General features: G+C 39.0%; 1 protein-coding gene and 1 long non-coding RNA gene across 3 annotated transcripts; one reads left to right on the top strand and one right to left on the bottom strand.

The window, feature by feature from the left end:
- Positions 1–503: 503 nt before the first annotated feature.
- Positions 504–16670, top strand: LOC309838649. Its single transcript, XR_014298376.1, has 3 exons — positions 504–809; positions 11541–11627; positions 12659–16670. It is a non-coding gene; the product is annotated as an uncharacterized lncRNA (long non-coding RNA).
- A 4978-nt stretch (positions 16671–21648) lies between these two features.
- Positions 21649–118937, bottom strand: NPEPPS (aminopeptidase puromycin sensitive). 2 transcript variants are annotated; one of them, XM_082678486.1, is made up of 23 exons: positions 118558–118937; positions 108028–108112; positions 62909–62986; positions 54474–54595; positions 51767–51874; positions 50307–50507; positions 49757–49853; positions 49611–49644; positions 48655–48769; positions 46361–46525; positions 45445–45549; positions 44957–45017; positions 42976–43085; positions 40572–40635; positions 38096–38235; positions 36132–36266; positions 34659–34878; positions 30513–30655; positions 29312–29368; positions 26373–26480; positions 25729–25884; positions 25411–25458; positions 21649–23158 (listed from the first exon to the last, which is right to left on the bottom strand). In XM_082678486.1, exons 1-23 carry the CDS (start codon positions 118816–118818, stop codon positions 23006–23008), a joined length of 2766 nt encoding a protein of 921 aa, XP_082534612.1. In that variant the 5' UTR covers positions 118819–118937; the 3' UTR covers positions 21649–23005. The 2 variants fall into 2 exon arrangements, with proteins under 2 accessions (XP_082534612.1, XP_082534613.1); XM_082678487.1 differs by lacking the exons at positions 21649–23158; positions 25411–25458; positions 25729–25884; positions 26373–26480; positions 29312–29368 and adding an exon at positions 30008–30220.
- Between the last annotated feature and the right edge of the window lie 2832 nt (positions 118938–121769).

Raw genomic sequence — 121769 nt, 5'->3', positions numbered from 1 at the left:
CAGAGCGCGGCTGGTGCTCGGGTGGCGGAGGGAGAAAGAAGGGAAGGGAGGCTGTGAGTTAACGGCGGCTCGCAGGGAGGGAGAGAGGGGGAGGGAGGAAGGCGGAGGGATATTCGGGCCGGACCTCTCCGCGGCGGCACCGCGCTACATGTCGATTGGCTGCCGCTGTGGCCACGCGGAATCCCCAATTGGCCCGGCGGTCAGCGTTGAAGGGCCGCCCTGCGCCCATTCGCTCGCTGGTTTCAAGGCCCGGGGTTGGCTGGGCGGGCAGCGGGATGGGGGCGCGGATTGGCCGAGGGGCGGGAGATTGGGGTGAGGCCGGCCAGAGCCTGCCGCTGATTGGATTGGCCTGGTAAAGGCCGTGAGCTGAGGCCGTCTGAGCGCTGGGAGGAGGGTGGACAGAAGGTAAGACTCCGGGCCTGCTTGATTGGCTGGGATACTAGACGTTGATAGGATAGGGCACCCTAAAAAACTGGGGAGAGGAGTTTGGGGTCGGGGCCTCGGAAAGGCGGGAGGTGCCCCACCGCTTTAGAAGCCCGGCGCAGTGCACGACGGGACGCCCCCGGGAAGGGGCGGAGCCGTGTCCGGGCTGCGGTTGGGAAAGCGCAGTCACTCCGAGGGGCGTGTTGAAGAGGGTTTCGCGGGCTCGAGCGGGGGAGGGGGGGACCGTTAAAACCCTGCCCCGCGCCGACAGGAAGCTGCTTTAATGGCTAGGCCTACTTGGTACCAGGTTTTCGGCTGGGAAGGACCTTGAAGACCATGCGGTTCAACTTCCAATTTGCAGATGTGGAAACTGAAGCCGAGAGAGGGTATGCACCTTGTCCAAGGTTACTCAGCCGGTTAGTGGCCTTACTGGGACTGGACTCAAGCGCTCCTGACTGCTCTTGGCCTTACATGCATCTCCTCCAAGGAGGTGAATGCTAATACAGTTACTTTAGACCTATTTATAATTTGAGGCCTGTGCTGTTATAAGGTCTAACTTATGTGGTTTGGACAGTTGGATTTCTCTTACACTCCCATTCATAGCTATTAGGTACTTGAAAGAATAGAAATGTTTCATCTTGCGAACGTGGCACTTTTATAAAGGCGCAACCGTGAACCAGAAAGAATGTGTGTACAGGCATAAAGAATCGTGGTTCTTAGCCTTTTTAGTTGTAAGCCCTCAAAGAAACTAATGAAAGATTTTCTTAGCAAAATGAACATAAAGAAAATGTGCGAACAGTTTCTTGACTTCCCCTTACATTGGTACAGGGGCTCCAGGTGAAGAATTTCCAGAATTGTTACATTTTCACCATATTGATCTAGGGTTAATTGGATGCAGCTAGCTTACAGAGCTCTTTGCCATATAGCTTCAGCTTGTGGAAAAATTGCCCTACTCTAGCCATACTGGGAAAACCTAAGAGCAACTCTGTCCTTGTTGAGAAGTTCCAACCAAGAGTTAGGAAGTTTCCTGGTGGTCTAGTGGTTAGGATTCCGTGCTTTCACTGCCGTGGCCTGGGTTCAACCCCTGGCTGGGGAACTGATATTCCATAAGCCACGCAGCGCACACACAGAAAAAGAATTAGGAAAGGTTGGCCAGCTACCTTTATTCCTTAAAGGAAGACGAGATCTTTCTCTGCCAGAAATATCTGGAGTTCTAAAGCTGGAAGTGTGGGGACACCGTTCCTTACCCATCCTGTGACTGTTTGATTTCCTGTGGCTTAGCAGTCCTTTTAATCTCAGCCTTTTGCTTCACCTACCAGCTGATGAAGAACTGCCCTGTGTGTGTAACTTTATTAGGAATCAATGAAGATTGGGATGACGTCCATCAAAATCTTTGTATTGTCTTTATGAGTATTACCCATACTACAAATGATCCGCAGTTCTGTTTCACTCCAAGCCAAGTTTCTCCTGTCCTTTTATCAGCTCAACATCAGTCATGATACTACCAGTGAGGGGAAATGGATTTTTAAAGTAGCTGGAATAAAATGCTGGGAAGATAAATGTTTTGCAGCAAAGTTCCAGTCAAACATAAGGTCCTTACCACAGCCAAATGAAATGATTTTTTAGTTGAGCTAAGATAGGTGCTTTGTAGTCCCTATCAAAAACAGCCAACACTGTCATGCATTCAGCAGATGCTACTGGGCGCGATAATGTGAGTGCTTAGCACTCAGATTCCAGAAACTGACTGCCTGAGTTCATAACCCAACTCTGTCACTTCTAAGCTTGTGTGATTTTCTTTGCTTTATGTAGAGTGGGGCTAATAATTGTACCTGCCTCATACACAACTTTTAGGAGGTCTTAGTGAGTTGATACATGTTAAGAGCTAACACTGCCTGGCATCTTGTATATGTTGTATATACATTGGCTATTATCTATTTAGCATGTATTTTGTACGAAGCGAGTGGTTCTTGGCCCTTGGCCTATTAGGGAAGAAAGACTTTAATCAATTAATCTCACAAACAGATGTAAAGTTGTAAAAGTGAGAGATACCAAAGAATGACCCAGCCAGGAGGCTCAGGGAAAGCGTACTTGAGAAAGGAAGAGTTAATTCAGGTGGAGAAGGGAAGAACAAACGTGTGCAAAGGCCCTGTGGTGGGAGGGAGCTCAGAGATTATAAGAAACTGCAAGAAAGCCGGCACACCCAAAATACAGGGAACAAGGGATTGAGACAAAGCTAGAGTGTTGAGTAAGGGAAAGACCATGTGAGAGCCTCACATGCCAATGCTTTTGTCTATATCCTAAGACCAGAGGGCAGCTACTCAAAGGTTTTAAAAAGGTCTTTGGTTGCAATGTGAAGATTAAGACTGGAAAGAGAGGAGCAGATGCAAGGAAACCAGTTAGGAGGCCATTGCAATAATCCAGATATGAGCTGATACTTGTAGAAAGGAGAAAGGTAGAAGGAATAGTGGAAATAGAGATAGGTATTGAACTTGGTAATTGATTGGAAGGAGAGGGAGGTGTCACTGGTGCCTGCTAGATTTCCGGATGGTGATGCCATTTGCAGTGTTTCCCAAGTAGGAGGAATTGGAGGCCATGTGGTTTAGTGAATGTGGAGAGGTACACAGGGGCTTCAGGTTGTATTTCTTGAGCTGTGTATGGAGTCCATGGGTTTTGATATGCTATTCTCTATAACAGGAATATTCATGTCCAATGAACAAATTCTGAAATTAAAGAGAGAACGTGGATTTCAGTCTTACTCTGCCACTTCTTGCTGTCTGATCCTGAGCAAGTTACTTAACGTCTTAGTCTTGTGAAATGGGAGAATCTCTGCCATACCATTGGGTGATCTGAGCATGAATGGGAGTTGGGAAAGTGCTCGGTGCAAGTGTCTTATGACGGGAGTTGTTCACCAGTATCTGTTAAACAATGAATTGGTGAATGGATGAGATCAGATGGCATTCTCCAGCTCAGTCCCCCCACTAACCCATGGTGCTTATGTGTGAGGAGACTGGCTGCGAGAGGAGAAGCAATCACTCTATGACCTGATGCCTTTTCCTCCTGAGCAAAGCTGGCTGACCTCAGAGGGGTACATGCAACTCGTCCTTATGTCCCGTGAGAAGTGATGGTCTAGCTTTGTAAAACTTAACTTCACCGTCTTTTCCAGTGTTATCCACACTAGGGCCCATGTGTACCATTGGTCCAATCAAGCCGGTCATATAATTTCATCCTGCATAAGTGCTCAGCACTATCCTAGGCCTGTCCCCTGCCTAGGTTCCCTCCTCATCTCTCCCAGTCTTCAGGTCATGCACAAGTTTGTTTCTTTGTTCATTCATTCAACTACATGAATTTATTAGATGTACCCCCCACCTCCCAGGTTATGTCAGGTATAACATGGGGATGTGATAAAGTCCATAAGAAAGTTTCAAACCAAATGCTGTCATGGAGCTAAAATATCAGAGGAGGAGGAGAGATTTTTTTCCTGACTTGTGAGAGTACTTAGTAGACAAGGGGGTTTTGAGCTGAACCTTGAAGGACTGGAGAACTTTGTAAATATAGAGTTTGCAATGAAGCCTTCTACAACTAAGGTAGTGCACATTTATATCTTCTCTTACTAACAGTGTGATACTGGGAATGCTTATTTGATATCTTTGTGTCTCAGTTTCCTCATTTGTAAAATGGAGATAATAGTTTTAGCCAGGGTTGGCTTATAGGTGTGAGACCTATACAGTCACACAGGTGCTTAGAAATGCTGGCCCCTCACTTGGTTTAATGCTCTGCTGTCACCATGTTGAAATTCTTAATAATTTTTGAACAAGGGGCCCTGCAAATTGTGTCCTGATCTTGCCTTGTAGGATTATTGCAAAGTCCTAAGAAGTTAATACATGTAAATTTCTTAGAACAGTGAGGGCCTGGCATATGATGGGGGTTCAGTAAGTGCTAGCTGTTGTTATTGTTATTATCCTCTGAACTCTTACTACAGTGTAGCTCACAGTATACCTCATAGTTTATTTAGCATTTAAATAACCAACAGATATTTTTGAGTGCCTGTTCTATAAAGGCACTGGATGGGTCACAAAGATGAATAGGACAGTACTTCCTCCCCTAGTTGGTGGAATAAAGCATGTATTTTAAGCATACTAATTAGTAATAAATAATAAAATATGTCATATGATGAGTATAGAAATTTTTAAAAATAGATTTTTGGGCTCCACCTTCAGAGAATCTTAGTAGCTCTGGTGTGGGGCTTCAGAATCAGTCCCCCAGGTGATTTTATTTATTTATTTATTTAAGGGTTTGGTTTTTTTTTTTTTGATGTGGACCATTTTTAAAGTCTTTATTGAATTTGTTACAATATTGCTTCTGTTTTATGTTTTGGGTTTTTGGTCACAAGGCACGTGGGATGTTAGCTCTCCGACCAGGGATCAAACCCACACCCCCTGCACTGGAAGGTGAAGTCTTAACCACTGGACCGCCAGGGAAGTCCCTCTGCCAGGTGATTTTAATGAACAGGCAAGTTTTAAACCATGGGCATTAACTCCAGGGAGGTCATGTGGAATAGAGGCAAAAAGCTTGGCATTGTAGTTGGTCAGGCTGGGGTTCAAGTTCTGCCATCTACTAGCTCTGTTACTTTGCATAAGTTACTTAGCTTCTCAGTTTCCTCATTTGTAAACATTAAAACCATACTTTAAAGATTAAATTTTAAGATGGTTGAAAAGCTGAGCACATAGTGGACACTTAATTATGGGTTTTTTCTCTAAAAGGGGGAGATGGTATCCCAGGAAGGGGCAGTCAAAGAGGGCTTCCTGGAGGAGAGGATAATCCACCCCCATACAACCAGTATGGTTTGGATGGGGAGAAAATCCTCTGATTACACAGTCTAGCAACAGCCAAGATATTAGGTGAATATTAGAGGAATGCTAAGTCACAAAATAATTGATTGGATTTAGCGGCTGATTAGAGACAAAGGAGATAGAAGAATGAAAGGTGAGTCCTAGGTCTCCAGCCTTGAGTATTTTTGAGAGTAATCATTTTAAAAACAAGATCATGTGTAGGAGCTGAGTTGGTGCAGGAAGGTGGGGTAGAGGTTAGGGGAGGGGTCGTGTGCCAGTTTTAGAAACGTTTAGCCTTTCATGTCATAAGGGGACAATCAAGGGAAACTGTACTTTTTTTTTTTTTTTTTTTGGCTGGGCCGTCCAGCTTAACGGATCTTAGTTCCCTGACCAGGGATTGAACCCGGGCCCCCGGCAGTGGAAGCTCTGGGTCCTAACCAGTGGACCACCAGGGAATTCCCAGAAACTGTACATTCTTGATTGGGATTTGGGAGAAAGGCTGGTGCTTGGGAAAGAAGTTAGAAGTCAATAGATCAGAAACAGTCACTGAGCTCCCAAGGATAAATTATGTCTTAACATTCTATAAAGAGAGAAAGAAAAGGAAAAGATTTTGGAACTGGAAATGGGGTTACAAACTAGTAGGCACTAAAAGTGAGAGGGAGAAAAGAAGGAAGAGCAGAGGTAGAAAAAGAAGTGGGAGAGTGGACTGTTCATAGCTATGGTGGTCTGAATAATGTTCCCCAAAAGATGTCCATGTGCTAATCCCTGGAACCCAAGAATATGTTACTTTACCTGGCAAAAGGGACTTTGCAGCTATGGTTAAATTAAGGATTTTGCGATGGGGAGATTATCCTGGATTGTCTGGGTGGATCCAGTGTAGTCACAAAGGTCCTTAGAAGGAGACAGGAGGATAAGAGTCAGAAAAGGAGATGTGATGACAAGAGGTAAAAGCCTGAGTGATGTGGAGCCATGAGCCAGGGAATGTTGGCAGCCTCTGGAAGCTGGAAGAGGCAAGGAACAGATTCTGCCTTAGGGCTTCCAGAAGGAACACAGTTCTGCTGACCCATTTTAGACTTCTTTCAGAACTGTAAGAGAATAAATTTGTGTTGCTCAAAGCACTAAGGTTGTAGTAATTTGTTACAGTAGTGACAGGAAACTACTGCAGTGGTTAACAACTGAAAACAATCCAAATACCTAACAGTGATGGATTGGTTAAATAAGTTACAATACATTAGTATGATGGACTACTATAATTGTAGTTAGCCATTAAAAATTATGCAGTAGGGCTTCCCTGGTGGCGCAGTGGTTGAGAGTCCGCCTGCCGATGCAGGGGACATGGGTTCGTGCCCGGGTCTGGGAAGATCCCACATGCCGCGGAGCAGCTAGGCCCGTGAGCCATGGCCGCTGAAGCCTGTACGTCCGGAGCCTGTGCTCCACGGCAGGAGAGGCCACAGCAGTGAGAGGCCCGCGTACTGCAAAAAAAAAAAATTATGCTGTAGAAGATAATTTAATCGTGTGGGAGATGTTCATAGTAGATTGTGAAGTACAGAAAATAAGTTAAAATATTGTAGGTATTTATGTGGAAAATTCATCAAGAGGTACACCTAAGAGTCATGCATTTTTTGCACTGACTGTATGGTATACCTCAAAAAGTTTTGCAGGTTGCACATAGATGTCCTGTTTGGTTCAAAGAAGGGAAGCATGTATTATACCTGTGTATTCATGAATAGGGAAAAGACTGGGAATGTATAAACCAAATGTTAATAATGGCTGTCTCTGGGTGGTAGGATTACAGATGATTTTTATATTATTATTATTTTTTTTTTTTGCTGTACGCGGGCCTCTCGCTGCCGCGGCCCGTCCTGTCGCGGAGCACAGGCTCCGGACGCGCAGGCCCAGCGGCCACGGCTCACGGGCCCAGCTGCTCCACGGCACGTGGGATCCCCCTGGACCGGGGCACGAACCCGCACCCCCCGCACCGGCAGGCGGACCCCCAACCACTGCGCCACCAGGGAAGCCCTATATTCATTTTTTATTCTTCTCTGTGTGTTCCAAGTTTTCTTCAGCGAACAAGTATTACTTTTTTGATCAAAAAATATATTTAAAAAATTAGTTTTTAAAAATCAAGGGAAAGGAGTAGGGAGAAAGTCTGGAGAATGATTTGCAAGCTCAAGGGCAAGGGCCCTGCAGCACCTGGCACAACCAAGCCTCTATAAACCATTATCTGAAAATAGGTGATTTTATTTTGGCTGGGGTACCGGGGGCATGCTGCATGGTATGTGGGATCTTAGTTACCCGACACGGGATCGAATCCTTGCCCCCTGCATTGGAAGCGCGGAGTCTTAACCACCGGACTGCCAGGGAAGTCCCAATAGGTGGTTTTTTAAAACATTGTATCCCCCCCACCCCAAAGCAGAAAGGGACTCAGTACTGGGGACATAGAGAGAAGGAAGAAGAAGAAGAAAAAAGGCAAGAATATAGAGATAAAAGCTTCCTGGATCCTGAGTTAGGAGGGCCTCCAAGAGATGTGAAGGAAGTGGAGCAGATTGTCTAGTCTTACCCCGGTTCTGTGTTTGTCACAGAGTCTGGAGACAGACCAAACACCCTCAGCCGTTTTCTCCTTTCATTTATTCAATCCTCCTTTATTTTCTTCCTTTGTTCTTTTTCTAATTATCAAAGTAATACATGCTTCTCACTGGAGAAGTTTGAAAAGCATGAAGAGTTAAGCAGAAATCACCTGTAATCACCTGTAATCCCAAATTATATCCACCACTGAAATATTGGCATACTTCTCAACGTAGTTCAATTTTAAATGAAATTTGAAGTATTATTATGTAACATTTTTGTCACCCCCCCCCACAAAAATGTACTTTCAAGAATTTTAAATTGGTTCAACTCATTGTCAGGTTGTGTTAAAAATTAGTATGGGGGCTTCCCTGGTGGCGCAGTGGTTGAGAGTCCGCCTGCCGATGCAGGGGACATGGGTTCGTGCCCCGGTCTGGGAAGATCCCACATGCCGCGGAGCGGCTAGGCCCGTGAGCCATGGCCGCTGAGCCTGCGTGTCCGTAGCCTGTGCTCCGCAACGGGAGAGGCCACAACAGTGAGAGGCCCGCGTACCACAAAAAAAAAAAAAATTTTTTTTAGAACCAGTTTACCAGTACCACAGCTTATGCCCCTTTGCAGTCAACCCTCCATCTTACAACCACAGTCTGCTTTCTGCCATCTTTCTTTTGCATTTTTAAAGGATTCTAGGGACTTCCCTGGTGGTCCAGTAGTTAAGACTCCATGCTTCCAACGCAGGGGGCACAAGTTTGATCCCTGGTCAGGGAACTAAGATCCCACATGCCGCTCGGCGTGGGCAAAAAATTTAAAAAAAAAAGAATTCTATAAATAAATCATGCAGCATATACTCTTTTGTGCCTAGCTTCTTTTGCTCAGTGTTTTTTTTTTTTTTTGAGATTCATCAGCATTGTTGCACATAGCAATAGTTCATTCCTTTTTGTTGTATTCCATTGTATGGATATACAACTTGGCCACAGCCTTTATTTTGGTTTCCACAGGAAGGAACAGGTGAAGCTGGGTAAGCAGGCTTAGGATTGGCTAGTTTAATAATTTCAGTGGACATTGGGGCACAGGGACTATCTCTAGTTGTCTGGTATCTGGCCCTGGGGTGATGAGGGCAGAGGAATAGTGACTCTAATTGTGAGAGCCTGATAAAGTAGGTGGTTGGAGTAAGGGTTTTGGATCGGTTGTTTATATATAAAAGGTGCACTGGCAGGAGAATGGTTTACTATCTCTAAGAATTGGCTAGTGTTGGGAGGGCCAGTCTGTCCAGGGCTAGCAAAGCCCCAAGATGTCAAATACAGAAAGTTTTTTAAAACACGATTAATACACCTTGTTGAAAGGTTAATCTAGGGACTTCCCTGGTGGCGCAGTGGTTAAGAATCCACCAATGCAGAGGACACAGGTTCGAGCCGTGGTCCAGGAAGATCCCACATGCCGCAGAGCAATTAAGCCCATGCAACACAACTACTGAGGCCGCGTGCCACAACTACTGAAGCCCTCATACCTAGAGCCGGTGCTCCACAACAAGAGAAGCCACCGCAATGAGAAGCCCGTGCACCACAACAAAGAGTAGCCCCTGCTCGCCACAACTAGAGAAAGCCCACGTGCATAAATGAAGACCCAGTGTAGCCAGAAATAAATAAATTTATTTAAAAAAAAAAAGAAAGGTTAATCTAATCTAGAAAGAATCTGAACTCTGGGATGCTAAGCATAGCTGAAACAAGCCTACATAACAGATGGTGCGACCTGGCCCCCTTGTCACACTTGGCCCTAAGATTCTCCTAGCCAGGATATTACCCTACAGTCAGTAGATTGGAGGATCCTTTGGGAAAACTGACCAGCTCAAGAAGAAATACCTATAGACACTGTATTAGTCTCCTAGGGCTGTTAAAACAAATTACCAAAATCTTGGTAGCTTAAAACAAAATAAATTTATTCTCTCTCAGTTCTGGAAGTCAAAAGTCTGAAATCAATCAAGTCTGAAAACATGTCAGCAGGGCCGCGTCCCCTCTGGAGGCTCTAGGGAGCATTTCTTTGCCTTTTCCAGCTTCTGGTGGCTCCAGGTGTTCCTTGGCATGTAGCAGCATCACTCCAATCTGCCTCCATCTTCACATAACTTTCTCCTCTTCTCTCTGTTTCTCCTCTGTGTTATCTCTTATAGACACTTGTTATTGGGTTTGGGGCCCACCCAGATAATCCAGGGTGGTCTTATCTCAAAATCCTTAACTTAGTTACATTTGCAAAGACCCTTTTTCCAAATAAGGTCACATTCACAGATTATGGGGATTAGGATGTGGATATATCTTTTGGGGGGGGACGCTATTCAACCCACTAAGAGCTGAGCGTCCCAAGTGAAAGTCAACTCACTATAGTAATGCCCAACTGCAAAGCCCTGTCTCAGAACACAGAGCTTCCAGAAAACTTTAGTGCCTCAGTCTTAAACATGAATGGACTGTCAGAGATTACCAGGTAGTTGAAGAAAATCTCTAACATGAAAGACAAAGACCAAACAAACAAACAAGAACAAAGGAACTTAGAGGATACAGAAACAGCACAGAGACCAGAACAAAACAAAGTATAACTTAAAAAGATGATAGGGGACTTCCCTGGTGGTCCAGTGGCTAAGACTCTGAGCTCCCAATGCAGGGGGCCCGGGTTCAATCCCTGGTCAGGGAACTAGATCCCACATGCATGCCACAACTAAGAGTTTGCATGCTGCAACTAAGACCCGGTGCAGCCAAAAAATAAATATTAAAAAAAAAAAAAAAGATAGGTACTTCCCTGGTGGTCCAGTGGCTAAGACTCCACATTCCCAATGCAGGGGGCCCGGGTTCGATCCCTGGTCGGGGAACTAAGATCCCAGATACCGCAGCTTAGCCCACACACCACAATGAAAAGCCCATGTGCCACAGCGAAGACCCAGCACAGCCAAAGTAAATAAATAAAAATAAATTTATAAAAGGATGATAAATATTCTTAGATATGGAGATGTTACATCCAAGAAATAAGAACAGAAGGATATGTATATTAAAAGAATAAAACAGATCTTGATATGATAACCAATAACTTCAGTCAAAGGGTTGGAAGATAAAAGTTGAGAAAATATCCTGTTTTTAAAAAAAACGCTGGGGAATTCCCTGGCGGTCCAGTGGTTAGGACTGCACTTTCACTGCCAAGGGCCTGGGTTCGATCCCTGGTTGGGAAACTAAGATTCCACAGGCTGCGCAGCCTGGCCCTCCTCCAAAAAATAACCTGGAAAATTGGCATGAAAAGATTTTTAACAGCTAGCAGTAGCCCAGGAGGATTAACATTCAACTAAGAGGAGTTACAGAGAAATAGAGAAAAGTGGAGGGAAAGCAGCATTGAAGGAATAATTCAAGAAATCAAGTCAAAACTAAATGGCGTACATCTCCAGAATGAGAAGCCCACTGAGTGCCCAACATAATGGACGGGAAAAAAATCAGAAATTTCAGGTCATTGAGTAAATAGAGGAAGGTTACTAAAAAATTCTGAGAGAAAAAGTTAACGTTCAAAGGAACAGCCGTCAGAATGGTACCATGCTTCCCATCAGCCATGCTGGAAGATGGTGGAGGAATGCTTTCGAATTATTTATGACCTCTAACTTTATGAATTAGCCAAATTGTGAATTCAGTAAAGTAAGCATATTTTCAGATGCGTGAAATCTTAAAAAATTTTACTTCCTACCCATGTACCCTTTCTTAGGAAACGTCTGGAGGATGTGGTACACCAAAACAAGAATAAATCAAGAAACAGGAAGACGTGATCCTGGAAACAGGATATTCAACAGAGGTGAGAAATGAAGAGAATCTTCAAGATGATGATGAAAGGAAATCCCAGGGTGACATAACCTGGCTGCAGGCCTTTGAGAGTAATCAGGACTGGGGCAGGAGGACAGAAGGGACGTCTCCAAGAAATCAGATGGAATGAATAGAGGAAAAATTTACACTTCTGGTGATGGTGGAGAATAAATTCATTATAGGGACATGGAAAACTAAGCCAAAAAAAAAAATTTTTGTTTTGAATTAATGATTAACTCCAGGAAAAAAATGTTTTAAAAAACTGAGAAAGAAACAAAGCTTAATCATAGTAGACTAGCTTGGCTGTGGATAATAGTTATTGGAGGCGTAATTGTGTCAACAGACTATGGATGTTGATCTCCACCAACCCCAGCACTTGTGGGCTTTCCTTTGTAGACTGCATTCCAGCCAGCAGGAGTGCTCTTTGTTCCAACTACCCAGGGCTTCTTTTCTTTAAATGGGAGTTAAGTTAATTAAATTCAATTAGTAAATTAATATATTAATAGATTAAGTTAATTGTTGAATTAAAATATCAGTAAAAAATGAGTCTAAGCAATACACACACATTTTTTTTTCTTTTTTAGACTAAACACCTTGAAAAGATTATCAAGCTTTAAACTTGTGTTCTAACTAATTTGAGACTTTTGATTTACCCAAACAACATGTAGTGTATACCCAGCCTTCATCCCATTCAATAGGGAAGTTAAGTGCTATGTATTTGAATCTGGCATATGTTAGGCTGACGTGTGACACATTATATTGTAAATTTTTTTCTAGTTTTTTTCCACTAGTGAGCAGTTTGAGGGCAGGCTCTTGTCTGTAAGGTTCTGGCACTTGACACAGACCTTCGATTTTTTTTTTTTTAATCTAATTTTAAGTCACCACAAGAGACCACAGTTTGAGTTGATGACCACATCTAATACTTGCAGAGCCTTCCGTTGCTCACACACACTGTCACATCCGTCTGCCCCATACTGAGGTTGGTGTTTTCAGTATTCTCTCTTCTACTGTCCCATTTTGCAGACGACGACCTGAGTTCCAGAGAGTGCCTTGCCGAAGGTCGCACAAGTCAGCATTGGAGCCTCTAGCAGAACTCAGGTCTCCTGACACCCAGTGACACATTAAAATACTTTTTAAAAAACTGGTTAAAAAAAATTACCATCAACCATTTTTAAGTGTATAGTTCAGTAGTGTTAAGTATAGTCACATGGTTGTGTAACAGATCTCTAGAACTTACTCATCTTGCAAAACTGAAACTTTATATCCATTGAACAACTCTCTACTTTCCCCTCACCCCTGCCCCTGGCAACCACCATTCTACTTTCTGTCTATGAATTTGAGTGCTCTAGATACCTTCTGTAAGTGGAATCACACAGTATGTGTCTCTTTGTGATTGGCTCGTTTCACTTAGCATATGTCCTCGAGGTTGATACATTTCCTCCCTTAAGGCTGAACAGTATTACATTGTAGCACATTTTGTTGATCCGTTCTTCCATCAACGGACACTTAGGTTGCTTCCACCTTTTAGCTATTACGAATAATGCTGCTCTGAGCATGGGTATACACGTATCTCTTTGAGATATTGCTTTCAGTCCTTTTGGATATATACTTGGAAGTAGGATTCCAGTAATGCATTTTTTTTTAAATTATTTATTTATTTATTTATTTTCAGCTGTGTTTGGTCTTCGTTTCCGTGCGAGGGCTTTCTCTAGTTGCGGCGAGCGGGTGCCACTCTTCATCTCGGTGCACGGGCCTCTGTCGCGGCCTCTCTTGTTGCGGAGCACAGGCTCCAGACGCGCAGGCTCAGTAGTTGTGGCTCACGGGCCTAGTTGCTCCGCGGCATGTGGGATCTTCCCAGACCAGGGCTCGAACCCGTGTCCCCTGCATTGGCAGGCAGATTCTCAACCACTGCGCCACCAGGGAAGCCCCAGTAATGCATCTTTTAAGTTCTCCATCTCATTCCAAAAATGATTTGAGGCCACTGTCCCAGCACCTTCATAAGTATTAAAAAAAAAAAAAGTTCTGAATTTCTAATGAATGAACAAAGGGGTCAGAATGGAACAGAGGAGACAGCAGAAAGGAGTGGCCTATGAGAAGGTTGATAGAATAAAGCTTTTTACCTTTACCCTCGGGAAATAGCTGCAAATAATTAAGATCCACCAGAGATGGACTGGAGTGGCCAAGGCTTTTTCTCATCTACATAAAGGTCTCCAGAGCATTCCCAAAGTTGCATTCAAACAGAGTAAGCCCTGTGCATATGAAAGGGTCACAAAGGAGGGATTCGGTATTCATGGTACGTGGTCTGTACAGGGGTGGGTGCACAAACTCAGATATTCTGGGCCTGTCATGGGACCTTCATAAAGGATCTAGTCAGAGGGGACTGTGGTAGAGTGCTGGTCATAAGTCTGTACTCAGCTCCAGACATTGATGTCAGATCTTACGATTTTTCAAGAAAAACTAGATACACCTGAAACTAACACAACATTGTAAGTCAACTATACTCCAATAAATTTTTTTTTAAAAAAAGAAAAGCTGGAAATCTGGATTTCTGTGTGAAATACCATGATTTTTTAAAGCTGGCATTTAAATTTTCAAAAAGATTTAAAAGGCATTGTGTAAATCAAAGACAAAATACAAGTTTGCAACCTCTGGTCTGTGGTACTGTGGAGCATTTATGGTAGGTAGTGAGCTCTGGGGAAGAATTGTGTCTCGTTTGTTTGGCCAGGGCTGGGAAGAGGTTAATGGCGCCTAAATCAAATGCCTGCACCTGCACAAGCTCTGCCCTTCTGTCCTTGGGTAAAGTTTAATGTGTTGCAGGCAGAGAGGAAATGGCCTAAAATGAACCATTAAGTTCTCCTGGTAGCATATCTGTGCCGGTCAGACAGGAGGGGAGGGCCCCCAATTTCGCATCATTTCTGTGAGATTCATTTGTGGCTACTTCACAGAACCGCTGTAGAATAAAACATCACAGATTTGGAAAGGTGAATTTCTCCTAAAATGTAATGCAGGTGCTAACTGGGATAATTATCTTGCCGTGAAGAGCTCAGAAGAGTGTAATGTTTTGGGAACAGCTTCTATAAAAGCTGACCTAGGAGATGCTGGGCCCCAGCTGTGGCTGGAAGAAGTGAAGGGGAAAGAATGTGTCAGCCGTTGTGCTCTGGTGGGTTTGAGAAGGAGGCAGAACACTGATCTTTCCTGGAAGTGGCATTGAAGAGTCAGTGCGGAGTTGAGACATACATGTGGCCATAAATGGCATGACCCTGCTCCAAACAGCTCAGCTCGTGCCTGGCTTCATGAACCTCACACTGGAAGTTTGAACTGCAATAAACTTCTGACCTTTCCATCAGTTCCTTTCAGTCAGAGTTTTATATGTTATAGACTATTTCAGGGACTTCCCTGGCGGTCCAGTAGTTAAGACTCCTCACTTCCACTGGAGGGGGCACGGGTTTGATCCCTGGTCCGGGAACTAAGATCCTGCAAGCTGCATGGCACGGTCAGAAAGAAAAAAAAAAAAAATTTCATATTCCCTCTTAGGAGATTTGAACTGTTACCTCTGTTACTTAAGAAAGCAGCACTGCTTATTACTACTACTACTATCATAATGTTAGTAATATTCCTATCATGCTTTATAACTTACAAGACCTTCCACTTGCATTCTTCTCATTTTGTTTCCTGGTAACTCTGAGATTATTATTTCTCACTTTACAGGTAAGGAGACTGATGGTTTCCCATTGTCATTTAGCTAAAGTTTAGAATCTTCAACGTGACCTAAGTCCCTCCCTAGTCTGGGCCTTGCCTACCTCTCCAGATCCCTCTTTCACTACCTTCCCAAGACCTCTCTTTGTTCCAGCTATTCTGGGTTTCTTTTGAGTTCCTTAAGTAGGTCAGGTTCTCTCCAGCCATAGGCCTTGTGTTGCATGTGCCGTTTCTCCCACATAGGACACTTTTCCCTGTCCTCTTTGCCTGGCTAGCAACTACTCATCTTTTGGGTCTCAGTTTAACACCATTTCTTCACGGGAGCCTTTCCTGAACATTGAGGCTATGTTGGACTCCCCAGTAATATCCTCTTATACCCCCCGGCACTTCCCATTCCAAAGACTCATCACACTTCACGTTACTCATTCAATAATTCTTGTTCCTGCTGGACTGTAAGCTCCATGAGGCAGAAACCAAATCTGCCTTAATTGATTCTATAGTCTCAGTGCCTCGTATAATATACTTTCATTCTGAAAGTTTTTGTCATGAGTCTGCTATCTGGATTCCATTGCCATGGAACTAATGCATCAAAACCTTGCCTTCAAGTCCAGTGCTGTGGGGCTTTTCTGACAGGCTTCTTCTGATATTTCAATAACCAACATCCTTTGATGAGTGACCAAAATGCACACCTCCCACATCCAATAGCAGGTTGTAAGGTTAGAACACAGCGACACTGTATTCTTTATTAATGACTAGAAAAGGCTGGTGCTGTTCTCACCTCTTCTGTTGTTTCTGTGATGCTCACATACCAATGAGAACCTTTGCCCAGCATCCTTTTGGAGCAGTCAAGGGTGGATCACAGATGACAGGGACATTAAGAGCTATTCATGGCTTCCCTGGTGGCGCAGTGGTTAAGAATCCACCTGCCAATGCAGGGGACACGGATTTGAGCCCTGGTCCAGGAAGATCCCACATGCCGCAGAGCGACTAAGCCTGTGCACCACAGCTACTGAGCCTGCGCTCTAGAGCCCGCGAGTCACAACTACTGAAACCCGCACAGCTCTAGAGAAGCCACTGCAGTGAGAAGCCCACGCACCACAACAAAGAGTAGCCCCCCACCCCCGACCCCGCTCGCCGCAACTAGAGAAAGCCCGCGTGCAGCAACGAAGACCTAACGCAGCCATAAATAAATTAATAAAATCTATTAAAATTTTTTTAAAATAAAGGATTATTTTTAAAAAATAAAAAACGAAAGCTATTCTGACTATTTGCATCTCAGGTCTTGGTTTGGTGCACACCTGGGTCATTTATAGTTGGATGGCACATTTGTTTTACTTGTTGGAAGCAGTGAGGTATAGTTACCAAATTAATGGTGCAAGCCTAGGAGTGGAAGTAATACAGTCGCTCAAGCTGGCGAGGCAGGCATTAAGCAGGTAAGCAGGGTCCAGTGGGAGGAGCGCATGGCCTCATTTCAACAGCTGCAGCAAGCTGAAGTCCCTGAAGGTTTTCAAGCCAGCTACATCTCTCCTCAGCACAGTCTTTATGAAATCTGTCACCATATAACTTCCTCAGTCCAGTTCACGGTGATCAAAACTTGTGGCTAAATACCCAGGCAGTGGCGTATAAGGTTGCAAATGGTAGTTCCAAATATAGTGCAGTTCACGTCTCCAGTAAGGAAAGAACATTGAACGAATTCATTACATGAACGGCTTAAACTAACTGAGCCTGAGAGCTTAAAGCCACATTCCTCAAATATGTGCACTCCGCAAAACTGGCACTTAGTGTCAGGCAGTCAGGCTGGAAAACAGTCGTGAACCAAAGAATCTAAACAAGGAAGAAATGCTCTCAAGGTATGCATTTGCCATATGTTACTTTGTTCTCAAGTCATCTTTGGTGATGAGCTCCATGACTTAAAGCATGACATCAGGGGTCGCAGGTCTGAGCCTGGCACACTTGGCGTCACAAGGCAAAGACTGAAGATGTGTGGCACTGGTTACAAAGGGGAATAGGCAAAAGGGGCACAGCCTGTCTTTGTTACCAAAAATAATTAAGTGCATAAAGTATAAAAACATAGCTGGAAGAGGGCTTCCCTGGTGGCGCAGTAGTTGAGAGTCCGCCTGCCGATGCAGGGGACGCGGATTCGTGCCCCGGTCTGGGAGGATCCCACATGCCGCGAGCGGCTGGGCCCGTGAGCCATGGGCACTGAGCCTGCGCGTCCGGAGCCTGTGCTCCGCAATGGGAGAGGGAGAGGCCACAACTGTGAGAGGCCTGCGCACCGCAAAACAACAACAACAAAAACATAGCTGGAAGAATATGCCCCAAACTTATCTATTAATCATGATTGTCTTTGGGAGGTGGGTTTATAAGAAGGGATAGTCACTTTCTAGGGTTTTTTTTTTTTCCCTTCAAAATTTGGAAAATGGATCTGTATTACATTTTGTGAACAGAATTAAAATTTTAAGTGGATACAGTATTCTCAGATGAACAGCAAATTGTTACAATGAGGTTGGTAAAGAAAAGCCACAGACTCTAATTATTTTCTACCATACACAAAAAATACACTTGCACATACTAGATATAGAACAGTTCAAATAGAACTTTCTTTGGTGATGGATATGACCTATATCTGTGCTGCCCAATATGGTAGCCACTAGCCATGGGTGGCTACTGGGCACTTGAAATGTGGCTAGCGCAGCTTAGGAACTTATTTTTTATTTAATTTAAACTTAAATAGTGCATGTGGCTAGTGGCTACTGCATTTGGACACACAGGTCTACAACTTTCCATTTACAGGAAATAAGATTGTCAGCAGGGGCAGGGAGAGACCAGATTTGGTAGCCAAGAGATCTTCTATAAGCCATGTTCTGTTATGCTGTCTATCCAGTAGAGTCTATGTACTCTAGGATTGTTACAAGAATAGAGGAGACACTTCTTTACACTTGTAAAGGCCACAGCATTAACTTCATCCTACCACACCCCTTCACATTCTCCTGAGTTTAACTGCTCCATTGATAGACGAAGGAACTGACCTATTAGAAAAGCAACAATCATCTCACCCATCCTCATTCATCTCAAATATTTTAAATGTTTTGTATTTTTTTCTTATAAGCTGTTTCTTTTCACCTCTCCTCCATTATCTTGTATTCTACGTTGTCTTGAGACTTCTCCCATTAAACCATCAGCCATTCAGTATACTGTTTTCTTAATTTCTTTGTCAGTCTAATAAGCATTAAGAGTATATCCATAAGACTAGTATATATTATACAAGGTAGATAATCAATCCCCTAATAAATTAGAGTGGATTAAAATTGCAGTGTAATGTAATATACCTGTACAGTTTGTCAAATTTATGATAAAAGTTAAGGTTGTTTTGGGGTGAGAGGAGGCGGATGTCTCAGAGGACCATACTGGTATGATCAGCCAAACCATGGCAAGATTTAATTTTTATTTCTTTCTTGGTTGTCATTTTAATTGGTGTATAACATGTCTGCTGGCAGCTGCTGGCAGCTTCCTGAGAAAGCACAGATTATGATAGTAAGCTACGTTCCTTCTCTTGCTAATTCCACCCCAGCGTCGGACCAGAAGTTCAGTAGTGAAAGCTACAGCTGCCAGATATCAGCAACTAAATCAGAGGAACAGAGTTCTTTACAAATGTCATAAGAACCCGATTGACTTTCCTGACACTGCCATCTATCACAGTTTGCCATCAATCGTACTGTTAGAGCAACCTGATTTGGGTTCCTAGGGAAAGCAGTTGTTTGGCCCAATGTTTCATTAACCTCAGGGTCTCCTGTCTCAGTCTTGCATTGGAAACCAAACACCTTAACCACTTTGCTTGCACTCGGGTTGGTACAAGAAGGCATGGTCCATCTTGGGTGGGTATTTTCCATGACCACAAAAGAGAGTCCTATTAAAAACAACAACTCTGGGCTTCCCTGGTGGCGCGGTGGTGGGGAGTCCGCCTGCCGATGCGGGGGACACGGGTTCGTGCCCTGGTCCGGGAGGATCCCGCGTGCCGCGGAGCGGCTGGGCCCGTGGGCCATGGCCGCTGGGCCTGCGCGTCCGGAGCCTGTGCTCCGCAGCGGGAGAGGCCACAGCAGCGAGAGGCCCGCATACAGCAAAAAAAAAAAAAAAAAAAAAAAAACCCCAAAAACAACAACTCTGAGATCCTAAAACTAGTATTTAGTAAGAAGAGATTAAACTCTCATCAGCTGATTTTATTATTCAGTCAAAAATGATGCTGTAGGGCTTCCCTGGTGGTGCAGTGGTTAAGAATCCGCCTGCCAATGCAGGAGACACGAGTTCTGGTCTGGGAAGATCCCACATGCTGCGGAGCAACTAAGCCCATGCACCACAATGACTGAGCCTGCACTCTAGAGCCCGCAAGCCACAACTACTGAAGCCCGTGTGCCTAGAGCCTGTGCTCTGCAACAAGAGAAGCCACCACAATGAGAAGCCTGCGCACCGCAACGAAGAGTAGCCTCCGCTCGCTGCAACTAGAGAAAGCCCATGCGCAGCAATGAAGACCCAATGCAGCCAAAAATAAAAATAAATTTATAAAAAAAATGATGCCATAAGTATAGATTCAAAATTATAAATTTATTACCCAAAGCTTTTTATTTTCTTGCTGAGAAAAAAATTACTAACCCTACAAATGTGGCTCCAAGTCCAGGACTCATTTGGATAATAGAGTTGAAAACTTGATTTAAAGCTATAAAACCCCTCCTACCCCCCCAAATTGCACACTACAGAGATATTCTTTTCAAAGGGGTTCCTTGCTTCCTGAAATTCATCCTTAGAAAATGCAAGATAAGAATTCACCCACAACTGCCCACTGTCCCAAAAGGCTTTACTGCTTCCCATTAATAAAATATAAAATAACATTCTCTGTAAGGAAATAACACATTCATCTTTCTTTCCAACCTTCTGATTTCCACTAAAAATTTTAACCGAAGAATATTAGGGAAAAGGACAATGACTGAATATTTTTAAAGCTATTGCCTGGGTCCAGTGTGACTTCTTCTAATTGTGGAGACCTAACAGTTAGCTGGGAGAACACAGGTTTTTGCAGACTGGCAAGCTTGCGTTGATCACTAGTACTGAGAGTTATTTGCTGTTTAACTACTTTGCCTAATTTTTCGGTGCCTGCTTTCTCGTCTGTAAGATGAGTATACTACCTAGGATAGGGAGCTATTTGGAAGACAAATTAAAACATCTGACAGGGAATTCCCCGCCGGTCCAGTGGTTAATGCACTTTCATTGCCCAGGGTGCAGGTTCAATCCCTGGTCGGGGAACTAAGATCCTGCAAGCCTTGTGGTGTGGCCAAACAAAACAAAAATATCTGACATGCAAAATGTCGGACTAAGACCTCTAGAGACACAAAGCATCAGGACTGTGGTGCCCAGATCAATCAAGATATTAGTAGAAAACAGAATACACTAAAACTGGGTAATTTGAGAAAGGTTTAATAAAGGGACTGTTTACAAAGACATGGGCAGAGTTCAGAGAAACCAACAGGGAATAATGGAGTTATCCAGAGCTAGTAAATGAGTGGTCCTTTCTATCCCTAGATCTGAAGGGCCAAAGAGAAGGAGCTAGAAGCTAGAGAGGCTGCCTGATAGGAGTCGCAGTCCTTCGTAGAGGGACTCAGACAACCTATGTGACCTGGCAATTTAGAAGCCAGGGGAATAAACACCCTAGCTTCTAAATATCCATTCCTCAGCCTTTTGATCTTCTGAGGGTGTTACTAATTGGATCAACACAACCTGAAGTCAGAGGGCAAAGGAGCCTGTTAATGCAGTCCATGGGGGTCAATACCTCCTGGGACGCAGAGCAGGATGAAAAGTAGTTCTAAAGAGGAAGCGGAAGATACCTAGCGCAACCTCTTCCCCAACATATTCAAACTGCTAAACCAGTATACACAAAACTTGCATGTATGCTGAAACTAAAATAACTTCTTTCCAGAATTTGACTCTGAGTTCTTTAATTAAAGCAGAATTTCTTTCAGTCTTTTTGATGCCCCTGCTTTGCCGGTGGCACATGCCTAGATAAAAGGAAGCCTCAATAAATGGGAACTGGCAGGCTCAAGTTGACTCCTGAATGCTGACTATAAGAGACTTTTGAGTTAACCCAGAACTAATTTAGGAGGAATCTTAAGATTTTTCTGGTTAGGTACTCTTCATTAGGAATTCAGCAACTGGATTTTCTTAGACTCAGAAAAATCCTATGGTAGTAAAACTTCTCATAATCCTACTGAATGATAGGAAAGGTTTTAGTTGCTTATCAGAGAGAATAAAGGACATCAGGACATCAATTTCACATTGACATTTTTATTAACGCCAACTGTTTTTTAATTATTTTTTTTAAAACAATAGCACAAAAATGTTTCAAGGAAGCAGTCTCACAATCTGATGACCTTCTGAAATACAGTTAAGCCACACCAAATATGAATTCCTGTTAATAACACACAAAAATATTTTTTTTTAAGAAAAAGAAAAGAAAAAAGGTAGGGAAAGAGGAAAGGAATGAGATTTAGACTTAAAATGTACTGGATTAGGTTGGTGAGGCTTGTTAGTAGGATACACTGTGGAAGCAGAGTGGCACACACAGGCTTATAGTCTTTGTTGTTTTTAAAACCAGTTACCACTAATATATAGGCCCTGCAGCAGTTACCAATGACTTCTTACATGCCCAAAATGAACCAGAAGAAGCCAGTGTTGATACTGTCATAAAGAGATTCAACAGTTGGCCTGTCAGACAACTAAGACCATTTTCAGCAGAGTAACTCCTTCAGAAAGGCCTGGATGAAAACCTTTCATTTCTATTGTCTCACCTATATGCATTTCAGGGTTCTTAAAAGTCATCTTAAAAAAGAAAGAAAAAAATAATGTATATCAGTTTCTCTTATTTAATGTGGCTATAAAAGATGTTTCCTTATTATTTCTTTATCTCTAAGAAGGACACCGGGGTGGTGGGTTGGGGATGGAACTAGGGGAGGAAAAAACCCAGACCAGGATAGGTTTTTTTTTTAAACTTTTTTTTTTTTTTTTTTTGCCAAGGGGTCACACAGAAGGGAAAGCAAGGAGGAAAACTACAATCCTTGGTTCAGATTGAGTTATGCAGGAAAATATATCTTCCTGATCAGTCCCCATGCCAAAAAAAAAAAAAAAAAAAAACCCACTTGAAATTATGCACAGACTCTATGTATACCAGCTATCAGCCTTTCATGTTTAACATCCCCAGCAATGGACACTACCCTTGGTTTGTAGGCTGCTTGTAGAACCCATTTCACAAAAATCCTCTTTACCCAGAAGCCTCTAGTTTCCTTTTGGTAGGTTATAAAAACAGAACATCTGTCATTAACAGGAGAGTGTTAAATACTTTTAACCACTGACAAGGCTTCAGGAAGTTTCACAGTTTCGTTATGCTCTATTTTATTACTATCATATTTACATTTTTTTTATTTTTTATTTTTTTTGCTGAATTGCTGATTTTCCTTTTTCAATAGAATTTAATTCTGGAGTGTGAGCAGGAACCAGTTAACTACATTCAATGTCCAACCCCCACTGGCTTGAAAGAAGACTCCAAATTCTTGGCATATGAATCAGCTGTTCGGTCGCTCCACCTTATCCCTGCATGAAGCAGCAGAACCGCAGTGGCGGCATGCTCCGGGTTCATGCTGTGGGTGGTGAGGCCTTTCGCTGAAGGAGGTACTGGTGGATGCTCTCAGCATCACGCTTTAGCCAAGCAGCATTCAGCAGGATATTTTCACAACACTGCTGGATGGTACGCTCAGCTGAAGGAGCTGGGTGACTCTCGAAGAAAGCCTGGTATAAAACAACCCAGAATGTAGGATCATTACCAGCAATAGTAAGAAGCTAATATCACAGGCTCTGAAAAAATACCCACTGCCTATAAAGGGTTCATAAGCTTCACTCATGAAAATTTACCACTGCCACCTCCAGGCTAAAAGAAAACAAGCAGCTCCTTGTACCTGCCTATAGGAATTCTCCTCCAAATATATTATATGCTTACAACCTAATCAAAAGTTAACAGTAAAGAGACAGAACCTTCGGCCTTTCTTTTAAGTTCATTGTCCAACCAGCAAAAGAAAGTAAAAAAGAACTGGTATCAAGGACTTACTCTGTTCCAGGCCCCCTGTGTTAGTTACTTCATCTAAATGACAATCTTATCACTTCATTTTACAGATGAAACTGGCTCACAGGGGTTAAAAAACCTACTTGAAGTCTAGGTTTTGGAATCAGACTTGGGACTTGATCTAGGCTCCATCATGTACTATCCTGTGACTGAGTAAATTAACTGCTCTAAGTATGTTTTCTCATCTATGAGAAAATATCTACTCCAGAAGATTAAAGAGACAACCCATATAAACAGCATAATACTTGGCACAGAGTAGTTAAGGACGCAACACATTTTGGCTGCTTCAAATAAAGATTAATTTGTAAGGGTTGATAAAATTAAGAAGCTTAAATTGCTTCTATATCCTAATAATTTAAAATTTTATAGACTCGCATTTTTCACACAGTAAAACTACTTCAGTTTCTTGTAATTATCACAATGCTTATTGATTAAACGCTGAATAAATCATTTTCTAATGAAGTACACCTGGTTCCATAGAAAATACCAACCAGCAAAAGGACACGGTTCTTTCCTTTGAGCTAGTCATCACCACAGGTATACAAGAGAGAATGACTAATTCATCAGATTAAGTCTAGACCTTTTAGAAATCAAACTTTATTTACATGGATGACAATGGCTCCTGCTCCAAGGCTCCTATCACAGTTGGGTTCTTAGGGCCTGAGTAAGATACAAGACTTCCTCTCATTTCACTTTGAGAAGCAGCACCACAATTTACATACCAGAAACCTGGGAATTATCCTTGACTCTTCGTTCTTCCTCCCCAGATACGTTCACAACACAGAGAAGCCACTCAGTAAATACTGGTTGAATTAAAGGTTAACAAAATCAAGCCCCTGAATTTCTTTCTTACTCCATCTTCTCCAAGCTACTAAATCATTTTTGCTTGGAGAGAGAGCTTCCCGACATCTTCTCTTCTCCTTTCCAAATTATGCATTCTCCACACTGTGGCCAGAGTGAAATTTTTATCATATAAACAAAGGAGTGACTTGATCTGGTTTGTAAGCCATTCAAGGGCTTCCCATTCTTAGGAAAAGTTTAATATGGCCTACAAGGCCCTCCTCGGTCTGGCCTCTGCCTACTTTACCAGGCTTAGCTTAACCAGTGCCCTCCCCTCAAACTAATTATACATATTTCTCCTTCAGAGTATTTATTACCTTTACAATAAAGTAATTATTAACACAATACAATATGCAATGTAAACTAAATGAATCTTATTTCTAACAATGGATCATAAAGTGAATCAAACATTATAGCTCTCAGAATTTCCAAATTCACACCTGATAACCCCCTTGCTTTCAAGAATGAAGGTGGAAGTGACACTTAAGAAATACTTTGCGATTAAATGCAATGAAAGGCTTAAAGTTAAGATTTTCCTAATCAGTGTAGATTTGTCCTCCAAACACTGAACTCTGCCACTAAACTGATTATCAGTCTTTCTAAGAGCTAAGAGGAGAGTCCCTACATAGTCATCTTGTCTCATTGTGCCTACAAAAGACCTATGAAGGTTTTAGAAAAGGAAAAAGAAAGAATATCAAGGACCTACTATGTTCCAGGCCCCCTGTGTTACTTAATCTAAATGACAATCTTAACACCTCATCTTATGGATGAGGAGCCGGGCTCACAGAGGTTAAAAAACTTGCTTGAAGTTACACAGCTAACAAGGAGCACAGCACAGATTATTTATACCCAGGTCGACTGATGTCAAGTTCCACATTCTTTCAACCACGCTTCAATGCCCCAAAGATGATTCCAACTCTAAATTCTTCAAGCATTAAAGATACAACCTAACCTGTCTTTCTCCAAGCAAGAACATGGAGACCCTAAAGTACAACATTACCCCAACACTCTATCATTACAATTGGGTTAGTGTTTTTACTTACTGGATTGAAAAGTGAAAAGTAAACAGTCCTTTCCTTACCTTAACTTCTCCAGCCATTTTATCAACTGCAAATCCCTCAACTGATAGCTGAAAAAAAAATGGTTTATAAATAGTAAGAACAACTAAGAGTTTAGGAACAAACTTCCATTTACCATAAAAACAAATCATTCCATTCTTTCCCAACTTCAGTTTATTCTAGAGGGTACAGGATGGGTTATGGAGAAACTCTTTAGTAAAGCTAATAACTACTTAAGGAAACTCTTAAAAGGCAAAGGCCATAATCTATGGGTCTAGTGAATCATGGATGTTTCTCAATAATACCCATGATAAGCAAGCTACTCAAAAATTTTCACCTACCTTTATTAGTCTAGATATTAAGAATCCTCCCTGGTATCGATTATAAAGTTCTTCCCAGTTGTCTTTTATGAATTTCCAAGCAGCCTTCCTTCCATGCTTACTGCCTCCAGCCACTCCACCAATTACTGATACAGTGTCCTGTGGACGTACCTCTTCCTAAAAAAAAGAAGAGAACTAAAAGTCTACCATATCCAGAACATCATCTGCTGCCAGAAAGGGCAAATGCTGTTGAGGTATACCCAAGTAATCCCACTGAAGACACTTATTGTTTTAGGAATAACTTGCACCAGAAGCTTCTAACAAAGAGGAGAATGTTTAACCTAAAGATCAGCCAAATTGAGAATGAAGCACTGGGATGGGTACAAACAGGCTGCTCAATAGATACCTGCTCTAGGGTAAAGAAAGGAAGAGACAGAAAGTAGGCACAGGGATGTGTCAGCTTTCCAGTTTATTTCCTCTCCCAACTATTCTGATTCTCACCACTAGAGGGAGATACAGTGATTAGTAACAAAAGCTTATTCCAGTCCTCCAAGAATGAGGGAGCCTTTAGTCTAGGGTTAAGGCAGAGAATACTGAATCAAGGACACTTGCTACAGATCAGTGGGTAACAATTCCCTCTAAAAGCAGTTTTCATGGTAACTTACTGAAAGTGCAAACGTGAGGACTTTTTGAATCAATTCAGGTGAAAGAGTAGCCCCAAGGACTCTTTCAATCCGGTTTTTCTCTTCCTGCATATCTGCTTGTTTGTGAAGCTATAGTGAAAAAATACAGATAGAGATAATTAACTTCTCCCCCATTAAGGTGAAACTTTTGCTCTACATTCTCATTGGCTAAGACTGCAGGATATGAAATTAACAAAAGAATATTTTTCAAGATGTTTGGGCACTAAATTTGTCGTGTGCCCCTATAGTAAGACACTAGGTGCAAGTGCTTACTGTATGAATAGCTTGTCATCAGTTCTAAGCAGTTCAACATCAAGATCTAAGGGGTCAACCTGTCATGACCAAATTCTTTACTCATTGATGTCTGACTAATGTTCTATGTTAGATGAGCAAAATAATAATTACTAATACCACTTCAATTTATAATATTTTTCACTATTTACAATAGTGAAAAATATAAGATGCATTATTGAAAGTAATATTTTAAGAATGTCTGATGACATAAACATGCTCTTGATATATTAAATGAAAGAAGAGAGACAAAGCAAAATGATTCTAAATTTTTAAAAAGTTAATGTGAAGGGGAAAAAACACTTGAAAACATATCAAAATATTAACAATAATAATGGTCTCTGATCAGTGGGATCATCACATTTTTTAACTGCAAAAGCAGCACATGCTGAATGAAGAATATTAAGAAAACAGAAAAGCATAAAGAAAAAACAAATTAGGAATAAGATCATATTATACATGCTATATTTGTCACGTTTTAAAAATTACAGGTAAGTTCTGTTTTCTTCTTTATACTTTTCTAGTCTCTAAATCTTCCATAGTGAGTATACCAAAATCTTTTTTCATAATTAGAAACAAAATATTATTATATATTTTTTAAAATTAGAACTACAAATGTATATGAGATACTTCTCTAGGACAACTTAATTTATAGACTCTCTTGACCTTTTTTCCCCTCTGAAGATTTAACACTGACCAGTGTCTGGAGACCCCATCACAGCTCCCAGTTTCCTCTTCCTTTCCTTTGGACTCTTTTGAGCAGCAGTGTAGTAAAATAGATAGGAGGTCAGAAGACCTGGGTTCTAGTCCCAGTTTTGCCTCTAACTAGCTGTGTGATCTTGACTAAGTCCTTAACCTCTCCGGGTCTCAGTTTCCCCATCTGTAAAATGAGTGGGGTGGACAGATGATTTCTAAGGTCCTTTTCAGCTCTAATACTCAAGGTCTGAACTCTGGCTTTTAGGAAGCATTCCCCACCCCACCCCCTGGAGAACCTGTTACAGGAGTCCACTAGATGGCATCATAACACCACATTTCAAATACACTTTGAATTAAAGTTATTTATCCTGCTTCATTATTCCTAAATTACCAACAGAAAACTGTCTTCCTTATCTCTCATCAACTGGTTTCTTTCTTTTTTTTTTAATTTATTTTATTGAAGTATAGTTGATTTACATTGTTGTGCTAGTTTCTGATGTACAGCAAGTGATTCAGTTATACATACATAATAATAGTTTGCATTTGCTAATCTCAAACTCCCAATCCATCCCTCTGCAACCTCCCCTGACTGGTTTCTTGAAGAACCCTGACTCTGCCGTCATTAGAGCTTTCCATAGTAAAGCTGAATCACTGTGAGCTCCCTTGTGTTAGATGCAAACATTTATTAAATAAACATACTAGTATAAATTGTTAAAAATATGCCATGACATGAAAATGTCTCAGTACCTCTCATGAAAATTTCGGAACGCCTATTTTTCCCACACCTTTATGGAATACACAAAAAATACCAAGTACTTCATTTCATATGCAAAGAAATACATGATTTATAGTGCATAGGTTCACAGAATATTAAGAATGAGAAGGGACCTTAATGTCATTTAGTTGAAAGGTAAACCCGAAGTATATTTTTTTATGTTATTAGAAAGGAAATCCTTATACAAGATAGGTAGTTAAAGCAATACAGTTTGAGATGTAGTTTCTTAAATAAAGTTTATAATATATATTTTTTAAAACATTCTAATCATTTAAATAGGATTTGTTTAGAACTAAAATACTAGAAATTAGATTTGCAATTCTGATCCACTTGGGATAAGAAAAGTATTCTGATTAAGGGTAGAAGTATTAAAGCACATCCCATTCCTATCCTGTTTGTCTCCCTAAGTGCAGATCATTTAATGAATGGGTCTGATAGATGATTTGGGTATTTAGGCACATTTTGCACATTTTATTTAATGGTAATAAGTAGAATCAGCTCTCTCCACCTCTAATGCAACCAGATTGTCAAGTTATTTCTTAGACTAATAACTGCATGGACAAGGACTGGAGATAGCACTTGTTCCACAGCATTAGGACTTTCAAACAGATCACTGCCATTATAAGGACATGGAAAGTTTTACCTATATTTTTCTAAGTCGGAGTTTAATTATATGCCAACCACCCTGGGACTACAGAGGCTGTGAAAGCAAGTGAATTAATTTCCTGTCCATTCATAAGAGGCACTGGCATAGACCAAACCCTTGAGACACCTAATCATCTATCCCTTTTCTAAGCACAGAAACAAACCTTTTGTATAAAATGGGCAGAACCCCAAGTAAATTTGCATTGATGGGAAAAGTTTTAAGAACTTGACTTTTTAATCAAAATTAACATTTCGGTATTAAGATTTAAGATGCATAAATTCGTGAGTAAAAAAAAAAGTGAAAAAATTAGATGACTTTTGGCACTTGTATTGGCAGTACAGATAAACAGATATTATATATTTCTCTCACAGTTTCCTAATATTTGCATGTCTACAGTATGCATATCAGCATGTATTTCTTTTGCCAGGACTTTTTCTTAACCGCTCAAGCTCATACTCTATGTCAATTCAACTTAAAAAGCAGAAAGTGGGAGCCCTTTCTAAATTTACTCACCTTCAGCATAATGTCTAAGGTAGTGCCATCACCATGCTTCAAAACAGTCAGATAGACCTACAAGAGAATACAGGAACAAAAAAGAAGGCATCTGATTAAATGTATCTTGTTCCAAATATTCTAACGTTAAGAAAAGACAGAAAGCAAGTCAAAAAAAATTGTGTGGATATTACATATTAATACAAATTGTGGCAAGGATCTAAGAGCCCACATGAACAACCAGAAAGGTAGATGGCAGGTAGTAAGTAACAGCAGAACACACCAGTCTTTCAGGAGAATGTGCACGGACAGTCAATCACCTTTCAGTACCCTAGTGCAGACTGAGAAGCTTCACATCAATGAGAAGCTGCCTACAGACCTCATAAGTGGTGTATATTTAAAGAATCAGGAGGGACTTCCCTGGTCACAGTGGTTAAGAATTTGCCTGCCAACGGAGGGGACATGAGTTCGATCCCTGGTCTGGGAAGATCCCACATGCTGCAGAGCAACTAAGCCTGTGCACCACAACTACTGAGCCTATGCTCTAGAGCCCACGAGTCACAACTACTGAGCCCATGCACCACAACTACTAAGCCTGTGCGCCTAGAGCCCATGCTCCGCAACAAGAGAAGCCACCACAATGAGAAGCCCGCGCACCATAACAAAGAGTAATCCCAGCTCGCCGCAGCTAGAGAAAGCCCATGTAAAGCCAAAAAAAAAAAAAAAAAAAAATTGTAATAAAATATCTTAAAACAATGAAAGAATCAGGGGACTTCCCTGGTGGTCCAGTGGTAAAGAATCCACCTTGCAATGCAGGAGACGCAGGTTAGATGCCTGTGTGCCACAACTACTGAGCTCGCGTGCGTCAACGAAGGAGCCAGTCTGCTGCAAACTACAGAGCCCACGTGTTCTGGAGCCCCTGTGCCACAACTAGAGAGAGAAAACCCACATGCCACAACTAGAGAGAAGCCTGAGTGCTGCAATGAAGAGACTGTATGCCTCAGTGAAGATCCCGTATGCCGCAAGCAAGACTCAACACAGCCAAAAAGTAAAAAAAAAAAAAAGAAAAAATAAATAAATAAAGGAAAAAAATAAAGAAAAGAATCAGACATGATTTGTGAGTCAATACTTAGGTCATTTTCGGTTACTATTAAATACATTCCACACTACACAGAATGATGAAGTCACCTAGAAATCAAGGTAGTTTATTATGAAAACCTACCGGACTCCTCAAATCAGCGGAGAGAATCTGTTTCCCTTCCACATGGTCCTTAAACCGACGACGGGCTTCTTCTAACGTTGCCTTATGTCCTGCCTTCCCTAGTTTTCCCAGAACCAAGCCCCTCAGGAGTGCATCGAGATGACCTGATTGAGAAGTAAAAGAGATATAGAACTACTTAAAAAGCTTATTTTTACAAATACGCCACCTAGATATCTTATAATTGTGTTATACCGTGTCTACAGTCTTGAACAAACAAAATCAATTACCTTAGTACTCTAGAGAACACTTGATTTAAATTTATCAAATAAGAATGAAATGAAGTGCTTAACACACTAGACAACCAAATATGATGCCTCTGTCTATAGTTACAATGCCAACTTGATTTACTAAATGTTCACTCCATCTAGGTAATTACACTAATAAGAATTATGTGTGAAAGGAACAGACTTAGATTATGCAATTTTGACCCAAGATTTAGAGAAAGGTCACATATAGAACTAGTATGCTGGGTACATTGAAATCTTAGATTTTTAAAATCAGAATCTGATAGATTACTCCAAAGATATGCAGATGGCCAATAAGCTATCACTGGCCATTAGGGAAATGCAAATCAAAACCACAAGATACCACTTCACACCAATTAGGATGGCTAGAATAAAAGAGACAATAACAAGTGTTGGCAAGGATGGGGAGAAATTAGAAACCTCATACATTGCTGGTAGGAATGTAAAATGGTGTGGCCACTTTGAAAAACAGTCCAGCAATTCCTCAAAAGGTTAAACACAGAGTTACCGTATGACCCAGCAATTCCACTCTTCAGTATATACCCAAGAGAAATGAAAGTATTTGTCTATACAAAAACTTGTATACATATGTTCATAACAGTATTCCTAACAGTCAAAAAGTAGAAACAATCCAAACATACATAAACTGATAAATGAACAAAGAAAATGTGGTATATCCATATAATACAATGGAATATTATTTGACTATAAAAGGAAATGAAGTACTGATACATGCTACAACATGGATGAACCCTGAAAACATACTAAATGAAAGAAGCCAAATATAAAAGGCCACACAGGGTATGATTCCATTTATATGAAATGCCAGAACAGACAAATCCATGAGACAGCAGATTAGTGGCTGCCTGGGACTGAGTTGCCAGGGAATACAGAGTGACTGCCAATGGGTATGGAGTTTCTTTTGAGGGTAAAGAAATTGTTCTGGAATTAGATAGTGCTGGTGGTTGTACAACACTGTGAAAAAAGACTGAATTGTATATTTAAAAGAGTGCATTTTGTGGTATATTGATTATACCTCAAAAAAAAAATAGTTAACCTAGCATACAAACTGATGGACTGCAACAGCACAATGGACAAATAAATTGTGGTATATTCATACAATGAAATAGCACTCAGCGATAAAAAGGATGTATCTCTAGAACATTATACTGAGTGAGACAAACCAGATAAAAGAATAGACTATATAATATGATTCCATTTATATAAAGTTCTAGAAGAGACCATATTAATCTAGGGTGAAAGAAGTCAGAATAGTGTTTGCCTGCAAGGGATGTGAGGGTTGGTGGGGTGGGTAGAGTGGCAGGGACTGGGAAGTGGCCTGAGGGCAACCTCCTGTGGTGATGGAGATGTTGTATGCATTTGTCAAGTCACTGAATTGAACATGCACAATTTGCCATATTTAAATAGTAACTCCATGAAAAATATATTTAAGAAAACCATAAGAAATCAATAGATAACACGATGCTAGTGAAGGTTCTTATAAGAACCAATTTATAATTCTGGTGCTGATTTGCTGTGTTGATACAGGCAATATTTTTATTATTTTGCTATGTTTGATTCTTCCATCTGTAAAGCTGGGAAACTAATGACATTCTCCCTATTTCAAAAAGGTATTGTTTAGCCCCCAAAGTTTCACATATTATCATCATGAAAGAAAGTGCAACATCCACCAATTTACCTGCATCTGTGTCCATATACTTCCTGTCTTGTTCTTATGGATCTGCTGTATTCCTACCTAAAGCCAACTCCTCCACTTGTGCAATGGATCCTGACTCCTCTCGATTATTCAGCCATCACTCCAGCAATTACCTCTCTTTCACATCATGAATTTTTCTATTACTGCATCATTTTCATCAGCACAAAAACATAAAGTCTCCCACTTTAAAAAAAAAAAAAAAGCCCCCTTGACCTCACATCTCTCTCCAGATTATCCCCTTTTATCTGATCCTCTTTTTAGCAAAACTCCTTTAAAAAGTTGTCTAAAAGTGCTGTCTCCTTTTCCTCTCTTCCCTTTCTGGTGTTGTTCATCACCACGCCACAGAACTTGGCCAATGCAATCATCAGTTCTTCATCATTCTGCCCGACTTAGAGCAGCATTTGTCACAGACGATCACTTCTCCCTCTCTACTGCTTCTTTAAGGCTTCTGGGACACTCCTCTCCCTCCTGTCTCTCCTACCTTATTGTCCAGTCAATCTCCCTTGCTGATTCCTCCTCTTCTACCCAATCTCTAAATCTTGGACTGACCATGCCCTTATCCAATCTTATGGCTGTAAATACCATCTATGCGTTAAATGTATCTATTCAGCCTGGACCTCTAGCCATGGGACTCCCCACTTGGATGTCTAAAAGGACCTCAAATTTAAGATGTCCAAAACCAAACTGCTGATTCCCTTTTGTACCCAAATCTGCTTCTACAGCAGTCTTCCCCGTCCCTGTATATGGTAACTTCACTCTTTCAGTTCTTCAGGCCAAAATTTGATGACTCCCCTCTTTCTCTCCACCACACAGGCCACCACCAAGTATTTTCAGTTCTACCTTCAAAACATACCCAGAATTTACTACCTACAAGTGCTACCTGCAACCAGCACCTAACTGGATTACTGAAATAGCTTTCTAACTTGTCTCCCTGCTTCCTCTTTTGCCTCCCCTGCTACAGTCTGTTCTTCACACAGCTGAGTAAATAAGTCATGTTCCTCTGCTTTAAACTCTCAAATGAGTTGCTCATACCACTAAATGTGAAAGTCCCACGGGTTCTATAGGAGCTGATATGCTTCCACCCTCCTCTCTCCCTCAGTTTCTCTGTCCTGACTTTACCAGCCTCCTTGTTATTCCTTGAACATCTAAGCATGCCTCTGCCTCAGGTCTTTTGTACTTGCTGTTTCCTGTTTGGACCATTTTCCCACTAGATATCCTCACAGGTCTCTCCTACAGGTTTCTGCTTACGCTCAAATATCACCTCACTAGTTTTCCTGCATTTTCCTGTCCACTCTCCATAAAACAGTGGCTTACTACTCCTTTTACTCCTGATCTACCTTACCTAACTTTATTTTTCTTCACGATACTTGCTGCCACCTAAAATATTATCTATTGAACTGTTTGCTGTGTCTTCCACTAGAATGTAAGCCACACAGGGTGATTTTTTGTTCACTGTTATACCACCATCTCCTAGTACGGTACCTGGCATTTACTGGGTACATAAATATTTGTTGAATCAATAAAAGAAAGACATAGAGCTCTAGATAATTGTTACTATTGTTCTTATTGTAAAAGACTGCCAGAATAAGAAGGGCAGGAGGAAATACCACCTTCAGTTATTAGCATATAGTAGAAAATAATTATATTTAAAGCCCTGTAATCACTATTCCCAACATTTAAATGACAGCAAAAGAGTAAATACAGGATTACAGAAATAAAGAGGACAGGATACATGGAGAAAGCAAATAACTCCTTTAATTCAGAAAACTGGCCCCTGTGTCTCTCAACACCTTTTCAAGCTGTACATAAGGTGCCTGGTATTTATGGTAAAATAATAAATAAAATAATCCAGAATGCCCTTTAGCTTTTCTTTACTAAAAATGGGCCTTTGGAACTTTGTGAAAGACTTCTATTTCCACCATTTGCTCTGTGCATATATCATATTTAGCAACAAATACACATAGCCACCACTGTTTTTATGTAACTTCACCAGGAGGCTTAAAAGTCCTAAGTCTTACTAGTTAGCTGAATACACAGTAACATCCAGCAGACACAAAGATGATGCTATTGTTATTGTTAACCACAGCTGAGTAAAAAAAGGACCAATTTCTGATCAATTCTTTCCCCATTCAGTACATCCATTACCTTCTCCAGGCTTGGGGTCCCAGCCCAGTCTCTCCCCTATAGGTGAAAAGACATCTTTCACAAACTCCTGGATTTCCTCATAGAAGTCTGTGTGGGACAAGAGAGTTGAGAGAATCCCCAGGTTACAGCTCAGGTCGCTCCATACAGTATAATTGGGCTCATTCACAAAAGCCTCCATGACTTTTAGAACCTCTACAGTGCTAATGATTCCAGCTCGAGCCTGGGATAGGAAAAAACATAAATTAATCTAGTCTTCAAACAAAAGCAAAACAAAAAACACAAGCATGTATTTTTGGCATTATCTTCTGCTAGTTAGCTATCCCTTAAGGAAGAGACTAGACTATATAAGCTCAGACTACTACAGAATTTTATAAAATAAAAACTGTATTATGACACCATTCCTTACTTTTTTGCTATTTATAGAAGAGCCACTTTAAAAAATTGCTAGAATTCCACCAATTTAGAAAAAGAAAGAAAACAGTTAACGTCCTATTTCTATTCAGTTTCCGGGGTCTTGGCATTGTTTTTTATTTTGAAAATTTTCATACTTTCAGAAAAGTTGCAAAAACAGTTGGGGCTTTGGTTTTTGACAGAGGCGCTTTCAAAACTAGACCTGCAAACTATGTCAACGTCAGCCTGTCCTTTACTCATTTCTAAAAGAAGGCAAACTGGAAGGCACTACAAATTCAGTCCTTTCAGAACTGACTAACAGAGTTAGGAAAAAGAACTTCTGTTACAGCAGCCAACTGCACAAACACACCACTCTCCTGGGACAGGTCTCTCTCAGCAATGAAATCAGCAGATGTGAGGTTTTGTGCATCAATGCTAATCTGTGTTTATACAAAGGAGGAATCCAAAACCAGTTACTGCAGAGGGGAATGAAAATTTCAAGTCCAATTAAAGGAACACTAGGAGGAATCTGACAATTTTATCACAGAGACATCTAGAAATTATCTAACCTATGTTTTGGGGTCATAAAGATAATACTACTAATTGCTCCTTAAAATTTTTTCTGGAACAAAGCTAAATATAAATATAATTCTAAAGCTAATGGGATATTATAATTTGAATAGTAAGGGAATGTTAAAAAATTCTACTAGACTTTCCCTGCAAAGTATAACCACTATTTTAGAAAAATATAAATCATTCTGAATTATTTTTAAAAACTACGTAAGTAGAGAAATTTCTTCAAGGTTCGTATCTATGTGTGTTGAAAAGAATTTTTGCCTTACAAAGGATAGTTTAAGTATAGTTGCAAAAAGCTGGCTTAGGAGTAATAAAATGAGATTTGTTTGTGGTAAATTATATAGGTTCAATCTTGTCATGTTAATTAATAATTAGTCATTTGCTTTGGTACTAAAGGCATTCAACCTTCAGGAAGAACTATATTCTTCTAGTTATGTTTCAGTCAGGCACTCCAGGAAAAACAAAATCCTTTAATCAGCAAAATCCATCTTACTACTGGAGGCTCACCAAGGAGAAGAGGTCATTCTGTAATCCAAGTCGATCCACAGGGGGCAGAGAAAGGTCACGAATGCCTGGTAATAAACTTTCCAGCATGGCTGAGCTGTATTGGGTCCGATAAAACCCAACTGTTCCCAGGTTTAACTGAAAAGATATACAACAGGTATTATTAAGGAACTGCATTTATTTTTTAAATCAATTTTTTGTAGGTATGAAAGAAGTTCTAGTTTTAGTATATCTGGATGAAAAACAACAAAGATCATTTATGCTAACAGACAAATTATTAAAATGAAACAACATATAAAGATAGTAATCAGTTGTCAAAGATGAATACAGAGGCAAAAGAAAACAGAAACTTGGCATAGTGGGAGGCAAAGTGAGCGACAGTGAAAAGAACATGGCTGAAAAGGAGGATATAATGCGGCTAAGTTTCTATTTCTAATTTCAGTGAATGGTTTTCAGTTTACAGAAAACATTTACTACAAAATAAAAATACTTGGACAATAAAATCTCTGAGGAAGACTAAACCTTTACAAATACTGATCTAATGAGCCCAGAGCCTCAATAGAATAACAACTGTCAGGTCCTAGATTTTAAAGAATTACATGGAGTTAAAAGGCAATTTCATATGATTTTTGGAGTGAGGTAATCATTGACTATCATTATTTTCTATAGGCTATTTACCAACAGTCAAAAATATTTTTGATAATATTTATATGCAAAGTATTTTAATGATAAAATGACAGTATAAGATATAAATATTTTGGGCTTCCCTGGTGGTGCAGTGGTTAAGAATCCGCCTGCCAATGCAGGGGACATGGGTTCGAGCCCTGGTCCGGCAAGATCCCACATGCCTCAGAGCAACTAAGCCTGTGCGCCACAGCTCTGGAGCCTGTGAGCCACAGCTACTGAGCCCGCGTGCCACAACTACTAAAGCCCGTGCGCCTAGAGCCCCTGCTCTGCAACAAGGGAAGCCACCGCAATAAGAAGCCCACACACTGCAACGAAGAGTAGCCCTCACTCGCTGCAACTAAAGAAAGCCCACGCACAGCAACGAAGACCCAACACAGCCAAAAATAAAATAAATTAATTTTTTAAAAAAGATATAAATATTTTACTATTTATATATATTTAAGTCACTTCACATTTCTAATACAGTAATTATTTTATTGATTCCCTTTATCTTTTACTATAGGAATAACACCTTTATTTACCTAATTACAATCATAGTGTTTTTTCTTATAAGAAAAATTTCATATTGCTACATATGTTCCAGAATGTAATTTCAAATGGTAATATAGTATTCCACTGGGTACATTATAAAAATATATTAAAAAAATTAAAACAGAGGGAGAAATAGTTCTGCAAGCACAAAAGCCTGAGACAATGTATAATTCCTATTAGGAACCTATAATTGGGAGAAAAGTCTGTAACAGATACTTTCATTATGAAAGGCAGAGTACAGAATAATGAAAAATAATATTTACTGACTCTTAGTGTTGTGAAATGGCTTTAAAACACCAGCTAAAAGTAATTTCACATTTCAGTGACACAAACTGATTATTATATGTCTGATCTCACTTGATTATAGTTGTACATGCACAATGACAACACATCACTGAAGTTAACATGTCATTACAATGACAGGGCAGTTTGAAGTTGCAAGACTACAAATGTTTTGGTTAATGTGACTTTATACATAGACTACTAGTTTTTTCCTGTTTAATCCTATCCCTTTGTAACTGCTTATTGACCACTCCCTTACCTGACATAAAGGCAAATATCTAGACAATACTATTTGAAAGTTGGCCCTAAATTTCACACAAGAAAGTTCAGAAATGTTTTTTTCTTTTCAAGTCCTAGTCCAAAATGAAGCAGTAGAATTTAGAGCCAGCCATAAAATGAATAAAGGAAATGAAAGAAATAAATCAATTTAGGTAAGATAAAAATGGCCATGTCATTTCTGGACTCACCTTCACCCACTGGTCTGGTTTGACATCTTTTAAAACTACATTCATCTCTGGCTTGTCCATGAGAATCTTCATTTTGGCATGGCTGGAATCTTCACTAGTAGAGATTGTGATAGGAACCATCCACTGGGGACAGTCTTCTCCTTAAGCAAGAGAAGAACAAAGAGGAAACTTGAAAAATAATTTCTCACTGGGAGAAATAGAAGGTAAAGTAGAGAGAGAGGAGTGGTGTCCCATGCATGGGTTTGAATCCAATTGTTAAGCCAATAGCTCATTTTTAATGGTACACGAACTCTTCCAGGTAACCTGAATAATAATAAGGAAGAGAGAATTTACTAATGAAATCACAATAGCCTATAAAAAAGAGAACACTGTTTACTTGTAGAATCACAAATACAACAATTTTAATTTAATTGTTGTTTTCCCCTTTCAGAGCAAAAGAAATAATGATTTTACTAGTAAGAGACATTTCGAGTGGGTTAAAGCTCTCACATAGCACTTAAAAACAAATTCTAAGGTGCAGGGCTTCCCTGGTGGCGCAGTGGTTGAGAGTCCGCCTGCCGATGCAGGGGACACAGGTTCATGCCCCGGTCCGGGAAGATCCCTACATGCTGCGGAGCGGCTGGGCCTGTGAGCTGCGTCCGGAGCCTGTGCTCCGCAACAGGAGAGGCCACAGCAGTGAGAGGCTTGCGTACAACAACAACAACAACAACAACAAATTCTAAGGTGCAATTCTTAACAGGTATATACACTGCTGAGAAACTGAAGGGCTGATTCTATTTCTGCGACAGATAGGATACACCTTGGGAGCTGCTGGATTCGAACACTGAGGAGTCACATCTAAAAGCCAAAGCTTTTGTAAGGCAAATACATACACTCTCTTAGGTATTATACAGCAAAACAGATTTTGCATTAAGATGCCAAACAAAAGAGAGTCATTGCCCAGTACATTAATGAAACTATCTTAATAAATTATATAGCTTTATGCTATCAGGCTAAACCACAAATGAAAATTCCCTCCTGACACTGGGATAATTCAGGTTTTAATAATGCCTAGAGTGGTCACAGAGTATTGGAAAGACCTGCAAAACCTGTCAGTCCTACAATGCAGATTGCAGATATGTGCAGAAAACAGCAACTGTGACACTATTTATTTAGATAATAAACATGTCACCTCACTTGTCAGACATATTTATTAAGAGTAACTCTCAATGCTAAGACTAAGGGTTGAAGGCTGTACCTCTTAAACCTAGTAGAGTGCATCATCATTTGGTGGGTGGAACATGAAAAGGCATTGGTGATTCTGATATACCCTTCCCCCTGTTGGGAACTACTATTTTAAAGGAAGTGAGAAAGGTGCAGAAAAACAGTTTACTTCTTGATTTTTCAATTCATCTTTCATTCCCTGGGTAAAAGAGTCTATTGTCGGGCTTCCCTGGTGATGCAGTGGTTAAGAATCCACCTGACAATGCAGGGGACACTGGTTTGAGTCCTGGTTCAGGAAGATCCCACACGCCGTGGAGCAACTAAGCCCGTGCGCCACAACTACTGAGCCCAAGTGCCACATCTACTGAAGACCACGCGCCTAGAGCCCGTGCTCTGCAACGAGAAGCCACTGCAGTGAGAAGTCCACGCACCGCAACAAAGAGTAGCCCCCGCTTACCACAACTAGAGAAAGCCCATGTGCAGCAACGAAGACCCAACACAGCCGAAAATAATTAAACAACAACAAAAAAGTCTAATGTCATGTAGAAATACTTGAAAAAGCAGAGTTGAATGATAGTTAAGGGTATAAACTTAAGGATTATAAACTTATATAATCCAACTATTTTGTTTGAATTCCTACTCTCTGACTTATTATATAGGTTATCTTGCACAATTTAACTTAGTTAGCTATGCCTCAGCTTCCCTATTTGTAAACAGAAATAATATGACCTACCTAATAGGGTTGCTGAGAGTATAAAATAAGGGTCAGTTATAGTGCTTAGCACAATGACTGGTACATAATAAATCTAAATAATCATTAGGCTTTATTTATTTGCTTAGTTACTTACTACGCCCAAGAATTAAAAAAAAAAAAAGTAGCCACAATGTATACACTTGGTACACAAATATACCAAATGTACTTAGCACACGAGTGCATAAGACTTAGTACACAAATGCATACCAAGTCTTCTTTTAGGGATTAAGGTTAGAGACATCCCTTGAGTGTTCCTATACTTTTTCATTCATTACAGCCCCCAATAACACACAGAGACACGGACTTTCAAAAATCTAAGAATATGACAATACTACAAATACCCCATGAATCTCCTGTTTTGACTTCCTAGATTTCGTTTTTATTCTATTACCATTACCTTGTTTCTGTTTAATTCTATTAAAAATATTTTTAAATGGATAATTATTTCTTATTAGTTGGAACACTATGGTATGGTATCCAAACTCACTGATCAGCTCCCACTCATAGCCATTTGCTTACCAACATATGGTCCACTGGCACAGAACTTCCTTTGGGACAACCTCAGTAGTCTGTCATCTTCTATCTAAAGAAGCAAAACAAAATAAAGGCTGTAGTAGCAACAACACTTTTTTTTTTGGAGGGGACGACATCTCTGTGACAAAGCAGACGTGAAACCATATAGCCAAATGGCTCCTGAATATACAAAATGCAATGGTGATAAAGAGCATGATACTACAGAATGGTAGAAAAGTCACTATTTCGCATTAAGGCCTCAAAATAACAATACTCTAAAAATTAAAGGCCAGGTGCTATGAAATATTGCTCATGTGAAGAGATATGTATCCAGATAAGAACTTCAAAGTGTTAAAGTTTTCAAAAAGGATACATAGTTAACCTTTATGGAGGAAGGTTATGTCTTCAGCCTTTTCTACTTCCAAAAAGTGGCAACATTAAATTAGCATGGGGACTCAATATTCAGAATTCAAATTCTGAATTCAGAATCCAAAGTCATTTTTAGAACAACTGACAAACATGAAAGCAGCACACACCTTGTTTCAAAGGATGAGCTTTGCAATGAAACACAAAAAAAAGTCGGGGAGAGGTACTGCAATAAACTAAAAAGCCAGAAGGAACAAAGGCAAGTACATATTTTTAAAAAACTACTTCAACAATATGCAATCTTTTATTTAGTTATCATTTGTTACTATGCCCTAGACATTTTAAATAATGCAAGATAAAACAATTTTAAGATCACTTAAATCAAACACTAAATTGGGTCAATGACCTTTATAAAGGGATAAACTGCAAGAGACAGAAATGAAAAACTAAAAAATTTGAGTGAGGAAGCAATGGCCCCTTTGATGCCATAAAGAAACTACTAATGAACTTAAATACGGATACTACATCACTGATTAATTATGTATCACATAGATTTCCTTGAAAAAGTTATTAGGTGACTTTTAAATTGATTCAGAAATAAAGCAAAAATATTTAAATTTAGGGAATATAAAGTGAGATACAGATCATAATCAAGATACAATGTTGCAGAGTTCTCCTATCTGTAAAAGAACTGAGCCATAGACAGGCTTTTTATTGTAATGTAAAATGGAGGATTAGTTTGGCTGTGCTTGGAGACAAAAAAAAATGCAGAGAAAAAGTAAGATCTTGAAAGTAGCTTGATGGAAAAGTTCGCTGAGTCTCAATAACATTGGGAGGAAGTGGGGTATTAGTGTCCTCTCTTCTGATAAACTAGAAAGAAACAGAATGGTCACAATGACAGCTCACTAAAGTTTTAGATATCCTTTCTCACCAAATATGATTAATTGTGTTCCCTAAACTGCCTTTTCAAATGCTTGCAGCCAATCTAACTGAGAGGTTCTCCAATGTATGTACTTTATTGCCACATCGAGCCTTTGTAAAATATTAGCTTCATGGACAATGCAGAACCACAAGGACAAACACATATCTAAAAAAGAGCTATGAATCCTCCTCCCTAAAAAAGAATGGAATTAATTCCCTATGCAGCTTATAAAACCATGGCAAAGAAATTTAAGAGAATGATTTCATTAAGACAAACTTTCTGGTATGCATTATAGGTTGATGGTAATTCTCAGTACTGTTGGAGGACAACTCATTTTGAATTACACCTGTCTGAATTCAGATAACAGTTCAACTAATATGAATGCAATTCTAATCAAAATCACAATGCCATCCAACATTAAAAACTAATTTTAGGGCTTCCCTGGTGGCGCAGTGGTTGGGAGTCTGCCTGCCGATGCAAGGGACGCAGGTTCATGCCCCGGTCCGGGAGGATCCCACATGCCGCGGAGCGGCTGGGCCCGTAAGCCATGGCCGCTGAGCCTGCGCGTCTGGAGCCTGTGCTCCGCAATGGGAGAGGCTGCAGCGGTGAGAGGCCCGCGTATCGCAAAAAACAAAAAAAACAAAAAACAAAACAAAAAAACCCCTAATTTTAAAGAATGATATTATAAACGGGTGTAGTTGAATTTTACCAAATCCTTTTTATGCAACAGGTGAGGTCATTATGTGGTTTTTCTAATTTGATTCTGTTAATGTAGTGACTATGAGTCAATACATTGACTGTTTTTTAATATTAAACCAACCTTGCATTCTCAGAAAAAACCTCATTTGGTGATTTTAGAACTATATCAATAAGGTTACAGTGTTTTCCTTGGGGACAGTAAGGGCAGACAATATTTTGTTTTCTACCATAAGCATGTATAATTTTAAAGACATGGGGGTAAACTGTTTGGTATAGACATAATAAATCATTGAGAAAAGAGTATAAGGGCTGGCTTAAATCTTACCTAGAATACTTAAAGGACAGAAAAGCAAATTTGATAACACTGACTGAATTTCATTTAATACAATATCAAAAAAATTGAAGGACTTTTTATAAGTTTACCTGTTCCGCTTCCACATAAATGAGGGGGAATCCCATTTGTTTGGTCCAGGTATTCATCACAGCGGCTATAGGTTTACCACTGGCATTTTCTAAACTTTCCCAGAGATCCTCTAGAAGATATACAAACAATGAAAATCTAAAATGTTTCCATTTTTATTTTCCTAAACAAACCAGAAATTTTATATAACTCTTGGCACTGCAACACTGACCAATTTTGTGGTTCTTTCAGGTTCAGGAACAGTGGGCCAAATTAACGTTCCCCTTGCCTTCCCATTAAGTGAACTCTATGGTCTTATATTCTAAGATGTTCTTAATTGTTCCAATTTATTAAAAAATTACAAGTTATAAACAAAAGACAAACAGGTGAGTTCAAACAAGAAGAAACAGAAACAAACAAATGGAAACATATTCAAGGTCACTACTAAACAATCATTCACAAACTTAAAACTATTATACCCATTCAATTAACAGAAGTTAAAAAATACTCAATGCTGATGCTGTTTTTGACCCATATGGTCAAACAACTCTGGTGGTAGAATAAGCAAAACAACAATACAATGTGGTACATACTATAACAGGGGCAAGAACAGAGAAAGAAAAATCCAAAGAATAAAGGCTTCACAAGAGGTAAACTTTTGGTCTGCAGCTTGAAGAGGAGTTGTTCATTAGACAGTGGGAAAAAGAGCATTCCAGGTAGACAGAATAAAGGTACAAAGAGGTAAATAAAAAGGAATTCGCCGGCGTCCAGTGGTTAGGCCTCTGAGCTTTCACTGCCGTGGGCCCGGGTTCGATCCCTGGTCAGGGAACTAAGATCCCATAAGCCATGCAGCACGGCCAAAAAAAAAAAGAGGAAAGTATAAGAAATGACAGAAAATGTCAGTACAGCAATACATTCAATAAGCTGAAGACAGAGGCGCATGTGTGGGAGCAACAGGCCATGAGGCTAAAAAAGTAGGCAGGGGTTGAACTGTTCAAGACTGTATGGCTTACAAAGAAGTGTAGACTTTATCGTGAAAGGAATGTGGCATCTCAAGTGTTTTTAATCAGTAGGGTGATGTAATTAGATATTCACTTTAGAAAGATAACCCTAGCTAGCCTCAGAGTGAGAGATGCAACTGAAGAGAGTGGGACAAGGCGAGTAGTAAATTAGTAGTGAATTCCAGGGGAGAGATTAAGAAAGCATAAATTAAGGGCGGGGCGGAGACAGTAGACAGAGAGCACTACAACTGCTACAAGAGGATAAAAATCATGGATGATTAACGGGAATGTATTTGAACTGCCAATTGTCTTTCATAAGTAACAAAAACAAACCAAAAAAAGTTACATGGTACACCCTGTACCAGTTACACTTTGGTAAGCTAAAGTACGGTCCATGAACTAGTAGCACTGGCTTCACCTGGGAGTCTGTTAGAATGCAGACTCTCAGGCCCCACCCCAGACCTATACTAATGACATTACACAAATCTTGTATTTTAAACTATTTTTGTTCACTAAGGAACTCAGCTTCACAGTCAATCAACTATTACACCTTTATTCTTCCTTTTGACTCTAATATCTAATAGACCATCATAAAATCTTAAGAATTTACTTCATTGAAAATCTGTAGTTCCACAAGTTCACTCCTACAAATGGTTAATTTGCAGCTATTTTAATGGCCAATGGTCAACGAAGGGCAACAAAACCCACAAATCATCAAAAAGAACAAGCTCTGGTAAAGTAAACAGAACTTTTCAGACTCTTTAAAGTGACAAAACATTGAGCTGTGGAAAGCAGACTACTGGAGGATGACCAAAAGGATAATAGGTCCTGATTCATGTTGTTGATCCATGATGTAACACATCTTCAAATACGTCGACTCTATTTCCTATCCAGCACATGGAAAATTAAGTATTTAGAAAAAATAAAATGTCACACTCTAGATAGTATGCCAACACTTTCTCTCCATTTCTATCTCAATGGATTATTGAGATAGAAAGATTACCTGTGGCAGCATTCTTTTGTTGAAACTTGGTTAAATACATGTTCATTCCTTTCTTAAAGTCCTGAGAAAACACAATTTTTAAAATCCAGGAGAGTCAGAACTTAGAATTATAGTATATTTTGAGTATATAGTACTCAAAAACTAATTTACTCAAATTACTTGACTGTTAGATTTACTAAAACACATGTATCCCCCTAATGTCTACTACTTTCTGTTTAAAAATGCATACTCTTTGCCTTCTACTTTTGCTTTTAAGTTTTATACCAGACTTCCACCAACCCCCAAAACATATCTGCAACATCATTCATCTCAGAGACCAAAATAATCAGCATAAAAAGAAATAAAGACAAGCCAGAGTACTATCCTTATAAATTCTAGAAAAATTACTTAGGAACTTAACCTAAATAAAATCAAACTTTTTTTTTTTCATGCAAAACTCTATGGCTTCAGCATAAAAGAATGGAAGATTTTTTAAATTGCTTTTTTACCTTATCCCCAATGTAGTCATGTAGCATTCGGATGACAGATGCACCTTTGCTATATGATATAGCGTCAAATATCTCATCAACTTCAGAAGGATGGCCCACACTGACCTAGCAGACAGTGTGATTCAAGGTTATGACAGGAAGCAGACAGCCTGTAATACTGAATTACATAAAAAGCTTTCTAGGAAAACCCTTCTAAATCATAAGATACTTTTTCCCTTTAGGTGACTCATAATGTGTAATTGTTTAAAAGGGCTTAATAACTAATACTAATAAAATAGAATATATAACACAATCCCCATCATCTCTTAGGACCTGGGTTCCAACCTTGGCACTGCTTTGCTGGGAGGCAAGTCACTATTGATCTCTTTGTGGGTAGGGAAGTGAGGGTAAGGAAGGGAGAGATGAAAAACATTTGACGTCTTGCACTAATTGTAATGGCTTACAGTTACACAGGACCCTGGTTAAATATGTCCAGGTAGACTCTAAGTCTAGCTCTTTAGAGGCAAAATTTATACAGATAAACTAGCTGAAATAAGGACAGGCTAAGTCAAAAGAATTAAAATATTTATATAAAAACAGACAATGACAACAATAAAAAGTATGTTCAGAATTTTCTCTGAAACAACAGAATCATACTACCCAACAGCTATGGTTCCCCCACACTATTCAATAAAAATCTATTTAGTGAATGCTTATGGGTACAGAGCACTTGCTTCTACAAAGATCATCGATGTTTAAAAAGAAACATAATTAGAACTTAGTATTGCTAGAATTTCAAGAATGGAAACATAAACTACAAAAGTAAATGACATCACCCATGCAATTTTCTTTTCAGAGTCCTAAGTATCTCTATAAACAAATTATATATTTTATTGAAAATGAGAGCAAAGGCCAATGAGTGAAAATTATGTCTCACTTCAATAGGATGGCTGTTATCTAAGGCATCAAGCTCCTGGGCACGTGTGTAATCAGCAGAAACAAACTGAGTCCAGATATCATACTCTGGGAAGCAGTGGTCTACACACAGATATTCAATCCATGATGCAAAGCCTTCATTTAACCAAAGATGAGTCCACCATTCCTAAAAACAAAAGATGGAAATATATTAAGAAAACAAGATGCTTGTCACTCCACTAATTTAAAAAACTCATATGTCCCTTCCACTATACTCTAAAGCTCTTAATGAACTGAAATTCATTTCAAAACATTTAGTGAATAACTCACATCCCTGAACAAAAGAAATGCCAAGAAAGGCCAACCTGGTGACACTAGCATTATCACCACTGCTAAGTAACTTTCTGGTACTGAAGGTAGAAAAGGAGGAAGAAGGAGGATGAAAAACACCCTAAATACGGAAAAGGGGAAGAGAGCGCATAAATATAGGCAAGAGCCTACACTGTCATATAAAATTTAGTTTAATAAACAGTTCTCTTAAAAACAACAGAAAGCTTATCAGGACCAAACAAGGAAAACTGGAAACTATTTCCACAATGACAGGGAAAAATCACTGTTGATTGAAAAGTTAAACTTTCTAGATAAACAGAAAAGCAGTACTGCTTATATAAGAATTATGTGAAATTAACAGAAATGTCATGGCAGTAAGTAGTTCAGTAACGAATTAGTGTTTAAACATTTATGAAATATAAAATTCTCATCTGTTAATAAGAATTTAACAGTGGAGTGGATAAAGAATATAATGGGTCACAGACAAAATCAACTTTTTGAAAAAGAAATCAACTTTTTAGAAAGAGATTTCAATCTAATTTTCATTAAAGTTGATTAAATCTCTTATGAAAAGAAAGCAATACTATATGAATTTAGGACAAAGGACTAATGCAATGGTGAAAAACAAAAGGGCATTTTAAAATTCTGAAAAGATCAAATATTTTCAATATCAACTGATAAATGGCTATCTGTCTATATGCTTTGTGCACTTATTTAACTAAAAGCCTCCACTGAGATAAGCTGGTACAAACCTAGTAATTTTCCAACTATCTCTAAGCCTTTGAATTTTGGTTAATGAAACAAGTGACATCTAATAACTAGAAGTTGCTCCAATCCAGTAAAAAGTTGTTTAAAAGCAAAATGAGAATGCACACATTTCCCCTACTAAAATTTATTACTGGAAGTTTAAAAATAAAATCATAAAAAATAAAGTCTGCTCAACACTGAGCAAAAAAAATTGTTTGGCAGCAACAAACTTGCTGCATTAGAAAAGAATGTTCCTGACATACTGAATACAGGTACTAGTATACTTACTTCCACATAAAATTATATTTCAAAAAAATTTTTTTTACCCCTAAGCAAAATTTTAAACATCCAAAGCAAAAAGGAAAGGATTTACTTTCAAGGGCTGACTTTCTTTAGAAACTCTTTCAAATATGTAAGAGTTGCTAAATGTTTTCCTTTCTTGCTTATTTTTGTGACATGTGGACTCAACTAATATCCAAATTGGGCTCTGCTCTTTGGCAGCCTAAAATGCCATCAGGGAATCTGGCTGGCTCCAGAATCTCCAGTTCTTTCTTTGCAGAGGCACTTCTAGTTCACTTATTAAACGCTGGGCTCCCAAGCTCTAACATAGTTGGCTGCTATAGATAGTACTTATTCAGAGTAAGAGGGAAAGGTCAAGACTAGAGGACAGAGATCATTCACTGCAAACATTATAATAAACAAGAACTTCAATAGGACAGTTGGAAATTTTAATATACTTCACAGTTATTGTTTCTTTGCTTTCATTTCTGTCAAATTTCAACTTAAAATTTCAGGCAATGAAGAAAATGACCCTTAAAAACATTTCAACCTAATCAAGGATAGTTTGTCATTTATCAGGTTACTTTACAGCTAGTGAGCTACATAATATATATGACACAAGAAACTACAATTAGTCTGAATCTCACTGCATGGAATCTCTCTACCTAAATGGAATCTCTTCCTTTCACCCAAATTAGTATCATGACTCCCCCCACTTGCAGGCAGTATTTAGAACAGTTTAGGAAGTATTTTCTGTTGAATAAAGATTATCTACATGCTTTTGATCAACAAGAATATTCTGATAAACACTTCAAAGTGGACCTTTTAAAATAAAGTTTTTCAATCAAAAAACTACTTTTTTGGTACAACATTCCAGCCAAACCTGAAATACTATGTAGACAAAAAAAGGTGCAGCAGGAAAAAAATAAATATATTTGAGCACTTAAAAATATTAAATACCATAGTAACAAGATTTCCAAACCATTGATGGGCGAGTTCATGTCCCACAACCAGGGCAACCCACTGGCGTGATGAAGAACAGGAGTTTTTTGGATCAATAAGCAATGCAGTCTCCCTGTGTTTAAAAAAAAAAATTTTTTTTAAGTATTACAACCAAAGCAGGCATGCAGAAGTGGGGGAGGGAGATTCAAACAGTAAATAAGATGGTCAAGTTAGGCTTTAAAGATGTCAAGAAAACATTTCCTCAGAGTACACAGGATAGAAAAAGTTCTGGGAAGATTAAAGACACCACTCCAATAGAATTCATAACAGAAGATCAAAGATGTGACACAAGTTTAATTATCAGTTTGTTTATAGGACAGCTGCCTGAAATTTCAGAAAAACTTTGTCTAAAGGATTAGGGATTATTGTGCTAGACAGAGAGAGAAGACAGTCCTTCCATTAAAAGAAGGGGAGCAGAAAGTGGGGGGAAGATACATTCCACAGTCCTAAAGAGAACACTGAGCAGGCTGTCCAAAACTTAGCTCACTGAAGAAGGCAACTGAAAGTGGAAGACAAAAACTTGTTTACAGACACTGCTTTTAAAATTATACAACCTACATGTTTGTATTGTGGTGACAGACATGCAAAAATTTGGCCAGAAGATATTAAATCAGGGAAAGTTCTTCAAGCTGGATATATAACTATGTAACTACTAGAAGGAAGAGAAGGCACTGAAATGAGAAACTCAGCCAAAAATACATCTACAAATGCTACTAATGCCAGATGCTCACTTTAAAATCTTATACTCCAGAGGGTGTTCATCTGCATTCTTGAAATGTTCAAGGAAGTGGGGGGAGGTAGGAAAATTTATGACAGATCATAAAGCAGAAGCTACTGAACTGTACTTAGGAGTGAAGCTCTCATGAAATCAGTGATTTAAAAAGATAAGGCAGGGTAATACATCATTAACATACCTATAAGTAACAAGGCCCCAGTTCTCCATGGCACCTTCATAAAACAAATATAAACATTTATTGATATTTATATATACTTCTTCTTGAAAAATCATAAAATTCAAAAAAGTTATTACAATTCATCAATAAAATGAAATTTACTTTACCAGCTGCAAAGTCTGCAATAGCAATGAGATCAATTTTAGGTAGAGGATAAGGAACATTGAAGTAGTCCTTATAAAAAGGCAGAGTTTTAGCAGCAACCTATAAAAGTATAGACAAAAGAACCATCTGATAAATCTTACTGTCATTCATATAGAAATCCACAAAGGAATCCTGTTGCAAGCCAAATATCTCAAGTTACTAGAAACCAACCCTGGGGAGCCCCACCTCCAAAGAGTGCTTTAGCCCTAAGCTTTGTATGTCAGCCAAACTTTAATCCATTTATAATTCAGAATGAAAAGTATAATTACGTATTTTCCCACCCACTCTCTGGGTAAATAAATTCTACTCTAATATTTTCTTAATCATTATCTTGTAAAATGTTAATAAAACACCAAAGTTGCTAGTTCCCAGATTCTACTAAAAGTAAAACCAAAGTAGTACATGAAATTTCAGATTAAATTATAAATAATTGTACTAATAATTGATCAGAAATGTAAATTCCCCAACCTGGAGTTATGGACTGTTGGAACAATCCTCTTCAAGTACATTTACCTCTAACGCAAATTTTCCTTGCTCTGCTTTGCCAACAGGGGTGTAAACACGGACACACACACCATCTTTTGACCTTGTTTCTACAAAGTCATATTCACCCACAACAAATGCCACCAGATATGTAGACATGACAGGTGTGCGAGCAAACTTCACTTCCACTACATTTTCATCATCAGGATATGGTTTCCGATCAATTACATTCTTTAAAAAAAAAAAAAAAGGAAAATTTAACAGATTTACATTAAATACCTTAGAGCAAACACTAGCCAAAAACTCTAGGCTTTGGGGCCTTTTCTTCCCCCTTTCCAGCACTGCTTACTTCTCTATCCTAATTCATCCAGTGCTATTATGCTGTCAAGATCTTTCCTATTAAGAAGGAAAGTCACCTGATAAAGCATTCACACTAAGAAACTGGAGCCTAAAGTGTTAAAACTTCCAAGGATTTGTAAGAAAAAAGAAGCAACTTTTCTTGAATACCTATTAATATGCCAGATACTGGGATGTTTTAAGACCTCAATACTTTTCAAGTGAATGAAGGATAGGAGACAACAAATATTAATGAAAATAAAATGTAATTGTGTAATCAGACATTTCAAAGGGTACAGATTTCTAGATTTAGAGCATTCTCTGTACAAAGGCTGGCTCTAAACAAATTAGTCACAAAATCTCCACTTTACCTTTGGAGTCCCCTAATTTCCCTTTGGTGTTCTCCCTCTTTTTCCTATTCAGGCTCTCAGTTTCCTCAAGGTCTCTCTATTCTTTCTTCCAAGTAAGACTTATTCAAGAATTGATCCGATAAATTCATTCATACTAAATTGTAAATGAACATTTCAGTGTAATATATTAGCTTCCTCTCTGAGAATATTTGAGAAGAGAATCTATGGAATTCTCTCCACCAATAAAGGAGGCAAAAGCCAGTTATTTTCAGGTGCAGCAGGCATTTCCAAGTTCCCTAGACTCCTATTATAAGCTACAAGCTACTCTATGTCTTAAGTAAGGCAGTCTCAGACAATACACTTCAAGTAGTGAATGCTTACTCTATCATGAATGAGGATCAACGACATCAGTGAAGGGAGCATATTCCAAGAATACAATCAGCCAAAAACCTAAATACACTTCATTATGTGGCTATATCTTTTGGCATTTAATAAGAATATCAGATTTTTTTTCTTTCAGGTAATATTTATTAAATTCATTTCTTATTTAGATTTCCAAATTGAAGGAATTAGATGATCTTGTTAATACAGTTTATAAAGAATTTCTTCCAGGAGGGGGGAAACTCCCCAAATAAGGCAATAAAGAAAAAGAAGGCTTTTCAGAAATTAAGAAAACTAACATTTGTGTTCCAATTATGTGTCAAGCACTGTGCTGGGTGGTTTCATGCTATCCCATCTAATCAGCAAACTAAATCTGCTAAACGCTTATTCAAAATATGAACATACTCACAAACACAAACGTACCATGTTTGATAAAGCTACTCTGTCTTTAGGAACAACCAATGAGATATCAAAAGTTGCTTTGATGGCAGGCTCATCCCAGCAAGGAAAAGCTCTCCGGGCATCAGTAGCCTTAAGAAAAGAATATGAAATATAAAATATCACAGAATTAACCTACCAGACTATTTCATGAAATAACAGACATTTCTTTCTTTCTATCATTTGTTCATTCACTTTTTCAAATATTTATTTTCTACTCAGTGCCAGGCGACAAGCTAGGCACTGACTACAAAGAAAACACAAGGTTTACTATCATTGCCACATCAGCAATTATCCAGGAACTAGGTCTGCTATAGAGCTTAACAATTTATAGTATTAGAATAACTGACAATTATACTTTTGTTTTTATTAAAACATTTCAATATTTCAAATTAAAGGCAAATGGCTTTATCTATAATGTCAACACAACACAGAGCACAGGAAGGTTAACAGTATACTACTGTAAGGATTCAACGATGGGAAAATATGACTGGTTGCCTCTCTGGCTTTGATTTCAAAATAAAAATAAAAATATCTCCAGAATTTTTGATGTGTTTTGTTCTTTATCTGGAATGGTAGCAACAGGAATAAAGACAGATGCTGTATCAGTTCCAAACAGGTCATTTGTTTAATGGCACTTCCATATACAACACATAACACTGTCACCATTTGACCTACCTTTTGAAAGAGATCTCATTCTTTCTTTAAAAATAAAAAAGAGCAAACTTGTTAAAGCAAAATAAGATTAGTGGTGCAGTAGAATACCAGTTATAAAAGAAAAAAATCTTTAATAAAATAGAAATAGAACCATCGACAAGATTCTGTATCTTAAAAAGAAGTAACGAAATATGCAGAGGCAGCACATACCTCTGAAAAAGGATTTCTCCAAGGAAAACATTAGGCGGCTGATTGTACTCTCAAAGAAACTAAATAAATTATGAATTCTACTAAAGAATAAATAAGACTAAAGATGTTTAAAAAAAGAATAAATAAGACATTTGGAACAGTAAGTAGAGTGTAAAGAAAGAAATGCACAGAAAAATTCAAATTAGGAGCAACAGCAGTAAATAAATGTATTTATATTAGAGGAAATCAAATGAATGACATAGATAGTAAGATTTAAGTTTCCAAAATATCCAAAGGACAAAGTGATAAAAGCAATCTAAGGTACATTTGGGGGATAGACACTAGAGCTAAAGTTATTATTAAATGATGTTCCTGAAGAAGAGATCAGAACAGAAACCATGATGAAGACGCAATAGAAGAAAATACTGCTACACTGAAGAAAGCTCTGAATATGAACATCAATAGGGTTCACCAATTATTAAAAGTTAATGAAAAGTGAACACCTGGTGAAATTTTTTAATTTTTACGTACAAAGAAATAATTTAACAAGCAATCAGGAAGAAAATAAAACAAAATTTTAAAATGTGTTACCCTACAAAGGGAGAAGAAACATTCTAGTCTGACTCCTCCCCCTCAACAAAATGAGACGTGAAAGACTTTAGAACAATATTTATGCACCTTTGAAAGAGAAAAATTGTAAGCCAGTTGTACCACTCTTATCACTGAAGAAGTTGGGCTTATTACTCACTGTAGCAAGGGAAAACTCACATCAAAAGAAACCATGGGGTATCTCAGTAAGAGTCTAAGAAAGAAACAATTATGTGATTTTGGATTTGGCTGAATGATTTGGAGGAGGATTTAAGAAGAAAGGATTCATTCTAAGTTGGGTGCTGTCAGAAAGTGGAGGCAATTTTATGAGTGGGTATCTCAATAACTGTTATTTACCTATGGAGAGGGCAGACTACATCAAGCCTAAAACTGCAAATGGTAAAGAAGCAGCAGTCACTCATTTTAACCAAGAGAGAGAGTTGTCTTTTGTGATTAACAAAGTGAACTTGTTTTTGTCTATGCTTGGATGAAATTATGAAGTGCCCTTGTTTTGTCTCACTTTATCATGGTCTCGGAGTGACCTTGTCTGAGGTTGGCATTCTATGATACTGTTTATGTCCAACAGGAAAACAACTTGGACTAGCTTTCAGTGCTAGGACAACTTCTGGATGTCAGGGGCTGCTTTTTTTCTTCCCCCCCCCCAACAAATCTCTTACATGCTCAGTAAAACTGGTCATGTATAAAGGCAAATGGAAGATTTTCAGATATGCAAAGACTCAGGAAGTATACCACCCACATACCCTCTCTTAAAAAAAAATCATTTGGAGACACACTCCAGCCAACCATTCCAGGATGAAGAAGTGCTCAAAAGGGCTAGAGATAAGCATTGGAATCACACTCACACTCATACACACACACATACAGGTAACAAAATTATATTTAAATTGATAGGTCTATATCTATATATATCCATATATAACTATATATACAGACATACAGGTAACAAAATTTCAATACCTGGATTCCTTTTATACTTTGTACCTCTTTTTGTACCTGTGGCTTTTCCTACTAAATTAATAATGGTACTGTTATAAATAAAATCATTCCCCAGCCCACATCCCTAATTCTCTCTCTTGTATAAGAGAGATAACTGGCTGAGTATAAAATAAAAATTCCAAAATCAATAATACAATTATGGCAAAAGGCACCTAAGCCTCAAATAATCACGCAAATAATAGAATTAGACCTTTGTCAGAATGTCTAATTTAAGGTCATAATATATTAAAGAATACCATACCTCAAACTGTGTGACAGCAGCATAGCGCACCTCTCCAGAAGGGGTAGTATATTTACTTCTATAGAAACCTTTCATTTTATCATTCAGCTCTCCAACAAAATCTATCTTTAAAGTTCCTGTACCTGTGATTGAAGATAAATGAAAACATTTTCATGGAGATATTAAGTACAAGTTATCAAAAGTATGTCCCTAAAACACTAATTCAGCTGGCTATTGACAATGTTCAAATCATTCCTTCCTTTCTCAAATACTCCTCCTGGCAATGGAGAGAATACAGTATTTACTAAAGTAAATGGCAGACTAATCTCATGTTTAGGGTGACTGCTTAGAAAGTTCTTTAATTTTACTAACTTAGTCTCAAATTACCAATACATGAAGATAAAAGCAGGAAAAGAAATGAACATTTATTATTAAATGTATGACAAGCTATTGTGCATTGGTGCTTTAAAAATATTTAGTTGGGTAGGTATTGTCTCCATTTTTTCAGATGAAGAAACTGAGCCTGAAAAGTTAAATAACTTGTCCAAGGTCACACCATTAGTAAGTAGCAAGAATAAGATTAAAAAGTTAGGTCTGTTTAATCCAAAGTTCATGCTCTCTGCCAATTATACCATGTAAATTGGTCCTTTTAGATGACTTCATGCCAATTATTCTATTATTAAGACAAGACACAGATGTTCAATCCAAATGGAACACTGATTCCATACATTTGTAAGGAACTATAGAGAAGACCAATGATTTGATCAGCAACAGGGCATAAAACAAACTTTTACAGTTACCTCAGTCATTTGAAATCTAATAATATTAAAGAAATAAATTTTAATCAATAATTATTAAATGCAAATAAAAATGAAACCTGAATACATATACCATTGTTATATAAGAGCAAAATCAATTTAGACAAAATGGGAGTTTCTGTTTTGTTTTTTACCGAAGTGTATTTGATTTACAATGTTGTGGCAACCTCTGCTGTACAGCAAAGTGACTCAGTTATACACAGAGACGTTCTTTTTTTTATATAAAATGTGAGTTTTGGACTTCCCTGGTGGTGCAGTGGTTAAGAATCTGCCTGCCAATGCAGGGGACACGGGTTTGAGCCCTGGTCCAGGAAGATCCCACATGCCACGGAGCAACTAAGCCTATGCGCCACAACTACTGAGCCTGCAAGCTACAACTACTGAGCCCATGCGCCTAAGAGCCCATGCTCTGCAACAAGAGAAGCCACCGCAATGAGAAGCCCATGCACCGTAACGAAAAGTAGCCCCCGCTCACCACAACTAGAGAAAGCCCGCACACAGCAATGAAGACCCAACACAGCCAAAAATAAAATAAATTAATTTAAAAAAAGAGAGAGAGAGAAGAAAATGTGAGTTTTTATGAGTATATATACAGCTGACCCTTGAATAATGCAGAGGTTAATCCACCTATAACTTATACAAGGGCCCTCCATATCCACAGTTCCTCCACATCTCCTAATTCAACCATCCTTGGACTATGTGGTACAGTATTTACTACTGAAAAATATCTGAGTATAAGCGGACCCATGCAGCTCAAACCTGTGTTGTTCAAGCATCAACTATGCTCTCTTTCGCTAACAGAAAAAAATTATCACCATTATCTAGTAGTCGTCTACTAAATTCAGATGCATGACAAAACAATAATCCCATTCTACATTTTACAAATCCAGTCACAAAAAAAACCCCAAAATGTTGACTTTGTAATAGATCCCTTTAAAGTGCCTATTTATAAAAGAATCTAGAGCATGGGAATCTAACAAGTCAGATACAGTATGACTATAAAGTAATTAGCCACTTATATTAAAACTTTTATATCCTAATGTTTCAAACTGTCATTTTGGAATGCTGTAGAGCAATGACACTGACATTGTTCAAAATGTTCTTACTCTCTCTCTGACATATCCTTTTGGATGTTCTCAAAGTCATGTCTTCACCTTCCAAAACTGAACTTGCTTTTTGGAAAGGTCCAAGTCATGAAGAGTTCAAGTCTACAGAATATGTGAATGACAAATTGCAATCTATTTCTAGACAAAACACTAATTGTGTCTATGAAATAATTAAACTGATTTTCTTATGTGCCTCAAACTGGCTCTGAAAATAATTTCAAGTGAAAATTTCAGAACTTTGCAGCAAAGTCACCACTAAAGAAAGTGCCACATTCTTAAATTAATCGTGCTGGGAACATAAAACAAAACAACTCAGTTGAAGGTCCAATGAATAGACATTTGTGATAGTTTTTTTTAAAAACCAGACATTCTGTCTGAAGGGGTCAATAAATGCTTTTTTCTTTATATTTATTTATTTTATTTATTATTTATTTTGGCTGTGCCAGGTCTTAGTTGCGGCATGCAAACTCTCAGTTGCAGCATGCTTGTGGGATCTAGTTCCCCGGCCAGGAATCAAACCCAGACCCCCTGCATTGGGAGCACAGAGTCTTACCCACTGGACCACCAAGGAAGTCCCAATACTTTTTACTTTTAAAGAGAATGATAGATTACTGGGACAGGAAATAAGAATACAGTAAAAGAATCTGAAAGAATTCTAAATGATTGATACTGAAGAGTTTAGCTATAAATAATAAAAAATTTCTCTCTATTTTCATTAGGAATTCACTGATTTTTTTTTAATATTTATTTATTTTCTTTATTTTTTTGGCTACATCAGGTCTTCGCTGTGGCGCTCGGGCTTCTCTCCAGTTGCTGCATGTGGGCTTCTCTCTAGTTGTGGTGCGCAGGCTCCAGAGCATGTGGGCTCTGTAGTTTGTGGCATACAGGCTCTCTCATTGAGGTGCGCGGGCTCAGTAGTTGTGATGAGCGGGCCTAGTTGCCCCACGGCATGTGGGATCTTAGTTCCCTGACCAGGGATCGAACCTGCGAACCCTGCATTGGAAGGCAGATTCTTTACCACTGGACCACCGGGGAAGTCCCTCACTGATTTTTTTTTTTTTAAAAAGCAGATGTGTTCACATTAATAAAGTTTACAAGGAATATCTATTAGATTACAAAAACCCCTTTAAAGATAACTATTTGATGGAACTTTATGTTACAATTCCATAAATGGAATTGGCCAGTCTGTTTTCCCTAAGTCAGCTGTTAAGATGTCTTTTATATAACTCATATTCCACAGTAAATCTACTTCTGACTTTTCTTATTTGGAATAAAAGTGGATTTAAAACTCAAAACTAAATAAGAAAGGCTGCTTACACTTTTAATTGGTTTTAAATCTCCAAGGTCATCATACTATATAGCAAGATACTGACAGTGACCACTTCCAAAAAGTGGCATACTAAACAAAATATAAATTATTGGGAATTCAAACAAAACACAAGTTTAAGTTTTTTTAATATATTAATATTTTAGTGTCACATTATACAATACTAATTACAAAGTATCTGCTATTGATATAGTAGAATTTTAGGGCAAGAACAGGAGGGAAAAGGACTTCACGATAAATTTCATTTATGAAATTTATACCATATTGAAAAACCAACTGCCAGAAAGTCTGATTTTATACCTATTTTCACACATAATTGACACTGCTTCCTCAAATTAGATACCTTATTTGAATATCCAATGTATGCAATATTTATCTGCTTGGGGTACTAAGCCTCTTAAAATATACAATAAGCTCATTTATTAATTAAACAACTGAAAAATTGGGACCTCCTCCAAAAACCTTATTTGTTTATTAAAGCTTAGGAGAGTATAATAATTGTTGTAAAACCTGAGGTAATAAAATTACTAAAAATTAAATTATTAAAAATTTAATAAGCCTACCAAACACTATGAAATTTGAGACAGATTACTTTATATAAAGAGAAAATAAAGGTCTCTGCCTTTCTGTCACCATTTCTTATGATCCTGTTTTCCACTCTTCAAAATGTTAACATCTTGTAGTGTTTCTCCAAATGAACGTCACTCCACAGGATCCTTAACCACCGATTCTGAGGCTGTTAGGCCTTACAATGATCATGGTAAGTTAACCACTATTCTAGAATGGTGCTAATTTCAGAAAAGAAGATATTTTACTTAGCTATATAATATTCGGCATGACTGTTAAGTTTGAAGAGGCTAAACACAAAGGTTACTAATATCCTCCTGATATATGTTCAATATTTACTCCATTACCAGAAGAGAGACCACTTAAAATTTGAAAAAATAAGGACTTTATTCTTAAAGCAAAGAATGACTGGGTAACTTTGACCCAGAGAATCTTGGGAAAATGTGAAAGGCAGTGATTTTTGAACAGATATTTATAGATATTCAATAATTTAATATAGTCACATCTGCAAATAATTTTTTAATTCTAATATTCATATCAATTACTTATGTATATTGTTATATTAGCTAAAAATCTCCAAAACTCTGTCAAATGATAGTATACTAATGGTCATAACCTTCACTGACTTGTTCCTGCTTTTATTAGAATTGACTTAATTTACCATGTCTACTGTAAACAGTCCTTATCAAGAATGATGCAGCTCTTATATACTGATAATAAATGAACTCATATATATAAGGGGAAAAGAAGGGTACAGAATATGTATGACATGCTAACTTCTGTGTTCTTAAGTGGTACATACATAAATGCTTATAAAAGCACGGAACAGTTTTGAAAGGATACATAGGAAACTGATCACTTCTGAGAAGTGGAGCTGAGAGAGGAAGACAGGACAGAATGACAAATTATCACTATATATCATTTGAATTTCAAACCATGCCCATGTATTATATTTTTTAATATTTAATTTAAAAAATAAAAAGAGCATAATGTGGTGGTTAGAAGTGCAAAGTTTTTAGTTAAACTGCTGGTGTTCAAATTCAGACTCCGCCTGAGTTTATTTAACTTAAATAACTTGCCCAAGGTCAATAGCTAGTAAGTCATTTTTATTTCATTAATTTCTGCTCTTAAATCTTTATCTCTTCTACTTTCTTCAAGCTACCTATTCTTTTTGTCTAATTTTGATGTTGATGCTTACTTAGCTAATTAATTTTCAGTCTTCCTTCTTAGCTAAATATACTCTCTGAGAATGTTTTACCTGCGTCCCACATGCTTTGTAAGTAGTAATTTCATTATTCAGTTCTAAATATTTTCTAATTTCCCTAACAAATATTCTTTGACTCATTAATTTTCAGAGGTATCATTTTTCCAAAGAAGGAATTTTTTTGTGTCTCTTTTGCAACTAACTTTTTTATCTTTTCACAGTGTGAACATAGAATATAGTCTGTAATGATACAGATTTTAAATTTTTTTTAAAGTTCATGTTACTTCTATCAAAATAATATTTCATAGTTTGAAACCTCATATAGTTCTACAGGCTTACATATATAAGCTGCAGGCACCTGCCCAATGCCACTTACTCCCTACACTTGCCTCAGTAGCAACTCTGTGATTTCTAAATACCTTGCTTATTTAGCTATTTTTTCATTTTACAATTTTACACACTCTTTTCTTCTTACTATAAAAAGTGAAGCGGGGCTTCCCTGGTGGCGCAGTGGCTACAAATCCGCCTGCCAATGCAAGGGACACGGGTTCGAGCCCTGGTCCGGGAGGATCCCACATGCTGCAGAGCAACTAAGTCCGTGCACCACAACTACTGAGCCTGAACTCTAGAGCCCACGAGCCACAACTACTGAAGCCCACGCTCCGCAACAAGGGAAGCCACCGCAATGAGAAGCCCGCACACCGCAACGAAGAGTAGTCCTCGCAAAAAAAAAAAAAAAAAAAAAAAAGAGTAGCCCTTGCTCGCCGCAACTAGAGAAAGCCTGCGTGCAGCAACGAAGACCCAACACAGCCAAAAATAAAATAAATAATAAAAATAAATACATTAAAAAAAAACAGTAAAAAGTGAAGTGTAGCTAAACTACTTCTCCACTCCTACATCTTTTACAAAGAATTAAATTTTCTGTAACCTTCCAAATCTGAAAATATTTTATTCTCTTTAACTTCACAGTTGGGCTAAGCACAGAATTCTAGATTGAAAATCAGATTCACTCATAATTTTGAAGGAACGGCCATACTAGAGTCTAGTTTCCACTGTTCCTGATGGTAAAATCTACTGCTATTCTGATTCCTGAAATTTGAAGGCAATCTGTCAGTCTTCCTTCCTTCCTCCCAAGTCCCTCACCTCGGGTAGAAACTCTTTGAGAGTCTCACTTTACCCCTGAAAGTTCTAAAATTTCCTCTGATGTGAGACTTTTTACATTTGAGTCAGTCCCTCTCAGTAGTGTATTTTTTTCAAACCTAAGGCTCACGCCCCATCCGTTCAGAGAAATGTTCATGTTTTGTGTCTTTCATCATTTCCCCTTACCATCTTCTCTGTCCTCTCTTTCACTAGATGGACGTCCAGTCCTGCTAGATTGGTCTTCCAATTTTCCTAATTGGAAGATGCCTCTATTTCATCTTCTACAACTTATTTTGGTTTTTTACTTCTAATGTATTATAATTTCCAAAAGTTTTCTTACTCTATTCCATACTGTCCTTATTTAATGAATGTAATATTAATAATACTTCTAAGGATATTAATCTGTTTGGGTTTCTTGAGGCTTTCTTTTCATTTGTCTTTGTTTCTTCCAAGTTCCTATATTTCTATTATACTTATTGTTTTGCTTTTTGCTTTATGTTTCATATTAGAAGTTTTATCAAATGTCTGGTAATTGTTGTGACTTTGCGCTTGGCCATGCTATTTGCTTTGGCCAATGAAATGTGAATGGACATCACCATCCACGCAGAAGCTTTAAATGTGTCTTTGTGGTTTGGCTCTGTCCCCATCTCTGAGCTTCTGCCTTCTGCCATGTAAGAGAACAGCATGCTGCAGATAGTAGCTACTCACTACAGAGCCTAGAATGAGCAGACTTGTGAGCTTAGTGGTGCTCAGTAAAGTTGGCAATATGGCTGCAGATGATCAGCAGTCCTCAGGGCCATGTGTAAACAAGAAATATTTGTTGCAAGCCACTGACATTTGTGATCCCATCTGTGGGTTAAAAGGTACATACACACTTATGGAATATTTCTAGAAAGAAATAGAATATTTCTGGAAGGATTAGTAGACAATGGAAGTAGAAGGGGTCAGAGAGAGGGAATCTCAATTTTCAGGTTATATTCTTCAGTATCTTTTAATACATGTTCATGGCAAGCATTTGTTTTTATAATAATTTCACACAAAAATAATCTTAGAAAAAGACAAAATGAAAGGTCTTTAAGAGTATCAAAATAAAAGACAAAATTTCTCCAATTTAAAATTTTTCTTAAAATACTTTTATATTAAGGGAATATATTCTCAATATAAAAATTATGGAAACCAGAGAAAGGTATGAATAAGAAGAAAAATCGTCAATTATGTCAACAACCAGACATATAATTTCATTTGTACCATTTTAGAGATCTGATTCATCACCTTGTATATGTAATTTTGTATTCTGCTTTTCAATTTTACATTATAATAAGTACTTTAGAGTGTTAAGAATTCAGAAACCTCACTTTTAATTGCTATATATATTCCACCATACATGTATGTCATAATTAGCTTAATTATTCCCTTAGTGTTGGACAAATGTATTAATTCTAATTTTTTACTACCTTAGGTAACGTCTCAATAGACATTTCTAGGCATAAAGTGTCTCCTGTATTTATGATTTTTCTTTAGGATATATTCCTATTACCAGAATTGCTGGGTCAAAGACATGAACATGTTTAGGCTCTTAATACATACTGCCAGACCGCTTTCCAAATAAATTACATGGATTTACATTCTTACCAGTAATATGAGGCAGTCACATCATTGAGAATCGTTTTTTACTTCAGCTTATATGACAGGCAAAAACTGACATATCAGTAGCTGTTGTTTTAATATTGCTCATTACTAGGAGGGCAAATATCTTTTCACATGTTTATTATTTATTTGCATTTTCTTGCATACAAATTATCTGTGGCTTTTCATTTGCTCACTACTCGAAGTCTTAGTGCTTTACCAATTGATTTGTATATGATTTCTTCCATTATATTAAGCTCAGAACATCTAGTTTCTTTGTGCTTTTATATAGAACATATAGTAACATACCAACGAATCTTTTCATCCATGCCCTCACTAGCATAATAGCTCCCTAATCTCTGGTTGTATCTCAGAATCATCTGTGGGACATTCATCTCAGAGATTTGGATTCAATTAGTAGAAGATGGAGCTAGGTAGATATATTTTTTAAAAACCGAAAAGGTGAAAACAATGCATTATGTTCTATGTTTTTTTATTTTTTCTGGTGGCCCAAAAGTTGAAGTGCACCTGACTCTGTCTAAAGCTCTGTCTTAATACTTAATCTCCTTAAAACAATGAGTTAAAAAAAAAAAAGGGCATATGATAAATTTTTCTGGAAGAAGATGTCACTATTCATAACAGGATTTTACAAAAGCCATTTCTCCTACCTGGTTGGAGAGTACTAGGAAAAGACAAGGTGACTTTTTCATCTTCATTCTGATAGTTAAATCCTGTAGCATGTATTTCTGGAATGGAAAAAAAAAAAATTACTTCACAAATCTGACTGGACTGATAAGATCAAATCCAGATGGCAGCAATTAACATTTTCAAGAGCAAAATCTCTACTAAAACTAAATATTCTTAATTTAATAAATTAAGTTTCTATTAACAAGGGTATCATTTCAAAGTAACCTATTTTAGGCTATGTAACCTAAGTTAAATATGCTCCTTAGAAACAATTACACATCCTATATTAATTCACAAAACTTTTATGATATAAGGGAAATAGGGCTGCTATAAATATGAAAAGGTTTTCTACCAGATTCCCAGACACGCTTCATTCTCATCTTCGTGTGACTATGATACTGCTTTATACGTTGCAGTCTTACTCATGAACATTTGAAATACTGAGCAGATTGCTAAGATTTCAGTGTTAAAGATACATCAGTAAAAGTTCTGTCCTCCACCCAAACATAGGTAACAATTCCAACAAGATATAAATCATATTTCCAGTGAAATTCTTTGTTACATTTTACAGAAATAAGGAAGGTGAAAACAGGTGTGTGGATTAAATTTAGACTTTGATTTATTCCCTACCAGGAGTGAGAAGAGTCTGCTTATTTAACTGATACTTCAGAATGCTTAGTTGACACTTTAGGAAAAGAGCTAAGTAGATCAACTCCCAACCACATCATATCCCCATTCCGAAAGAAAAACTGCCCAAAGAGGCAGCCTTAATAAGCACTTGAAAAGATGTTCAACATCTTTAACCATCAGGGAAATGCAAATCAAAACCACAATGGGGAAAAAAAAAAAAAACCCACAATGAGATACCACTTAACACCTACTAGGATGACTATAACCAAAAAGATAGACAATAATAAGGTTTAAGGGAGGATGTAGAGAATTTGGAACCCTCATACATTGCTGATAGGAATGTAAAAATGTTTCCAAATGCTATGGGATGGACTTCCCTGGTGGCACAGTGGTTAAGAATCCACCTGTCAATGCAGGGGACACGGGGTTTGATCCCTGGTCCGGGAAGATCCCACGTGCCACGGAGCAACTAAGCCCGTGAGCCACAACTACGGAGCCCGCGGGCCTAGAGCCCGTGGTGCTCCACAACAAGAGAAGCCACCGCAAGGAGAAGTCCGCACACTGCAATGAAGAGTAGTCCCCACTCGCTGCAACTAGAGAAAGCCCAAGTGCAGCGACAAAGACCCTGTGCAGCCAAAAAAACAAACAAAAACAAATGCTATGGGAAACAGTCTGGCAGTTCCTCAAAAGATTAAATACAGAGTTACCATATAACCCAGAAATCCCACTCTTAGGTATATATCCAAGAGAAATGAATACATATGTCCATACAAAAATTTATACACAAATGAGATCTTAGTAGCCAAAAAGTAGGAACAACCCAAATGTCCAACAATTGATGGACAGAAAAAACGTGATATACAATGGAATATTATGCTACAACAAAAAGAAACGAAGCGCTGATATATGCTACAAAATGGATATGCCTTGAAAATATTATGCTGAGTGAAAGAAACCAGACACAAAAGGCCACATGTTTATATGAAATGTCCAGATTAGGCAAATCCATAGAGACAGAAAGTAGACTAGCCATTGCCTAGGGCTGGAAGGTCATGCAGAAATGGGAAGTGACTGCTCATGGGTACTTTCTTTTTGCGATGATGAAAATGTTCTAAGGGACTACCCTGGTGGTCCAGTGGTTGAGAATCCACCTTCCAATGCAGGGACGCAGGTTCAATCCCTGGTCGGGAACTAAGATCCCACATGCCGCGGGGCAACTAAGCCCGCGCACTGAAACCGCTGAGCCAATGCACCTCAACTAGAGAGCCTGCATGCCGCAAAATACAGAGTCCACGCACCACAACTACAGAGCACATGCACTCTGGAGCCTGCACACCACAGCTAGAGAGAAGCCCCCGTGCCACAACTAGAGAGAAGCTCGCATGCCGCAACGAAGAGCCCACATGCCGCAATTAAGACCCGACGCAGCCAAATAAATAAATAAATTTTTTTTAAAAAAAGGGGGAAGAAAATGCTCTAATTGATTCTGACGATGATTGCACAACTCTGTGAATATATTAAAAACCACTGAATTGAACTGTATGGTGTGTGAATTATATCTCAATAAGCTATTATTAAAAGAGAGGTAGCCTTACCAGCCACAGGCTTAAGTTTGATATGGGTAACAGTGATTCAAATTTAGTAACATTCTATGAACCAGGCAAGATGCCCACAATTCACTTTTTTTTTCAAATGAGTCAGCCAAAGATTAAATTTCCAATGTTTCTTTTTTTTTTAAATATTTATTTATTTATTTAGGTTGCGCTGGGTCTTAGTTGCGGCATGCAGGATCTTTTAGTTAAGGCGTGCGGAATCTTAGTTGCCGCGTACGGAATTCTTAGTTGCGGCATGCAGATTCTTAGTTGTGGCATGTGGACTTCTTAGTTGCAGCATGCAAACTTTTAGTTGCAGCATGCAGACTCTTAGTTGTGGCATGCATGCGGGATCTAGTTCCCTGACCAGGGATCAAACCCGGGGCCCCTGCACTGAGAGCATGGAGTCTTACCCACTGGACCACAAGGGAAATCCCTCCAATGTTTCTAATACGATGGTTCAAACATGTCTTTATAAAGCCAAAATCTTTACAAAACCAATAAGAAACTATAATTTCAGTTTTTAAAAGAACTTTAATCAATTATTCCTCATTTTACAGATGAAGAAAATGAGGCATATAAAGTTAATGATTCACCTAAGGTCACAGAGTTGGACTAGAACTCAGTTCTCTTCCTATTCCTGTTGCCAAAATTCTTTCTGCTATCATAAGCTAGCTCCTAAATTTGAACAGAAACTCAAGACTTGGTATATATATACAATATTAATGAAATCTCTACTGAAACAATGACTTTTGCTGGCAAAAATCTGAGATTTGCTCTAACTTGATTCCCAAGAATAGAATCTTACTTTGCCTATAGGGAAGCTAAGAAGCACTTCAAGGCTTAAGAATGTACCTTTCTAACTAATATATGAAGTAGGATTATGATACCTCTGAGGTACTATGATCAAAGACCATCTCCATAAAAGTTTACTAAAGCTAACTTGTTTTTATAGATGCACAAAAAAGCTTCAAAATGGTAAGAAATGAAGCTAGAAAAACAAAAGAATAGCAGTTTTTAAATTGAAATAATCAAGCACTGTCTATTGTTAGGTTACATTCTACAAAATATGCTTCCAAATGTACATATCAACTATACATGTGTACCAAAACAGGAGTAAAATTCTCTTAGTAAAAAGGGAGTAGCCATATATTTGAATTCTTTAAATGTCTACTGTATTATGGGATACTCTTCCAATTACTTTATATTGGACAACATACTACTTGGCAAATGTACATTAGAGTTTGAAATAACCTCAGTCAGTTGTAGTTTTGTATATTTTGCATATGGCACCACCATTTATCCAGTGGCTCAAGTCAAAAATACGAAATGATCCTAACTGCCTCCCCTCCATGTCTGTCTCTTATATCATACATCCAACAAGCAAATTCAACACCCTTAATCCCAGACTTTTCAGTGTCTCCACCACTACAGCCCAGTCCAGAGTACCATTATTTTCTCTCCTCGACCACTACAACAGCCTCTTAACATTGCTGACCAGGGGATTTTTGCAGAAACTGTGGCCGGCAATTTGTTACATAAGGGAATATTGAAACACCCAAGTTTGAGTAAATACCAACAACTTTTTTTGCACGTAATGTACTTATTTGAAACTTTGTACATGTCTTACTAAAGCATTCTAATATTTTGTTAGAGTGTGATATGCAGTACAGCAGGCACCTCTGTGCAGGGGAACAGAACATCTGTCACAAATATACCGTGTTTCACTACGCTTTCCCCTAAGAGCACACTACGCTTTCTGGCAGCATTTTTTTTTTAGTCCTGTGTATATTATTTCCTCTAGCATATACTCTTTTATTTTACCTGAGAGTCGACAAGGTGGATCTTTGCGAAACACCACAAGAAGGACCAGGTTCGGGACTACCACTACACTTACCAGAATGTCCAGTTACCCATTCTCTAGCTACTGCTAAGAAAAATTGCTTGTAAGTCATTTTATTCTATGCATTAAGGTTACAGTAAAATTTTAAATGCACTGAATAAACCTCAATTACTCAAATAGAAACTTACTTTCTTATACCATTTTCAAGTTTTCTGGAAGATACTGAAGTTTGCCAGATATTGATCAGACTGATCAACTCCTTTCATATATTTATTATACTCTAATACAGGGGTCCCCAACCCCCAGGCCACGGACCGGTAGTGGTCCGTGGCCTGTCAGGAACTGGGCCGCAGAGCAGTTAGGTGAGCGGCAGGAGAGCAAGCAAAGCTTCATCTGCCGCTCCCCATCGCTCGCATTACCACCTAAACCATCCCCCCGCCATCCGTGGAAAAACTGTCTTCCACAAAACCAGTCCCTGGTGCTAAAAAGGTTGGGGACAGCTGCTCTAGTATGTAAGTGGGCTTAGTTATCTGATGGCCAGTCCTGTCTTCCTTCCTGTAGATGTTATGGATCCATGCTATGGAGAGGCTATGGATGCGTCATGAATAGTTGTCACCATGGGGACCAGTCTCTTGTCTTTCCATATAAGAAGAGTCACTTCTCCCTTCCGTAAGAATGTCATTTCTCCCCTCTGCAGATATTTAGATTTCTCCTTTAATTGGTTTGGTAGATCACGATTCTCTCTTATAGTCCCACAAACTCTGGTTTTATTTTCAACAATATTTCAGATGTGGACACACTGTTGTAATAACCGTCTTGGTAAATATGGTGCCACGAACCAAGATAACGTTGTAGGACCGATAATATTGTTTCTTATAGTTTCTTTCCTTCATCCATGTAAATCTCAAGGTTGCACATATATCCAGTTTCACTTTCACCAACCATCCTGACCAAAATTCTGTATTTTGTAAGTTTTCTGGGGTTACAGGTTTTGAATCTGAGTCATCCTCTCTACTTTATCACTGCCTCCACAAGTGACAGCTCTTGTCTGGTTATATAGATTGATTGAAATTTTGGTAGAGGGATTTCCTTGGTGGTCCACTGGGTAAGACTCTATGCTCCAAATCCAGGGGGCCCAGGTTCGATCCCTGGTTGGGGAACTAAATCCCACATGCATGCTGCAACCGAGAGTTTGCATGCCGCAACTAAGACCCGGCGCAGCCCGCATAAATAGATAGATAATAGATAAATAAATAAATAAATAGATAAATATTTTTAAAACTTATTAAACATTTTTGGTAGAAAATAAACCAAAAGAGGTTTAACTTTTGAAATTCTGTCTGTAGGAAGTGGAGTTCCTGAGTTATCATTAAAGTGAAGAAATGTCATTATTTGTTGGAACCTTCTTCTCGTCATAATCTTTGGAAAGATAGGTGTTTCAAGTAAGGTATCAGTCGACCAATGTTCCTTCCAGTGTGACTTTCTTATTTGTCCCATCAAAGTTATTAATCCAAGAAACTTCTTCATGTCACTATTGGTTACATCAGAACATTTTAAAGCCTCATCATACTTTTTATATGATTTTTCATTCTGCTGATGATACAAGTTTGTTTGAGACGTGACCAACTCAAAAAAGTCGTTACCAAAAATTGTTATTTCACTAACATTTTGCGGGTTATTACATTCAATAGTTAAACCTGGGCTTTCCTGGTGGCGCAGTGGTTAAGAATCCGTATGCCAATGCAGGGGACACGAGTTCAAGCCCTGGTCCGGGAAGGTCCCACATGCCGCAGAGCAACTAAGCCCGTGTGCCACAACTACTGAGCCTGCGCTCTAGAGCTCGTGTAACTACTGAGCCCACATGCCACAACTACTGAAGACTGCACGCCTATAGCCCATGCTCCGCAACAAGAGAAGCCACTGCAATGAGAAGCCCGTGCACTTCAATGAACAGTAGCCCCTGCTCGCTGCAACCAGAGAAAGCCTGCACACAGCAACAAAGACCCAACGCAGCCCAAAATATAAATAAATAAGTAAATTTATTTATTTAAAAAAAAAGTTACACCTGACACACCTGTAAAGTCTTCTAATTTTTGTGAAATGTTGTCTTCAACCCACTCTTCTGCCGAAGAAAAGGATCATTCTCCAGCATCATGGGTTTCATTTTCACTTTCCATATCAGAATCAATCACTGAGGTGTTTTGTCTTTTTGTTGGTCTAATATTCACATTCGTCTGAATCAGAACTATGTTCTGAAGAACTATCATCTTCTGAAACACTAGTATATACGTCGCTCAGACAATCAGTGAAAGTATCTGGATAAAATTCACTGAAATATTCTTCACTCAAAATTTCACAATGCATCATTTTTGAAAACTTTATGGTAATAAACTTGCATTTATAATATACACAAGGTGGAACAAAAACCTAATGGAGCAAAATGTGAATGATAACGACAATCATAAGTTGTATAATGAACCCTTGATCAATTTTAAGCTCTAACAATGTCTCACGGTGATGTTAATTGTATCGGCTAACAAAAGACGTATTAATATGTCCCCGGTCAATAAATTGTTAACTGGTCTGTTTCCACTTTTGCTGCCTTATAATCTTGTCTTCACACAGCAGCTAGAGTAATCAGTGAGATCTAAGCCTCTAGCAGAGTCCAAATATTCAGAATGAAAAGCTAAGTCTGCTTAAGATGGGCAATTATTTCTTGGAGAGGACCAAAAAAAGCACTCACCATAAAATTAAAAAATTGATAGATCAAATTTCGTTAATATCATACTGTACGGCACAGGGAACTATATTCAATATCCTGTGATAAACCATAATGGAAAAGAATATATATATGTAAAAAAAATTTTTTTAACTTGTAATTATCAAAAGACACTATTAAGAAAATGCACAGGCAAACCACAGACCAGGAGAAAATATTTTACTTTCTATATATGACAAAACACTTGTATCCAGAATACACATAAAAACTTCTACAACTCAGTAAAAAGACAGACAACCCCAGGGCTTCCCTGGTGGCGCAGTGGTTGAGAGTCTGCCTGCCAATGCAGGGGACAGGGGTTCGTGCCCCGGTCCGGGAAGATCCCACATGCCGCGGAGCGGCTGGGCCCGTGAGCCATGGCCTTTGAGCCTGCATGTCTGGAGCCTGTGCTCCGCAATGGGAGAGGCCAAACACGGGCAGAATCTTCCACATTGGTCTTACCAATACAATGTCTTTCTAGATATGCTTCCTCTGGCAAGGGAAACAAAAGCAAAAATAAACAAATGGGATTACATCAAACTAAAAGGCTTCTGCACAGCAAAGGAAACCATCAATAAAACAAAAAGACAACCTACCAAATGGGAGAAGATATTTGCAAATGATGTATTTGAAAAGGGGTTAATCTCCAAAATATATAAACAACACATACAACCAACAACAAAAAAAACCCTGATTTTAAAATGGACAGAGCAGCTAAATAGACATTTTTTCCAAAGAAGACATATAAATGGCCAACAGGCACATGAAAAGATGTTTAACATCACTAATTTTTAGGGAAATGCAAATCAAAACCACAATGAGATATCCCCTCATGCCTGTTAGACTGGCTATTATCAAAAAGACAAGAAATAACAAGTGTTGGCAAGGATCTGGGGAAAAGGGAACTCTCATAAACTGTTGGTGGGAACGTGAACTGGTGTAGCCACTATGGAAGACAGTATGGAGATTCCTCAAAAATTTAAGAATAGAATTACCGGGACTTCCCCCTGGTGGCGCAGTGGTTTAAGAATCCGTCTGCCAATGCAGGGGACACGGGTTTGAGCCCCGGTCTGGGAAGATCCCACCTGCCGCAGAGCAACTGAGCCTGTGTGCCACAACTACTGAGCCCGAGTGCCACAACTACTGAGCTCTGCAACAAGAGAAGCCACTGCAATGAGAAGCCCACGCACCGCAACACAGAGTAGCCCCCACTCACCACAACTAGAGAAAGCCCGTGTGCAGCAGTGAAGACCCAACACAGCCATAAATAAATGAATGAATGAATGAATGGATAGAATTACCATACGATCCAGCTATCCCACTTCTGGGTATTTATCCAAAGAATAAGAAAACACTAATTCAAAAAGATATATGCACCCCTATGTTCATCACAACCTCATTTACAATAGCCAAGATATGGAAACAACCTAAGCACCCATCAACAGATAAATGGATAAAGATGTGGGATATATACACAATGGAATATTACTCAGCCATAAAAAGATGAAATCTTGCCATCTGCCACAACATGGATGAACCTTGAGGTTATTATGCTAAGTAAAATAAGTCAGATAGAGAAAGACAAATACCATATGATATTACTGATATGTGGAATATAAAACAAAATTAATTTTAAAAAAGCAAAATAAATGAACAAACTAAATCAAACAAAAACAAACATGCAGATACAGAGAACACAGTAGTGGTTACTGGGGGTGGAGGGTGCCCAGGAGAGGGCAAAATGGGTAAAGGAGATCAACTGTATAGTGATGAACAGAAATGAAATTTTTGGTGGTGAGCACACTGTATGGTATACAGAAGTAGAAATATAATGTTGTACACATGAAACATAACAAAATGTCATTGAAGATATGGAGCAATGACTAGAACTCATATTTTGCTGCTAGTGCCTCACTGTTGTTCCTCAAAGACTGTAAGCATTCTCCAACCTCAGAGTTTCTGCAACTTCATGGAAAATTCTTTATCCAGTTACCTACACATTTTGTGTCATTCAGGTCTCTGCTCAAATCACTTCTTTAGAAATCTGTTCTATCACCTTAAACAACAATCTTCACTCTATATCCTCTTATGTGATTTCTGAGTACTTATCACTACTTTACACCACATATTTGTTACTGTCTTTCTTTCCAGATTGAATATATGTATCTGGAATGTTGATTCTTGGTTTTGTCCACAATTCTACCTCCAATGCTAGAATGGTTTCTGGACCATAGTAGGTTTAGTAAATATTAGCAGCACAAATAGACCACTTTAAAAAGCAACAGACTAAGTGATTATATCATAGAGATCATCAATACCATCCATACAAAATACATTAATAAAAAAACCCTGGGACTTCCCTGGTGGTGCAGGGAATAAGTTGGCGCAGGTGGATAAGACTCCACGCTCCCAATGCTGGGGGCCTGGGTTTGATCCCTGGTCAGGGAACTAGATCCCAACATGCATGTCACAAGTAAGGAGACTGCCTGCCACAACTAAGAGCCAGTGCAACCAAATAAATAAATAAATATTTAAAAAAAAAACCTTTACTAATGTTATATGAATGGGGATTTATGGCTAGAGAGAAATTTTCCAATTAGAACATAATACAGTGATTCAAAAAGGGATCTATCTCAAATACCTTAGAAGATAATATTTGCTCTGGAACAATTAGATTGTTCAAAGTGTGGAAAGCCATTAATACTAAAATACATATGAAAAGTCTGAATAAATATACTTCATTGAAGTAGAGAAGAAAAGGTAATATTTCTAAATTAATGTTCATATTAATTTAATACTAATGTATCAATAACAGTTTATATTAACATATTTATAATTTAAAATGTATACATGTAAACTGAGCATTATAAGTAGACACTTTCCTACATCATGTATAAACAATAAAATTAAACTTAACCAAACTTAACCTTGATGAAAAAGCTTTTTAAAAAATATTTTAAATGGGAGAGTAGGAATCTTATAATCAGGCATATATGGTTATTCAACTCTCTGAGCCTTCACTGTCATACTTGTAAAATTAAAATCATTACCTACTCCTTAGTTATTTGAAGATTATATAATATACTCTATGCAAAGTGCTTAGCATAGTGTCTGGTTATGACAAATTACTTATCATGGAGTGCTACATTTCAGAAAAAAATTAAATGTAATTGGCATTTTCAAATCTATGGATATAAACATACCTATTTGGGAATAAGCATGCATGTGTTAAGTATGTATTTTAGTAATCAAATAAACAGAAGCAAAATTTGAATATAACCATAGCATGTATAAAACTGTAACAAGAAAAATCTTATACTCAAAACTACTAACAATATTCACTTTGACTATAAAAGGTTACTCATGACAATATATACCTACAAAGTTCATAACAAGATAGACCTATAAATTGGATTTTAAATGTCACTTTTTAAAAACCAATTAGGATATAATTTTGACTTAAGTAAAAAAAATTTCAGAACACAGGATGCTATCATTTATGAGCACACACACATTACATATGTATATATAGAAATATAGACACACATATCCATATATTCTTAGATATCTGTAGATATACAGACACACACACATGAACGTATATACACATATATGTCTGTAAATGCATAGAACAATCTGAGGAAGGATACATACAAACCTGACAACTTTGTCTCCAGGCAGGAGAGCTGGAAGGCTGGAGAGGCCTTACTTAGCAGGCTTACTTAGTACTGCATATCTTTTGAACTTGGCATCATGTGTACATATTAACTATGAAAAAAAATTAATTGTTTAAAAAAATCTTTTTAAAGATATTCCTTTTGAGATCCTGGTCAAATTTTTATAGGAAGCCCATTTATCAAAAAAATCTAATGAATATGTGTTCTCATTCTGGGTTTTCCAAGTGTGGCTTATTGACAAGGAGGCACTCTTGCCTAGGTCTTTAGGACTTTGGCCAACCATAATTCAAAAACCATATTCATCTTTAGAAAACACAAAAGGTGAAGTGGCTCATCTTCTTTGTACAATCAGCCAGTGCAAAACTCTCTAACTATAACCAAAAGAAGGCAGACACTCTTAATCACTGTACCACTTAGTCTCTGACAAAATCTGAGAACCTCTCTCACATGAGTTCTTCTAGAACAAAGAGTTTGTTCAATATTTGTGCAGGTATCCTATCTGGTCCAATACCTTTCCTTTAAATTACCCTGCTTACTTCCACAAAGAATACCAGGATCCTCAGGTCCCTTCGTGAATCTGCTTTACTTCATTGTAATTTCCCCCCTCTCAGCTGGCCTTTCCCACTTTGTCACTTAATATGTTAATTCTGGTTCTCTCTTCTGCCATAATAGGCCTCAAGAGGGATACAATGCCTTTTATTTAGTAAACACCTACACCGCTATAAGGGAACCTACTGTTGCCCTTAAAGCCAATTTGTGTTATCAATGAATAACACAATGAGTAATTATGAGGTAACTCCTGCTCTCCTTATTAAAAAAAATCTAGGTCAGGGACTTCCCTGGTGGTGCAGTGGTTAAGAATCCGCCTGCCAACGCAGGGGACACGGGTTCGAGCCCTGGTCTGGTAAGATCCCAAATGCCACGGAGCAACTAAGCCTGTGTGCCACAACTACTGAGCCTGTGTTCTAGAGCCCACGTGCTGCCCGCGCACCTAGAGCCCGTGCTCTGCAACAAGAGAAGCTACCACAATGAGAAGCCCACACACCGCAACGAAGTGTAGCCCCTACTCGACGCAACTAGAGAAAGCCCGAGTGTAGCAACGAAGACCCAACACAGCCAAAAATAAATAAAAACAAACAAAAACAAGGTAACTTGTAAAAAAAACAAAAGAGGCACCGTTAAGAAAGTGAAGATGCAGAAGATATTTGTAACACACAAGGGGCAGAGAACTTATATCCAGAACATAAAAAGAATTCCTTTAAATTCTAAGAAAAAGACACAGAACCCAGTAGAAAAATGGACAAAAAACTTTTAACAGATACATCACAACAGAGGAAATAAATATGTCCAATATACATATAAAAGGTAACCAACCTCATTAAAATCAGGAAATAAAAATTAAAACCTCCATCAGATACCCACCAAGTTAGCTAACAGCAAGAAGTCTGAAAATATCAAGTGTTAATGAGGACAAGAAAAGATGGTACCCACTCCTGGAAGTAGTGTAACTGCTATAACCTAAAGATATGTATACCCTATAACCTAGCAAGACCACTCCTAGGCATATATTTTATGGAAAAGTGTGCTTATGTGCACCAGCCTGAACATTAAGTACATAGCAGCACTGTGCACAGTAGCCCCAAACTGAAACAATCCAGATGTTCATCAATGTCCACCAGTGGGAGAATGGATAAATACATTCAGTATATTCCTATAATGGAATACAGGGCACTGCAGCTACACAAAATGACATGGATAAATCTTTAAAACGTAATACTGAGTGAAAGCAACCACACAGTATTTACTGTGATTCCACTTATATAAAATACAAAAAAAAAAAGGGTAAATTAAGCTATATTGCTCAGGGATGCACACTTACATCGTCACACTATAAAGCAAATTAAGAAAATTATTGAGGACTTCCCTGGTGGCGCAGCAGATAAGACTCTGCACTCCCAATGCAGGGGGTGCAGGCTTGATCCCTGGTCAGGGAACTAGATCCCACATGCATGCCGCAACTAAGGAGCCCTGTGCCACAACTAAGGAGCCCCCTGCCGCAACTAAGGAGCCCACGTGCTGCAAGTAAGACCTGGAACAACCAAATAAATAAATAAATATTTTTAAAAAGAAAAAGAAAATTCCTACCTCAAAAGTCAAAGTAAGGTAGTCTCTTTGGGGAAGGACAGGATGTGATCAGAAGGGGGCATATGAGGGCTTCCCTGGTGGCGCAGTGGTTGAGAGTCCACCTGCCGATGCGGGGGACACGGGTTCGTGCCCCGGTCCGGGAGGATCCCGCGTGCCGCGGAGCGGCTGGGCCCGTGAGCCATGGCCACGGAGCCTACGCGTCCGGAGCCTGTGCTCCGCAGCGAAGAGAGGCCACGGCGGTGGGAGGCCCGCGTACCGCAAAAAAAAAAAAAAAAAAAAAAAGAAGGGGTGATGTGAGAGGTTCTTAGGGTTATAGTGCTAAGCTGTAAAACTGTTACATGCATTTTTCTGAGGTAATGATAATTTTCACAGTAAAAAGTTTATAATTTTTAAGGAGGGGGGGTCATACTAAAAACAGATGGATACCATCTACCTTAACGCCAAAACATTTCTTATAGTGTTTTAAACACAACTAAACCAATTCAGTAAAACAGATTTAAAAGACGAATATAATTTACTCCATAGATGCTGAAAACAGAATAAAAGTTCAGTAGCCACTCTTGATAGAAACTCTTAATAAAATTGGTATAGATAAAAGTTCAATGCTTGCAAGTGATAAGACTATATGTCAGGAAAATCTAAAAGAGTCAACTGAGAAACTACTAGAAATAAAAAGAAAATTTAGTAAGGTAGCATGATACAAAATTAATATAGAGGGATCAAGAACCTCGTATATCTCATAACTAGGAGATATAATGGAAGATAAGACCCCATTCATAATAGCAACAAAAAGTATAAAACACCTAGGAATATATTTAATAAGAAATATGTAAAATCTTTACGAAGAAAATTTTAACACTACTTAAAGACACAGAAGACAAACAATGTAAAGGTAAATAATATTCTTAGTTGGGGATATATCTTAAATATTGTTAATTCTCTTAAGTTACATATCATATGATCCCAATAAAAATACCAACAGGATTTTTTTCATTTTATAATTATGCAATCTGACTCCAATGTCCATATGCAAAAATAAATAAGAGGAACTAAATGAATTCAGAAAAATAAAGTGTAACGAGAAGGCTTGCTCTACCAGACATTAGAACATATTACAAAGTTACAGTAACTATAAGTATGGAACTAAACTCGAATACAGAGCATATTCGAAGAGTAAGAAGAAGAATCAAATACATATATAATTTAGTATATGATAAAGGCGGCAACTGGATGTGGGGAAAAAGATGGATTATTCCATAAATGGTGTTGAAGCAAAAATCTAAGTTGCATTCATACCTTATACCTATTAGGAAAATTCCAGATGGAACAAAGATTTAAATAACAGGAACTACTAAAATAGTGATTTAAAAAAATAATCTCTGGCTGGCAAAAGCCTTTCTAAATATGTCTTAAGCACATGAAAAGATGCTCAACACCACTAATTATTAGAGAAATGCAAATCAAAACAACAATGAGATTATCACCTCATACCTATGTCAGAATGGCTATCACCAAAAGGTCTACAAATAATATATGTTGGCAAGGATGTGGAGAAAAGGGAGCTCTTGTACACTGTTGGTGGGAATGTAAATTGGTGCAGCCACTATGGGGAACAGTATGGAGATTCCTCAAAAAACTAAAAATGGAACTACCATATGAGCCAGCAATTCCACTCCTGGGTATGAATACAGAAAAAACAATAACACTCATTCAAAAAGATACGTGCACCCCAATGTTCACAGTAGCACTATTTACAACAGCCAAGACACGGAAGCAGCCCAAGTGCCCACCAAGAGACAAACAAATAAAGATGTGCTACAGGGACTTCCCTGGCGATCCACTGGTTAAGACTCCATGCTTCCACTGCAGGGGACATGGGTGGGTTTGATACACACACACACACACACACACACACACACACACACACACACAATGGAAAATTAGCCATAAAAAGGAATGAAATTCTGCCATTTGCAGCAATGTGGATGGACCTAGAGAATATTATGCTTAGTGAAATATGACAGGCAGAGAAAGACAAATACTGTATGATAATCACTTATATATGGAATCTAAAAAATAATACAAATGAACGTATATGCAAAACAGAAACAGACTCACAGATATAGAAAACTAGTGATTACCAAAGGGGAGACAGAGGTAGGAGGGGCAAGACAGGGGTATGAGACTAACAGATACAAACTACTATGTATAAAATAGATCAGCAACAAGGATATATTGTATAGCACAGGGAATTATAACCATTATCTTGTAATAACTTTTAATGGAGTATAATCTGAAAAATACTGAATCAGTATACTGTACATCTGAAGCTAACATAAAATTACAAATCAACTCTACTTCAATTAACATTTTTAAAATGTTTTAATAACTAAATGTCTTAAGATCTAGAAGTTATAAAAGAAACAAATACATTAATACAAAACACCTTGGCACTATAAAAATAACCATAAGCAAAAATCAAAAGACATATAACAAATCAGGGAAAAAATACTACAACCCATATTATGGAAAAAGTTAAATCAGTAAAAAAGGGCAGCACCCAAGTAAAATGGACAATGACTTGAACAGATTACAGAAAAGTGAAATACAAATGGCTTTTTAAATATATGAAAGATTTAAATTTTACAATATAAAGAAATGCAAAGTAAAGGCGGTGCAAAATAATCATTTTTTACCATCAGATTAACAAAGATCAAAAAATTTGAGATATAGATATGCTGCTGAGCAGGGTGTCTGACTAACAAGCTGGTAGGTGTTGATACAATTTCTATAAAGTGCAATTTGACAATATCAATCAAAATCACAAATACAAATACCTTCTGACCCAGCAATTCCACTTCAGGAATTTATCCTAGATAAATGATGTGAGATATGTACAATACTATTCATTGCAGCATAGATTCTTAATGATTTATGATAAATTCATTCCATTTAATTATAAAAAGGGGACTTCCCTGGCAGCACAGTGGTTAAGAATCTGCCTGCCAGTGCAGGAGACACAGGTTCGATCCCTGGTCCGAGAAGATCCCACATGCTGCGGAGCAATAAGCCCGTGCGCCACAGCTACTGAGCCTGCTCTCTAGAGCCCGTGAGCCACAACTACTGAGCCCACGTGCCACAACTACTGAAGCCTGCATGCCTAGAGCCCGTGCTCTGCAATGAGAAGCCACCGCAGTGAGAAGCCTGTGCATCGCAACGAAGAGTAGCCCCTGCTCGCCGCAACTAGAGAAAGCCTGTGCGCAGCAATGAAGACCCAACACAGCCAAAAATAAATACATAAATAAATAAATATATAAAAATTTTAAAAAATCATAAAAAGGAGGAAGCTCTTTTTTTTTTAATATGCTACTTTTTTTTTGGCTGCGTTCCATGTTCATTGCTGCGCACAGGCTTTCTCTAGTTGCGGCGAGCAGGGGCTACTCTTCGTTGCGATGCACAGGCTTCTCATTGCTGTGGCTTCTCTTGTTGCGGGCACGGAGCCTCCAGGCACGGAGGCTTCAGTAGTTGCACCATGCAGGCTCAGTAGTTGCGGCACGCAGGCCCCTAGAGCGCGTGGACTTCAGTAGTTGTGATGTGTGAGTTCAGCAGTTGCGGTGCGTGAGCTCAGTAGTTGCGGTGCATGGGCTTCAGTAGTTGTAGCTCGCAGACTCTAGAGCACAGGCTCAGTAGCTGTGGCATACGGGCTTAGTTGTTCTGCCACATGTGGGATCTTCCTGGACCAGGGATCGAACCCGTGTCCCCTGCATTGGCAGGCAGATTCTTAACGACTGTGCCACCAGGGAAGCCCCGGAAGCTCTTTATGTACTGATTTATAACAAGCTCCAAGATAAGCAAAGTACAGAACAGTTTTTCAGAAGATGCTACATTTATATCAAGAAGGAAGTTTACAATTAACTAAAGTTGTTATTTCACCACTAAAATTTAGCAGAAGCAATCAGATTTTTTAAATTAATTTTTATTGGAAGAAGCAATAAGTTTTAAGTTTAGAACAACACCTCTTCTTCCTCACTTCATTTAACATTTTAATGTTAGCCCTCTATATACACATATACACACTCTTTCTCCCTCTCGCTGCATCAAAAAAGCCTTCTTATATTAATATTTGAGCATGATTGGGACTTTCCTGGTGGTGCAGTGGTTAAGAATCCATCTGCCAATGCAGGGGACATGGGTTCGAGCCCTGGTCTGGGAAGATCTCACATGCCACGGAGAAACTAAGCCCATGTGCCACAACTACTGAGCCTGCGCCCTAGAGCCCATGAACCACAACTACTGAGCTCACGTGCCACAACTACTGAAGCCGACGCACCTAGAGTCCGTGCTCCGCAACAGGAGAAGCCACCACAATGAGAAGCTCCCACACCACAATGAAGAGTAGCCCCCGCTCGCCATAACTAGAGAAAGCCTGCATGCAGCAACAAAGACCCAATGCAGCCAAAAATAAATATATAAATAAATTTATTTTAAAAATATTTGAGGGCTTCCCTGGTGGCGCAGTGGTTGAGAATCTGCCTGCTAATACAGGGGACACAGGTTCGAGCCCTGGTCTGGGAAGATCCCACATGCCGCACAGCAACTGGGCCCGTGAGCCACAACTACTGAGCCTGTGCGTCTGGAGCTTGTGCTCCGCAACAAGAGAGGCCGCAATAGTGAGAGGCCCGCGCACCGCGATGAAGAGTGGCCCCCGCTTGCCGCAACTAGAGAAAGCCCTCACACAGAAACGAAGACCCAGCACAGCCAAAAATAGATTCATTAATAAAAAAATAAAATAAAATATTTGAGCATAATAATCTTGGATTGAAAGGTAATCATTAGTTGAGCCATGATACACTTTTCTCCCTCTTTATGTTTAAACATGGTGAAATTTAATCACAGAAAAGGAAGTACAAAGAGAGAACTACAAGGTGGTACACTCAGGAGGCCACATTTTTTAAAAGATTGAAATAGAAAAAACATACAGAAAGTCAGCCAAAGTTGTCATTGCTTATGTCATATAAACAGGCCTCTAATGGATTCTGCTCTCATATTATATTGAGATTCAAATGTAAAATCTTCTAAAAATCCCAACATTAGAAGCTCCAATTCAACTGTACTTTAAAAGTTCCTTTATATATTGTCTATTTGGAACTCAGAATGTCATTTCCTCCAAGCCACTGCTGTATGTAAGTAACAGGAAACCTAGCCCACATAATTCTATATAGCCCACATACGCCTGTATAGTTCAGTACTAGATTAAACATGTGATGAGGTTTTATTTTGTTTTTTTGGCAACCTACCTACCATATTGTTTCTGTGGTTTTAGAAACCATTCTGGTGTATTGCACAGTTACCGATCAAGCAGTAACTATATTCACAGTTCCATATTTTGAAATGGATTTATATAATATAGTAATGATCCTACCCCATTAGGCTATCTAAAAATTCTAAAGAGAATTAGCCATATACCAAATACAAATCAGGCCCAAGAGAACGAAGAAATCCCTTCTAGAGTATACCTATTTTAACTAAATGACTGTTGTATATTTAGTTAAAATGACTTATCATTAGTACAAGTACTAGAGTAACACAAAGACATAGATTGTAGACCTGGTTCTGCCGCTGATTATGTGGTCTTACAGTATTACTTAACCTGTTTGGATCTCAGTTTCTTCACCTATAAAACAATTAGAAACTTTATTTCAAGTAACGGTGTAGTATATAATTTAAACAAATTCTCCCTCTCACTTACCCAACTCCCTCAAAACTAAAAAAGTTAGATGGGGGAAAAAATCTCTTCTTAAAAGCATCAAAAAGCAACAAGATAAGGAAGTCAAGATGAAAAAGAAATAGGATTACAAAAGTAGGAAGCTATCCCATGCCAGGCCACTGTTGTTCTAGAGTCATTTGTTGATTTGGTAGACATGCCTTAGAGGCTGAGTCTAGTAGGCCCTTGGGACAAAAGTTGGAATTCAGGGTCCATCAAGACTGGTGGGGAGGGGTCTTGGCAAACCAGTTCCTCCTTTGGACCCGAACCTCAAAAGGTGATAACCTCATAGTAAAGGTGACTAAGAAGAAAACTAGTCCACACATGGAATGCAATAAGACTTCAGAAAATCTGAAGCCCTGATGTTGGAAAAAGATTATAACTAGTACTAGTGACCCCCAGACGAAGTAAACAAAAATCTTCCCTAAACAAAGAAAATATCATGTTATTTTGACCATATAATTTTCCTAATTTAACATACAATAATCAAATAAACCCTGGCACATCAGAGGACAAGACAAATTTAAATGAAAACAGTTAAAACAATGGATGATAAAACAGGAGTCCCAGGTATTAGCAGATATATTTATATACTTTCTTACTATGTTCAAGAAGATAAAAGCCCAAGCTTGAAAAATCTGGCAGAGAATGACAAGCTACCCCCGCCAAAAAAACCCACAAAAACAACCTGTACACTTGGAAAAATAAATTATAGAACAAAAATATACAATGACAAAAACGGAAACAAAACACAAAGAAAAACACCTTCAATGGACAACCTTAAAAGCAGACTAGGGACTTCCCTGGTGGCAAAATGGTTAAGAATCCACCTGCCAATGCAGGGGACATGAGATCGAGCCCATCCGGGAAGATCCCACATGCCATGGAGCAACTAAGTCCATGCGCCACAACTACTGAGCCTGCACTCCAGAGCCTGCAAGCCACAACTATTGATCCTTAGTGCCACAACTACTGAGCCCACGTGCCACAACTACTGAAGCCAGCATGCCTACAGCCCATGCTCCACAACAAGAGAAGCCACCGCAATGAGATGCCCACACACCGCAACAAAGAGTAGCCTCCACTAGCCACAACTAGACAAAGCCTGTGTGCAGCAACAAAGACCCAATGCAGCCATAAATAAATAAATTTATTTTTTTAAAAAAGCTGATTAGATACAGCTGAGGAAAGAATTAATGAGTTGGACGATAAACCAGAATAAAAGATCCAAACAAGGCACATAATAACAAAAGAATAAAAAATACGGGAAAGGATAAGAAAGATGGAGGATCTGTTAGGAGAACAAACATATATTTAACTGGAATCCCAAGAGCGCAGATGAGAGGACAGAATGGAGCAGAAGCAGTATCTGAAGAGATAATGACCAAGACCATTCTAAAACCAATTTAAGATATTAAGCCATAGATTCACCAAGGCCTTCAAATCCCAAGCAGGCTACATAAAAAGGAATCCAAGTGCATACAGTATAGTTAAACTTCAGAAAAACAAAGACTATGAGCATCTGGGGTAGGGAGGTTTGGAGGAGGGCTATTTTTAAAGAAATAACAGCCTGAGAGCTGACTTCTTAAGATCAACAATGGAAGAAAGAGGACAGCTTGAATAAAAGAGTGAATGTACTGGAAGAAAATAATTGCAATCTAGAGTTTTACAGCCAGCAAAAAATAATCCTCGAAAATAAACTTTATAACCCAGGCACCTATGGTCAATTAATGTATGACAAAGGAGGCAAGGATATACAATGGAGAGGCTTCCCAGGTGGTCCAGTGCATAAGACTCCACACTCCCAATACAGGGCACCCAGGTTCAATCCCTGGTCAGGGAACAAGATCCCGCATGCATGTCACAACTAAGAAGCCTGCATGCTGCAACCAAGAAGTCCACAAACTGCAACTAAAAGATCCTGCATGCTGCAACTAAGACCTGGCACAGCCATAAATAAATAAATATATATATATATATATATATATATATTTTTTTTTTTAAAGAATATACAATGGAGAAAAGACAGTCTCTTCAGTAAGTGGTGCCAGGAAAATGGGACAGCTACATGTAAAACAATGAGATTAGAATATTTCCTTAAACCATACACAAAAATAAACTCAAAATGGATTAAAGACTTAAATGTAAGACTTAAAACCGTAAAACTCCTAGAAAAGAACATGGGCAGAACACTCTTTGACATCACAACAATATTTTGGGGGGTCTGTCTCACAAAGCAAAAGAAATAAAAGCAAACATAAACAAATGGGACCTAATTAAACTTAAAAGCTTTTGCACAGCAAAGGAAACCATCGATAAAATGAAAAGACAACCTTTGGAATGGGAGAAAACATTTTCAAATGACATGAGCAACAAGGGATTAATATTCAAAATATATAAATAGCTCTTACAACTCAGTATCAAAAGAACAAATAACCCAATCAAAAAACGGGAAGAAAGCCAGAAGAGACATTTTTCCAAAAAAGACATACAGGTGGCTAACAAGCACATGAAAAGATGTCCCAAATTGCTAGTTATTAGAGAAATACAAATCAAAACAATGAGATATCACCTCACACCTGTCAGAATGGCTATCATCAAAAAGTCTACAAATAATAAATGCTGGCAAAGATGCAGAGAAAAGGGAACCCTTGTACACGGTTGGTGGGAATGTAAATTGGTGCAGTCACTATGGAAAACAGTACGGAGGCTCCTTAAAAAAACAAAAATAGAACTACCATATGATCCAGCAATTCCACTCCTGGGTTATGTATCAAAAAAAAAAACTATGAAAACACTAATTTGAAAAGATACATGTACCCCAATGTTCACAGCAGCATTATTTACAATAGCCAAGATATGGGAGCAACCCAAGTGTCCATCAACAGATGAATGAAAGATGTAATTTATATACAACAGAAACTTAGCCATAAAAAAGAATAAAACCCTTCCATCTGCAATATGTGATGAGTCAGAGAAAGACAAATACTGTACATTATCACTTATACTTGGAATTCTAAAAAATAAAACAGGGCTTCCCTGGTGGCTCAGTGGTTAAGAATCCACCTGCCAATGCAGGGCACACGAGTTCAAGCCCTGGTCCGGGAAGAACCCACGTGGCGCGGAGCAACTAAGCTCATGCGCCACAACTACTGAGCCTGCGCTCTAGAGCCTGCGAGCCACAACTACTGAGCCCACGTGCCACAACTACTGAAGCCCGTGCGCCTAGAGCCAGTGCTCTGCAACAAGAGAAACCACCGCAATGAGAAGCCCACACACCGCAACAAAGAGTAGCCCCCACTCACCTCAATTAGAGAAAGCCCAGGCGCAACAACGAAGACCCAACACGGCCAAAAAATAAATAAATTTATTTTAAAAATAAAAATAAAAATAAATAAAACAAATGAATTTATGTAACAAAACTCAGTTATAAAGAACTAGTGATTGACAATGGACAGAGAGAAGGGGTGAGGGGCAAGATAGGGGTATGGAATTAAGAAATACAAACTACCATGTATAAAGTAGATAAGCAACAAGGATATCTTGCATGGCACAAAGAAATAGAGCCATTATTTTGTAATAACTTGAAATGGAGTATAATCTGTAAAAACGCTGAATTGCTATGCTGTACACCTAAAACTAATACTGTAAATCAACTACAATTAAAACAAGGTAGGAGGGCTTCCCTGGTGGTGCAGTGGTTAAGAATCCACCTGCCAGTGCAGGGGACACGGGTTCGAGCCCTGGCCTGGGAAGATCCCACATGCTGTGGAGCAACTAAGCCTGTGTGCTACAACTACTGAGCCTGCGCTCTAGAGCCTGCATGCCACAACTACTGAAGCCTATGCACCTAGAGCCCGTGCTCCGCAACAAGGGAAGCCACCGCAATGAGAAGCCCGCGCACCGCAATGAAGAGTAGCTCCTACTCACCGCAACTAGAGAAAGCCCGCGTGCAGCAACAAAGACCTAACTCAGCCAAAAATAAATAAATAAATAAATTTATTTAAAAAAACAACATAGGGATTCCAAACGAAGGTAAAAAAATAAGGTAAAGCAAAAATATGCTCAAAGAAACAAAAACAGACTTTGCCATCAACAGACCTACATTAAACATTACAAAGGGTATTCTTCAAACAAAAAAAGAATGATTCTAAAAGGATTACTAGAATAAAGAACAACAAAAACAGTCAATATTTGGGTAAAGCTAAATGAACATTATACTATATAACAGTAATAATGTATTTAACTAAATATACATACATACATAAGAAAATTAAACTACACCACAATAATACCATGTAAATCAGAGGGAGATAAATGGAGATTAAGTGCTCTAAGATCCCTGTATTATCCAGGAGAAGGGTAAAATGATCAATTAACACTGGATCTTTTTTTAAGTCAGGGACGGCTGTTATAGTTCCTGGGGTATTGACACACATCCAAAAAACAACAATAAAAAAATTTTTTTTAACTTTTCTAATTAAGAGAATGTGAGAATGTACATAAGAAAATGGTAGATTTAAAGCCAAATAACAGTAGTTACATTAAACGTAAATGGATTAATAAATGCTTTATTTAGAAGGCAAAGATTTTCAGACTGGATTTAAAAAGAAAAATAAAAGTACAATGAGCCGTTTATGTGAGATATACCTAAAACATAAAGATTGAAAATAGTGAAGGTAAAGAATGAGAAAGGGCATCCCTGGTGGCGCAGTGGTTGAGAGTCCGCCTGCCAATGCAGGGGACACGGGTTCGTGCCCCGGTCCGGGAGGATCCCACATGCCATGGAGCGGCTGGGCTCCTAAGCCATGGCCGCTGGGCCTGCGCGTCTGGAGCCTGTGCTCCGCAACGGGAGAGGGCGCAGCGGTGAGAGGCCCGTGTACGGCAAAAAAAAAAAAAAAAAAGAATGAGAAAAAAATTACGTGCAAACGTTGACCAAAACAAGCAAGAGAAAAAAAAATCAGTAAAAATGGAAGATTTAAACAAAATTAACAAACTTGACTTAGTAAGACATACATAAAACATTACATCCAACAGCTATACTCTTTTGAAGCACACACAAGCATTTTAAAAGTTGACCATATCTTGGGTCATAAAGCAAGTCTTAAAAGTCTAAAGGACTGAAATCATATGTTTCCTGACCATAATACAAGTAAACTAGAAAATCTCCAGGTACATCTAAACATTCCAGATCAAAAATCACAAAATATTTTAAATTGAATGAAAAAAACACTAAATGTCAAAAACTGTAGAGGCAGATCAGTGGTTGCCTGGGGATGAGGAGAAGGGGAGAAATGGATTACAAAGGGACATGAGGAAACGCTGTGGGGGTGATGGATATGTTCATTACCCTTGTTGCATTCATAGGTCAAAAAGTACCAAATTACACATTTTAATATATGCAGATTATTGTATGTGAATATTGAATATACCTTCACAAAGCTATTGTGGGGGGGGAGGACAGGAATGAAGGAGGAGGAGCAGCAGCAGCAGCGAGCAACAAGAGCTACAGTCACTGCCTGGAGAATTTCCCCCAAAACAAACAAACCAAAAAAAGTGGGGGATACAGCTAAAAGCAATATATTTTTAGGAGGAAAATTTACAGCTTTAAGTGAATATACTAGAAAAGCAATTAATAAGTCAAGTATCCATCTCAAGAAGGAAAACTACATCTCAAAACTACAAAATAAACCCAAAGAAAGTAGAAGGAAATAATGAAGATAAGAGCAGAAATTAACGAAATAGAAAATAAACATTCAGTTGAGGATTTAAAAAATCGAAAGTCAGTTTTTTGAAAAAACTAATAAGGGACTTCCCTGATGGTCCAGTGGTTAAGAATCTGCCTTCCAATGCTGGGGGTGCAGGCGGGGATGCAGGTTCGCTCCCTGGTCAGGGAACTAAGATCCCACATGCCGGGGGGCAACTAACCCGCATACCACAACTACTGAGTCCACGTGCTCTGGAGCCCACACACCACAACTAGAGAGAAGCCTGCACACCACAATGAAGATCCTGTGTGCTGCAACTAAGACCCAATACCAAATAAATTAAATGTTTAAAAAAAGACTAATAAAATGGACAAATATCTGGGGATTAAGGGCAGGAAAAAGAGAAGACACAAATAAATAAAATATATAAATAAATATGTTTATAAAATTATTATTTATAATAGAATATATACATAGAAAAATAAAATAATATTTTATTATAAGGGATCTGGAAAAGAAGATCCCTTGTAATTCTAAAAGTTTGAAACTATTTACAGCAGAGAATTTCCAAGCAATATTCTGTGGCAGTTCCAAATATGAATTACAGATTTGCCAAAATATTGATTTCCTTGGCCCTTGGGGCAGCCAACAGGTCTTGAGCAATGAGAGGCCTCTGACACCCTCCTTGTGTGAGCCTCTTCTTTCTGGTGTACCAAGAAAACATCCTTTTCTATTAACATCTTGGAAAAAAAAAAGTTAAGAAGCACTGATTTGGAGAACTAACTCTTCAGTTTAGCATTTAAGAACAAGCATATGTATTATGAAAAAAGACAAAACATACTAAACAAGTGGTGGCAAGGATATGGAGAAAAGGGAACCTCTGAAATACTGTTGGTGGGAATGTAAATTGGTACAGCCATTATGGAAAACAGCATGAAGATTCTTCAAAAAATTAAAAACAACTATTTTATGATCCAGCAATCTCACTTTTGGGTATACAACATAAAGGAATGAAATCTATATCTCCCATGTTCATTGCAGCATTACTCACAATAGCTATGATATGGAAACAAACTAAATGTCTGTCAGTGATGGATGAATGGATAAAGAAAATATGTTATGTTTATGTGTGTGTGTGTGCGTGTATATATATATATATACACACACACAGACATATATAAATATGTATATATACACATATATAGATGTATATATATATGAAAATATGTTATGTTTATGTGTGTGTGTGCGCGTATATATATATACAGACATATATATATATGAAAATGTTATGCTTATGTGTGTGTGTGCGTATATATATACACAGACATATATGTGTATATATATATGTGTATATATATATATATACACACAGACATATATATATACACACAATGGAATACTATTCAGTCTTAAAAAAGAAGGAAATCCTGCCATTTGTGACAACATGGATGAATCTGGAGGACATTACACTAAATGAAATAGGCCAGACACAGAAAGACAAATACTGCATGATATCACATATGTGGAATCTAAAATAATCAAACCCACAGAAGCAGAAAGTAGAATGCTGGCTGCCAGGAACTGGAGGGAGGGGGAAACGGGGAGATATTGGTCAAAGGGCACAAAGTTTCAGTTACACAAGATGACTAAGTTCTGGAAATCTAATGTACAGCAATGTATCTATTGCTGTACTGCACGCTTGAAATTTGCTAATAGGGTAGATCTTAAGTGTTCTCACCACAAAAAAAAAACAAAAAAAAACAGAAAATGGTAAATGTGTGAGGTGATGGACATGTTAATTAGCTTGTGATGATTATTTCACAATGTATATGTATATCAAAACATCAAGTTGTATATCTTAAAGATATATAATTTTTTGTTAATTATATTTCAATAAAACTGGAAAAAACAATAGCATATAATACAATATTATATAATGCTATGGAATCAGTTTTTCTCTCCATTTAATCTAAAAAGTACGTAATTTACAATTTTTACACTCTGCATTTCCTTAATATTTAAAACACTGTACAGAATCTTTACAATTAGTAAATATCTTGATTGTATTCCTCAAAGGGAAATAAAATACAAATTAAAGCTAATGAAAAGTAGTCCCAAATATAATTTTGTTTGTTACACATAAAGTCAATAGAATAAGCATATGAAGAAATTCAGGGGACTTCCCTGGTGGCACAGTGGTTAAGAATCCGCCTGCCAATGCAGAAGACATGGATTCGAGCTCTAGTCCAGGAAGATCCCACGTGCCGCGGAGCAACTAATCCTGTGCCCCACAACTACTGAGCCTGTGCCCTAGAGCCCACAAGCCACGACTACTGAAGCCCGTGTGCCTAGAGCCCGTGCTCTGCAAGAAAAGAAGCCACTGCAATGAGAAGCCCGTGCACCACAACGAAGAGTAGCCCCCACTCACCACAACTAGAGAAAGCCCGCGTGCAGCAATGAAGACCCAACACAGTCCAAAATAAATAATACATAAATTTAAAAAAAAAAAGAAATTCAAGCCCAAAAAATATGACAGACTTATTACTGCATTTCTTTACATTTTGCTTTAGTTCACTCAATACGTATTTATTGAACACCTACTATACGTCAGATACCATGGAAGACCACAGGTGAAAAAGAATGAATCACGGCTCTTAGTCCTTAAGGAACTTAGATTCTAATAAGAAGTAGCACAGACACAAACAGATAATTAAAATATGGTGTGGAGACTGCCCTGGTGGCTCCATGGTTAAGAATCCTCCTGCCAATGCAGGGGACATGGGTTCTATCCCTGGTCCAGGAAGATCCTACATGCCACAGAGCAACTAAGCCCATGCGCCACAACTACTGAGCCTGCATTCTAGAACCCACGAGCCACAGTTACTGAGCCCATGCACTGCAACTACTGAAGCCCGCGCACCGCAACAAAGAGTAGCCCCCACTTGCCGCAACTAGAGAAAGCCCGCACGCAGCAACGAAGACCCAATGCAGCCAAAAATAAAATAAATCTATTAAAAAACATATATATATATATATGGTGCGGTTTTTAATGACAGGCAGTAGACTGTGTGATGATGTGCATGGACCCAAGGAGCTGAACTGTCTAGGTTTGAATCAGTTACCAATTTTATGACCTACAGTAGGTTATATAACCTCTCTGTACCTAGGGTTAGCTATATGATTATGTAATGCATTTAGTGCCTAGCATACACTAAACAATGAATTCATTTTTTTTATTATCATCACTATTAACATTATCATTATTAAGAAAAATGATACCCTTGGTTGGATCTGGTCTGAAGGTTAGGAAACCTAACTTAGGAAGACAAATACACCTTGTATAATCAAATGATAAGTCATCTAAATTCTTAAAACAACAGTCACTAGAGCAATCCATATCAGCTTAAAGCTGTTTAAATATGTTTTAAAACTTGCCAAATACAAATAAAACTTGAAAACCATTATACACTCATATACTTTATATTTGTACACAGCCATATGGAAACTTAACTATTCCTCATCAGCGAGTCTTTCACTATCACTCAAAACCAACTAAAGTGAAAGTGAAAGAATGTAAGTATGTACAATTGCAAAGTTCATGTTCTTTCTCTGTGACCTGTATTAAAAAGGAATAAAAAGGTTGGCTATTGTTATCATTTGTTCCTTCTAATGCAAGGATTTATTCAATGGGACTCCAGTTTTTTTTTTTTGGCCATGACTCATGTCTTGCGGGATCTCAGTTCCCTAACCAGGGATTGAACCTGGAACATGGCAGTAAAAGCCTGGAATCCTAACCACTAGGCCACCAGGGAACTCCTGAAGATTACTTATTTTAAAATGGATCCATTCCGGGAGTTCCCTGGTGGTCTAGTAGTTAGGATTAGGTGCTTTCACTGCTGTGGCCCAGGTTCAATCCCTGGTCGGGAGCTGAAATCCCACAAGCCGCAGTGTGGCCAGAATTTTTTAAAAAAAGGATCCATTCTGCATAGAAAGCAGAACACAGTTCACAGATAAACTCAGAAATCCCAACAAGATCAGGAATTAAAAATGTGAGGTTTTGGGACTTCCCTGGTGGTCCAGTGATAGAGAATCCACCTTACAATGCAGGGGACGCAGGTTCGATCAGTAGTCAGGGAAGTAAGATCCCACATGCCGCGCGGCAACTAAGCCTGCGTGCCGCAACTACTGAGCTTGCACGCCTCAACTACAGCCCGCATGCCACAAACTACAGAGCCCACACGCTCTGGAGCCTGCGAACCACAATTAGAGAAGAGAAAAACCTGCACCCCACAACTAGAGAGAGGCCTGTGCACCACAACGAAGAGCCCGCCTGCCGTAACGAAAGATCCTGCATGCCGCAACTAAGACCTGACACAGCCAAAAATAAATAAAATAAATAAATAATAAATAAACCTTTTTTAAAAAATGTGAGGTTTTATCTTAATGTTAATACTATTTATAAATTCTTCCCTTGAAAAATATGTCTTCTGTTTGTCTCTACTGTTTTTGCAATTGGTTTTAAGTTTCTTGTAGATAAAGGATACTTCAGACATGCTTTCACACTTACCAAACTACTACTTAAAAATGGATATTGGGACTTCCCTGGTGTTTCAGTGGTTAAGACTCTGTGCTTCAGGACTTCCCTGATGGTCCAGTGGTTAAGACTCCACACTCCCAATGCAGGGGGCACGGGTTCAATCCCTGACCGGGGAACTAAGATCCCACATGTCGCCCGGTGTGGCCAAAAAAGACTCCGCGCTTCCACTGCAGGGCGCATGGGTTCGATCCCTGGTCGGGCAACTAAGGTCCCACGTGCCACGCAGTGTGGCCAAAAAGAAAAAAAAAACTTTTTTTTAATGGATATTAAATAAAAACTCCTTGAATTACTACACAAATGACCACTTAAGCAAACAAAACAAAACAAAACGAAAAACTTTGATATGGGGAGGGGAAGGCTTCAAATAAATAATAAACTAAACTTCCTTTAGTTAATTTATCTGAAAAGTGAGCAGACAGGCAGAACCTGGGAGATAGAGGGAAACATTCTGTACAATATTACTTGCAGTTCCACAATAATCGAAGGTACTTGATTCTAACATTAATTATGATGCTTACATAAATAATTATTTATGTACACATCAATAAGACTTAAATAAGGAATTCCCTGGCGGTCCAGTGGTTAGGACTCGGTGCTTTCACTGCTGTGGGCTCAGGTTCAATCCCTGGTCGTGGAACTAAGATCCTGCAAGCTGTGTGGCCCAGCCAAAAAAAAAAAAAAGACTTAAATAAACCAAAATGTTAAATGTTTATAAAGCAGCCAAATAATGTAGGTTTTGGAACCAGTGCTTAAATGTTAGAATATATATACCTTCAGAGTAAAGTTCCATTAAAGAGGAAAATAGGAAAATGTGGGGACGAAAAAAAAAACAACCTACTCACCAAAATTGTCACTGAATTGTTTACGGTTGTCAAAGCATCTAAAGACACAATCTGTAGGGGATTCCCTGGCGGTCCAGTGGTTAGGACTCCGGGCTTTCACTGACAAGAGCCTGGGTTCAATCCCTGGCCGGGGAACTAAGATTTCACAAGACACACGGTGTGGCCAAAAAAAAAAAAACAAAAAAAAGGATCAACTGTTAATATATCTGGATTAAAAGATATGAGAAAGTTTTAGTTTCTATTTGAAATGGTCTCACTTTCCTCTTTCCAAGGGAAAGCGGGTAGAAGAGTAGACAACTCATACTCAGTATAGGTAATATAAATCCTATTATGCGTTATTTTAAGGCAAGTTCTAAGATTTCTGGATAAGTCTCAAGTGACTGATTGGTCACAGGATGCTAATTAGAAATTTTAATTTGTAGACTCATGATACCACAGACTGAATCAAGTCCAGAAACATTAACTAGAATATAAAAATCTAGAAAGACACGACAAAAGAGAATTCTAAACCAAAATGCACCTTTCAGTTAGCTGCAGATTAGCAAGGTGGGAGAAAGCTAACTTAAAAAATTCACTCAACTGACAGATTTAACTAATACGGCAAAGTTAAAACACAAAAGACAGACACAATGAAATTTTGCAATGATAGATAACAAAGGGTGTACCTACAATATATATCATGTATGTTCAAAGCAATACAAAAATAGGCCAAAAAAATTACAAATATAAAATTGTTACCAAAAAAATTAAAAGGCCAATAGTATATGAAATGATATTCAACTCTATTAATAAAAAGTTCAAATGTAAACAATGTATTTTTCACTTCTCAGATGAGAAAAAATAGAAAGATTCATAATAACATCCAGTAAACCGGCAATACAGCTATTCAAAACCTGTCACACTGGTTCACAAAAGATGTCTTTTGCGCTACTGTTTATAACAGCCAAAAAAGGGAGGGATAACCAATATGTGCAACATTAAGAAATGGCTTTGTAGGGGGCTTCCCTGATGGCGCAGTAGTTAAGAATCCGCCTGCAAATGCAGGGGACACGGGTTCAAGCCCTGGTCCGCGAAGATCCCACATGCCGCGGAGCAACTAAGCCTGTGCACCACAACTACTGAGCCTGCGCTCTAGAGCCCGTGAGGAACAACTACTGGGTCTGCGTGCCACAATTACTGAAGCCCACGTACCTACAGCCCGTGCTCCGCAACAAGAGAAACCACCGCAATGAGAAGCCCACGCACCGCAACAAAGAGTAGATCCCTCTCGTCGCAACTAGAGAAAGCCTGCACGCAGCAACGAAGACCCAACACGGCCATAAATAAATAAATAAATAATAAATTTAAAAGGGAGATAACCTTCTTTAAAAAAAAAAAAATCAGTTGCTTTTCCATACTCTAACAATGAACAATCTCAAGACTTCCCTGGAGGCGCAGTGATTAAGAATCCACCTGCCAGGCCTCCCTGGTGGCACAGTGGTTGAGAATCCACCTGCCAATGCAGGGGACACGGGTTCGAGCCCTGGTCCGGGAAGAACCCACATGCCACGGAGCAACTAAGCCCATGCGCCACAACTACTGAGCCTGCGCCCTAGAGTCCGTGAGCCACAACTACTGAGCCCACGTGCCACAACTACAGAGCCCGCGTGCCACAACTACTTAAGTTCACATGCCTAGAGCCCGTGCTCCACAACAAGAGAAGCCACCACGATGAGAAGCCCACACACCACAAAAAAGAGTAGCCCCACTGGCTGCAACTAGAGAAAGCCCGTGCACAGCAACGGAGACTCAACACAGCCAAAAATAAAATAAATAAATAAATAATAAATTTATTTAAAAAAAAAAAGAATCAACCTGCCAATGCAGGGGACATGGGTTCGAGCCCTGGTCTGGGAAGATCCCACATGCCGCAGAGCAACTAAGCCTGTGCCCCACAACTACAGAGCCTGCACTCTAGAGCCCGTGAGCCACAACTACTGAGCCCATATGCCACAACTACTGAAGCCCACGGGCCTAGAGCCCGTGCTCCACAACAGGAGAAGCCACCACAATGAGAAGCTCGCACACCACAACGAAGAGTAGCCCCCGCTCGCCATAACTAGAGCAAGCCTGCACACAGCAACGAAGATCCAATGCAGCCATAAATAAATAAAGTTATTTTAAAAATAATGAACAATCTCAAAGGGAAATTAATAAAACATTCTATTTACAATAGCATCAAAAATAACATAAAATACTTAGGGAAAAACTTTAACCAAAGAGGTGAAAGACTTGTACACTAAAAACTACAAAATGTTGCTCAAAGAAGTTAAAGATACAAATAAATGGAAAGATATTCCTTGTTCATGGATTAGAAGACTTAATATTGTTTGATGTCCACAATAGCCAAGGTGATCTATATGTAGATTCAATGCAATCCCTCTCAAAAGCCCAACAGTGTTTTTTGCAGAAATTTTAAAACCCATCCAAAAATTCAAACAGAATCTCAAAGGACCCTGGAGAGCCAAAACAATCTGGAAAAAGAACAAAGTTGGAAGTCTCACATTTCCTGATTACAAGGCTACCCTAACCCCAAAAAGTGTGGTACTGGCATCAAGACAGACATATAGACCAATGGAATAGAATGGAGAGCCCGGAAATAAACTCTTGCCCATACAGTCAAACGATTTTCAACAAGGGTGCTAAAACCATTCATTCATTGGGGAAAAGGGAAGTCTTCAAAAAATAGTATTTGGAGGGCTTCCCTGGTGGCGCAGTGGTTGAGAGTCCGCCTGCCGATGCAGGGGACACGGGTTCGTGCCCCGGTCCGGGAAGATCCCACATGCCGCGGAGCGGCTGGGCCCGTGAGCCATGGCTGCTGAGCCTGAGCGTCCAGAGCCTGTGCTCCGTGGCGGGAGAGGCCACAGCAGTGAGAAGCCTGTGTACTGAAAAAACAAACAAACAAAAAATAGTATTTGGAAAACTGGATATCCACATGCAAAAGAATGAAGTTGAACCCCTTATACCATATACAAAAATGGATCAAAATGTGGGAATTAACACTATAAAAGGGACCTAAATGTGGGAACTAACACTATAAAACTCTTAGAAGAAAATATAAAAGTTTCATGAGGGCTTCCCTGGTGGCGCAGTGGTTGAGAGTCCGCCTGCCGATGCAGGGTACACGGGTTCGTGCCCCGGTCCGGGAAGATCCCACATGCCGTGGAGCGGCTGGGCCCGTGAGCCATGGCCGCTAAGCCTGTGCGTCCGGAGCCTGTGCTCCGCAACGGGAGAGGCCACAACAGTGAGAGGCCCGCGTACCGCAAAAAAAAAAAAGAAACATTAGCAAGGATATGGAGCAACTGGATCTCACACAGCTGATGGGGATATAAAATGTACAACCATTTGAGAAAACTGGCAGTTTCTTTAAAAATTCTCCATTTACCATATTATGCAGCCATTGTATTCCCAGGTATTTTTTTTAAGTGTTTTTATTCATTCATTCATTCATTTATTTTTGGCTGCATTGGGTCTTCCTTGCTGCGCGTGGGCTTTCTCTAGCTGTGGTGAGTAGGGGCTACTCTTCTTTGCAGTGTGCGGGCTTCTCATTGCGGTGGCTTCTCTTGTTGTGGAGCACGTGCTCTAGGCGCGGAGGCTTCAGTAGCTGTAGCACGCGGGCTCAGTAGTTGCGGCATGCAGGCCCTAGAGTGAGCGGGCTTCAGTAGTTGTGACTCGCGGGCTCTAAAGTGCAGGTTCAGTAGTTGTGGCACACGGACTTAGTTGCTCTGCGGCATGTGGGATCTTCCCGGACCAGGGATCGAACCCGTGTCCCCTGCATTGGCAGGCAGATTCTTAACCACTGTGCCACCAGGGAAGTCCCTATTCCCAGGTATTTACCCAAGAGAAATGAAAGCACATGTCTACAAAAGGGCACATATTGCTTTTATATTTTAAGAATGCAACCTTTTATATTAGAAATAAAACTAAAATCACTAGGAGGATTTCTGATATCTGGTCTTACATGTAAGGAGCCTAGAAGTTGCCACTCCATCCTAACAACACAAGTAAAAAGCTGGAGAAACTGAAAAATCAACAACTCTCCTTAGATCCACCAGAGAAGTGAGGACAAAGAGCAAACCACTGCTGAAAAAACTGGAGACAGGCAGATACAGAAAATCACAACATACCTGGGCAGAAACCCACAAGAAGAAATCACCCCTGGCAACTAGTGCTGGGGTAGGAATACCTGAACTGTAATTGATGAAGTGCTGGAGGCTCAGTGTGGACAAGCTTGAGAGTTTAAAATTCCAGGAGGACCCAGTCATAGGGAGACCCTCATGCTTTTTATGAGTCTTACCTTCAGGAGCTGTACCAGGTCCTAAAAGTAAATATCAGAGAAAAATCCTCTCATGCTTCCGGCAAGGGGAGGGGAAAAGAAACCATTCTGAAATATGCTAGAATATTCTGTTCTTAACAAAACCTGCCCTCAGAAGAAACTATTTTACCAGAGTTTAACCTGCTGGGGTTCCATCAGAGCCTAACCTACCTGGGGTAAAGTAAATGCCCAACTCCAGCCCCTCCTAAGGGGGCTACCTAAGGGGGTAAGAAATATTCTACCTAAGGGGGTAAGAAAACCTGAGAAGCACCAGTGAAGCTCACAGACCAGGAGCACAAGCTCACGGAAAGACTAAGATTTAATCATAGGACTAAAGAATGCTTCCGCTCCCCTCTTACCTTACCACTGCATTATTAAAGTCCTATTTATTGCAGTTCCTTTTACCTAGTACATCATGTCTGCCTTTCAACAAAAAATGGCAAGGCACACTAAAAGGCAGAAAACACCGCTTAAAGACACTGAACAAGCATCAAGACTAGAATCAGATATGGCAGGAATGTTGGAATTATCAGACCTGTACGATTAATATCTAACAATGGATAATGCAAGCAGAGACATGGAAATTCTGAGAAATAAAAAGAAATGCTAGAGATCAAAAACACTGTAACAGAAAATAAATAATATCTTTGATGGGCTCATTATTAGACACAGCTGGGAAAGGAATCTCTGCTCTTGAGGACTTGACACTAGAAACTTCCAAAACTGAGAAGCAAAGACAAAAAAGACTGAAAAAAACAAAAACACAACAAAATATCCAAGAACTATGGGAAAAGTACAAGAGGTGTTACGTACATGTAACAGGAATACCAGAAGGAGAAGAAAAAGAGAAAGAAACAGAAGCAATATTTAAAGCAATAACTAAGAATTTCCCCAAATTAATGTCAGAAACCAAACCACAGATCCAGGAAGCTCAGAGAAGGATAACGGAGGGGAAAGAAAAAAAAAACAACAACAATTACACCTAGGCATATTAGAGTCAAAATTTAGAAAATCAAAGCTAGAGAAAAAAAAAAATCTCGAAAGAAGCTGGAGGAAAAGAAAAACACCTTACCTACAGAGGACCAAAGATAAGAATTACATTCAACTTCTCAGAAACCATACTAGCAAGAAAAGAGTGGAAGGAAATCTTTAAAGTGTCAAGAGAGAAAAACTACTAACCTAGAATCCTGTACCTTTCAAAATTGTCCTTCAAAGTGAAGGAAAACCAATCTTTTTGTGAACCTAAACTGCTCTTAAAAAATAAAGTCTTTTTACAAAGTGAGAATAGACTTTCTCAGACAAACAAAAATTGAGGGAATCTGTTGCCAGTAGACATGCTTTACAAGAAATGTTAAAAGTTCTTTAAAGAGAAGGAAAATTATATAAGTCAAAAACTCAGATCTACAATAAAGAAAGGAAGAGCATCAGAGAATGAGTAAATGAGAGAAAAATAAAAATGTTTACTTCTCTTATTCCTAATTGATCTTGAAGATAATAGTTTGTTCAAAATAGTAACAGCAGCAATGTATTTGATTATGTTGGCTTCTGTGTGGATGCAAATGTGTAAGGGAAATGAATGACAGCAATGACACAAGGAATGGGAGAGAAGAATTAGGAATATTTTGTTATTATAAGGTACTCACACTACCTGTGAAGCAGTATAGTTTTATTTGGAAGTGGACTAGATTAGTAGTAAATGTATACTGCAAACTCTAAGGCAATCACTAAGAAAACTTAAAAAAAGGAATATAATTGATATGCTAAGAAAGGAGAGAAAATGGCGTCATATAATGTTCAATTAAAACCATAAAAGGGGGCTTCCCTGGTGGCGCTGTGGTTGCGAGTCCGCCTGCCGATGCAGGGGACACGGGGTCGTGCCCCGGTCCGGGAAGATCCCACATGCCGCGGAGTGGCTGGGCCCGTAAGCCATGACCGCTGAGCCTGCGCGTCCGGAGCCTGTGCTCCGCAACGGGAGAGGCCGCGGCAGTGAGAGGCCCGCGTACCGCAAAAGAAAAAAAAAAACAAAACATAAAAGGTATCAATGGTATAAATACACCAATGAAACAACAGACTGTCAGAGCAGATCAAAAAACAAGACCTAACTACATGCTGTCCACAAGAAACCCACTTTAAATATAAAGACACATATAAATTAAAAATAAAGAGATGGGACTTCCCAGGTGGTGCAGTGGTTAAGAATCTGCCTGCCAATGCAGAGGACATGAGTTCGATCCCTGGGCCAGGAAGATCCCACAACCCATGGAGCAACTAAGCCTATGTGCCACAACTACTGAGCCTGCGCTCTAGAGCTCGTGAGCCACAACTACTGAAGCCCATGATCCACAACAAGAGAAGCCACAGCAATGAGAAGCCCGCACACCACAACAAAGAGTAGTCCCTGCTCGCCACAACTAGAGAAAGCCTGCACGCAGCAATGAAGACCCAACGCAGCCAATAAATAAATAATTTTTTTACAATAAATAAAAGAATTTTAAAATATGTTTCATTAAAAAAATAAACAGATGGGGAAAAGATATATTATGCTAACATTAATCAAAAGAAAGTGGAAGTAACTATATTAATTTCAGACAGAGCAGACTTCAGAAGAAGGAAACTTATCAGGGATAAAAAAGGGGAATTACATAATGATAAAAGGGGCAATACTCCAAGAAGACATAACAGTCCTTAACATGTATGCCTCTAACAGCAGAGTGTCAAAATACATGAGGCAAAAGCTGACAGAATAGCAAGGAGAAATATATGAATCTACTATTACAGTTGGAGATTTTAACACCCTTCTGTAAGAAACACGCAGATCCAGCAGCAGTAACTCAGTAAGGTTACAGCTGAACTAAACAGCACCATCCATCAACTGGATATAATTGACATCTATAGACTATTTCATCAAACAATAGCTCATTATACATTCTACTCAAGCTCACATGGAACATTCATCAAGACAGACCACACTCTGGGTCATAAAACACACATTAACTAATTTAAAAGAATAAAAAATTATAAACTGTCTGCTCTCAGACTACAATGGAATTAAATTAGAAATCAATAAAAGAAAAATAGCTTGAAAAAATACTAAAATACTTGGAGACTAAACACATGTCTAGATAAGACACAGGTCAAAGAAGAAATAACCTTCCAGAACAGAAAACACCAGGCCCAGATGGGTCCACTTGTGAATTCTACGAAACATTTAAGAAAAATTATACCCGTTTTCTACAATCTCTTCCAGAGGATAGAGGCAGAGGGAACACTTCCTAACTCATTCTATTAGGCCAGCCATTACCCTAATATCAAAATCAGACACATTACAAGACATTACAAGAATACTACAGACCAATAAATATCTCTTATAAACATAGATGCAAAATTCTCAACAAAATATTAGCAATATGCAAGGCGGTTTCAATGTTCAAAATTAAATTAATGTACTCCATCACAGAAACAGGTTAAAGAAGAAAAATCACACGATCAAATGAATAGATGCAGAAAAAACATTTGACAAAATCCAACATCCATTCATGATAAAAACACTCAGCAAACTAGGAATAAAGATGAACTTCTTCAACTTGATAAAGAATATCTACAAAAACCCTACAGTTAACATCATACTTAATGAGAAACTCTGAGCTTTCCAGCTAAGATGAGGAACAAGCGAGGATGTCCCTTCTCACTTCTACTTTTCAACATCATACTGGAAGTTCTAGCTAATGCAACAAGACAAGAAAAGGACAGGAAACAAAAGGTATACATACTGGAAAGGTAGAAATAAAACTGTCTTTGTTCACAGATGATATGGTCATGTAGAAAATTCAAAATAATCAACAAAAAACTCCTGTTACAAATAAGCGATTAAAGCAAGGTTTCAGGATACAAAGTTCAAAGTTGCAGGATACAAGGTTAACACATTAAAGTCAATTGCTTTCCCATATACCAGCAATGAATAAGTGGTATCTGAAAATTTTTTTTAATTATATTTTAGGGACTTCCTTGGTGGCGCAGTGGTTAAGAATCCACCTGCCAATGCAGGGGACACGGGTTCGAGCCCTGGTCCGGGAAGATCCCACATGCCGCGGAGCAACTAAGCCCATGTGCCACAACTACTGAGCCTGCGCTCTAGAGCCGGCGAGCCACAACAACTGAAGCCCGCACGCCTAGAGCCCGTACTCCGCAACAAGAGAAGCCACCACAGTGAGAAGCCCACGCATCACAAAGAAGAGTAGCCCCCACCTGCCACAACTAGAGAAAGCCCACACGCAGCAGCAAAGATCCAACACAGCCAAAAATAAATAAACAACTTAAAAAAAATTATCATTTACATTATCACCCCCCAAAATGAAATGCTTAGGTATAACTCTAACAAAATATGTACAAGATTCATATCTGATGAAAGATACCAAAGAAGTAAATGAATAAAAAGATATTTCATGTTCATGGATAAGAAGACTCAATACTGTCAAGATATTTCTTGTTCCCAACCTGATCTACAGACTCAATACCAATCCCAATCAAAATCCCAGAAAGTTATTTTGTGGATATTTTTAAATTGACTCTAAAGTTTATATGGAGAGGCAAACAATCCAGAATGCCCAACTCAATACTGAAGGAGACAAAGTCAGAGGACACTACCCAATATCAAGACTTATTATAAAGCTACAGTAATCAAGATGATGTGGTACTGGAGAAACAAGAGAAAAATAGATCAATGGAACAAAACAGACAGCCTAGAAATAGACCCACATAGATATAGTCAACTGATCTTGACAAAGGAGCAAAAGCAATACAATGGACCTATCTTTTCAACAAATGGTGCTGGAAACTGGACATCCACATGCAAAAAAAAGAAAAAAATCAATCTAGACAGACCTTACCCTTTTTATAAAAATTAACTCAAAATGGATTATAGACCTAAATGTAAAATGCAAAACCATAAAACTCCTGGAAGATAACATAGGAGAAAATCTAATTGACCTTAGGTATGGTGATGACTTTTCACATACAACACCACCAAAGACACAATCCATGAAAGAAATAAATGACAACCCGGACCTCATTAAAATTAAGAACTTCCGCTCTGAGAAGGACAACATTACAGAGAATAAGAATTCAAGCCACAGGGTAGGAGAAAATATTTGTGAAAGACACTCCTGATAAAGGACGGTTATCCAAAATGTACAAAGAATTCTTAAAACTCAACAATAAAAAAAAGAACAATCCAGCTAATATTGTGCAAAAGACCTAAACAGATATCTCACCAAAGAAGATATACAGATGGCAAGTAAGCATATGAAAAGATGATCAACATGAAGTCATTAGGGTCCTGCAAATTAAAATAATGGCATACCACTGCACACTTATAGAATAGCCAAAATCCAAGACACAACAACAAATGCTGGGGAGTATGTGGAGCAACAGGAACTCTCATTCATTGCTGACTGGAATCCAAAATGACAGTCACTTTGGAGGACAGTTTGGCAGTTTCTTACAAAACTAAACACACTCTTCTATCATAGGATCCAGGAATCATGCTCCTTGATATTTAGCCAAAGGAGTTCAAAGCTTATGTCCTCACAAAACCCTATACATGGATATTTACAGCACCTTTATTCATAACTGCCAAATCTTGGACACAACCAAGAGGACCTTCAGCAGGTGAATGGGAAAAAAAACTGACACATACAGACAAGGGAATATTATTCAGAGCTAAAAAGAAGTGAGCTACTGAGCAATGAAAAGACATGGAAGAAATGCATATTACTAAGTGAAAGAAGCCAATCTGAAAAGGCATGACTCCACCTAATTCTAGAAAAGACAAAACTATAGTAAAAAGATTAGTGATTGCCAAGGGGAGGGATGGGTAAATAGGCAGAGCACGGAAGATTTTTAGAGTACTGAAAAACTCTGTACAGGGCTTCCCTGGTGGCGCAGTGGTTGAGAGTCCGCCTGCTGATGCAGGGGACACGGGTTCGTGCCCCAGTCCGGGAAGATCCCACATGCTGCGGAGCAGCTAGGCCCGTGAGTCATGGCTGCTGAGCCTGCGTGTCCGGAGCCTGTGCTCCACAACGGGAGAGGCCACAACAGTGAGAGGCCCACGTACCGCAAAAAAACAAAACAAAACAAAAAAACTCTGTACAAGACTATAATGGTAGATACATGTCATTATACATTTGTCAAAACCCATGGAATGTATCACAGCAAGAGTGAACTGTAAGATAAACTATGGACTTTAGGTGATAATGAGGTCAATGTAGGCTCATTGACTGTAACAGATGTACTACTCTGGTTTGGGATGCTGATAGTGGGACAGGCTGTATGTGTGGGGACAGGGGCTATATGAGAAATCTCTGTACTTTCTACTCTATTTTGCACTGAACTTAAAACCCTAAAAAATAAAGATTTTAATTAAAAAAATAAAATCAACAAAATTTAATTCAGAAAGCAGGCAGCTCTGATAGTTACCAAAGAACTGGGAAAATATTTGGTTCCTCAATGTAGCCTGGAGACTGTGGTTAGCTTATGCATTAATTCATCTATTCTTCAGAACAGTAATAGCATATAACAGACTTTATTTTCAAAATTCCCAAAACTCGGGAGTTCCCTGGCAGTCCAGTGGTTAGGACTTGGGACTTTCACTACCATGGGCCTGGGCTCAATCCCTGGTCAGGGAAATAAGATCCCACAAGCCTCACGGTGTGGCCAAAAAAAAAAAAAAAAAAATCCCAGGGACTTCCCTGGCAGTCCAGTGGTTAAGACTCTGCCCTGCCAATGCAAGGGATGCAAGTTCGATCCCTGGTTGGGGAACTAAGATCCCACATGCTGCGCAGCATGGTCAAAAGATTTAAAAAACAAAGAAAAGAAGAACACCCCAGAGAATCTGGGAGTTCTAAGTAAAATAAATAAACAAACAAATAAATAAAATCCCCAAACTCAATACACCTGGGAATAGTAAATAAACGAGAGACAAAATAAAAACAAGTTCTCAAAAACAATGCCATTTTAGTGCTTGAAAAACTAAAAGCTACCTAAAAGAGCTATTATGCTAGATTCTGAATTTTTTTAAAGTACGTACCACTGGAACTCATATAGCAAACAAACAATTTGCTTAACATATTTAATAGTGATATGGCATAATATACATAATTTATATCAGTTTCAATTAAGAACTTAGAAGAATCTCGTAAGGGTTTTTTCTCTTTTTTTTTTTAAAAAAAAACACTTTTTCTTTTTTTTTTCCTGGACGCGGGCCTGTCACTGTTGTGGCCTCTCCCGTTGCAGAGCACAGGCTCCGGACGCGCAGGCTCAGTGGCCATGGCTCACGGGCCCAGCTGCTCCACGGCATGTGGGATCTTCCCGGACCGGGGCACGAACCCGTGTCCCCTGCATCAGCAGGCGGACTCTCAACCACTGTGCCACCAGGGAAGCCCTGTTTTCCTTTTTCTTTCTTTATTTTTGGTTGCATTGGGTCTTCGCTGATGCACGGGCTTTCTCTAGTTGCTGAGAGTGGGGGCTACTTTTCGTTATGGTGCGTGGGCTTCTTATTGTGGTGGCTTCTCTTGTTGCAGAGCACGGGCTCTAGTCACGTGGGCTTCAGTAGTTGTGGCACGCAGGCTCAGTATTGTGGCTCACGGGCTCTAGAGCACAGGCTCAGTAGTTGTGGCACACGGGCTTAGTTGCTCTGTGGCATGTGGGATCTTCCCGGACCAGGGCTCGAACCCGTGTCCCCTGCATTGGCAGGCAGATTCTTGACCACTGCGCCACCAGGGAAGTTTCTTTTTTTGGGGGGGGGGGCCGCACTGCGTGGCATGTGGGATCTTAGTTCCCCAACCAGGGATCTAACTATGTTCAAGTCTTATCTTCATGTCCAAGTGATAAGAATATGCATACACACCACAGTTCTCTGGAATCCCTCTTTAGAGGTTGCAAAATCAACAGAACTCAATATGGCCCACAAAAATGTTCTGTTTGGCCAGAAAAAGTTCTTTAAAATGTTAGTAGATTTACGTGAGACATGGACTCTTTGGTTCAGTCTCTGCCCCAACATTCTTATTTTCCTACATCCAGCCCAATTCATTCAAGGTTGTTATTCGCTTAACCCCACAGTAACTTTGGTTTTAGGCCACTACCCTATATTGTTATTTGTGTAACTAAAGTTATACTCAGACTTCTTTGAAAATTTCCTTATGAAATACGATATATTTCAATACATTTGTATTAGAAAGGAATATATTCCCTTCTCTTTCAATCCTCCTGACTTTGAGGGCTAGCACTTAATTAGTCACATATGTATTTTCAGAACAATGCCATGAACAATTCTATTGCAAAGAGAAGATGGTTTATTAATGTTTTTACTAATCCACACATAACTGTATGACAGAATATAGATTACTAACAGTTGGATAAAAGCTTATGATCAAGTGTGAGGAACGTTTCCTATTTTTGAAGTGAATAGTTTTGCTCAAAATTAATATTTGGCAGTATTTCTAAGCTGTTTGTTTTATCCTTCCATTAAACACACACGCACATATGCGTAACACTGAAATATACAATCCTACTTTAAGAATAAATGTGTTAAAATTTACATGCCTTCTATGGATAAACCAAAGTGATGCTGGTGGATCTGAAACTATATATTAGAACTCTGCATGAAATATGATGTAACCAATGGAAAAACTTTTTCTTACACAGCTAATTCTGCAAACACATACCTGACAGAGTATACTAAGGCAAAAGTTGGTACAAAACTTTCAAGTGATCATTCTCTATGTGGTTATGCCCAAGCCATCAACTATTAATGATAAATTAAAAGACTCTTTACCTGTCAGGACCTGAGTTCAGGCACTCAAAAGTTTCGTATTTCTCTTGCAGAAGCTGATGACAATACTAATCCCTGCACTGTGTAGGGAGGTGCATTCCTTGCACTGGCTTAAGTGCTAATGATTTCACCAACCCTTGAAGTGCAGAACAGTAAAAAAACAGTTTTCAGCCGTTTTTCTTACTGATTTCTCATTTTAAAAAATATTACAAAGATTTCAAATAGGTTTTAAAATAAATTATTTCTGTTTAAAAGGCAGTGCTTTAGTTTAAAAAAGACACACGCCAATAGATCTTTCTGGGTTACTGCACATATCACAAGATGGCCTTTTTCATCAATTAGAAACTTACACAAAGAAGCAACAACTTCACGCCTTCAAATCATTTTCTGATTTTACCTGAAAGCACCAAGATTTTGGCTACAGATATGTAAAACAGTCTTCCAGAAGGCAATCATAAATAGGTACTAGATGAGATTAGCTGGGTTAAAAAATGGTATCTCTCCTATTAACCCATTTATCACCCTGTCACCAGCATACAGCCCTAGAACGAGCTGACAGTCAAGTTCACAACTATTAGTTTCTAAAGAAACAATATTATACTCTCCAAATAAGATAAAAATCAAGAAATGCTTCTCTATCTAAGGGCAAAATTAAGCTATGTATATACCTGGAAGGCCAAATCTATCTGTTCTGACTCCTTAAAACACGAAATTAATACAACTCCCCATTCTTTTATACTCTAAAATTAAACGGGTTTACACGACTCCAGGTATTTCCTACTGCTATAGGAGAACAAATTGAGAAATGTACCTTAGCTAGTTCTGAAGAAAATATTTTATGTATGTAAAAAAATTTAATGTTTTATATGAATCACTCTCCAAATCCTCTCTACTGTATGAATTTTCATTGAGAATACTAACGCTGCTTCCTTAAGATTCAGATCATTATGAGCTTGGCACCATTCAGTTATGCATATTCAAACATTTAAATTCTCTGAATTCTTTCCTGGCACTTCAGTAGAGGAGGATAAAAAAACAAACCTGAGCTGAAACCATGCCAGCTGGAGGGTACACACTTATTTTACTAGTTCTACCTATCTAAACTTGACAACATTTTAAAACCCTATATTGAATTTAAATGTTCTCTATCTACAACAAAGAAAGCTTGCCTTGATATGCCTAGCTAAGGTGCTCCCATTTTTCTTCAGCTAAAGAAATTAAACAGTCTCTCTTTCATTTACCAAACAATTTTTTTAAAGTTGGCACTCAATCAAAGTCCATTTGAAGGATCTGTTCCTCTAACTTAAAATGGCAGCAGCTGATCTCAATTACAATCAACTGAACATAAGTACTTCTTGGCAATAATATGCTCAACTGCTACTTGCATTTTTTAATCTTTCTATGGACAAGATATTTTAAGAAAAATCCACAAAATAAATATAGCCAGGCCTTAAAATGTTACTTGTATGCTTATTTTCAGTATAATGTAAAGAAGGGAAATAGCAATACAAAATGTAAATTAAAAGGTCAAATTTCTAACTTAATTTATATCAAATAAGAAGACTTTCTAAGAGGAAAAGTCTGAGTAGTAGAGGCTAACCAATAAGCCATTTTAACAAGGAATGTGAAGAAGTCAAGAGTAAAAAGTAATTCAGATCCAATATTAATACACTTGTGAGTTTATACCAAACTTGATAACTTTTTAAAATGCAGTTTATGTGGGAATAAGAATTCAGGCCAAAACTGATTATTCAATTTAATTCTTACTGTAATTACAAGGTCCAAAATATTTCTTATTTTAAAGATGCTAATTGAGTTCCCTCACATTCTATACCATGTTTCTTTTAAACATATTCTTCCCCTGTAATTAACTCCATCATCTAGTTTCTAACCTTCACATTAGATCTCATAAAGCAAATATTTTTCTCCCAATTATGAGTAACACTATCTCAATTTTAATCTATTTTTCAAGAGAAAAAAAAAAAACTTTAAGAAAACCGCATATGAACTAAGCCTGCCTGAGAAACTTTTCATGTCCAAAGTACTTAATTTTTAAATAACTCTTCAGCTTTGCATGATTGATATTATATTTATTTTACACTCATGAAATGTGATCTGCCTAGGGTCACAAAATAAGTTAATGTTTGAAGCAGAATTTAAATTGTTACATTTCCTTTATCTTACATTACTCAAATATCTCCTATGAACATCTAAAGAATTTTCCTATTTCAAAAGTAACAAACATTAATATCTTAATTTGCAAGTGTATACATTATGTATACACACACACAAAAGCACATACAAGTACATATTATACATAAACACAGAGACAGCAAATTAAAAGGGAAAACAGCGCTTACCTTCATCTCCTTCTGGTACATATGAAGCTGTAATAATGTCAATATCAGCACAATTCATCACAATCTGATTGGTTGCCTGCCTCACCTAAGGAGAAAAAAAAAAATCGGCAATGTCAGAGATAGCCTAGGTTAATAATATGTGCATCTTCATCTCAGCCTAAAATATGTCACAGGCAATTTTTAAAAACCCATACATCAGCGGTTCCCACCTTTTTAGCACCAGGGACCGGCTTCGTGGAAGACAATTTTTCTATGGATGGGGGGGGTGCGGGTTTCAGGCGGTAATGGGAGCGATGGGGAGCAGCAGATGAAGCTTCACTCCCTCATCTGCTGCTCACCTCCTGTTGTACAGCCTGGTTCCTAACAGGCCGGACTGGTACCAGTCCGAGGCCCGGGGGTTGGGGACCCTTGCCAAACACCACTTAAACCAATACTAGATATATATGCATCAATGGTATAAATTAATGACTAGTTCTGAATAGATATTATAATATCTGGATTATATTAAAAGCAATAATAAATACTTAGGTATTTCACAGAATTCAAAGATCTGACCAATGAGCTAAATAAAAGCCTTTTTTTTTCCTACTTAAACTTGATTTAAAACTTCTTTTTTTTTTTTTTTTGCTGTACGCAGGCCTCTCACTGTTGTGGCCTCTCCCGCTGCAGAGCACAGGCTCCGGACGCGCAGGCTCAGAGGCCATGGCTCACGGGCCCAGCCACTCCGCGGCATGTGGGATCTTCCCGGACCGGGGCCCGAACCCGTGTCCCCTGCATCGGCAGGCGGACTCTCAACCACTGCGCCACCAGGGAAGCCCTAAAACAACTTCTTAATTAAACTTTTTAATTTCAAAAAAATTTTAATTAGGAAACATTTCTTATATGTTGCAATTAATCATGTATTTCAACCTGCACATCAAAACCATCATGAGGGTCCCCTCTTTTTGTAAGGATAGAGGAAGAAATCTGGTATCATAAACTATGTCAGAACTTCATAAAACACTCTCTAAATTTTTTCTTTTCCTGAAGAAACATTTTGAATATAACAGACACTAATGACTCACCATCAAGATTAAATAAACTTTTAAGACTTTGTCTTACTTGATTTAGATCCAAAAAATAAAATACAGATATAATGAAAGCCCATTCCTCTCTTCCTCATTCCCTAGAGATAACCACTATCCTAAGGCTAATGTATATCTCTCTCACATATGTCTAGTACTTTTGTTACATATATAAAGGTCAGCAAAGAATGTTTTTAATCTTACACAAATGGTATCAAAAGTGTGTATAACCTTTTGCAACCTGTTTTTTTAATTTAACATTGTTTCTGAGATAGGTAAATGCTGATAGATGTAAACCTAACTCATTAATTTTACTTCTGCATAGTAGTATTCCATTCTATAAATAAACCACAGTTATTTATCCATTTCCTTCCTGAAGGAAGTTAGGTTATTTCCACTTTTTTGTTATGTAAAAGAGTACTATAGTAAACATCTTGGCCCATGTCTTCTTGTGCACCCATTTTCTTTACCAAGAATTGCTAAAATTATCCTCCAGAGTAGTTTCAATGCACGCTCCGATAAGCAAAGAATAAAGAAATCCCAGTTTCAGCAACCTCCAAAAAAACTTAATTTTTCGACAGTCTGGTGGGTATTAAATGGTATACCAGGGACTTCCGTGGTGGCGCCGTGGTTAAGAATCCGCCTGCCAATGCAGGGGACACAGGTTCGACCCCTGGTCCAGGAAGATCCCACATGCCATGGAGCAACTAGGCCCATGTGCCACAACTACTGAAGCCCGAGCGCCCTAGAGCTGTGATCTGCAACAAGAGAAGCCACCACAATGAGAAGCCTGCACACAGCAAGGAAGAGTAGCCCCCGCTCGCCACAACTAGAGAAAGCCTGTGCACGGCAACAAAGACCCAATGCAGCCAAAAATAAATAATAAATAAGTAAATTTATTTTAAAAAATGGTATTCCATTATTGTTTTAATTAGAATTTCTCTGATTACTAGTAATATGAGTTACCTCTTTTCTCTTTCTCTTTCTCCTTTGTTTCTCTTCCTCTGCCTCCCCCACCCCTGCTTCCCTCCCTCCCTCTCTCTTTCTTTCTCTTTTGACCCTTAAGTTTTTCCTCTCCTACTTGCTCATTCATAACCCTTGCTCATTTTCCATTTGGTTGGAACCTTGTCTTTCTATAACTGTTGCATTACACAAAATCTCAAATTCATTTTCAGACATTTTAATGGTCTAAATCTAAAATAACAAAAATACAGATGTCCTAAATCACATATGCCTACAGAGGCCAATGAAACAGATGAGTACAGTAGGCCAGGTGAAGGCTATGCATAAAGGAAAGCTATGTGTAAAGGAAGGGGGAAGTAGACATTTCTTGGAGCTAACCAATTATTGCTATATACAATAAAAAACAGACTCAGTGTTGACAGATCTTCCAATTTAAAAAAGCCACAAATTCAGATTTCATGTGCAATCTCCCAATTTCTAATTGATGACAACTAATTCAAAATTTTCTAAAACACTGTATAGACCAAACAAAACCCAACAGTGCTTTGAGTGTCACTGAACGGACCACAGAACTAGGTAAGGACACAGAGTAATATAAAATCTGTATGAAAAAGCTATACCTAAGAGTAATTATTTTATTAATAACCAATACATAAACATGATTAATATTAAACTAAAATTACCTGACCTAAATTACAGATAGTATGTTATTAAGCCTGTAACAGACTGTCAAAATCTCTAACACATAAAGTGAAACTATTTTGGCTCATTTAAAAAAAAAAATTCTTCTCATAAATCTTCCTGTTTCTAAACAAAAATGCCATTTGGTGAACAGTTTTTTGGGTTTTTGTTTTTTGGGGTTTTTTTTGTAAGTGATAATATTCCTTCACACTGTTTACTTCACCAGAACATACCTAAACAGCACTAAAACTTTTACATCTCAACTGGCTGTTTATAGCACTATGTTTGAACAAAAAGAAAAGAACAACTCTTTGCCTATTCACAAACTGACTTTAAAAAAAATTTTCAGAAACACAAAAATGAAGCACTGGGGTGTGCTCCAAAGGGTAAAATGAATAAAAACCTTCCAGAGTTTGACGTTTATGCCAACAAAATCATTAACAGTGGCTTAGTTACATGTTTGTTGTTTTGGTTTGGTTTTTTTAATATTTATTTATTTATTTGGCTGCGCCAGGTCTTAGTTCTGGCACACGGGATCTAGTTCCCTGACCAGGGATCGAACCCAGGACCCCTGCATTGGGAGCACGGAGGCTTAACCACTGGACCACCAGGGAAGTCCCTAGTTACATGTCTTAATCTTTACCTAGGCAATCCTATTTTCATCCACCAACCTCTACAATGAATTTAATGGTAGCCAAGCAGTTAATCTACCATGTCAAGATACCTGTACTGGGCTTCCCTGGTGGTGCAGTGGTTGAGAGTCCGCCTGCCGATACAGGGAACGTGGGTTCGTGCCCCGGTTCGGGAAGATCCCACATGCCGCAGAGCGGCTAGGCCCGTGAGCCATGGCCGCTGAGCCTGCGCGTCCGGAGCCTGTGCTCCGCAACGGGAGAGGCCACAACAGTGAGAGGCCCGTGTACCGCAAAAAAAAAAAAAAAAAAAAAAGATACCTGTACTACACTACATATGCCAAATGACATTTATCTCACTACTATTGTACCATTTTGAGGGAAAGTGTTCGTTAACTTTGGAAAGGTACAGGGCATAACATCTAGTTACAAGTACATTCCAATTCTTCCTGGGTTTAGGGAAAACCCACCTGTTTATACTAATGAATTAAGCTGCTTGTTGAACAGCAATTCTTTTTTTGTGTGTGTGGTACGTGGGCCTCTCAGTGTTGTGGCCTCTCCCGTTGTGGAGTACAGGCTCTGGACGCGCAGGCTCAGTGGCCATGACTCACAGGCCTAGCCACTCTGCAGCATGTGGGATCTTCCCGGACCGGGGCACAAACCCGTGTCCCCTGCATCGGCAGGCGGACTCTCAACCACTGCGCCACCAAGGAAACCCAATTAATTCTTTTTTTCAGGGTATTGCCATTTCTGGAAGGGTGGAAGGGGAGAACTAAAGGAACAAAAATACTTATCTTAATAATAGAACTCCACTCAAACTTTAAAAAACAGACAGTATATTCTGTCTCATATTAGAGATTTTTTTTTTTTTTTGGCTGCACCTCGCGGCATGCAGAACTTCCCCGACAAGGGATCAAACCTGTGCCCCCTGCAGTGGAAGCGTAGAGTCTTAACCACTGGACCACCAGGGAAGCCCCTAGAGATGCATTTTAAACAACAGGATAATCCATAGAAAGGGCTTTTACCACTTAGTGCCTGATACATAGTAATCACTTAATAGATGACATTATTAAGACACATGCACAGAGGGCTTTTCTGGTGGCACAGCGGTTAAGAATCCACCTGCCAAAGCAAGGGACACGGGTTCAATCACTGGTCCAGGAAGATCCCACATGCCGCGGAGCAACTAAGCCTGTGCGCCACAACTACTGAGCCTGCACTCTAGAGCCACAAGCCACAACTACTGAGCCCACATGCCACAACTACTGAAGTCCACGTGCCTAGAGCCCATGCTCCTCAACAAGAGAAGCCACCTAAATGAGAAGCCTGCACACCTCAACGAAGAGTAGCCCCCCACTGGAGGCAACTAGAGAAAGCCGGCGCAGAGCCACGAAGACCCAACACAGCCAAAAATAAATAAATAAAATAAATAAATTAAAAAAAAAAAACAACCGTGCACAGAGACCAAGACTAAATGTGCACCTAACAGTCTATAAAGTACCTAATCAAAATGCTATAAAATTTAAGAACTATGTGCTGTATTATACAGCACATATTATATCTTATATTGGATATTAGCATACTCTATGTACCAACCAAGGAATGTAATTTAAAATATCCGTGTGGACTTAAGCGTATGCTTAAGTACTCAACCACCACACTGATCTTTTTGATGCTTTCCCAACAAGAGCACTGACTAACGATTCAATATTATTTCTCACACACTAACATCATCATGTTATTGAATACTACCTGTATGTTCCACTGTCAAAAATACAGGTAATAATGTAAGTCAACTATACTTTAATTTAAAAAAAAAACAGGTAATAAATCAAAGGAATTTCAGCATTATCATCTTCACTGGACTTCCCTGGTGGCGCAGTGGTTAAGAATCCGCCTGCCAATGCAGAGGACACAGGTTCGAGCCCTGGTCCAGGAAGATCCCACATGCCGCGGAGCAACTAAGCCTGTGTGCCACAACTACTGAGCCTGTGCTCTGGAGCCCGCAAGCCACAACTATTGAGCCCACATGCCGCAACTACTGAAGCCCATGCACCTAGAGCCCATGCTCTGCAACAAGAGAAGCCACTGCAATGAGAAGCCCGCGCACCGCCACGAAGAGTAGCCCCCACTCACCACAACTAGAGAAAGCCCACGCGCAGCAACGAAGACCCAACACAGCCAAAAATAAAATATAAATAAATAAATAAATTTATTTTAAAAATCCTTTAAAAAAAAAATCTTCACTTTCCAAACTTAAAATAGAAGCAGAATGTTAAAACTGGCATATAAATTGTGTTGATAACAAGCTTATTTTCAACTTTTCCATTTGGTGCTATTAATGAATGGAACGTTAGCATATCCTTTCTTTGATTCAAACCCAGGGTTAGTTAAGTCTTCTTGGAGTCCCATACAGACTGTACTTCAACTGAACCAAATGTTAAGTAATGGTTCTACTGAAGAGACAGCTTGACCATTGGTAACAATTTTACAATGGAAGTTTCCTAAGAGCTAGGAAAGCAGCAATCTGAGACAATTTTTTTCCTGAATAAGTCTTTACTACAATCACTCAGGAATACACATTACATGTACTAGAAAGACTCAAAAGGGTTTTTTTCTGATTGCTAAAATCCTGCGATTTTAGTAAAAGGAAATCTCCAGTGTGATAATTCTAAATACCAGTCAGTCTGAAGCCTGAGTCACTTTGCCTAAAAAGTGATTTCATCATTAAAATTTTGTAATAATCATTGCCTTTGTGGAATAGGGCTATAATTTCTAAAGACAATAAGGAGCAAATAATTAGTAAACACAAATTGAGCTGAGTTTTCTAACAAAAGAGACATTAAAAAGGGCAAGCTGCAGAAAGTCAAACATAACACATAAACACATGAACATACAGAACATTACTATTTATTGTTTGTAGCTACTTTTGTACACCCTAAAACTTTAAAACTATACATAGGAATAATACCTACCAAAAAAGAGAATTTACCTCTCAGGGTGAGGGCGAGAAGAGATGGAAATGAACTTTAGTGGTTTCTGTGACATTTTATTTTCCAAAAAACATCATGTACACGCTAAAACAAATGGGGCAAAACATTAATATCTGCTAAATCTGGGTGGTGGTTACTTTCTCTGTATTTAAAATGTTTCCTAATTTAAAATAAAATTTTAAAGTGATTACATGTGGCCAAATAAACTGAGAGCTACACACTTGTATGGTGTTCAAAATGGAATCTCCAAGATCTAGACAACTAATCTCAATTAACAACAAAACAGCTATCTGAAGACTCAGTCCTTTGCCACAGACTCAAATACAGATTAGAATAAGATTTACTTTACAATAAGAACAGGCTCATTTATGTAGCAAAGTTCAGAGAAGTTTCATAGATAATTTACTACTCAAGACTGCATTTATCCAGGTTGTATTGTTGTATTGGACAATATCAATTATCAAGAACCAGGAAGTTTAAAAAAAAAAAAAAAAGCCTTCATGGAAGCCAGAATAGATGATTCAAAGTCCATACAATAAAGCTCATACCCTACACTCAGAAGAGAATCCATCAAACCCTCACTTAGAAAAAAATTTTAAGCTCAAACAAGCTTGTTTATTTGGTTACTTAGACCTCTTCAGATCAAGTTCAGTAAAATAGAAGAGGGAAGAAATTGCACAATAGGGAGCAACAAGGCACAACAAGCAGCAAGTAATAACCTGAGAGTAAGGAAAACAAACTTTAAAGAAAAGATATGAAACTAATAAATTATAGTACACAGTTTTGGGTAATTACACAGTTTTGGGTAATCTATGGATATAAGTATCAATGACATGTTAGAATGCTGTCCAGTATTTAGAAAAAGAAGAAAAGAAAGAAACCTAGATTATGAGGAATTATGGAGCTTAAAAAGATAAACATTTCCATCAAAATATTTACATATTTTTTAAAGTCTGAGTGCCTCAAAGGGTAAGCTTCATTTATCTGGAAAATTCACTGCAAAATTCAATGCCAGATGATACTGGACTTACCATACAAAAGTTTCTTATACCCAGGTGTTTCCTCATTGATACATTTCAAGAAACAGAATAGAAAATCTGAACAAATTCAATTCCTTATGACCAATCTTTCAAATTTAATTTAAGACCATTTAGTGATCTAGCACAATGCTGTACAAATTAATTAACTTTATCTGTTTTAAGTAATAAAAAACTACTAAAATGACTGCATAGAATATCTGCAAAATTTGGGCAGAAAATTCCATAACACAGGGTGACAATAACATCCATTTAGGCGCCAAGTTGTAGCCTGCCAAACAATCTACTGTATCTGAAACTCTCCTCTACGTGCCAATTTAGTCATCACCATCATGAATATTTTGTTGGCGGAGGCCAGGGATTGTTTAGTATATCCTGACTTCTGGCATTGAAGGATAAAGTTAATTTCTCTGGCACAGGTGAAATATTTCCATAAGAGAATTACTGTATAAACCACTATACACTCATAACCAGGAACTGTAGCCACTCACATAAACTTGTAATCTATTTTTAAATTAATTATCCACAAAGTAAGAGAGTCAGAATTTTAAATAGCTACGAAGTCTGTTCCTCTCAAATATCCTAATGTAAAAGGAGAGGAAAGGGAATGTCCCATTTTTCTAGGCCCATGATAACACATTTTCAAAACCTGCTGAATTAGACCACACTCACTTACGTAAAAGACAACTACTTTTAAATCACTGCACACTGACTAATTTTCATCTTCCCCAGAAGTCCACACCCCAGACCAGGTTAAAAATCCACTAAGTTTCTAATATGTAACCTGTACAAATACTCTGAGCTTATCATAAAATTTTGCAACTAAAGCAACCAAGCAACTTGCATACTTTGTGCAATGTAATTCCAAACTGTTAGGGAACTGACACAATACCAATTATCAATCTAGGCTTCTAGAGATATAATTTTGTCCACATTTTATACTTCCACAATCAGATACCACCTAATGCCACAAGTTAAACTTATTGCTCCAATCTATGGATTTCAAAAACATCAATATATGCTTTTTACTACTAACGTTAACTTTTTACTAATGTTAACTCCTCTTTACACTTCCAAAGGTGGCAAAGCATACAATTAAAAAGTCCAATCATCCTTTAATAAAACCTGTTAGAATTCTCTATCATGCCATCTTTCATTTGTGTTGCCACCTTGCCTGAAAAAAATTTTCTGAAAAGCTTTGAAAACTTAATGTTACAAAAAAAAAAAAAAAGATTCATTTATTTCCTTGTATCAAATTAATGAGTCCCTGCTAATACCTAGTACATTACCACACGCTCCTTCATTGGCCCAAACCAGTCCACCAACTATTTCTCATTTCTTTCCAAAAGCAAGTAGAAAAGGGGTAAGGACAAGCATGTCACTGCTTGTTGTTATACCCTAACACAAACAAAACTATCATTTCCCAATAAAATAATCATTTGAAAATCTTTATTATTGATAATATTTTTTCTGAAACTTTTCCCTAAATATGTATACCTCTCAAAATTATGAATGCATTATGGGGTACACCAACTATTGGGGTAAAGAAACAAATGATTTTTTTTTTTAATGTTAGTCTTTGCACATAATGCAAACTCATTCATTGCTAGGTCCTTCTTCCCACAGGTCTGCCAAGTCACAAGACACACTACTGTTTACAATCCCTCCCATCTGCCCACAGCCAATATATATCAAACACTCTAGTCACTTGGCTTAAATAAACAGTCTCTCCCAAATAACCCTCTCAAATCCTAATTTAGACCCAAGATGCACTCATTCTGATTCATATTCTTAATGGAAAATTTTTAAATCACCTGACTTTCACAGGGGTAAGTTTTGCCTTTTGATGCAGCCAGACAACAGAGCCCTCATGCTTTCGTACAAGCACTCCAAATCTGACAGTATACTTTTTAATTCTACACTTTTAGACATATTTTCAGTCTGAGTACTCGGCTTTCAAAAACAACTGCCAACTTTCAATTCATTCGAACGCTACCCTAGTCTACATTTCTTTCATTTCGCTGCTACATACACCCTAATCTTTAAGGTTGAGGCCTACTGATTTTTTCCCCCTGACTGCAGGAGGAAAAGAAATGAAACAAAATGTATTTACCATCATTCTTTTTAAAGGTAACTACTAAACAGTTCCCATTTTTCATTACAGACTTCACATAATACATCATATAACATGGTATCACAAATGTCTATTGTTCTAGATCTTTGTAGGGCATCAATACTAATGATCTCCAAAATCAAACAATACTTTAGATAATCTGCGGGGGGAGGGGCGGGGGGAGCATGATTCACCAAAAACTGCAATGAAGACTAATGGAATATTTTCACCGGTGGTATGCTAAAACCAATAGCTTCTTTCAGAGGAGGGTACTGCTAAGCAACCATCGCTGTACCGATAAATCCACCTGCTTTAAAGGCTGCAAAGCTAAGAAGATGGAAGGAAAAGCGGAGATGGGGGTCCTCCTTCAGCTTCTTTAGAGGTTAGGAGAGAACAAAGTCAATGCTGCACTGTCACTTGAGGGAAAGAAGGGGGAGGGGGCGGATCATCTTAGAAACCCAGCCCCTGGGCCGGAGCAGGCGGGGAGAACTCAGCAAGGCTGCCCGGGATTAACATTCTCCTTCTCACCCTCTTCCCCCTTCTAGAATCTCCCCTCCTGGCTAACGCGCGGCAGCCGGAGTCCCAGATGACTGCCCCTTCCAATGTGTCCTCCATGGGGCGTAGGGAGAACGAGAGAAAAGAACTGAGTCAGGAGGCTACGCATGGACTCTGATGACCCCTCTGGCCTCCCCAACACCCTCCAGCCTCTCCCAGACCAAGACCAAGCCCGGAAGGGCCGGGGTTTGGGGGAGGCTCCACACAGGTGTGCTGGCCCCGAGGGGCACACGGGCCGGGCCGGCCGGTTCCCGCGGCGCTCCCTGCAGCACGGCCCGGGCCCCAGGCCGGCAGGGCAGAGCACAGCCGCCGGGCGCCCCGCGGCCGCCCCAGAGGGGCGCGCCCGTCCCCGAGCCGGCCCCCCCCAGCCCCAGGTCCGCAGCGCCCAGGCCCGCGCGCCCGCTCGCCCGGCCGACCGGGCCCCCAGCCCAGCCCGTGGGCGCGGCCTAACTGCTTGCCCGGCAGCTCGCCCCCGGCACCCGAGGGTCGCCGTACCTGGGCGGAGGCCTCCAGCTTGCCCTCGAAGGTGAAGTCCAGCAAATCGGGCTTGAGGCAAAGGCTGTAATTGATGGGGCAGACGTCGGCAGGCAGCCGCTCGAAGGGCCTCTTCTCCGGCATCGCGGCGAGGCCCAGGCTGTGGAGGCGGCGGCGGCAGCGAGAGGAGCGGCTGAGGAGGAGAAGGAGGAGGGGAGGAGGCGGAGGGCCGAGGAAGAGCAGGCGGCGAGCGAGGGAGGGGGCGGCGGCTGCCAGCCACATCCACCGAGCGCCGGCGACCGCCTGAGGAGAGCGACCGGGGGAGCCTGGGGGCGGGGGAGAGACCCAGCCCGATCGCCAGGGGCCGGGAGGCAGGCAGTACGGACGCGCGGGCTGGCGGGCCGGCTGCCTACAGGGAAGGGGGCGGAGGGGAGGGAAGGGGAGGAGGGCCAGCAGGGAGGGAGGGAGAGAGGGAGGGAGGGAGGGAGGGAGGAGGCGGCGGCGGCGGCGGCGGCAGCGACAGTTTTGCGTGCGCGGCCCCGCCGGACGGGCGCGCCTCCGCCGGTGTGCGCGCGCGCGCCGGGAAGGGGGCGGAGCGGCGAGGGCGCGGCCAGCTTGGCGGGATGTAGGGTCGCCGGCGAGCCCTGGGGGTGGGAGGCGGCTGCCGGCGCTGCACCTGTCTCCGCCGCTGCGGGGAGCAGGCCGCCTGCGAGCTGGAAGAAGCCCGGAAGGGTTTGAGAAGCACAGAAAAGGCGTGAGGGAGACACACACACACACACACACACACACACACACACACACACACACACACACACACACACACACACACACACACACACACACACACACACACACACACACACACACACACACACACACACACACACACCCTACCTCTCTCTCACTCTGTCTCTCTGTCTCAGTCTCTCTCTCACTCTGTCTCTCTGTCTCTGTCTCTGTCTTTCCCCCCACCCCGCCAACCCCCGGGCTGTCTTTGGAAATAGAAGCCTATGTAGTTGGTCAGTGCAGTCAGGGCAAAATGTTGAAATATCAATTAAGAGCAAAACCCCAAACTAGATTTTTACCTCCAGACCAGCAGAAAACCCTGATGGGAGGCTCTTTGGCCGTAATTATTTCTGTTATTTTAAGTAGTAATTTCAGGGGATGATATGAAAAATTTTGTCAGAAACCCTTTAATAATTCAGGTTACTTAAACCAATAAGATTTGGACCTTTGAGGGTGTGATTTCAGAAATTAGAAGATTTTTGTTTTCATGATTTAATGTTCAAAAGTAAGATGTGCTTCACCTTTTTTCTGTTTTCGTCTTTGTTTCTGCTTTTTTTAAAAAAATAGAAGACCTGGGTATTCCCTGCCGGTCCAGTGGTTAGGATTCTGTGCTCTCACTGCCAGGGCCTAGGTTAGATTCCTGGTTGGGGAACTAAGATCACGCAAGCCTCGTGGTGGGGCCAAAAAAAATAATAATAATAAAATAAAAGAACTTTTACCAATTGTGGCCTCTTTAAAGGTAAATTAGCTGTGGCTCCCTCAGTTTTGTAGGTATCTCGCAAATTGAGGTATATATATTTTTAATATAAATATATATTAATTACATATAAATGTGTGTATATTTAAATATATGTTTTAAAGTGTCAAGGACAAGGAGATTTTGTCTATAATTCCCCATATTCCTTTATAGAACCTTCTCATGTAGAACCGCTTAATTTTTAAAACTCAGTGCTGAAAGTTGTACTGGACCACTATTGTTCAATAGAAATATAATGCAAGGGACTTCCCTGGTGGCGAAGTGGTTGGGAGTCTGCCTGCCAGTGCAGGGGACACGGGTTCGATCCCTGGTCTGGGAAGATCCCACATGCCGCAGAGCAACTAAGCCCGTGCACCACAACTACTGAGCCTGCGCTCTAGAGCCCGCCAGCCACAACTACTGAGCCCACCCACCTACAGCCCACGTTCCGCAACAAGAAAAGCCATGGCAGTGAGAAGCTCGCACACCCCAACTAAGAGTAGCCCCTGCTAGCCGCAACAAAGACCCAACACAGACAAAAATAAATAAATTTATTTTATATATATATATATATAATGCAAGCCAGCTACGTAACTTTAAATTCAAAAAAAAAGAGAAAAAGGTGAAACTGATACATCTTATTTAACCCCATATATCCAAAATATTATCATTTCAACATGCAATCAACAAAAAAGTTTTAATGAGGGAGTTCCCTGGTGGCCTAGTGGTTAGGATTCTGGGCTTTCCCTGCCACCGCCTGGATTCAATCCCAGGTGGGGGAACTGAGTTCCCGCAAGCTGGGTGGCCAAAAAAATAAATGTATATGATTTTTTTTTCCATAATAAGGCTTTGAAATCCAGTGTGTATTTACAGCACATCTCAATTTACAGCACATCTCAGTTTTGACTAGGCACATTTTGGGTTTTCAACAGCCCCATGTGATTAGTGACTATTATATTGATCAGCACAGTCTCGGACACTAGGCCTGCCCTCCTATCCTCTGAATCCTACATACCTTTTAGAACAGACTGAAAAGCTGCAATCATTTCAAAGTAAGATGTGAGATGGGGCCTTTTTTTACATGGATGCATTTCTATGCCCACTTTTTGGTCATAAAATAATAATATAATACTAATATATTAATAATGTAATTAATAATTGCATACTAATATATTGAGTGCTTACTGAACACTTTTCATGTATTAATTCATTTAATCCATTCAACAATTCTGTTAGGTGGACACCATTATCCCCATTTTACAGATGAGAAAACAGGCACATAGAGATTTAGTGACTTGCCCAAGGTCATATAGCTAATAAATGGCAGAGCTGGCATTAGGACCCAGCCATTTTTTTTCTCTCCTGGAAAATTTTGCAGCATCTCCCCTATTTTCTACTTCTCCAGTTTTGTTTTATTCTAATTCATCTGTACCTCAGCTTCTTAAAAAGTAATTTTTATTATGCAAGAAACTTTGAGGCTCCCTCTTTTCTGTTAAAGCAAATTTGATATATAACCATTTAAGGCTCTTCATGCACTGTCCTTACCATTTTCTCCGACTTGTTTCTCCTTACCCTTTAACATAGATTCTCCAGTCTTACCAAGCTAAGCTGTTTACCACTTGGTCCTTAGAGCTTGCTCACTCTCTTCTCTACCATTGCTCATGCATTATTGCTAGGAAAGGCCTCCTCATCCTTCTTCGCAAACCCATGC

Source organism: Grampus griseus (assembly GCF_964374135.1).
Source record: "Grampus griseus genome assembly, chromosome: 20".
NCBI classification, from domain to species: domain Eukaryota; kingdom Metazoa; phylum Chordata; class Mammalia; order Artiodactyla; family Delphinidae; genus Grampus; species Grampus griseus.
Note: the sequence above shows the minus strand (reverse complement) of the source record. Positions and strands in the feature narration are given on the sequence as shown.

Excerpts from the sequence above, each read along its gene's own strand:
- NPEPPS (XM_082678486.1), bottom strand. The coding sequence starts at position 118,818 with ATGTGGCTGGCAGCCGCCGCCCCCTCCCTCGCTCGCCGCCTGCTCTTC. Across the intron at positions 45,550-46,360 it reads ATAACAGCCATCCTATTGAA|GTCAGTGTGGGCCATCCTTC; the intron begins GTGAGACATAAT and ends ACTGTCTGCTAG. Across the intron at positions 43,086-44,956 it reads ACAAAAGAATGCTGCCACAG|AGGATCTCTGGGAAAGTTTA; the intron begins GTAATCTTTCTA and ends TATATCTTCTAG.